The sequence below is a fragment of the Oenanthe melanoleuca genome, chromosome Z (genome assembly GCF_029582105.1).
Source record: "Oenanthe melanoleuca isolate GR-GAL-2019-014 chromosome Z, OMel1.0, whole genome shotgun sequence".
Classification (NCBI taxonomy): Eukaryota; Metazoa; Chordata; class Aves; order Passeriformes; family Muscicapidae; genus Oenanthe; species Oenanthe melanoleuca.
In genome coordinates, this window is record NC_079362.1 from 7,031,452 (window position 1) to 7,167,428 (window position 135,977).

The window sequence follows — 135,977 nt, forward strand, 5'->3', positions numbered from 1 at the left end:
GGTGAAGAAAGCAACATGGGGAGATGATTTCTCCCTCCAGGTATAAAGAAATCTCCAGCCACAGGGAACAAAAAAAAAAAAAAAAAAAAAAAAAAAAAAAAAGACTTGGAGCAAAGCAGAATAAATAAACCTTCCCTCACTTCTGCACACTGCACACAGCTGTGACTTCAGAGCTTTCTGGAGAAGGTCATGGAGTCCATCTGCTAATGGGTTTCCTGCCTGAGGGTATTTACAGGGAGAGCAGGTTTGATGGGCAGGGGCATCAGGGGTGAGAACAATTTGACAGTGCAGGAGATGAAAGCAGAGAGTGACCAGAGCAGCTCAGGGCACTGTCCCCCGAGGACACGTCACAGAAACAGCTCTGAGACTTCTGGCAACAGCTTTTGGACAAAGAAAGACGCTCAAGAGATGCATCTGACAGGGGCTGTGTGAAAACTGCAGCTCAGAGCAGAAAGCAGGGGAGGGACAGGGAGGGAGGCACACACGGAGCCTTGCCTGTGTCATAAGGGAGAATCCAGTGTAGGAGATGATTTCCAGGTGAATGAAAAGCAGACATGCAAGGAAACTGGCATTTATTGATAAAGACACCATAAAACCCCCTTTTGTTGCTGCTTTTCAGGTTGCAGAATGTTCAGAGCTGGAGGAAGGGGCCATGTGGAAAAAACTCACAAAAAGGGGTGTTTTGTCCTTCAGAGCACCCTGACCATCACACACTGGCTCTTAATGCTCATTTTATCTTCCTCTCCACCTGCCAGACACCTGAAATTACTCTGATCCCCCTCCTTTGTCCAGAGCCCCCCTCTCCTGCTGTGACACGAGCAGCTCCAAAATTCTGCAACTTTCAGTGTCAGGACTCCCTCCACTGACAATTCCTGACTGCTCCCTAATCCCAGCTCCCTGCTGAAGGCAGAGGCAATGGTTTATGGCAGAGAAGAAGTTTTGCAGCCCTCATCACTTAGCCATACCCACACACCTTTATTTATTAAAAATCCTTCACAGGATTCACCTTGGGCAGTGCAAGAGCCAGGCCATGGCTACACCCAAGATGGATCCCAGGTCACAAATTTTTACACTTTTATCAGTTCTGGTCCATTTCCACATTGGGGTTCACTGTCCCATCCCAGCTCCAGGCTCTGCAGTCCCACCCTCCCAGATTCTCTCCTCCATTCTCTCTGTTTGCACTTTTTGGGGCTGGAGCTGCAGCGTGTCCTTGGTTCTGGGCTGGAAAAGGATTGTTGTGTGTGCCTGAGCTGGGAGGAGAACTTGTGACAATTTATACACCAATGCAGTGCAGAGGTCTTGGCCACCTGTGGTGCAGTGCTGGCCACAGTGGAGAATTATACCCAGCACAATTCTGATTTTCAACCCCACTGAGCCAGGTGTGGAGCTTGCCTGCTTGAACATGCTTCCATGCAAACTTTATCTGGGCAAAACAGCTCCTGGCTTTGCTGCTCCAGCTTTCCCCTGGGAAGCAGTGAAAACCATATTGTCCAAGGATGTCACTGTCACTCTCCACTTGGCACACACTTCCAGTCTTTTTCTGTCATTGTTAGCAAAATGGTTTGGTTTGGGATTTTTTTTTTTTTTTCCCTTGCAATAAACTCCTGCAGCTGGCAGTTTATTTGCCTTTCTCATGTTTCCCCCCATAGTACAGGCATTGTTTCTCCCTTCCTCTCAGGCCACTCTGTTTCTCATTAGTCTGTGTTTGTCTCTTGTTTTCTACGTGACAACCAAGCTCCATTATTATTACACTTCCAGCTTTCATCATCAATTCTTTCCTGCTCTGCTGCTGCAGGGGGAGGGCTGGATCACCACAGCCTGCATGTTCTGGGTGCATCACCTCCTGTCTGCAGCAGAGAGCGGGACCAGGTGTCTGGATGCAGGTGGGTGATATTTCTTTAGGAATTCCAGCCCTGCATGAGGACACAGATTCCCTTCCCACATAAAGGAGTGGCCAGGAGGGATGCTCAGCTGTGGGAGCAGCTTGGTGTGTGTGATTACGTCTCATTTTCTGATGTGCAGAATGAAAGGAATGCCTTAGGTTTTAGTTTTCCTATTTTCCAGACTCTGCACTGCATTAGTGTGTAAATCTGAACTTCATACAAGTGTCACAAGTTCTCCTCCCAGCTCAGTCACACAAACAATCCTTTTCCAGCCCAGAACCAAGGACACGCTGCAGCTCCAGCCCCAAAAAGTGCAAACAGAGAGAATGGAGGAGAGAATCTGGGAGGGTGGGACTGCAGAACCTGGAGCTGGGATGGGACAGTGAACCCCAATGTGGAAATGGACCAGAACTGATAAAAGTGTGAAAAGTTACTAGTCTGAGTCCCTCTTGGGTGTAGCCATGGCCAGGCTCTTGTACTGCTCAAGGTGAATCCTTGGAAGGTCTTTTAATAAATCCCTGCTCCACTCCTTTAACTCTGTTCCAGGGAGCCTCTCCAGGCATCAAAAGTGCCCAGAATTTAGAGGTGTCTCAGGGGACAAGCAGTGAGCTGGAATGCTGGAACCATGACCATGGGGAAAAAAATAACTGAGGCAACCTGTGAGAAAGTGAATGTGAGAGCCTGGACTCTGCTTAATGACTGGACTCTGATTAACTAAACTGGGCCCAGTGCTGGCCAAGCTGAGGTGTTGGTGCCAAAGGCTCAAACAATCACAGGAGCTCTGCTCACAGCAGCTGCCAGGTGCTCTGGGGGTGCAAATCCAGCAGAGGTTGTGTTCCCTGGGTTCTCCCCTCCACCACTCAGTGCTCTGCAGCCACCAGGAAGAATAGAGGAAAAGCATCAAGAGGACTTCATCAGAATCTGCACAGTGGTGATGTTTTTCCTGCTTAGTCCTTTTATCTGGGTTTTTCTTTCTCTTCCAGCCCACCCCCAGCCTTGTTCTTATCTCCCTTTCAGCTTCACATTTCCTGTTAAATAATAATCCATATTATTGACTTCAACAAAGGGTCTAGTTTGCAGCTTAATTGGGGCAATGACATCACTCTAGTAATTTTAATTGGCAGATCTTATCAGTGGAGGACCAGGTAAAATACCCAGCAGAAGATTTTTCAGTCCCCCAGGAGAGGGGAGGTCTCTGCCCCCTGGTACTTTTCAGGCTACCCTGAACCCAGAGGAACCAAGAGCTCCTTCCCTGTGCTGATTTCACCCAGTCATCTCCTCCTCATCACCAAAATCACACTGAAGAGTGGGGCTCCAGGCAGCTGCTGGCACTTGCTCTGTCACACAAATGTCTCAGGTTAAACCACATTGATGGATTTCAAGTGTTTTCCATTAGCACAAACTGCTACTGGGCAATGCCATTGGGTTTTTTTCACATTAAAATTAATTTCTTTTCAGGAGAATGAAGGTTGAGTGTGATTTATTAACATTGCACAGTCATTTATGTGCTTTAAAAACACAAGCAGCCTGCTGCAATCTCCCACCAGCTGATCCTGACAGGCACAAATCAGACTCTGACCCACTAAATCTACCCAAAGTACCTACTCTGCAGGTATTTTTTTTTCCACAGAGAATCTCATTTGTGAGATTAAACAATTAAATCAACATTTTGAATTTCTTGCCTATCTGTTCCCCTTTACCAAAGAAAGCAAGTCCTGTCACACCTGCTTGATTAGGAAACTGAAATAATTTAAGTTTTAGAAAAATTAAATTATTAACACTTTTGTGTGTTTTTGAGATGTGGCAAAAAGCTGTGCAAGGAATTAATTAGGGGAAAAAAATAGGATGTATTAAAGCACCACCATAACCATCCCTAAAACTTGTCCCCACGTGCCACATCTGGACCCCTCTTCCACCACCTCCCTGTGGCCTCTCTGTGTGTCCAGGGCACAGGGAAACCCTTGGACTTCTAAACTTAGTACAAAAAGAGATACCCAGTGTGTTGGAACCCAGAAATCTGGGATTTTTGAGCTTTCTGACACTGACCCTCAGGAGAACTCTGCTTTTGACCTGAGGCCTTGGAGAGGGATTCCAAATTTGAGTGATGGAGTTAAAATCACTCGTGTGTGGTTAAATAGAATGTGTGATCTCACAGGGTGAAGGGTTTGGAATTTGGGGTTTTAGAATATAGTGATAGGTATGGGACAAGATGGAGGATTTTGAGTCTCTCTGTCTTCTTCTTCCTTCTTCTTCATGATTTCAGGCAGAAGTTTCTAGTTGGACAGTTGGTTGGACAGGTGCTGCATTGAGGGTCACAGGAGTTTGGTTATTGGGTCAAAAGTATAAATAATATAGGTGTTAGCTCTCTGTTGGACTGTTTGGCTTTAAAAGACCTTGTAACTAACTAAGTTCACCTCCATTCTACTCACTTTTAGCTGGTAGCTGGAAGTGTTGCAGAATTCTCTGTACTTTAGATAAGATTTAATAAACGATCAAGCCCAAACACAAGAAAATTTGTCTCCTTCGTGTTTTCAATCCTGACTCTGAATGAAGACAGAGGAAAATGAAGGCAAGCCACTAACTAAGTAGTGCAGTTACCACACTTGCAATCCAGTGCTTGGTCCTTGTAATGCAGATTTCCTCTTGTGAGCAAGTACTAAATAAAAAGGCAAAGGTGAAGAAAGCAACATGGGGAGATGATTTCTCCCTCCAGGAATGAAGAAATCTCTGCTGCAGGAAAAGAAAATGCACAAAAACCTTGCAACAAAGCAGAATAAATAAACCTTCCCACTTCTGCACACTACACTCAGCTGTGACTTCAGAGGTTTCTGGAGAAGGTGGTGGAGTCCATCTGCTGATGGGTAACACCCCAGCAGGCTGAGAACTGAACCTACCAAAACACCAGCAAGTGCTGGATGCATTTCAGCTCAGGTTCCCAAGCTCTTTGGTGGGCCTGGATCTTGGTGTTAGGAACCAGTTCCTAAGTTTGTTTGGTTTCCATGCTAATGTTAAATTTCAAGCCTTACTCTGTTCTGGTTCTTAATTACTGTTAATTGTTAATGTTAAATTATTGGCCTCACTCTGTTTTGGTCCCCAGTTGTCTTACCCAAATGCCCTTCCCCTCCCATCAGGTAATGCCTCCTCTGCTTCCCTAAAATGGCACCTGTGGCTGGTCAAGAGTGATGTCAGTGAACTGTATGCAAATGAATAGGGATGCAAAGGACGCTGGGACACAATTCAGAGTTAAAAACCCCTAAAACAACGAGCTCAAATAACTTCTGCATCTGAGAATAGTGTCCCCAGGTTGGGAAAATAGAGGAAAAAACTAATTTATCAGCTCAAGGTGCTTTGTCCCATTACCACAACCATAATAGCACCCTGCTAAAATGACACCCCCTGACAATGAGCCAGTGTTCTTTCCCTTGGGATTTCCACAGGTATGGAGGCCCCAGCTCTGCCTACAGATAAACCTGCATTTCTCCTCCTCTGGCTTGTCCCTCAGGAGCAGAGGTGGTGAGTGTGACACCTTGAACTTTCCACCAGAGCTGATTTTTAACAAAGGCCTTACAAAGGAGCTGGTCTGCTGGCCCAATTTATTTCGTTGGGACCAGCCAGAGGCACCAACTGGGGCCAAAGGAGAAGGGAGAGGAGGAGGCTGTGCCAGCGTTGTGAACAGTCCTTGGGCTTGTGGTGGACCACAAAGCCCAAACCGTGCTGGGCTCCATTGGAGCAAAAAACCTTCTTGTGGCCAGTCCTAGGTGTCCACAGTCATTCCTGTTCAGAGGCAGGCTCTTAATGGAATGCTCAGTGAGGAAACAGCCACGTTTGCCACACTGTCCCACGTACAGCTGGGTCGTGGAAAGCATTTACAGCCCAAAACCCAAAAACAGTTTCAGCTCAATGATTCCTTTGTACCTGGTGGAGTTAATAACTGCAAGTTAATAAAGGCCTGACTCAGTTTTCCTCCAAAGGAGAGCGTCAGGTCTGGTTTCAATCACGACTGCAGTCTAGACCAGGAATATTGTCTAATTAGAACCCGGACGCAGACAGCGCCGGGGTCGCGCTCGCAGGTGAACTTGGAACCACAATTTCCTCTCCCCTCTCCCTCCCCTCCGGTCTTCAACCACCCTGACATGAAGGTCTCATTGTAAAATCACAAATCCTTCAGCCTTGCTGTGCCAGAATTCAGCCAGCAAGAGTGGTTTGCAGCTCTCTGATCAGGGTTATTTTCGTTTGCCCATACAGCCAGAGAGGGACTGCACCCGGGAGCGAACTGCACTTGCCAGGTTTTGGGTTGTGAGCCAGTGACCAACGCTTGTTTTCACTACATTTCCCTGAATTTCACTGAGTTTCCCTGAATTTCACTGAATTTTCCTGAGTTTCCCTGAGTTTCTCTGAATTTTCCTGGATTTCTCCAAATTTCTGTGGGTTTCCCTGAATTTCCCTGAGTCTCCGAGTTTCTCTGAATTTTCCTGAATTTCTCTGAATTTTCCTGAGTTTCCCTCAGTTTCCCTGAATTTTCCTGAATTTCTCCAAATTTCTCTGAGTTTCCCTGAATTTTCCTGAGTTTCCCTGAATTGTCCTGAATTTCCCTGAGTTTTCCTGAATTTTCCTGAATTTTCCTGAATTTCCCCAAATTTATGTGAGTTTCCCTGAATTTCCCTGAGTCTCCGAGTTTCTCTGAATTTCCCTGAATTTCTCTGAATTTTCCTGAATTTCCCCAAGTTTCCCTGAATTTCTCTGAGTTTCCCTGAATTTCTCCAAATTTCCCTGAATTTCCCTGAGTTTCCCTGAATTTCTCTGAATTTTCCTAAGTTTCCCCAAGTTTACCTGATTTTCCCTGAGTTTCCCTGAATTTTCCTGAATTTCCTGAGTTTCCCTGAATTTCCCTGAAGTGAATTTTTTAGTAACTGTGAGCAAATGAAGGGGACCTTGTGTTTTGTTGGGTATTTTTTTCCAAAGCAAATTACTGCTTTTCCAATGGTCAGCAGACATTCTTAATTTAAAAAAATAAAAATAAAAAATAAAAATAAAAATAAAAAAATCGCTAAAAAAAAAAGAAAAAAGTGAGCTTTAAATAGAGCTAGCATTAAATTAAAAGCATGAATCAGAAGAACTCAGAAGAGATAATGTGTGCTGCTTGACCTGGTTCACTTGTCAGACCTTATCCTTCATCAAATGTGATTTTCATGCAGCCTTTGCCAAGAATCCTTTCTCCTTTCCTTGGTCAATTTTTTCTGGGAGGATGGGTTGTATTTTTTTTGGGAGGAGGGAATTGGCTTTTGGGGGTATTTTGTTTGGTTTTTTTGCTGTGGGGCTGTTTCCTTCATTTTGTACTGTTGGTGGTGGTGGTGGTGTGGAATAAATACAATTCTTAGTCTCAGAAAAATACCAGTTTTAACAAAACCAATTTTTTGTTTTGTTTCTCTATATGCATATAACAACAGCTTTTCTCTCTCTAACAGAACATAAAATAAAGCAAATACTCCTGTCAGTGTGGTAGTACTAGAACCCAGAACTGGGAAATATTTATGTTTTTATCAATGCAGTGCTGTCACTTGGGAAAAAATTTAAAATATGAATCTACTGATGAATCTGCCCAAAGTTTTCCCTCACCAGCTGCACAAATAACACAAACAAAAACAAGCAAGCAAACCACACCTGTTATTGGAACCAGGAAAAGTGCTCAAGACACTGAGTTTTCATGTTGAATTATGTATATTTCTGCCAAATATTCTCCTCTCACAGAGCCCTTAGGCTTTGGGTCTGCTGGTGAAACTCATTGATGCAAAGGTGCAAAGAGATTTTGCAGTTGGTGCAATTGATGGTGAAATGTGGTGATTTAAGCACTGAGTTTATGTTTCTGTGAAATTACATCTGTTCCTTTGAAATTTCTGAAATTTCTTTGTGCGTGGAGGTACATGGGAAAAAGAGGAAAAGGAGAAGGGGAAAAGGGGAAAGGGGGAAAAGGGGAAAGGGGGGAAGTGGAAAAGGAAAATGGGAAAGGGAAAAAGGAATAGGGGAAAAGGAAAAAGGAGGGAAGGGAAAAGGGGAAAAGGAAAAAGAGAAAAGGGAGAGAAAAAGGAAATGGAAAAAATGAAAAAGAAAAGGGGAAAAGGAAAAAGGAGGGAAGGGAAAAGGAAAAGGGGAAAAGGAAAAAGAGAAAAGGGAGAGAAAAAGGAAATGGAAAAAATGAAAAAGAAAAGGGGAAAAGAAAAAGGAAAAAAGGAAAAGGGAAAAAGGAAAATAAAAGGAAAGGAAAGGAAAAAGGGGAAGGGAAAAAGATAAAAGGAAAAGGAAAAAAAAGGGAAAAGAAAAAAGGAAAAGGAAAATGGGAAAAAAAAGAAAAGGGGAAAAGAAAAAGGAAAAAAAGGAAAAAGAGAAAGGGAAAAGGAAAAAAGGGAAAGAAAGAAGGGAAAAGGGAAATGAGAAAAATGAAAAGGGAAAAGGAAAAAATGAAAAAGAAAAGGGGAAAAGAAAAAGGAAAAAGAGAAAAGGAAAAGGAAAAAAGGAAAATAAAAGGAAAAGGGGAAAGGGTAAAAGATAAAAGGAAAAGGAAAAAAAGAGAAAAGGAAAAAGGAACATGGGAAAAGGTAAAGGAAAATGGGAAAAGGAAAAAAGGAAAAGGAAAAGGAAAAGGAAAAGGAAAATTAGAATGACAATCTTTCCAGTGTCAAGAGGGTTAGGAATTCAGCAGCTGTGTGTTGTTCAAACATGGTAACATTGACCCTCCTCCTCCTGCCTTGGCCACTGGGCTTGGTCACCTTCCCTGGGCTCTGACACAAGATTGTTCCACCTGTGGTCACACCCACCTAATCCTTAAATTCACCACGTAAAATTCTGCCCTTGGCCTTGTCCCATTCACTTTCTTCACGTTTTTGGTTTCTAGTTTAAAGGACAGAGGCTTTGTTTCTGCCAGCACCTCCCTGGTTTAATCAATACTGACACTATCCATTCACTTGGACTTAAAATTATTTCAGACTCTTTTCAATTCCCCATTAACCTCTGATTTCCCTGCATTTCTTCATGAGGGGAGGGTTCATCCACCCAGAGCTCAACCTTTTCCTTGCAAGGACTTTCCCTTTGCAGAATTGGGAGCTCTGCACTGGGCAGCAGCTTGGGTTTAAATCTGCAGAATTTTCTCTGTTCAAGTTCTCCACCTCATCCCCTCATCTCTGAGTGCTTCAAATCCTTCTTCAGCATCCAATTTTTGTCACATGGACAATAACATCCAGTCTAAGCCACTGGAAAAATTTCTTCACCTCCCACAGGACTTGAATTACACCCCCCAAACAATTATTTGGGCAACCTCATCTGTACACACTGACTTCTGCAGCTGCCAGCTCCTCGTGTGCTCTGCTTGTCCTGGTTAGATAAAGGTGTTCCTCCCCCTTTTACCCTCAAAACTCTCTCTAGTCCTCATTTTCCATCCCAGATGCCAGCTGTTATGTGGGTGGTGTGGCTTCCATCACACTCCCACCAAAAAGGAGGAAGAAATCCCACATGCACCAGGTGTGGTGTTGAGAACACTGAACAGCTCCACCCCAGAGTGCCAGGACTGCTGTGGGAAATAGAAAAGGGATAAAACTCTCAGAGAGCTGTGTGAAAGCAGATCTCAGGATGGAGAAATGCAAGAATGCTGAAGATGCAAGGACAAGAAACAACAGGGCTGTGAGCTCTGTAGAGAGAGGCACCAGGAAAATATGGTAAGTGAGACAGTAGAAATATGTAAGGTTAATAATGAAGCTTTATCCATTGTTTTAAGCTGTTACAAGCATTGTTCAAAGCAAGATGTACATGTGGCTTTATTAACTGGCCTGAGCAAACACTTGTCAGCTTTTAACATTCTGCTGTTGGCCAGAAAGTTGTTAAAAGAGTTTGTTACACAAAAAACCCCTTTGTCAGCTTTGCTATCAGCTGAAGCTGTTCCATCTCCCTTGCTGGTTCTGTAAAATGGGAGTGATAAATGTGATGGAATAAAAGCTTTGAGACAGCTGCCCCAGCATCCCCATCCTGCTGTTTGTGTACATAGATATATGTAAATATAAGATTTAAAAAAAAAAAAAAAAAAAATCCCATGAAACCAACACCTTCCACACCAAAGATTTCAATAAAATTGTTCAGCCACAGGGTGATGCCTGGGGGTCCCTCAGCAGACCTGAGCACATCAGACCCTCCTCACCATCAAAGCCAGGGAAATGGCATCCAGGTAAGCCATTAATGCTCTTTCATTAAACAGGGATGAGCCCTCATCTGGAGCAGCCTTTGCTGCTGAGCCTTGTGTGCTCAAAGAGGAGCTGAGGCTGCAAGTGGAGCTGGCTGGACTGGGACAACTGGGGAGGAGCCAGGGCCAGCACAGAGGGTATGGGAAAGGCTTGCTTAGCATATCAAAGTGAGGGAGCCTGATTGATCTCTAAAAATACTCCAGTGGGTAAAGCCTGGGGAGGAAGAACAGCTGTCAGGCTAAACACCAGCCCTGGCACAGCTACAAAAGGGTGTGAAGCTCCTGGTGTTGCACAGCATCCTCCCGAGGGACAGCTCCAAACTCTGCCCCCTGTGACAGGGGCAGGACCAAAAAGGGCTGGAGCTGGGTCAAGGCAGGGTCAGGCTGGATTTTGGGAGAGGTTTCTTCCCCCAAAAGGCTCGTGGGGCACTGCCCAGGCTGCCAGAGCTCCAGGAGCGCTTGGACACCACTCCCAGGGGTGCACAGGGTGGGATTTTGGGGTGTCAGTGCAGGGCCAGGGGCTGGACTGGGGGATCCCTGTGGGTCCCTTCCCCTCAGGATATTCTATTCTACTCTATTCTATTTCTATTCTATTTTATTATTCTATTCTATTCTATTCTATTCTATTCTATTCTATTCTATTCTATTCTATTCTATTCTATTCTATTCTATTCTATTCTATTCTATTCTATTCTATTCTATTCTATTCTATTCTATTCTATTCTATTCCATTCCATTCCATTCCATTCCATATCTGATGGTTTATGCACCAGAATTGGCAGTGAGAGGCTGAAATCAGTGACTTTTAAACAAGCATTTGACAAATGGTTCTTAATTAGGCCATGATAATTGTCAGACCTTGACAGGGTAGTCCACAGGTTTTTTTACCTTGCTCCCATTATCCATGTCATGATATTTCTAAATCTTCCATTTATTCAAGAGTTGTTCAGACTATATCAGTATGGTGGTAATATGGGACATTATTTCACCATAATTCTCTAAGTTCACATATCAGTCATCAGCTTTATACCCCATGTAAATCTGGGAAGGCTGAGAAACAAATCCTGCAGGGCAAAAGGTTATGAAGCAGCATTGCTTTTAAAAAGAAAAATAATATTTTTAAAAATGGATGATTTTACATCTCAGCTTATTGTATGCAGTACCACAAATGTCTTTATGATTTAATTTTTTTTTTAATTTTTAATTTTTTTTAAATTTCTTATAAATGACATTTTTTTACTGTAGTATTGCTTGACAAACTTTCAATGTTCCAGTCTGAAAAAAACATAATTATTCTTTCTGGGATTTTAAAATTTACCTGAACCTAAGCTCTTATTGAATTAATCATAAGTTCAAGAAGTCTTCAGGTCAGGAGAAAATTTTAATTGTCGACTAATTATGCAAAACATTTCAGTCAATCTAATAGTGCAATGATGTATATTTTTACATTACATGGAGTACTCCAACAAAAAACAAAGAGAAAAAGAAAAGAAAATAACCCACACATGGCAGATTTCTAAGTGTAATTGTAAACAGAAAACCAGAAAACAAGATGGGCTTTTACTGCAATTACAGAAATTAGTTACTGCTTCTATACTATACAACATTTTGTGAATGATCAAGGGGAAATATTTAAAACTGTTAGTTCTGCAGTTGGCAGATGACAGGAAGGCTGGGGCAGCAACAAACAACGAGGCAAGAACAGAACACAACTTTAAAATAAAGACCCCTCATGCTGAATGAGGAAGAGGAAAATCTTTGTGATCCCTTCTAACCCAAACCATTCTGTGATTCTGGGGGGATTTTGAAAAAAACACCTTCAGAAAATTTCTATTTATAATCATGGAAAGGGAATCATAGAAATTAACTTTTTTAATGAGTTTCTTGTTTGTTCCTTTCCTGATGAAGCTGACAGCTCTGTCCATAAAACTCCTCCCTCCTTGCATCCCTATTCCACATCTTCCCTTCCTCTTTTCCCACAGGCACAAACAACAGCCTGCACACAGGAGTGCTGTCATACTGAAGGAACAGCTTCTACCTCCAGAAAACTTTCAGAAAACCAAAAATATTTTTCCCTCATTTACCTTATTCTTAAGGATAAGAACATATGAGGTAATATCAGACAATCCCAGGATATCTGGGGTTGGGAGGGATGTCTGGAGCTCACCCAGCCCATCCCCAGAGAGACCACTGACCTCACTTTTCAACAGGGACCACAGGAAAAATCCATATTCTGCAAAGGAAACCTGGTTTTTTTAAAGGGGAAAGATGTTGTGAATAACCTGGGAGATGCTGCAGGTGGTTTTTTTATTTTCCAGGAACACAGGGGTGTGAACAACATTCCTGCTGCATGCTGTAAGCACACCACAGATCCTGCTGGCACTCCAGGAATAATCACAAAATAATCCAAAATAATTGCAGAAATAGTTTGCAAAAGTGGAAGCAAAGGACAGTCTGAGAGTTGTAGGGGTTTAATCAGGCAGCAGCTGGGATGTATTTTAAACAAGCTCCTTGTCATGCTGAATTCACATGTCCTGCAGGTTTCAACCAAAAACAAAACAAAAAAATAAAACAAACAAACAAACAAACAAACAAACAAAAAAAAAAAAAAAAAAACAAAAACAAAAAAAAAAAAAAAAAAAAAAAAAAAAAAAAAAAAAAAAAAAACAGACCTTAAATCCAGGTACCTGCAGTGAATTTTGACCTGCACATGCAGGGGAAGTCCTGCCAGGCAGAATAGAGCAAGTGCTCCTAATCCATCCACGTGCTGTGGAAATAATCTTGAGTCCATCTTTATTGCTGATAAACCCCTTCTGCATGTATTCCTAGAACAAATAACAATTCAAAAATAAGTAACATGAATTACCTGAGAATTTTCTAGTTTAAGATGAATTTAGAACAGCTGTGCAGCTGTTTGTGCTTTTTCTCTATTTGAAGAAGATTCAGCTGCTTGGACCTTGGAATTGGTTAAAAAAAATTGTGTGCCAACTTTGATCTGGTCCAAACAGAATCTGCCTTGAAGAGCAAAGTTCTTCCTGAATCCACAGTAAAAATTAAAAAGTCTCTGCATCTTGTGGCACAGAGGAAGTTGGGTTAACTGGAAATGGCCTTGACACCAAGTTTGACCTCACAACTTTACATCTGCAGCTGGACTTGCCTCTAAAATTAAGAATGCTGCTCCACAGCCCTGGCACATCATTATTTAAACCAGATTTATTTAGATAAATTTAAGGTTACCTAGGTAAAAATCAATAAAAATAAAAAAATAATGTAACTAGAAATTAAACATGCTCTAAAGCAAAACCCCTTTCATTGAGAGGACTGCAGAAATGCAGTTACTTTGGTTTTACTAAGCCCATGCAAACAAGTTTGCCCCTGGAGACCTAACACTGGCTAATTTAGTTTCAAGGAAAGTTCATTAATTAACCAGAAAAATCAGGTTTTTGGTGTCTGAGTTCACCCTGAGATCAGCAAGCACCAAAATCATCTGGGCAGGGAGGTGTTAATTAGTGACCTCTTGGGAAATTTAAGAAACGTTGATTTGTACCCAAGGGGGAGGCAGAAAGAGAAGAGAGAGCAGATGAAGCTGCTGCTTTTCAGTGTTACTGCACTTCTAGCACTGATCTGCAGTGTTTAATTCTGAGCTGCATCCAGCAGGAGCTCCAGTTTGTCAAAAGAACACACAGCTTTTTTATTTGCTTTGATGTAGAGGTAGCAGAGACTTCCAGCTGCCTAAAGAGGTACAAAATAAAATAAAAATTCTTTAATCATTTAAGTTTTTTTGGTTTGGTCTGGTTTTGGGGTTTTTTTTTGTTTTTGGGGTTTTTTTGTTTGCATGTTTGTTTGGTGTTTTGGGGGTTTTGTTTCTTTGTTTTGGGGTTTTTTTTGTGGTTTTTGGGGTTTTTTGGGGATTTTTGTTTGTTTGTTTTTTTGGGTTTGGTTTTTTTTGTTGTTGCTTTTTAGGGGGGATTGTTGGTTTTTTGGGGGTTTTTTTGGTTTTTTTTGAGTTTTTTGGGTTTTTTGGTTTTTTGGGGGGTTTGGGGGGGTTTTGGTTTGGGTTTTTTTGTTTTGTTTTGGTGGTTTTTTTGTTTGGTTTTTTTGGGTTTTTTTGTTTTGTTTTTTGTTTTTTGTTTTTTGTTTTTTGTTTTTTTTTTGGTTGTTGTTTGTTTTGTTTTGAGGTGGTTTTTTTTTTTGTTTTTTGGTTTGTTTTTTTTTGTTGTTGTTGTTTTTTGGTTGGTTTTGTTTGTTTGTTTGTTTGTTTGTTTTGTTTTGTTTTTTGTTTTTGTTTTTGTTCCAGTTTCTTTCTGGACCAGTTAAAAAACTTAAAAGTTACCCGGCAGAAACTCTCCAGTCTGCCAGAGTTTTTGGTTTCCTGACGTGGGCAAAGCCAACATGAAATTTCTGTGCACCCACCATCTGGAAAGAGCTTCTGTACACTCAATTTTCCATAAATCCTGCGTGGAACTGCAGTGTTTCACAAACACAAAGAAATAAAAACGGCATTTTGACAAGGGATGCTGCCATCAGTGCACCTGGAGGGAGACACCTGCTGAATTCTGGGGCTGTTCTCACTCTGCAGAGCTGGTGGTGGGTGCAGGGTCAGCCAGGAAAACTTCTCTGCTCCATCTTCCCTGGAGACCTGGAAAAAGTCACAGGGGGATATAACCTGGAGACAGAGAGAGAAATTCACGCAAAATGTGGCAGATGATCCTGATGCAGCACGTTCTGAATTCCAGCTCCTCCTGCCAGCAAGGGCAAGGCTGGTCCACAGCTGCAAAGTGAAATTATATTAATTAGGGAAAATTAGGAAATCATATGAATTAGGGAGAATCCATGTCCTGCTGCACACACTGCCTGCCTCCCACCAGCCAGGAGTGGAATTCTGCAATTTGCAGGACTCTCCATGAAACCTCACACAGAGAAAACAGGGTGGGTGTCACACACAGACCTGAGATGGGAAATGCAGCAACATCTCCTTCTGGTCACTGTCTGGGTAAATCTCTGGATTTGCCACCGCCAAGGTCTGTCTTCCCATCCTGTCTGTGGGAAATGGAAAGGCAGGAACTTCCACAGGTACTGGAGGGTTTGGTTTGCAGCCTTGGAAGAAGCTTGGGGTGGTGTAAAAATAGAAGCACACAGACAATAAGCAGAAAAAATAAAGGGTTATGTTTCTGTAGTTGTGAGAATATGCCTTAAGTAAGTAAGAAACTGTTAGATAAGATGGTGAAGTGTTTTATAGTGTAGTGATGCATTTGTACAGGGTAAGCTAAAAGTTTAAATGTTAAAATAGAAGCAGATGTGTGTAAATGTAATAACAGCTCATTGGATAAAAGTACACTTAGTGTGGCAGAATTAAGAAAAGGTGATAGGTTAAAAGAGCAAAATAAACTTGGTAGCAGTTTCTGTTGGGTTAGAATGTTACACATGGCCTTGTAAAGAAATTTGTGACTACTTTAAGCTGTGGCTGAATTCTTATTTCTCTAACCTCACGCCCTGAGGGTGATGTGAATTGGAGCAATAAATCATCTTTGGCACGTTTGTAGTCGCATCCCTTCATTGAAAGAGACAATAATTCTGTCTCTGGAGGTGTCCTGGGTTGCAGTACAGGATGTGGCCAGCAATGTGAATTCTGTGTATCCCAGCAATATGAATTCTGTGTGTTCCAGCAATGTGAATTCTGTGCATCCCAGCAATGTGAATTCTGTGCATCCCAGCAATGTGAATTCTGTGTATCCCAGCAATGTGAATTCTGTGCATCCCAGCAATGTGAATTCTGTGTATCCCAGCAATGTGAATTCTGTGCATCCCACCCATGTGAATTCTGTGCATTCCAGCAATGTGAATCCTGTGTATCCCAGCAATGTGAATTCTGTGCATCCCAGCAATGTGAATTCTGTGCATCCCAGCAATGTGAATTCTGTGCATCCCAGCAATGTGAATTCTGTGCATCCCAGCAATGTGAATTCTGTCCCCATCTGCTGCAGCCAGGTGGGGCAGTGCCCCTGATCTCCTGGCACACATTATCTGCTCATGGGCCATCTTTAAACCAGCTGGGCAATCATCTTTATCTTCCCACAGCCCATCCTCCCTCCAGGAGATATCTCCTGTTCATGGCCAGTGAGTCCCAGGGCATGGCTGATAAAATTCCATCATCCCATGGGAGATGCTCCAGCCAGGGGAGGAGCCAAGCCTTTCCTACCCAGATAAAAACTGACATTTGGGACACCAAGGAACCTTCTTTCCACTGGATTCCAGAGGAAAACCAGACCTTTCCACATCATCCCTGGAGCTTCAGAGGAAACTGCACCTTCTCCAGGAGCACTGCTCCAGCTGAACCACATCTGCCCCTGCAGGAGGATGCAGCCACCATTGAATGGGACTGTGCCAACACCCTGACTGACTGACGGGTGTCAGCTTGGATTCTGACTCTGGCAGGGCTGGGATTGTTCTGTGTAATACTGCATTGCTATTTTAATTTTCCTAGTAAAGAACTGTTATTGCTAATTCCCATATCTTTGCCCAAGAGCCCCTTAATTTCAAAATTACAATAATCTGGAGGGAGGGAGTTTACATTTTCCTTTTCAAAGAGAGGCAGGAGCCTTTATTGGCAGACACCTGTCCTCCAAACCAGGACAGGAGGACACCTGGCTGTCCCTGTCCCCACACACCATACCTGGCAGAGGTGACACAGAGCCACCCATCCTGGCCCCACAACCCAGAGCAGGGGATTCCTGAGCTGTTCAGCAGCTCTGGCACTGCAGGAAGGGTGTCCAGAGTCATCGTGTGGGATGACAGATTCTGCCTTTGATACCTGCCATGAGGCTGATGGTAATGGAATCCTGCAGGGGGTTGTTTCCAGAGCAGTTTGTGAATCAAGCTCTGTTAGCAAATAATGTTTTTCTCCTGTTGCAGCCCGAAGAAATGTGATTCTGAGGTTTCTGGGGCATTGCCAAGGATCAGGGAAGGTGTCTCTGCAGGCAGGCTGGGCACTGGGGGTGAAAACTTGTGTTTGACAGGGATGCTCAGGATGGGACAGCAGGGGAAGGTGCAGGAGTGTGGGTTTGCAGGGATGGTGGGTCAGTCTGTGAGACAAATGTTCACAGGGCTTTTCTTCCAGCAGAGGAATCCCCATCCCTGGAGGTGTCCAGGGAATTCCTGGAGGTGGCACTCAGAGCTCTGGGCTGGGGACAGGGTGGGGATCAGGCACAGTTGGGACTCAAAGGGCTGGAAGGGCTTTCCCAACCCCAGGGATTCAGTGAATCTGTTATTTGGGCAGCTTTTTGGAGAGCATTCCCCATGGAGCCTCCTGGAATCTGGCACAGGACCCAATTCAGACATTTGCAGGTGTAGAAGCAAAACTCAGGAGCAGAATCTCCTTCCCCTGGGGGAACCACATCCTCCAGCTGCCCCAGCACAAGGAGGAGGTCACTGCACAGAGCCAGGAGCAGGCAGGGCAGCAAAAGGCCCCCCACAGGTGCTGCATCCCCACCTGCAGAGCCACAGATCCCCTCTCCTGCTCCACCAGCAGCTGAACCCCAGGGCAGCTGGAGCATTTAAGCCACTAAAGCTGGAGGATCCCAGTCCCTGCAGCTGGAAGATCCCAGTTCCTGCAGCTGGAAGATCCCAAATCCTGCATCTGGAGGATCCAAATTTCTACAGCTGGAGGATCCCAATTCCTGCAGCTGGAGGATCCCAGTTCCTGCAGCTGGAAGACCCCAAATCCTGCATCTGGAGGATCCAAATTTCTACAGCTGGAGGATCCCAGTTCCTGCAGCTGGAGTATCCCAATCCCTGCAGCTGGAGGATCCCAGTCCCTACAGCTGGAGGATCCCAGTTCTTAGCTGGAGGATCCCAATTCCTGCAGCTGGAGGATCCCAGTCCCTGCAGCTGGAGGATCCCAAATCCTGCATCTGGAGGATCCCAATTTCTACAGCTGGAGGATCCCAAATCCTGCAGCTGGAGGATCCCAGTTCCTGCAGCTGGAGGATCCCAATTCCTGCAGCTGGAGGATCCCAGGTCCTGCAGCTGGAGGATCCCAATTCCTGCAGCTGGAGGATCCCAAATCCTGCAGCTGGAGGATCCCAATTCCTGCAGCTGGAGGATCCCAAATCCTGCAGCTGGAGGATCCCAGTTCCTGCAGCTGGAGGATCCCAGGTCCTGCAGCTGGATGATCCCAAATCCTGCAGCTGGAGGATCCCAGTTCCTGCAGGGAACTGAGGCCAGGCAGAGCATCCCCATCCCTCTGCACCCCTGCACTTCCTTGTGCCATCCTGAGCCCCTCATGTGCACAAATAAATTCAGCTTGTCTGAGGCTTGTCTGAGAGATACAGCCTCACAAAGCACCCCCATCTCCTTAGATTAAAGGATTTATTTGAGAAATACCACTTGTTTGGCTGTTCTCACATCCTTGAATACAATTATTTGTGCTGCCTTGTTTCCTGCTCCCGTTCAGATTTCCATGGTAAATAGTTTTGGTTTATCTAAAGTTCTGATGTGGGTGGGCCTCCCCAGGCAGTCTCCAGACCCTTTCTGCCACACAGCAGCCTCCTTGAATCTCTCCTCCCAGGAGACACAGCCACAAGGTTTTCAGGATGTGAGGAGGAAGAAAAATTTTCCCTGTATTTAATTGGGATCAAGTTGGAACTGTAAGAGAGCTGCCTTCTCCCCAAGCACCTGCATTCATTTATTAAATATATTTCCTTCCCCAGACTGGCAGGGCTCATCACAGCCAGCGACCTGACCCTCTCCTGCAAGGGGAAGGAGCCTGAGGCTGTGGCTGCCCCTCTGCTGCACACCAGCCGTGTGCAGGGCCAGGGAAAATCACATCTGACAGCCACCAGGAGCCAGGAGGGGAAGCACAGACCCCAGGGAATAAATCTGTGGAAGGGGAAGCAGAGAAGGCAGCAGCACCACTCAGGCTTGTCAGGAATAAAAGCACTCAGAGTTCAAAAGAGGTGGGGAGGACAGCAAGGATGATGCCTTAAGTTTGAGCTGTTGGTCACTCAGAATTTTGGGTTTTCTGTGCTGCCAGGCACTGACCACCAAGAGAACACTGAATTTGACCTGAGGCCGTGGAGAAAGCTTCCAAAATTGAGTGATAGAACTGGGATTATGGGTGTGTAGTTTAAATAGAATGTGTAATATCACAGGGGTGAAAACTTAAGAGTTTAAAGTTTCAGAATATAATTACATATATATATATGCATATATATATAAAACAGAGGTTTTAGTCCTTCTTCTTCACCTGCTTCATGGGTGTAAGTGATCTTGTGTAATTAGATAGAAAAGTCTGCATTGCGGGCCATGGGTGGTTGGTTATTGGGTTAAAAGTAAAAATAATTTAGGTGTCAATTCTTAATTGAATATTTTGCCCTTAAAAGGCCTTGTAGGAAAAGAAATACAGCTCCATCTTTAGTTTGTGAGCTTGAAGTGCTGTAGAACTCACTGTAATGTGGATTAGAATTAATAAACATCTGAGTCCAAACAAAAAAAATACTGTCTCACACATTTAATCCCATCCCTGGAAAAAAGAAAATAAAACACAACACAACAGTGCTCCATTTGGGAATCAAACTCACAATCTTCAGATTATGAGATTGAGCTTTCCTGTTTTCCAGACTCTGCACTGCATTAGTAACTCTGAACTCCATATAAATTGTCAGCAATTTCTCCTCCCAGCTCAGGCACACACAACAATCCTTTTCCAGCCCAGAACCAAGGACACGCTGCAGCTCCAGCCCCAAAAAGTGCAAACAGAGAGAATGGAGGAGAGAATCTGGGAGGGTGGGACTGCAGAGCCTGGAGCTGGAATTGGACAGTGAACCCCAATGTGGAAATGGACCAGAACTGATAAAAGTGTGAAAATTTGTGAGTCTGAGTCCCTCTTGGGTGTAGCCATGCCCTGGCTCTTGCACTGTCCAAGGTGAATCCTTGGCAGGGCTTTTAATAAATCCCTGCTTTATTCTTTTAACTCTGCTCCAGGGAGCCTCTCAAGGCATCAAGGAGAGGGAAGAAAGGGAGGAAGAGGGGAGAGAATTCCTTGCTGTCCTGTGAGATGGTGCCCAGAGCAGATACTGGTGTGTAACTGATGAGCAGACAGACAAGGTCGGCAGCAGAGGTGCCACAAGGTGTCTTGGCTTGAAGGACAGGTGTTTGCTAAGAAAGGCAGGAGTCTCTCTTGAAATGGAGAATATAAACTCACTCTCTCCCTCCAAATTATTATTATAATTTTGAAACTAGGGGGCTCTCAGGCAAAGAGATGGGAATTAGGAATAACAGTTCTTTACTAGGAAAATTAAAATAGCAATGCAGTATTACACAGAACAATCCCAAACCCTGCCAGAGTCAGAATCCAAGCTGACACCCGTCAGTCAGTCAGGGTGTTGGCACAGTCCCATTCAATGGTGGCTGCATCCTCCTGCAGGGGCAGATGTGGTTCAGCTGCAGCAGTGCTCCTGGAGAAGGTGCAGTTTCCTCTGAAGCTCCAGGGATGATGTGCAAAGGTCTGGTTTTCCTCTGGAATCCAGTGGAAAGAAGGTGCCTTGGTGTCCCAAATGTCAGTTTTTATCTGGGTAGGAAAGGCTTGGCTCCTCCCCTGGCTGGAGCATCTCCCATGGGATGATGGAATTTTATCAGCCATGCCCTGGGACTCAGTGGCCATGAACAGGAGATATCTCCTGGAGGGAGGATGGGCTGTGGGAAGATAAAGATGATTGCCCAGCTGGTTTAAAGATGGCCCATGAGCAGATAATGTGTGCCAGGAGATCAGGGGCACTGCCCCAGCTGGGTTAACAGATGGGGACAGAATACAAACTTTTACTCACATCCTATATTGCAACCAAGGACACAAGGGCACAGGCAGAAACCAGCAGAGGGGAGGTTGTCACCAGCCCTGCGTGGCAGGAGAGGCACAGGGGGACAATGCCAGAGGCAGGACTAGGGCAGGTGCCAATCCTGAGTGACAGCCAGGAGGGGACGAGCACAGCTCAGGGAAATAAGCAGAGATGGGTGAGATGGACACGGGGCAAAAAGGAGTCTTCCCAAACAAACACAGGGCCAGAGGCTCCTCTTCCTGCTGGAGGGACCCCAGAAGGTGCCACAGGGCACAGAGTGCTGGGGTCCCACTGATGCCAGACCCCTGAGTCCCCCACTGGGAGGGGGGACACAGAGCTCAGCCCTGACCCACCCATGCCAGCTCCAAAGTCTGGAGAGATCCCCACTGGCTTCCCCAGTGTTTCTGCCTCCTGTATTTTAAATGAGGCCAGAAATGATAGGAGTAAATAAAGCAAAGCAGCACACACAGCATTTAAAATGGTTTGCAGACCACTGGGGAGCTGATTCAGCAGACCAAGAGTTAATCACAACCAGGCAAAGTTTCTCCAAAACTCTGGGTATGTTCCCTTACTGGGGGTCTCATTCTCCATAATTCATCTTTCACTTATTACCTGCATTTCCTTCAAAATTCCCAGCTTTTCTTCCCAGTGTGTCCTGGAATTGATGAGATTTTACTAATTCAGAATAATTCAGACATTATAAGAATTATTCAGGTCTCTTAAAGGACCACCAAAAAAAAACCCAATGAACCTCTAAAAATTGCAACCATTTGTTCACTTCAGAGTCTGGAAGGATAAAAGAAAAATTAGTGAGTCCCAGAGTCAAGCCCAGATCCTGCACATCTTGCACATAAAATGAGTTCCCCCTTAAACCTTCAGAACAAAGAGCAACAAAAAGAAAATATTAAACATGGCCCAGAAATGTCTTCCTAGCCAAAGGAGCAGAACCAAACTTGTTCAGGCACCACTGGAGAATGATGCTCACAAATTGCTACCAGGGATTGATGTAATTCACTAAGCAGATTTTCAGGAGAAATGAAGATTCCCTGATCACGTTAATGACATGAAGAATCTGCCTTTGGAGAGGTTTACACTGTCATTCCCCCTCTGTGGGTGACCCATTAATCTTCCCAACACCACTACAAGGTTATATGTGTAATTCTGCACCTTTCTGATTTTTCCTTGCAGGGTTTTGCAAAATTCCAGGGGCTGCATGGTGTATGGGACAGCAATCCCAAGGGACTTTTTCAGAGCATGGGTTTTACTGTAACTGTGTTTATGCAAACCATTCCAACCCTTAAAAATTCCCAGGTGGGACCAGAGGCAACAAAGGGATCAAAAGGTACAAAATAAATAATACAAAAGGGATTTAAGATTCTTTCCTGTGTTGTATGAGGAGCCAAGTCACCTTGAGCCAGCTGAAACAGGAAGAACAATAAATTATTAATAATAATTAATAAAATTAATAAGAGGATGTGGTTATTTGGGAACAGGTTTAAGGATTTCCACTCATTTTGCTGATTAGGGGCAGGATTTGTCACATCCCACACTCCATTTCTCAGGCTGTGCTTGCAGAGTGGTTGAGTGGGGGGATTTTCAAGAAGTGAAGTTAAAACTGTTCCATTCTATCAGGCTCCACATCTGGGCAGCTGTGGGTGTAACTGGAACAGAGATTTGCAGTCTCCTGAAGAGCCCTGACTGATGTTTTGTGACAGAAAACTGCAGCTGGGAGTGAAAAACCTGCTCACTGTTGATAAGACAAAATGCTGCAAATTCCTTTTCACTGGAAATACCAGCTGTAGCTTGAAGAGAAATGGGAAATCATGACCAGAGCTGAAAAACTCAGATTTGGTGGGGATTTTTTCATATGTGTGTGTGTGGTTTTGGTTTGAAGGGTTTTGATGAAGGTTAATGATGTTTGTTGGTGTTTTTTTGTTTTTGTTTTTGTTTTTTGGGGGTTTTTTTTTTGTTTTGTTTTTTTGGTTTTTTGTCTTTTTTTGTTTTGGTTTTTTGGTTTTGTTTGTTTGTTTATTTGTTTGTTTGTTTGTTTGTTGGTTGGTTGTTTTTTTTTTTAATAAGAGAAAACTAACAGAAATAATTCTGGCAGAAAAGCTGCCAGTTACTTGGAAAACTTCCTTTTCCAGCTTCCACCACAAGTGAATATTCCTTCATATTCCCAAGCAGCAGCACTTACCTACAAACAGGCCAGGAAATTATTTGCAATAACCAGATAATAATAAATAATTCAGGTATTTAGGCAGCCATGCTGAGGTACCAGAACCAAAAAAACTCACCCAGAAAAAGCACTCAGAGGCAGCTGCAAAATGTGCAGGAGCTGAAACTCTTTGTAAGGCTTTGAACATAAAGTGAGTCATGAGTAAATTTACACTTGGCTCAGGAGAAACAACTTGCAGTTTCTGATTTGTGACAAGTTATCAGCCTGAAGAAAAAAAAGTGGGGAAAAATAAAAAAAATATATATAAAATATAAATAATATATAAGAATATATTTGATATATAAAATATATATAATATATATAAATATATATTTTTATATATATAAATATATATATATTTTAATATATATATTTATATATATATATATACACATATACAAGATTAAGCACTTTCTTCTGAGTTCTTATACAAGTTTTTCCCTGTAACATCAATTTTTTTATTGATTTACTGTATTGTTATAGCAAACAAATTAAGGGGTGGCCTAGGAACTATTAAATCAGATTTCAAGTTAACACACCAGTTAAATGCCATGTCACAAGGTTTACTGGAGATGGAGAACCCCTCAGGAGGTGTTCAGCAATGGTAAAGAACAGACCCACCCTGAAAATGAGCTGCTGGGGAAAGTTCCTGAAATGGGAATTACACACAGCTTTTTGGAAACCCTTGATTTAAAAAACAAAAAAACAAAAAAACAAAAAAAAAAAAAAAAACAAAAAAAACAGAAATACCAAAGCTGCAAGAATCAGTGTTTTGAAGATGAGAGTGAAATGTCACCATTTAAAAAGCTTGGAGGGAAGAAATAAATCTGTTTCTTCTGGCTGCCTGGAACTCAGTGTTACTTGCCAGGCACAGGTTGGTGTCCCTGCCTTTACAGTGACATTGATTATTCCTTCTGCATTTTTAATTAAGCCAAAACTCCACCAATTCATCCAAACAGCAGTGCTTAATGTGCTGCCTGAAAATCCAGTTCCCTGCCAATGTAGAATTGTCAAATATTTGGGTGAGGGGAAATTATACAAAATTTTAACCACTGCAGATGAAATGTATGAGGAACAAATGTAATCATTTGTTCAATTCAGTGTTATGACAGTCTGTGAAATTTATCCTGTTTGAGTTAAAGGAAGAGAGAATCTTCCTTTTTAGCTCTGAGTGGGAGTGGATGGGACCCTGAATTTGAAACACTGAGCCTTTTTGAAAAGATGCTGTCAGGTTTTTGTTTGAGTGAACACAGACACATGGGGAAGCCTGAGGTGCTCTCATGCAGAAATGAAATTATGCATGTGGAAAAAAAAAAAGCTTGTATTTTATAAATCTGTCTGTTAGTGCCACTGTAAGTTATTTCTGCAGTACACAAATAATTTTAAATTTAATTTTCTGTTTCAGGACCAAGGGAGTGGAATGTCTCTGTTGTTCCAAAATGTGCATTTGATAGGGATTGTTTGGCTCACAGCTTTCTGGGAATGTAAGAATATACATTTTTGTGTTTTTCAGCCCTGGGTGTTTGCTTTTACACCAGGAGACTGAAACTGCAATTTTTTTTTTTTTCCCTCTGGTGCATTTTCCACCAAACTCCTTACAAATATATGGCTCATCCTTCCTTGTGATGGACAATTTATTTCCTGTCTAATTCAATTAGTGTACTCATCCTTTCTAAATCCTTCTGTCATTTGAGTAGAACTGTGATGACACAGGGGCAGAGGAAAATCCCCTGCCACTACCAGGCAGAGCTGCAACACAGAAAGTCACAGCAGAGATAAATACAATGTGTGCTCCTCTCCCCAGCAGATCCCAGTCATGCCATGGCTTAGGAAAAAAAAAAACTGATAAACTGAAATAATTTATTTTCTTGGTTTGTTGGGGGTTTTTTTGCTGGGGTTTTTTGTTTGTTTGTTTTTTATTTGTTTTTCATTTTGTTTTGGGGGTTTTTTGTTTGTTTTTTGGGGGTTTTTGTGGTTTTTTGGTTTGGTTTGGTTTGGTTTGGGTTGGGTTTTTTGTTGGGTTTTTTTGTTTTTTTTGTTTGGTTTTTTTTTGTTTTGGTTATTTTTGTGTTTGTTTTGTTGGTTTTGTTTTTTTGTTTGTTTGTTTTTTGTTTTTCTTTCATTGTTATCTGCATTCTCTTTCACTTCTGAAGTTTCCCTTGTGAGTTATCAGGCAGGAATTATTGCCTCTTGTTCAGGAGGGGCTGGGTGTGACACACACACACACACACACAAATCTTGAAATTCTGCACCAAAAAGTTTGGGCTGGCACATGCTGGGGATTTGCAGCACCTCGAGCAGATTTCACCCTGAAAACCAAGGAAAAGCAAAGGGAACATGGCTGGGTTGGAACAGCAAAAAGAGAAACATGAGCGAGGAACAGGAAAAAGAAGAATTCCCTTATTGCCAGTCTCAGAACCTCTCACAGCAATGCTGCTGATTTACCCATTTAAGCCATGCAAGGAAATGAATTTTAGGTCAGAATCATGCTTCTGCTTGCTCCCTTCATGCAACAGATAAAAGTTTGGCAGCCTTGGCAAGTCCTCAAAAGTTTGTCTATTACACCTGCTTATGTGTCAAATATTATTTTTCTTCCCCTCTGAAGTGCTTTCCTAATCCCTTAGGACTCCACATCTAGTCACCTGCACTAAAAAGCAAGATATGTGTGGACACCTCTCAGGGTGTTCAAAGACCACTGCAGCACAAACAACTACTTGATTCTGTAATCTAAAATTAAAAAAAGGCATTTGCTCACAAATGTGGCTTTGATTGATTTTCTGCCACGCTGGGGTCTCCATTATTTGTAACAAAAAAGCACCACAAGTGCTAAGGACATTGCTGTTCTTATTTTCTAGAAATCAGGGCCAGATTATGACTAATTTGGAGTTCCCAAATTTGCCTCTAACACGAGAGAAGATGAGTGGGATGGCAGCATCCCCAGAAGCAGCAGAGAAAATAACATCACAGCATCCTTTTCACTGCTGGCAGCTTCCAGCTCTCTGTGTACACATATTTTCCATCTGGCAATCTCCATTCAGGTAGAAGTCCTGAGGGAGACTGATGGGATTTGGTAGGAAAGAAATTAACCTGGAATTACAGGATATAATGCTCATAATCCATCTCCTGGCACAGGGCTGAGCTGGGGGTTGAGGCTAAGCCTTTGTGAGCAGATGTCTGGTGTTTTCCCATCAGATCCTCAGGGTAAACCTCCAGCTTAGACACAGGAAAAGCACCAGGCTGCTGCTGCCCTGCAGCATATCTCATGTGGGCAGTGCATACAAACACACCCTGAAGATTCCAGAGTAGGAAAAAGGAGTTTATGGGGGCAAAAAGGAGGGGTTGTGACCCGGGAAATAAAAGGAAAACACATCCTGAGGAAAAAACTGATGCTGCTTAGTCAGGACACAGAGCAAATATAAAATTAGGGAAAATTCTGCCTTCTGAAAAAATAAGCCAAGAGTTTGGTTTGGGGTTTTTTTAACCTTTATTTAATTTCAAAGTGTCCATTACAGATTCTCTCTTCAAGACTTGGATGAAGAGCTATGCATTTTGATATTTGCTACAGGATTCAGCCCCACAACATGAATATCCCCCACTCACAATGGAGAATTTTTTTTATCACCTTCTTTCCCAAGGCATCTTTGAGATGATTACCAGTGAATAACTGGCTAAACAATCTGCTACCTAGTTTTCCTTTCATCAGCTGGTAAAAAAAATCTGCACAGACTATGTTAGAACAGTGCCAGCAGCAGAAAACACCTCGTTCCACTGAGACAGACCAGCTGCTAAATGTAGATTTTACCAAACTGCTGGTTCCTGAGTTCATAGGACTCATTTCCACTGTTCCTCAGTGGCTCCTTCTCATCCCCCATGTCACTGTCCTTCATCTGTGCAAAATAGGCAGGGGAAGCTTTGCACTCATAGTGCCTGTCCAGAGATTTCAGGTGGATGAGCATGTGCAGGGCATAGGCCAGGACCAGCAGCAGGACCAGGGACATCACCAACCCCATCAGGATTGCTGGGGAGAAGGAGGATGCACAGTCTCTGGCGTAGGCAAAATGCCCCTCTTGAACATTAAAGCCTTGAATCTGCAGGGAGAACAAGAGGGACCACGTCAAATAAATAAAATAAATGTTTAATCTGGCAGCAAGAATTTCTGGCTTAGCACCTGCACCCTGCAAATTTGTGTCCCCCACTGATAGCTGTGGCTAATGCTCAGAGATTATCCAGGTCAGTCTTTGCCAGCTCCTCTAATCCCCTCCACTCTGCAGCCCAAAGGACTTGAGGCTGAGCTCCAAACAAAACCTTCCACGCTCACTCTTGGTGGCACAACAATGTTTAATTGCAAGCCTGGTTCCTTTCCTGTCAGCTGTGCATCTCCAGCCCCACTTGCTGAGAGTCTCCAGAGTCAGACTGCATGAATTCCAACATGACAAACCAGGAAATATCCTCAAGAGCCAGACTAGGACAAGGTTTTTCTCTACCACCAGTTCCACACGGGGGGTATGTGGCAGCAAAACTAAAAGAAGCTGCACACCCAGCTATGGAAAACACCAAGTTTCACTCGTGGCTTCTGTTTTAATATGGGTTTTAGCACTCTGGCACGCAGGGAATTGACTGTCTGCCCCACTAAATCAGCCCACAGACATTTTTCACATGGTGGCAAAAGGGGATCAGCTTTTTCCATTCCTTTCCCAGCTCCTCATGCCCTCTGATTCAAGTATCTAAATGCAAGACACTCTAGTCCTGCCTTCTTAAGCTCCCTCACTGCCACACACAGAAGAATTGGCACTTTCAGAAGATTATTAATCTCATCCTAAGATAAGGATTTAAGATGGGTCAGGGGAATTATCCAATGGCTTTAGAGGCAGGCTGGGGTCAGTATAATCAGGGCACAAGGTTACAATTCCTGTGCACCCAAAGTGAAGTGAGATGAGCCCCGTGCCTGGTGTGTGGTGGTGTTATTGCTGAGAGCTCAGCTCAGAGTAATGTAAGGACAGGAAATTAGATTCACTCACCACTAGAGGGAACACAACAGAAAGACTACAAAAAACAGCCATTAATTAGGACAGGAAGATTCTTAGCTTCTATTTTGTGCTGTACATGAAGCCTTAGGATGTTGGCTTTTATTTTTTTTATGTACTTGTAATCCTGCAGTTCTTTGGTGTGTAACTCCAAACTCCACACCCAGTGCTGCTGCTGCTCTCCCATTTTGTCAGACACAGCAATTCCTCTCCAGGCTGGGAATCAAGGACACCTCACTGCCTCAGGGCCCAGAGATGGGAACAAAAGTGAGCTGGGGGAGGAAACTTGGGGAAATGACTTCAGTACCTGGAGCTGTCATTGGGAGATTAACTCCCAAGTGGACCAAACTTATAAAAGTTGTTCAGTCTGGTGTAGCCCCTGGATGGAAGCTGAAGGTCCTCCAGTAAATATAATTGCTTTTTATCCTCTTAATGCTGCCTGCCCTCTGTTCTGGCAGCCCCAAAGCCATCCCAGGTAAGGCACGAGTGCGACCCGAGCATGGACAGTGACCACCCTCCCCTGAGCCCACCCGGGGATCCTGCAGGCTGGAGCCCACGGCAGCACCTGGAAGTCGAGGAAGGTGACCTCCCAGAGGTGGGAGAGGTCGGTGTCAGAGCTGGGCAGCAGCAGGGCCTCGTGCCTGTGCAGGCTGCTGAGGCGGTGGCAGCGCAGGGACGCGGTGGCGGGGGCGCGGATGCGCGGGGCGCGGAACGTGGCCTGCTCCGAGCGGTTGTACAGCAGCTGCAGGCCCTGCAGGCTGAACCAGCTCTGCACGGACAGCTGGTAGGAGCTGGTGGTCAGCAGCAGCCTGGGAAGGAGCAGAGGGGAGCGGGGAAAGGAGACAGAGCTGGTAAATTGGAGCGCTGGAATCCGTGAGGTGCGCTGGCGCGGCGGAACGCTGCGGTCGGTTTGTGCCAGGGTGGGCTCTTGCTCCTTCCTCAGAGTCTGGAAAGGGAGGGACAGCTTCCCACAGAGGGTGGCAGAGCCCTGGAACAGCTGCCCAGGGAGTGTCCCTGTGTGCAGCCACCCCAGCCCGGCTGGACACGCTCCTGTGTCCCTGCCTGGGCACGGGGATGGGCCAGATCATCTCCTCCAACCCCAAATATCCTGGGATCCTGTGATTTGAGGCTGTTTGCTGTGGCAGCTGAAGGAGTTTGGCTTCTCCCACAAAGCAAGAACATGAGGGGATTTTCCCTAATTACTGGGGAAATTATGAATGCAACACTGGTGCTGTGCCTCCACCTGGTGTGTGCAAAGTCACCTATCCAGAAACGCTGTTCTCTTCTACCAACAAGAAACAGACATAAAGTAGGTCACAGCCTGATGCCCAGTCTGCAGTGAATTAGCAAGGTTTGGCTAAAATCTGAGACATGGGGAGATTCTACACAAAAGAGATGACCCAAATTTTTCCACGAGTAGAAAAGTCAATGCAGAAGGAAAAAAATGAATCAAGGCAGGTGACAGACAGACATGCTGAATGGAAGTGTTTCAGTTATACAACAGTATCTCTCACATTATTTTTGCTTGAACAAATTCTCTTTAATTCCCCAAACAACTGCATAACAATGTATGCTAACATGTTTTTATCTGGTAAGGTTTTTATTATTTGAACTTACCTGATAACAAGTCCCTGTAGATTGCCAATGTCACCAAACTTCAGGGAAAGCCTAGGTCAAAAAGCAAGTAACATTCAGAAACCTCCAGAGAAAAAAGCAGCACAAAAAGATTAAGCTCAATTATACATGGAGTTTTTTGCTCAGTCTACCCTTAAAGTCCGTGGGGAAAAAACCTGAAAGGATTAAATCTTCCTCCAGTGAAAAACACTCGTTCACCTGTTAATTGGAATGAAGCCCAGACTACCCAGAAAGAATGGAAATTCACATTTAACTTCCAACACAACTCATTCCCACTACTTCCCACCTTAGCTGATAATTAGGATCAGGGTAAAACCTGCATGGAGATTCTCATTGTTCAAGGAAGACCAAAAAAAAAAAACATAGTGAAAGCGTGCAGGTTCTGAAAGGCCTCCAAAATTAAAGTTGAATAATACCAGAGAAAATAAAAACAAAAACAAACAAACGAAAAATCAACAACAACAAAAACATTTTAAACCAAACGAAAACCCAATCAAAATAAAAAACCAGCCAGCCCCACAATTTAACAGGTGATCCAGAATTCTTGGGTAACCCTGGTCCCCTAAGACAGGACACTGAACCCAGACCATCCCTTTATTACCAAGGGAAGTCAGAGCTAGTTAAGGATTAGACAAAGGCAAATGTGCCATTCAACAGAAAAAAAAAAAAAAAAAAAAAAAAAAAAAAGCATCTTGGATTATTATATCTGGTTCTCTGTGCTTTGGAACCCTTAATTTTGCCTTAGTTTATTTTCTGTTAGGTTCAAATACTTACTAACATTATTTTCAAATTGTAGGCCAGAAGAGAGGGAGGAATGTTTGTTATCACTTTTTTACTTTTGACATAAGTTTATTCTATTCTCTACCTCTGCCTGCCAAAAGAGTGATGGATTATTTCACATTCTGATGATGAATTATTCAAACTGCCTTGTTGAATATTGTGATGCTGGATTCTTTTTCAATTTCACCTTTAGCTTTCTAGTAACTTCACCAAAATTTCTGTGCTGTACAATCACAAAGGGGTAACACCTACCTTTCAGTGAAAACATATTTAGATGTACAGGTGAAATGCTGCATATGAAATAAATGAAACTGTTGTGTTTGATCGTGTTATTTTTATTGGTGTGTGTGTCATTACCTGTTTAAACTTCCTTTAAGGGGTAGAATCAGTGCTGATGTGTAATTAGCAATCTACCTCCTGATTTTTAGGCCTCCCAGAGTGAATCTGGTGTGAGCCATGAGACCAGCACACTGCACAGAGGGGAGAGAAGTACTCAGGCACTTGGCAGAGGAAATTCAAAAATACCACCTGCCTTCCTAGAGCAGCCAAGGCTCTGGAGGATTTTGGGTGCAGTGGGGTCTCCCTCACCCAGCATGAGAGGCATAAAAAGCAAAATTTTGCTGAATGCATCTCATTCTCAACTGCTAAATGCTGTTGGTCCTGAAGAAATTACTGACAGGCTGGTGTGCAGAGCTCAGGTTTTCAGACACTCTTGTGCAAACTTGAACCCACTCTGTCTCCAGCACCTCAGGGAGCACAGCCTGGGATTTGGGGTGACCGCCCTAATACAGATCTGCACCTCTGCAGCACTGCTGGTGATGCCTTAGGATGTTGGCTTTTTTTTTTTTAATGTATTTGTAACCCTGCAGTCCTTTGGTGTGTAACTCCAAACTCCACACCCAGTGCTGCTGCTGCTCTCCCATTTTGTCAGACACAACAATTCCTCTCCAGGCTGGGAATCAAGGACACCTCACTGCCTCAGGGCCCAGAGATGGGAACAACAGTGAGTTTGGGGAGAAAACCTGGGGAAATGACTTCATTACCTGCAGCTGTAATTGGGAGATCAACCCCCATTAATATTATTAATGTGCAAATGGAACAAACTTATAAAAGTGTGAAAACTCATAACCTATTGTACATTTTGGGTGCAGCCCTGGGTGGGCTAAATGTACCTGAAGATCCTTCAATAAATATAATTGGTTTTATTCTCTTTCCCCTGTCTGGCTTCTGATTTTAGGTAGTCCCAAAAAGGCATCACTGGCACACATCCCATGAAGGGATAATTAGTCATGGGCAGCACCTAAACCCCACATTCAGCCTGGGATCCCCTCTCCAGCCCCACAAGCAGCTGTGTAAAACAGCTGGAGGTGAAACAGGCCAACAGCTCCAGCCCCACGGGCACTGAGAGCAAAGCTGGCTGCCCCAAGGAGGGACCACACTGCACAATGTGTGTGTCCACAGAAGGCTGGGTGTTTAAAATACACAGCCCCTGCTGCCTGCAGGGGCAGGACTGCATCAGAAAAAAAAAACCTGGGGCTCTGCAAGTTCTCCTGATGCCTTGGAGTGGCTACCTGGAACAGAGCCCAGACAAGATTTACAGAATAAACTGGGTATTGATTAAAGGCATTTGATAGATACACCTTGGGCTGACTCTGAACACTCTGAATGGAGCTTAGAGTTATGTAATAATGCAGCACAGGATTTGAAAAACATAAAAGCTAAAATTTTAAGGCATCAGTCCCATATGCAGCTCCCAGAGTGGCTATCTGGTTATCTGGTGGCCCCAGTCCCACCATGTCTGGGGCTGCAATACAGCAATGTGAATTCTGTGTATCCCAGCAATGTGAATTCTGTGCATTCCAGCAATGTGAATTCTGTGCATCCCAGCAAAGTGAATTCTGTGTATCCCAGCAATGTGAATTCTGTGTATCCCAGCAATGTGAATTCTGTGCATCCCAGCAATGTGAATTCTGTGTATCCCAGCAATGTGAATTCTGTGTATCCCAGCAATGTGAATTCTGTGCATCCCAGCAATGTGAATTCTGTGTATCCCAGCAATGTGAATTCTGTCCCATCTGTTAACCCAGCTGGGCAGTGCCCCTGATCTCCTGGCACACATTATCTGCTCATGGGCCATCTTTAAACCAGCTGGGCAATCATCTTTATCTTCCCACAGCCCATCCTCCCTCCAGGAGATATCTCCTGTTCAAGGCCAGTGAGTCCCAGGGCATGACTGATAAAATTCCATCATCCCATGGGAGATGCTCCAGCCAGGGGAGGAGCCAAGCCTTTCCTACCCAGATAAAAACTGACATTTGGGACACCAAGGCACCTTCTTCCCACTGGATTCCAGAGGAAAACCAGACCTTTGCACATCATCCCTGGAGCTTCAGAGGAAACTGCACCTTCTCCAGGAGCACTGCTGCAGCTGAACCACATCTGCCCCTGCAGGAGGATGCAGCCACCATTGAATGGGACTGTGCCAACACCCTGACTGACTGACGGGTGTCAGCTTGGATTCTGACTCTGGCAGGGCTGGGATTGTTCTGTGTAATACTGCATTGCTATTTTAATTTTCCTAGTAAAGAACTGTTATTCCTAATTCCCATCTCTTTGCCTGAGAGCCCCTTAATTTCAAAATTATAATAATTTGGAGGGAGGGGGTTTATATTCTCCATTTCAAAGAGAAGCTCCTGCCTTTATTGGCAGACACCTGTCCTCCAAACCAGGACACAGCAGCAGAGCAGAATTCCCCTTACACGGCGCTGTCCTCGCTGCAGTTGGAGTCCCCAACATCCACGGTGGCATGGACACCGAACGTCCTCTCTGTCAGATCCAGCTGGGTGTGGTTCTCCAGCCTGATCAGGATCCTCTTGGCCCAGAAGAGGATGCAGGGGGTGCCGTTGATGGTGACGTTCAGGGGGCTGGAGTGGCTGTGGGGGAACGGCCGCCAGGCTGCCCCTTCCCACTGCCCTGCCCTGCTCCAGTTGTGGCTGGCAACCTGAGGGACCACACAAAAGATTTCCATCAGGACACGTGGTTTCAGGGGTTAAAATCCCACCAGAGGACCTGAGCCAGCCCTGGATGGAGGAAGCAGAGGGATGTTTGGCTGTATCCCTTCACAGTGATTTATTAAATTATGAGTATTGATCTAGTACCAATATCCAACTACAACACAGAAAAGACTCTGTAACAATTGAAAGTTAGAAAGTGTATGTTTAATTCAGCACCAGGCAGCTGCATGGGGTAACCCCCTAAAACACACAGCAAAGTCACAAGCAATTACAGAGTCTATTTATTAACAAAAACTTTAAATTATTACGTACTCACAATACCAGCACCTCCCATTCCCTGCTTCCTATGGTAATGTCCTAGGTTACAATGTAAAGATGTGCCCAAAAGTGTGTATTCTATCACCATCTGCTGAAATCAGGGGGGGCAGTGATCCTGATCTCTGTGGGAGATATCTCCTGCTAATGGGCCATCTTTAAACCAGCTGGGCAATCATCTTTATCTTCCCACAGCCCATCCTCCCTCCAGGAGATATCTCCTGTTCATGGCCAGTGAGTCCCAGGGCATGACTGATAAAATTCCATCATCCCACTGGGAGATGCTCCAGCCAGGGGAGGAGCCAAGCCTTTCCTACCCAGATAAAAACTGACATTTGGGACACCAGAGCAGCCTTTGCCACTGGATCCCAGAGGACAAGAGCTACCAGACCTTTCTACAGGATCACTACTTCAACAAAACCACTTCATCTGGGCTGCTACCACCACCCTAACTAGTGGGGTGTCAGGTTGTATTCTGACTCTGTCAGTGGTTTTTGGTTTTTTGTTTTTTGGTTTTTTTTTGTACTATTGCATGTATTTTTTCTCCCCTATTAAATTGTATTTCTAACTGGGAGTTTCTCACTGTTTTTGATTTCAAACCATAAGAGGTAATTAGCTTGAATGGCTATTAAGCATGCTTGGTTTGTTTTCTCAGTTGTGCCTGTGGTCTTTTTTATGGGGAGGGGTCATAAAAAATGAAATAAGGCAAGTCTTCCTCACTCTGAACTTTCAAACCCTCCCACAGATGACAATACAATCTCTGGGAGATCTCAAATTTACTCCCTTCATGACTTTTTGAGTTGGTTTTGAGATGTAAGAGATTCACAATTGTTTGTGTTTCTTTAGATCTATTTATCAGTTTCTCCTTTTCTCATTGCAAACCCAGCTGAGCAAACATAGAAAGGACAAGCAATTAGCCATATAAATTTGAGTAACTATGTCAAGTCCAGTTTCTTTCAACTAACTACTAACTCTTAATTATTTCCAGCAAGGCCTATTGATCTATCTGCTTTAATTAATTCTAGCAAATATTTCTTTTACAAAAATCCCAATTTTTTTCTAAAATTAGTGTCTCACCACCACGGGGATGGCACTTCACAGAACATCCAGCCCCAGCACAGAAGGTGCTCCCTGCAGCTGAAGACTCTCTAGGAGTCTCTCTAGACCTCTGAGAATTGCTTCAGCCACTGGAAAGGACTAAGGTTGTGCCAAGGACAGAGCCCACCCTGCTGGAAGTGCACTGGGCAGATGTCCAGGTGAGAGAAATGTCTGAGTTCACACCTGGCTGCAGGCAGCCTGGCTCACCATGGCTTTAAATCAGGGAAATGCCTGCTGCAGAATGGGGTGGATCAAGTAGGGATCCCTGCTTTTACAAAATCAGCTGGAGGACTAAAACCCAGGGACTGCAGCTCCCAGGTCATCTGCAGACACCAGAAAAATGCCACCCCTTAAAAGCCAAATTTCATAGCAAAAAGACAATTTGACTATCAAGCAGGACAGTTTGACTTAGGGCTCAGAAAGAACTAAAGAATTGAACTGCCATTCTCAGATTTCACACTCAGGTTTCCAGTCACCTGTCCCACCCAAATAGGAAAACACACACAATATATGCGTGACTGTTTGTAACATGTGACATGATTGCAAGTTCACATCAAAACAGGAAAGGTTTTCTGAATCCTAGTCATAAACAGCATCTTACCAGGTTCCAGAAGGGACACCAGTTAAGCCCCAAGGTTTTGTCTTGGTTTAAAGAGAGGTTTTCCTTGTGTGTGTTTGCGCTGTTTAGATTAGCAAGCCATAACTCTCAGCTCAGACCCTGAACGATCCCTTTGGATACTGGGCCTCACATCTGGCACAAGGATGTTTTAGGGTTAAACTTACTTAGCACTGACAGCAACAAGCTGAAAGCAAGGCAAGATCATGGTCAGGAAATGTGCTGAGTGGCTGTGAGTGTATTTACACCAATGACAAGGCTGTCTCCTCAGAAGTCCATATGAGAGAGATTTATTCAGCTTGTTACCAACATTGGAATGCATCACTTTTGATAAGCTTCTTTTTAAGGAACCCTTTTATGCTCAGTTTTTGATGAGACCTACAGCCTGGCCTCAGGAAAAAAAAACAAAAAAACAAAAAAAAACCCAACAAAACTAAAAGATTTGCTTGAGCTCTTCCTTCAGCACCAGCTGATATGAGATCAAGACTGGTCACAGCAAGCAAATCCCATTGTACAGAATATGGATATGAGGATTTTATCCTTCCAGAAGGATCCTGTGCCCAAACCCATGGCCAGCCAGCACCAGCAGCAGCACCTGAGGTGTCAGCTCAGTCCTCAGAAAAGAGAGAATATTTTACAAGTGGTGAGGCAGAACTGCATCACAACGTTTTAGCTGGTTTTGTTGGCTGTTTCTTGCAAACAAAGTAAAACAAATTTACTTTCTAAAGTAAATGTAAGTTGAAAAATCTAAATGTGCTGTGAAAAGACTTTACAGATCCAGTCCCCCAGACATTACCTGTGGAATTGCCACTTGATTGACATTAAACTTTGGCTTCACATGACCATTGTAGTGCTGACCTGCAGAAGGAGGAGTGTTATTTCACTATTATCATATTATAAACATCCATTTCTAAACACATTTATAAAATCTTGCACATTCCTATGCAAGCTATAATTATCTCTTTACAAAATGCGTATGTCAGAATTACTGATTTTGCTTCAGCAAATATTTGGCTTGCAGCAAATACACTTAATTCTGTTTTCATTTGGTTAAATAAAAAGGCTTTTTCCTTCCACATTCTCACAACATCCTGGAGTTGGACAATAAACAATTGTTTTAACAGGTAAATACTTTAATGGATATTTTGTAAGAGGTTATGTTTTAAAAAAGTGTGTGACAGAAGAGTTTCCAATGCCAAAAAAGAAGCAGCATCTGGGAATGAAATCTCCAGCCACACTAACAGAATTAGTATCCAGGGATTGAGCACACCAAAATCCTTACCATTTCTCTGGAGAGAATCTTGATCTGAAAATTCATGTGAACTAGAAGAGAGGAGAAAAATATTTATTGTGCAGCACCTGAATTTAAATTCTGCAGCAAGTTTAGTGGGGAAAGGTCCTGCTGCTGCTTCACTCCACAGAACAAAAGTAAAGCAGGTCCCTGGCTGGTGAAGGCCACAGGAACAAGGCTGTTATCCCAAATTATCCCAAAGCTGCTGTAGCCTTCCTAAAAGTGTCTCATTTTCAGAGCTCACTCAGCTGGACCAGCCCTGACAGGCACTCCCATGTCCTTACCACAGTGACAAAATGTAAATGTGACAATTGCACCACCAAATTATTGGCTTGTCTTCATTTTCTTCTGCCTTCACTCAGAGTCAGGATTAAAAACATGAAGGAGACAAATTTTTTCATGTTTGGGCTTGGTTATTTATTAAATCTTATCTAAAGTATAGAGAATTCTTCAACACTTCCAGCTGCCAGCTAAAAGTGAGCAAAATGGAGAGTGAATTCAGCTAGTTACAAGGTGTTTTAAAGTTAAACAATCCAATAGAGAGCTAACACCTATATTATTTATACTTTTGACCTAATAACCAAACTCCTGTGACCCTCAGTGCAGCCCTAACTGCTAACTAAGTCTAACCAAAAACTCCCTGAAATCATGAAGAAGGAGGAAGAAGACAGAAAGAGACAATACCCAAAACCTTCACTCTTGTCCCATACCTATTACTATATTACAAAAATGCCAAATTCAAACTTCCACCATGTGAGATCACACACTCTATTTAACCACACACCAGTGATTTTAACCCCATCACTCAAATTTGGAATCCCTCTCCAAGGCTCAGGTCAAAAGCAGAGTTCTCCTGGGGGTCAGTGTCAGAAAGCTCAAAAATCCCAGATTTCTGGGTTCCAATAGTAGAAAGGCTTCATCACTCCTCTTGTCCCATCCCATGGGATCTCAGCTTTGGGATGGGACAGATCCAGTTCCAGTGCACAAGAAGAGGAACCAAGGAGAGCTCAGCACTGGCCTCACTCCCAGGGAGGATCAGCAGCAACACCTAAAAACCAAAGCCCAAGAAACCAGGACTCACTCAGGACCAGACTCCTCTCCACAAATCCATGAACACTTCCCACATTGCAGCAGATTCCTTGGGACCTGCATCCCCCTTCAGTGGATTGATTTGCCCCTCTGATGGCCTCTGCCCCCTTCCCAAGTCCTTCCATCAGAATTCCCACTCTCCCAGAGCTCCAACCCACAGACCCTGCCCTTCCTTCCCTGCTTGTGCCCCTCAGTGCCCTCCAGACCTGCCTCACCTTTCATTACATATGGAAATACATTTCCATCATCTTCTTCCTTTGCCCCATTTCTTACCATCTTTCCAAACCACCACAGCAGAAAAAAAAATTGTGGAAATATTTACTGGCATATAAATATTAGGAATTGGAGCAGTTTTCAGTGTTTATGTGCAAATTTCACTGTAAGTTGCTGGAATTGCAAAGCCAGGGGTTGGTGCTCCTGGGGAGTGCTTGGGCAGCAGGGTGAACCCTCCCCTGGTGGGTTCTGGGCAGGGGGATCTCTGGGACCCCCTGGCACACACAGGAGTGATCCCAACCTAATCTCCATCACAGCATCCTCAAGGGCACATAAACACCCCAAGCAGCAGTGGGGCAGCCTAGAGCCCACCCTGATTGCTGCCAGGCTGAAAGGTCTTATATTCAGAAAGGTTCCACTCAATTTATCTGGCAGTTTTTCTCATTTTGCAATACAGGATGTGACCAGCAATGTGAATTCTGTCCCCATCTGTTAACCCAGCTGGGGCAGTGACCCTGATCTCCTGGCACACATTATCTGCTCATGGGCCATCTTTAAACCAGCTGGGCAATCATCTTTATCTTCCCACAGCCCATCCTCCCTCCAGGAGATATCTCCTGTTCATGGCCACTGAGTCCCAGGGCATGACTGATAAAATTCCATCATCCCATGGGAGATGCTCCAGCCAGGGCAGGAGCCAAGCCTTTCCTACCCAGATAAAAACTGAGATTTGGGACAGCAAGGAACCTTCTTTCCACTGGATTCCAGAGGAAAACCAGACCTTTGCACATCATCCCTGGAGCTTCAGAGGAAACTGCACCTTCTCCAGGAGCACTGCTCCAGCTGAACCACATCTGCCCCTGCAGGAGGATGCAGCCACCATTGAATGGGACTGTGCCAACACCCTGACTGACTGACGGGTGTCAGCTTGGATTCTGACTCTGGCAGGGGTTTTTCTTTCATACTATTGCATGTATTTTATTTTTTTTTTCCTATTAAATTTTACTTCTGACTTGGAGTCTCTCACTGGTTTTGCTTTCAAAACCCTTACATAGTTTTATGCACATATGGAGAAGCCAGCTTTGTCCTCAACTGCAGCTCTGAAAACCCAGTGGCTTCAAGAAATACTTTCAGAGTAGGTCCTCTGCTTTCTCCCACTGATTTTTGGGTTAGTGCTGGCCTGGGGTCTCCAAGGGGCCTTGAAGATGCTCATGCCAACAGCAAACATCCTTCAGGGATGGGTGGAAATATTCAGATTTTGACACACAGGAAACAAAAGGTGTGGCTACAGTGGACCAAAACCTCTTTTCTTGCTTAAACAAAACCCTCTCTGGGGCTGTTTCACAGGTAGGAATATGGATCTATAATGTGATGCAGCTTTTTTAATCTTATCCAGTCTTTCTTCATGACAGACTTTGCCTTCAGGCTGAAAAAGGCAAAATTTTTTCCTGATGACAGCTACAAAACCAGGGCATGCCAAAAATGAATGTACATTATTTAGATATTCTGACTTTAGTTATACTTAGTTGCAGCTATATATACATCTATCTAGTTATGCTTGGTTATACTGTGAGCTCTTCTCCATGTGCATAATTAAACACTATCTGCATATATGCATAATTAAGCCATTTACTCCAGCTTGGGTATCACCACACTGTGGTACCTGCCCTAAAACACTGGGAGGCTGGATGAAGAATGGTGCAAAATTGTGCAATTCATCCCATTCCCTGACAGCATTCTATGCTGTTTATGGAAGAGGAAAGGTTAATTCTGTTTTTGTGACTGCCCATTGAGGAAAACGAGTCCTGGCTCCCCCACACCCCATGCAGGCACAGACACTGTGGAAGAGATGTCACATCTCTGCTTTCAGCCTGAAGAGGCTCACACAGAGGAGAATGTGCACAGCTGGTGAAATATTCATGTTTTCATGAGGAATGCAGAGCAGAGAGTGACCTGGGAGCCACCACAAACACTCAGCCCCACAGCCAGGCCCTCCTGCTAATTACTGTGTTAATTAGCAGTGCTGGCTGCAGAAAGCATCAGGAGGGGAAACCCACCACCCTGTGGCACGGTGGGTGCTGGTGCTGCCAGCTCTGTCACCTGCTCTGGCACTCTGAGGTGTCACCAGGGTGTGATCCATGGCAGGAACTGTGGCTGCCAAAACAGAAGCTTTTCCACCCAAAAAGGAGAGCTGGGGAATCCACAGCGCCCTGTCGTCCCGTGGAAACAAAAATATTGAGAGCGAGAAAAGGGAAAACAGCTACATGCTAAAATATATTTCCCTATTGATTATAAAAATGGTAATTGCATATATAAGAGAAAATAAACTAGCCAGCACTGGAGCATTCTCCACAGCAAGCAGCTTCTAGCACATTGAGTTAGAGACCCTTTTATCAGCCCCTCTTAGCCTGAAATTTCAAATTCATTTGATCACAAGTGGTGCTCTTGGTAAACAGCTCTCCCAGAGGCACATATGTAGTATGTTGAATTTACCACACCAAGCATGTTAGGGACCCACCTGAAATTGGATTAGCCCTAATACAAAGCACTGGAATGACTAATCACAGTGTAAAACCCAATTAAATAGGATTATAAGTATAAAGACGTGTATATTTCCTCTTATCTGATGACATTATCCATCTACATATGATAACTGAGTGTGGCTTGTTTGTCTGCAAAAGTTGATAAATGTTCCAGCTCTTGAGGACTTCAATGTAAACAGAATTTTCTGCACCCAAATAGCCCCATGGATAATCCTGGCACTCAGCAGGGGGAGTGTGGGGGCCACAGGCAGTTTTCATGCCAATTCCACATTTCTGCTCTTCACATCCCTGCGCTGATAAACTGCACCAGACGGGAAAATGCACTCCACATCTACAGAAACTTCTGTATTTCCATCAGGTCAGGCTCATCTCCCTAAGAATGATCATCTCCAGCTGCAGAATTCCTCACTGGCTGAACTGGTTACAGCTAAATTATGAGATGTCCAACTGGAAAACAACATGTGGCCCCTCAGATGCACTAAAATTGAAATTATGAAAGGTGAGGAGCACCTGGGAGCAATGCACTGCTTGCAGTCCTAGGGACACTCAGCATAAGGAATTTCAGTGCAGTTGTTAATGTTATAAATGTGCAAGTTTGGAAAGACCAGATTCAAGAAAGAGCTGGCTCCTTCTAAGAAACATCCTGACAAAAAACATCACTGACTTTTAAACACCTCTTTGTAAGTTCTATCAATAAGAAATATCTACAAACCCCACAGCTCTTCTGGTTTTTTAACCAGACACAGGGAGACAGATTTTTTTTGACACAGGGAGTCAGATTTCCATAAATATTTTACAAAGCACTGATTACTGGGGCTGATTTGTAATTTAATGAATGTCCAACAAGGTCTGGATCAGAGCAACGTGATACTCAAGCACCCAATTTTAATACAAAAAGAGAAACTGAGCTCATAGAAAATTAACACTGTGCAGGCACAATCCCACACCCAATGAAGCAAAATTCTCAAGTGATTCACTGGCATCAAGATCAGGACTTCATCTGTTAAAATTTATTGCATTACAGTTCAGGTTATGCTCCACTGCTTGCTCTCTGTCAGATTTTGGTCTGTTTGCTTAAAAATAAAATAAAAAAGTGGAATTGTACTAAGAAGAGCAGTAAGAAATCTGAGAACTGGCAGAGGAGAGCAGCAAGTGAGCTATTTAATGAAAATATATTGTAGTATTTATCAGTATCTGGCTACCAGATCTCTTAATACAAGCTTAAGCAAATCACCACATGTCCTTCTTGCCTCAAATGCACAGATTTTGCTGACAGCTGCGACCTCCATCAGCATGTTTGTTCTGGTGTTTTTGGTGACTTTGGGCATCATTCAACCCGTACAGCTCAGGCTGTTTTCACTTTCCTAGTGCTTGGCTCCACAAAGTCCCCTCTTCCCCCTGCTATGATCTGGGCTCACTGTTTGTGTCTCATTAGAGGGTGAAACAGCACTACTAATAATAAACCCAAATCTCCAGTAATTTTCTAAGTTTAATACTCACTTGCAATATTGAATTCACGCTTCAAATACTCGGCACAAGCAGAGTATTTCCGTGCCTGTGTTTCCTGGAGGAGTTTTCACACCCTTGTTTTCATACTATTTATAACTCCCTTTTCCCAGGGATCGGGGAAACTCGGTGTGGGGAGTCATTAAAATGTAATGAGGCGGAGGGCGGATGCATAGAAAAAAAAAAATATTTTAAACAGCGCTCGCAAAATTCTTTCAAAGTCCCAGCTCAAACGCACCGCCTGCCTCAAAATAATTAATTTGTGCATTAGCGCGGGGTGTTTTCAAAGCTGGGAAGGCCAGCACAGCGCTCCGAGGGACAGCAGCGCTCGCCCGCTCCGCTCCGCGCCCGGTACCGACCTGTCCGACCCGCTCCTCCCGGGGCTCCGCTCCTCGGAACCGCCCGGCCCGGCGCAGCACAGCAGCAGCAGCAGCCGCAGGGTCACCTTCCCGTCCATGGGGCGGCCAGGAGCCCGGCGGGGTCCGAAACATCAGCGAGGAGACCGCGGAACATCAGCGGGCAGCGCCAGCGGGGCGGGACGGAGCGGGGCGGGCGGGGCTGCGGCTGCATCCCGGAGGAATCCGTGATCTATCCGTGTTCTATCCGTGCTCCATCCGAGTTCTATCCCGGTTCAACCCCGGCCAAATCCCCAGCTCCATCCCTGTTCCCATCCCAGCTCCATCCCGGAGGAATCCGTGATCTATCCGTGTTCTACCCGTGCTCCATCCGAGTTCTATCCCGGTTCAATCCCGGCCAAATCCCCAGCCCCATCCCTGTTCCATCCCAGCTCCATCCCAGCCCCATCCCGGCTCCATCCCTGCTCCATTCCAGCTCCATTCCAGCTCCATCCCAGCCCCATCCCAGCCCCATCCCAGCTCCATCCCAGCTCCATTCCAGCTCCATCCCAGCCCCATCCCAGCTCCATCCCATCTCCATCCCAGCTCCATCCCAGCTCCATCCCATCTCCATCCCAGCCCCATCCCAGCTCCATCCCATCTCCATCCCAGCTCCATCCCAGCTCCATCCCAGCTCCATCCCTGCTCCATCCCCAGCTCCATCCCAGCTCCATCCCAGCTCCATCCCAGCTCCATCCCCATCTCCATCCCAGCTCCATCCCAGCTCCATCCCATCTCCATCCCAGCCCCATCCCAGCTCCATCCCAGCTCCATCCCAGCCCCATCCCACTCCATCCCGGCTCCATCCCAGCCCATCCCAGCTCCATCCCTGCTCCATCCCTGCTCCATCCCTGTTCCATCCCAGCTCCATCCCAGCTCCATCCCAGCTCCATCCCTGCTCCATCCCTGCTCCATCCCAGCTCCATCCCAGCACATCCCAGCTCCATCCCAGCTCCATCCCTGTTCCATCCCAGCTCCATCCCAGCTCCATCCCAGCTCCATCCCAGCTCCATCCCTGCTCCATCCCAGCTCCATCCCTGCTCCATCCCAGCTCCATCCCTGCTCCATCCCTGCTCCATCCCTGCTCCATCCCTGCTCCATCCCTGCTCCATCCCAGCTCCATCCCAGCTCCATCCCAGCTCCATCCCAGCTCCATCCCTGCCCCATCCCAGCTCCATCCCTGCTCCATCCCAGCTCCATCCCAGCCCCATCCCAGCTCCATCCCAGCTCCATCCCAGCTCCATCCCTCTTCCATCCCAGCTCCATCCCCTCTGTGTTCTTCCTCCACCTCTCAGGTATTTCCTGTGTCAATGATCACACGGGCTGTGGAAATTTTACCAAGGTGAGAACTTTTTTCTAAGGAGGAAAAAGGAACAGGGTCAGAGACACTCTAAAATCACACTGAGCTTCAGTTCTCACCTGGACATAACCTTAAAGGCAGGTGAGGGTGACATTTACAAGCTCTTCTGGAATTTCTCCCTCTGTTCACAGAAATAATTGAATGTATTTTGAGGTCTCATAAAATCTTATGTCATCTATGTTTTACATAGATGGTATGTAGATAAATGTATGTTAAATATCTTGACTTAGCTGATGAGGAACCAAGACACTGCAAATTTTGGAGCCTAGTATTTGAAAGCAGTTTCCTTTCTTCAGCACTAATTCAGTTGGTTCATGTTCAGCTTTCTGGATCAGTTCTTTTGGTGCTTTGAATTCTAAAATTACTGAGCAGTTTGGGTTGGAAGGGATCTTAAATCTCCTTCCACTGTCCCAGGCTGCTCCAAGCCCCAGTGTCCAACCAGACCTTGGGAATTTCCAGGGATCCAGGGGCAGCCACAGCTGCTCTGGGAATTCCATCCCAGCCCTGCCCACCCTGCCAGGAACAATTCCTGCCCAAATCCCCCCCAGCCCTGCCCTCTGGCAGAGGGAAGCTCTGTGCCAGGCCAGAGCTGTGAAATGCCCACAGAATCACAGTCTGTGTTTCAGATAGAGACACCAAAGCCCCCACACATCACTGTGACTACAGGGGGCTGGTTCTGGGTCATCCTCAAGAGATTTGTGGGTTGGACACACTGGTACCCCTAAGAATCATGGTTTGGGCTGGAAGGGAGCTTAGAGACCATCTAGTTCCAAACCCCCTAAAAATGAGGCAGGACACAGCCCCACACCAGTCTGTGCATCACACACCCAGCCCTGTCCTGCACCTGCTGATGGCACCACCAGTGAAGCCTCACTCTGCTGATTATGATCTCCTGCCTGCTGCATTCCAGACACTAGAGAAGGATTGGGGCTTTAGCATTGTAATCATTAAAAAAGGATTTGCCATCCTAATTCATTTCTCCTTCGGGGGTGCAGAGAGTATCTGCTCATCTGAGAAATCCCCCAACAGCTTGTCCTCAGTTAGAGCTGCTTCTATCCAATTTAAGGAGGAGTAAAGACACTTATGTGACAATCCCAGATTGAAAAATGAGATGAGGGAACGTAGGATTAAGCAGAAACCACTTGAAGATAACCCCTAAATTTTCTGAGAAGCACCAGCAGCAATGCATGATGCTAAAGTTAGAGTAATTACACCAGAATGGACACATGGCTAAGTTAAAAAATTTAAGCAGCCCTGGGAAAGGACAGAAGCCCTACACACTTTTCTAAGCACTGTGAGGTCACTAATGTCACTGTTCAATGCCTCAGCACTCTTGGCTCTTAAATAAATGGAGAAAAAGGCACAGAGAGGATTTCTGGTGGTTCCTTGCGATTTGATCCACATGCATCCATTTCTCAAGCATTCCTCATTCACTTGGGAGCAAAAGCTTAAAAATGAAATCTCTGAAATACAAACCAGTAGGGGCCAAAAGAAGAACAAAATGTGTCCTTTGAGGGCAGTGAAAGTGAAAGAGAATATCATAAACAACAGGCCACAGGTAAAGTCAGCACAGGGTGAACCTCAGATGATGCTCTGTGACAACTGAATTCACTTTTGGGCTGAACTTCCACCCTCTGTGTTCCCATTTATCAATTTATCAACACCTGGTTTCTTGGACCACCATTTCACCTCAGAAAATATATTGCCAATTTGCTCAGAAAAAATGGGGGAGTTGCAGACAACCCAGAAAACACCTAACACCAATCTGCCAGACTAGGTCAAACCAGAATAAATCAGAGAAAATACCCTGACTTTCTCCCTATATATTAATGCTAGGGGTACTGATAGTAAATCACTAATCAGCAATCAATTGAAATATTGGTGAAGTAAAGAGCAAGAATAAAAGCCTTTCCTTGCCCTTGGACTCTTGCTGATAATAACAGCAGTTCAACATTTCTTTAAAATGATGCTTTTTTTATGAGGTTCAAGCATAAACAAATACACTTGGTATGTGAAAAGAAATTAGATCCTCATTCTGGTGAAGAATGATGACAAAATCAGCATCTCTGAACTGAAAGGAATTCTGAATGGAGGCCTGCATGCAGCATTCCTGACAAGGGCATGGTTAGGGGAGCCCTTGTGGCTCCTTTTTTGAATTGCTGTTATACTTTTGTCTGGGTCGTGCTGAAATCAACCAGAAAAAACAAAGGCTACAAATGAACCACCTGTAGGGCAAAGTCAATGGGAAGTCAGCAGAATCCCAGGATCACTGAGGTTGGAAAATCCCTCCAAGGTCACCAAGTCCCAGCTGCTCCTGTTCCCCACCCTGTCCCCAGCCCAGAGCTCTCAGTGCCACCCCCAGGAATTCCCTGGACACCTCCAGGGATGGGGATCCAACCCTCCCTGGGCACTTGCAGTCCCTGATCTCCCTTTCCATGGGGAAATTCCTGCTGCTGCCACCCTGAGCTCCCCTGCCCAGCCTGAGCTGTTCTCTCTTGTCCTGTTATTTGCAGCCAGCAAGATGAGCTATGCTGGGCTGAAAGTGCCCAGTATTCCACAGGAAAGGGTCAAAACTGCTGTTTATCATCTTTTCCCACTCCATCTGGAGATGAGGTGTTGGTTGTGGTGATTCCTGAAGCAGAACTCCCCCTGTCATAAGCAGGCAGCCACTTGTCTGCTCCCCATCTCCTACCGAGGCAGCCCAGACATTCCCACCCCAGGAGGGAGCCTCTGCAGCTCTTATTGTACTTTAAACAATTTTTTATTTATTTTTTTTTTAAATCTACCTGGCAGGAAAGGTAATTATATTCAGCTCATATCATATTCAGTCAGTGCAGAGGCTCACAGTCCTGTCAGGACTGTGAAGAAGTCAGAGAGGGAGATGTTAGGCACAGCACCCTGCACATCCCCAGTGTGTCACCACTGTCCAGCCACCCCCTGCCACACAGAGTGACCAGATGGACACTCATGGAGACCCTGGCATGCCAGCTGTGCTGCAGCAATCGTGCACAGGCTGGGTTTGCATGCCACAGAGATGGATAATTTATCCCTGTGGCTGTGTCTCCTCGGGCACACACACAGCACAAATCATTTCCAGCTGTTTGCAGTCACCTCCCAGTGACATTTCAGGCCACCAGGAAGCTTCCTAAACTAACCAAAGTGTGAGGTGTCAGCCACTTTACAGGTACACATCACCTCCTTAATCTATCACTGTCTATCATTGCTGCTCTGGTTCACAGTGCAGTGATAATACTATGGAAGCACGGACAGAAAACACAAAATTTATTTTGTATTAAAATATACAAAAAGTCTTGACTCAGTTCCAACACAATCCTCCCCTCTGGGAAACTAACCAGGCCAAAAAGCCCTTCTGCATCCTTATGGAATAGGATGCAAAAAATTATTTTTTCTGGAAATCTTTTCTGCTTCCCTAGGGTGGGCAGGCAGCTGTGTCTGCCTCTGGATCCCTGGAATGCCCAAGGCCAGGGGCTTGGGATAGTGGAAGGTGTCCCTGCCCATGGCAGGGGGTGCAGCAGGATGAGTTTTAGGGTTCCATCCAACCCAAAATAGTCTGGGATTCCAGGATTACCTTTTTGGCTCCCACACCCCCAAAGAATCCCACCCTGAGAAATCCCCATGCAGACTCCAAGCTTTCCTCCCCCTCCAGGGAAGGGTCAGGGAGGGGAAAGCATCCCAAAAACCCCCCACAAAAATCCCAGTGTGTGTCACAACCCAGCTGTCCCTGGTTGTGCAGCACCACAGGATGCCAGGCATCAGAGATCAGATTATACTGGGAGTTCCAGGATAAGTGGTGGGATTTTGGGTGGATTTGTCTGCTTGGCCAACCGAGACATTTAATTTTAGAAGCGCTTATCAGGCAGCACTCTCCAAAGAGAACCAGCTGCCCACAAGTGCCCTGAGGGCTGTGCCCAGGAGGGGAGTTCTGCAAAAAGGAAGGAGTCCCAGAGTCACAGAATGGTTTTGGGTTTGGTCACCTTGTTCCATGGGTTTCCTTCCAGGGACACACCTTGAGGCCACCTGAGCACCTCTCACCCATTACCCTTAATTGACTTTATTCTTATTTGTTGTCTCCATTAAATCAGAAATGTGTTTTTAACTCCTGTTACTGGCTTGATTTCAGTTATTAAACTGTTCTTATCTGAACCCATTTTCAGTGCAGTTCCCCTCCAGGAGAGGGGCAGGAAAGAGGAAGAGGCTGTGTGGTGTTTAGCTGCAATCTGGGGTTAAAACACGACATACCTGATTTAAAAAAAAAAAACAGAACAACCAGCACTGATTTTGAAGAATGTGTTGAAAAAAAGAAAATCTGTCTTAATAGAAGTGTCTCCAGGTGTAGTTTAAAAAGAAAGAGCAAATCCCCTAGTAGCTTCATGGCAAAGCATCTCCTTCCCAGATCTTGATCTCTTAATGAATATTTGACCTATAAATGCCAGTTTGTTATGGTATATTTATGTTACATCCACCAACTGCCTTCCCATTCAGCTTTTTAAGTATTCCTAATATTCCTAACATTGTAAAGCAATTCTGCAGTATTTTCACAAAGACAAAATGGTTTTGAAATTACCAAATGACAACTGCATACCAACACTGGAGCTGCATCTTCATGAGCTGTCTTTTGTAACAGCAATGTTTCCTCCTCAAAGTGTTGATGGGGTTTAGGGCTTTGTTTGGGTTTGCTTGGGTTTTCTTTTGCAGGGGGAGGTTGATTTTTATAATATTTAAAATATTAGCTATTCTATAAATATTGAATGCAAAACCAGCCCTATGTAAACACATAAAATATGTATTTTTCCACTTGAGCCATGAGCACAGGCTGTGTTAAAAAAGATGTGTTTATATCTAATTACTGCCTCTTCAGAGTCATTCCCAAAAGGGAAGGGAACGTTCATGATTTGGATGGATGCAGTTTGGCAGTGTGGACTGCAGCAGCTTTCAAAAATGAGAAATACAAGCTTGTTTCTGTTACAGCACTTTGCTCTGTGCTGATCTGCTCGGGGGCAGTGCAGAAATCAAGGTTCACTTTCCTGGTAAATTTAAAAAGGTTTAATGAAAGACAATAAGAGACAAACAATAAAGCAAAAGGTTATAGGACCAGGTGGTTGACATTCAGCCAAGAGCACACACCAACTCAGAAAACACTTCTTTAAATGCACCAACCTGTTGCACATTCATAGACCTCCATGCATTATTCAAAACCATCCCTCCCCAACCTGCAAATCAACATCTTCTTCAATGAATTCCTCCCCTGGAGTTCTGGTGTCCAATAATCCAAGAATATGAAGAATTTCCTGATTTTTTTATTTTTTTTTTTACCATACTCTGAGTTAGTTACATGAACAAAAGCTTTTTACATCACTGTGTTATAGTCCAAGAAAAAAATATGTGTATCACACTAGTATTTCTAAGTTTTGTTAACAGCAGAACTAAAAGAAATTACATTCATACAGCAAAGTTTCCCAGCATTCTACATATAGCATTCATTTTAATATTTGCAAAATGCCAATAATATAATAAGTACTTATAACAAGTGCTCTGTTCCAGGGATGCCAAAAGGCCTCTGTGGGAGCAAGAGGAACACAGGAATAAAAACACTAAAACCTGTGGTTTTACCTGCCAGTAATAATGATCAGGTGATCTTTTATCAGCAACTTTTCACACCAGTAATAACCAGGAGATGGATCCTGGAGGATTTTGAGATCCTTTCGAGAGGAGCGAGGGGATTTTCTTTACAAACAAGCTGTGGGTCTGCTGTAAGACAGAATTAACATTGAGAGATAAAAGAAACAATGGGAAGGATTCCACTGATTGATGAATGGAAAAAGATATTTGCCTTTACAAACAAACTGTAGGTTTGCTGATAAATGAAACTGGATATTGGAAGATGAAAGAAGCAATGGGGAAAAACCATGGATTCTATAAGAATTAAAATTAGAAGGAAGGGTTGTTCATTAGAGGGAATCTCAGGTATCAGGTGTTTGGGCAGTCTGTGCCCAAGTGCCTCAGCAATGGGGAAAGAGAGGGAAATTGGGATAAAAGGAGGCTGCAGCCTCCAAAAATCTGAGAGACCCCAGGGGATGCCCCATGGCCTCTCCTTTATTGGAATAAAGTAAAAGGACTCCTCTGTCTCCTTTCTGGACATGAACCTCTGGAGTTTGTGGATTAATTTTGCTGACATTGATTAGCACGTGTAGAAAGCTTTTCTGGAAACAGGTGTGAAGTTTTCAGAATGTAAAAACACACTCGGTGTAACAAATTATAAGTAATCTACAAAAGCGAGCACCTCGGTGTGGGTGACAGGAAGCGGGGAATCCCCACACACGCGGCCCGGTAAAAAATCAGGGTCGGTTTTCTACGTCTAGCTCTGGTTCCAAAATTTTCTTTCCCGATTTTCCGTGAGGCCCGAACGAACCAGACACCGCCGGGATTCGAACCCGCGGCCCGAAGCGGGAAGGGGTCCTGGCTGCATCGCCCTGCCGGGACTCGAACCCGCGACCCCTCCGCTCGCCGGGGCGCCCGTCGCGGTGCCGGTCGGTAATTTGGTCAGGCGCGGCGCGGGCAGCCCGCGCGGGTCCTGTCGGGCGCGGCTATAGGCGGCGGGCGCGGACCCTCCTCCTTCTTTTCTCGCTCGGCAGCCGCGCGGAGAAGATGGGTGAGCAGTGCGCCGCGCCGGGGCCGGGAGTGGGGCCGGGGCCGGGGCTGGGGCTGCGGGATCCCCGGCGGTGCCCGCGGCTCTCCGCAGGCTCTTCTTGCCCGCTCGCAGCCGGCTCGGTGCGGGGCGGGCGGCGCTGCAGGCCGTGAGGCCGTGTCCGCCATTACCCGCCGCATGCCCGCCGTGGCCTCACGCCGCCTCCTCCTCACGGCTCCTTCCCCTCCTCATTTCTCGTCCTGCAGGGAAGTGCCGAGGTCTCCGCACCGCTCGGAAGCTGCGCAGCCACCGCCGGGACCAGAAGTGGCACGACAAGCAGTACAAGAAGGCGCATCTGGGCACGGCGCTGAAGGCCAACCCCTTCGGGGGCGCTTCCCACGCCAAGGGCATCGTCCTGGAGAAAGTGTGGGTGCTCCTCCCGGTTGGAGTGGGAGCCCCAGAGCCCTGGGGTGCAGCTCCCACGGAGGATGGGGAAAATAAGGATTTGGGGTGTTTTTATCCCCTCCCCCAAGAAAAAAAAAACAAACCCAAAATATTTATTCCAAAAATGAGGGGGAAAATAAAGATCTTGGGCAAAAATTAGTTTTAAAAAACGGTGGGGGTGGCACAAATTATAGCAAAGTAAGGAACGTGAGGCTTTGGTTGTTTTGTTTTTTTTAAATTTTTTTTCAGAAATTGTGGAAAACTTGGATTTTTGGCAAGAATTGGATAAAACATTTAAAAATTAAAGTATAGGGAGCTTTAGTTAAAAATAAGCAGAAAAGCAAGATTTTTGCACAGGAAATATTCAGGATTTTGGGCACAAATTATAAGGAAATTCTGTGTCATGTGTCATAGATCCCAACTGCTTCTGCCTTTTTTTTTCCTTCTAATAATTTATAAATTTCATTGGGATGCTACCACGGCTTTGGGGCACTGATTTCAGTTGTTTTGGGGGTTTTTTTCCGTTTTTGGCTTTTGGTTTGTTTTTTATTAGAACGTTAACGAATTAGTCTGAAGGTTTCTGTTTGTTTGGCTTAGGAAGTGATATTTTATGGATTCATACATAAATCTAGATTAGTATTTATTACGTATATTATGTAATATTAATAATTCAGTACTTTAAACAGCTCACAGGTGTTGAAACACAGAATTTACACTGAATACGGGGCAAAAAAGTTAATTTTGTGTTAATTAACCCTCTTCCTGTACCACCACACTGATTTCTTTGCTGGTTGGTTTCCCTTGCAGGGGCGTAGAAGCCAAGCAGCCCAACTCTGCCATCAGGAAATGTGTCAGGGTCCAGCTCATTAAGAACGGCAAAAAAATCACAGCTTTTGTCCCCAACGATGGCTGCCTGAACTTCATCGAGGTAATTGCCAGGGAGCCTCAAACGCCGTGGGGAAGAGGCGCGAATAGCAGGTGTATTGTGATCAGATGCGGGTTTCAGGGGTTTGGTGGGCGTTCCCAGCTGCCGGGGGTGGTGTCACAGCCTGTCCCCTCCCTGTCGCAGGAGAACGACGAGGTGCTGGTGGCCGGGTTCGGGCGCAAGGGCCACGCCGTGGGCGACATCCCGGGCGTGCGCTTCAAGGTGGTCAAGGTGGCCAACGTGTCCCTGCTGGCCCTCTACAAGGGCAAGAAGGAGAGACCCAGGTCGTAAATCCTCACCGGTCTGACAACACCACCAATAAAATGTTCGGTTTTAAAGGAGTTGTGTGCTGCTTATTCGGGGGTTGCTGCTGCAGGAGGAGATGGGGCATCACAAAAATCTTCCCAGAGGAACTGGAGTTAAATTTCTCCCTATATCTGGCCAAAGAAAAAGCCCAAACCCTAATGTTCCTTTAGGACTACTAATCAGGAATCAAAGTATCCCCTTGGGATGAGGAACTGCGTGGATTTTAATTTATAATTGTGGAAAAAAACTTTCCTTACATCACAAACACTGGGAGTGCTGGGAGTGGTGTTTGTGGGAGCACTTACGGGTCTCAGGTGTGAGCAGAGGCACAAAACAGGGTGACAAAACCATCCACCCAATGCAGGGAGTTCCACCTGTGTTGGGTACAAACTAACTACAGTTATTTTGGGGCAAGTCTGCCCCATTTTAAGACACATGTAGTACACTAGTGCTGTGCACTGACTTCAGTGTTGCTGAATTTTTACCTGCTTGGCCAGATAAAAAGTGCATAGTTCAGAGTTTTTTAATGCAGTAAAACGTCAGAGTATTTATTTGGCTGAAGTCAGAGTGAGCATTTCCCTTGTTGCAACTGCAGTTGGTCTGTGTGGTGAGGCGAAGGCTCTGATTCAAATAATTCATTTATTAATAAGGAATTGATGTGAAAATTCAGTAATTTACATGAAAATGGAGAAGGAATCTAGTATGTTGAGTTGTATGGGTTGTGCAGTCAAACTCCTGGGGGAGGCGGAAGGGCAGGGACTGTCCCCCCTCGCGGTTCCGAATTCCGGAGGGGGAGGATTCACCGGGCGCTGTCGTGACGCCATGTCACCACCAGATGTCGCGACAGGAGCGGGGAGGCTGGGACGGAAATGCTCGACCGAGAGCTTGAGCGGGTTCTGACAAAGGAAACGGGGAAATCCGGGCAAGGGGAGAGGCAGAGAGCAGCCCCGGGCCGGGTCCAGGCTGGGGCTGAGCAGGTGGAGCAGCCCTGGAGCAGCCCTGGGGGCTGTGGGGCACAGCTGGGACCCCAAAGCCAGGTCTGTGCTGGCTGAGCCCCAGTGTGGGCAGCAGGGCAGGGGGATCCTGCCCCTGTGCCCCAGGTGAGACCCTGAGCACCTGCAGAGCTGCCCCAGCTGCCCCAGCACAGGCAGGAGCTGGAGCTGCTGCAGCCAGGCCAGAGGAGGCTCAGGGGGACCAGGGATGGAGCAGCTCTGCTGGAGGAAAGGCTGGCACAGCTGCCACTGCTCAGCCTGCACAGGAGGAGCTCTGGGCTGAGCTCAGGGTGGCCTTGCAGGGCCTGGAGGAGCTGAGCAAGCATGGACAGAGACAATTGCCCAGGGCTGCAGGGACAGCACACAGGGAATGGCTCCCAGTGCCAGAGGGCAGGGCTGGGGGGGATTTGGGCAGGAATTGTTCCTGGCAGGGTGGGCAGGGCTGGGATGGAATTCCCAGAGCAGCTGTGGCTGCCCCTGGATCCCTGCAGTGCCCAGGGCCAGGCTGGACACTGGGGACAGTGGAAGTGTCCCTGCCGTGGCTGGGCTGACACTGAGTGGGCTTTAGTCCCTTCCAGCCCAAATCATCCTGTGATGATGTGCCAGTGCTCAGGAATAGCTTGTGTTACCTGGACACTGCAGGAAGAACTTGGAGAAAGATGAGCTGAGCCAAACATCACCAAATACTACTAGAGAGGTTTTAAGCCTAATAGATGTGTTCTGTAACCCAAAACCCTCCAAAACAGAGGGGAACCCACAGCAGGCCATGTTTTCTACCTCATCACCAAAACTAATTAATATTTTCACTTATTAAAGCAGTTGGCCAACCATCTGACACCAGTAGCATCTGACTGAATAATGAGGCTGCTACAAGAGAAGGTGTTTTGTAACACGCTCGGAAGGTGTCAAGAGGGTGCTCTGTAAATCCATTCTCTGTTCAAACACAGCAGTGAAATCCCCTCTCGCCCTAAGGTGAATTTGTCTTCAGGAGGTGACAGCTGCAACGAGCTCTCAAGTGGGGAACTGAAACCTTCCTTGTGGTGCAGGGTTTTTTAAGATTTCAATGAAATCCAAGAGATAACAACCTGTGTGACACCTTCCTAATCCTGAGCACTCAATGCAGGGTTACTTTTGCAGCTCTCTCAGCTTCAGGCTTATTTTTTTTTTTATTCTAGGTGGTAAGATTTTATTGCTAAAATATGCACTAAATTCCTTGAAACACTTTTAAAAGCCTACGTGTTACTAAAAATAAGTATAAATACCCATACACACGCTGTTCTCTAGAAGAGAGTATTTTTGAGGAAATAATTGTAACCATTCAGAGGGAAGAGCAATCGTCCTTCCTTTGTGCTGGAACTGAATTTATATGTGTGCAATACAAATACAGATGTCCAAACAGACTCATTAAACCATCATCACAGCAAAGAGTGGAGGGAAAAAAGTTACTGGGAAAGTTTCGCTGAAATTCATGGAGTTGCAGCAAGAATTGATACTGATTACTTGACTGTATTTAGCTGTAATTAAGCAGCTCCACATTTCCTGCCTGGAATGTTACTGTTAGCAACCAAACCCAGGCAACCTCAAATCTCCAGGCAGGGGGTTAAATTCTTACCTGGTCATGCTGACACAAATGAGGGATTATGTATGTGGCTACCAACTGCATTCTGCAGGAAAACACATTTTTTGGTTTAGGTGAACACATAAAATTAATTCCTCTTGACAGTTCTGGCAACCCAGGGCAGGTATGAGACTGTTCTCTCTTAGAAGAAGTCCCCAGAAGTAAAGAACCTCCCTTGATGTGTCTTCCCAGATCAGCAAAGATGAACAGCTGAGTAAATTTACAAATCTAAACTGGAAATGTTCTCCTTGATAGGATGCAAGAGTTCAGGCATTGCATGTAGGAAAAACTCAAGCTCAGGTCTAAGGAACTTCACTAAATAACGAATTGCAACATAAAATATAATCACAAAACAGTGCCACAATTCACTTGATTAAAAATAATAGTAAGTTTTGTACAAAAAAATTCAGTTTAGGTATTCTAGGTCATTAAGGCATAAATGTAAACAGGACATTGGGTGCCTACCTCCCACCTCAGCCATTAAAAAGGAGATATCCAAATGGGCTTATTTATCTCCTTTGCCCCAATATTTATGTTAGCCTGTATTTGTTTCTCTAACCTCCATGTATTTTTACTAATGGAGCTGAATTTTGGTTTTCCAGGCAAATTTCTGCACTGTCACCTCTTTGAGCCCAGTACAATGTGTCAAATAGTCCTCTTCTATGTTTGTAAATGGCTACTTAAGGCAGAAAGCAATGGGTGTTGAGACTTTTTCCATGTAAAATAAAAACATTTATTTTCCTTTACGTATAAATTCCACATTTTGAAGGCTGAGTGCCTCTGTTCTTCTGTTCCAGCATATCTCAAGACCACAGAGCAGGGATGAATATTTAACACCACTTAAACCTGCTGTTACCTCTTTCTGTTGGTTCTTCCTCCTGTCTATGTCTCACTTAAATTTAAAAATGGGCTGTGGATGCAATTATCAAGCATGTGTTACCAAAAGTGTTAACGAAATCAATGTAGCTGCGGGCTATATTTTGTAAACCTTACATAAAAAAAAAAAAACAAACTGCTTTCCAGGTTGTTATGACGCAGAACAAAATAAACCACGTGGTTTCATTATTAATTCCAAATGGTTGGCAAATAAATTCTGCACCAATGGGATTCGAAGGACTGCATCCTCTACTCCACATCCAGTAATGGAAATTACAAACATAGTATGAGAAACCAGAATCTGGATGCATTTCACACTCCCCACTCTGACATGGCACACACTAAACTGTGTGCAAGTGGCAGTTGCTGAAGGTACAAAGTAAAATCTGTGTTTCAGTGTAATCTGCTCAGACTCTTTTACACTGCAAATAAAATGGGATTGGGAGAGAAGCCAGGATGGGTGGCAGGGAAGTTCCTCGTAATCTGGTTCGCCGTGGCAGCACCACCAGGCAATTCCCCAAAAACCAACAGCTGAGGAGAGGCTGCAGAAGCAGAGCAGGGCAGGGAGCAAACCACCACAGCTACAACGAGAAACACTAATTGGGAACAGCAGCAGCTCCCAGGGGCATGGAGAGCTTCCCTGGCAGGCAGAGCAGGGCAGAGCCAGATGCTGCCACACGGCTGCTGCAGGCACCTGAGCTCAGAGCTGGACCTGCTCACTGTGCAAGGGCTCTGTCTGTGACAGTGTGGTGTGATGTGTGTGGGATATTCCCGGGATGAGGATGTTCTGTGTGCTGGGGCTGGTGCCTCTCCAGCCTCTGGTGGAAAAGGTGGCTCCCAGGTGAAGCAGTCTCAGCTCATGCCCATGTTGGAACCCAGAAACATGGGAGTTTTGAGCTTTCTGTGCTTTCTGACAATGACCCCCAGGAGAACTCTGCTTTTGGCTTGGGGCCTTGGAGAAAACTTCCAAATTTGAGTGATGGAGTTAAAATTACTGTGTGTAGTTAAGTGTGTGATTTTACATGGTGAAGGGTTTGAAATTTGAGATTTTCATAATGTAGTAATAGGAATGGGACAGGATGGATGTTCTTGGGCATGGTCTCTCCTTTTTGTTCTTCTTCCTTCTTCTTCATGCTTTAGGTATTTTTTTGACTGGACAGTTAGTGCTGCGCTGAGGGTCACAGGAGTTTGGTTATTGGGTCAAAAGAGTAAATAATATAGGTGTTAACTTTCTGTTGGACTGTTTGGCTTGAAAACACCTTGTAACTAGCTCAATTCAGCTCCATTTTGCTCACTTTTAGCTGGTAGCTAGAAGTGTTGCAGAGCTCTTTGTACTTTAGATAAGATTTAATAAACAACCAAGCCCGAACATGAGAAATTTGTCTACTTCATGTTTTCAATCCTGGCTCTGACTGAAGGCAGAATAAAATGAGGACAAGCCACTAGTTAAGTGGTGCAGTTAACCCTTTAACAACCCATGTGAAGATCAAACTCGACCTCACACCACATCCCAGAGACATTTGTCTGTGTTTGTAGGGCATTTTCTGCCCCACAGATGGTGCAGGTTTTCTAGGGCTAAGTTCAGTAGATCCAGCAGCTCGGCTCTGGCTTGTGCATCTGTGTGCAGCCTCACTGTGGGCACAGGAGGCAGGAGATGAGTGACTTCCAGGGAGGTCAGCTCTGGGTGGTGCTGGGGAGGTGTTCCCACAGCTGCAGCCAATTCCCACTGTCACCTGTGGTGAGTCCTGGGCAGAGAAAGAGCCACGAGCAATCATTTCCATTCTGGCATGGCTGACCAGCCAGAAGGATCCTTCAGCTTCATCCCCGGGGAAGTCTGCAGCAGCTTTATCACAGCCTAACCACTCCCAGTCCTTCAGCTCAGGGCTCTGGAGAGGTGACAGCAAACACAAAAAAGGAGTTAAGTTAAAATCCTTGCTGCAATTATGCCAGATCCCCAACCCTGTGCTGGAGGAACCAATTTAAAACACTTTTCCACACCTGAGAGAGCCCCCAGGACATCAGGGACCCTCTGGAATAATTAAGGCTGTCAGCAATGTCTCTCTGCCCAAATTTTCATTGCAAAGCAAGTGAGGCAACAAGGCAGGCAGGTAAGCAGAACACTGCAAGGTGAGTCCTACATTAACTGAACCAAGGGCTTCAGAGGAAGAGGAAATGGTCCTGCCATTTATCCATCTCATCTTTGGAACAGGAGGATGGGAGAGGAAAGGATGGTTTTCTTTTCTCTTACCTTTCAGCCAAATCAGCATCTGTGCTCTGCTCAGGTGCCAGTTTTGCATAACTCAAAGGCAGATTCAGGCCCACAACTGGGCCTACAGTACTGAGCCACAGGATGATGTAATTTGTGTGTCTAGGGGGGATAAAAAAACACCAAAAAGGCACCATCAATACATTCTCCCAGCTTTTTCTGAATTGCAGACAGACTCAACAGTCACAAAACAACTTCAGATGAAGCTATTCCTTCATTTTTCCTATCACAAATGTATTTTAAATTTCAGGCCTGACATGACTATACATAAATCTCATTTCTTGGACCAAGGAAGCAGCTTTGGCCATTTCCACTCTGCAGCTGATTGACTTTACCTGCATTGCCCAGAGCCCTGCAAGGCCCAGCAGTGCCTCTCACCTGTGGTGCTCCTGTGAGCCACTCAGCACAGCAGAGATGAACTCCTTGGTTCGACAGGGGTGCAGGACAAAGAAAGGCTGCCCGAGGATGGGGTGCTCCTAGGAGAGAACAGAATTTGCTGTCTTGGAAGGGAAAAACAGGAAACTCATCACGTGCATGTGGAAAAGACAAGGCAGGGTGCAATCAGCCCCTGATGCAACTTTCCTCACATTGTTCTTCCCATCACAGTCATGACAAATTAAAATATATTGTATACATTACACATCAATAATATATATTCTCCTCTGTTGAAAGGGAAATAAGATCAGCAACCAGGATATGCCACTCTTTTAGTTAAAATGCATTGGTTTGCAAAAGTAACTCAAGTTACTGTATCAGCATTAACTGGCTGTGGAGAGGCAAAGCTACTGTGTAAATTGTACAATTGTATTCTGATCAGATGTAACACATAAAGCCCATTTCCCTCAGAAAAAAAAGGGTTTTCAATGCCCCTGAGCCCTGGTGTCTTTTCAGGCTGGTGCTGGGAAATACACATGGTTCCATTTGGAGAGGCAGCAAGAAGGGAGAAGGAAATGCTCTCAAGGTGGCCTTAACTTCCACTTGGTTCTCATGCTGAAAACATTCTCACTAGGATCAATCCCTTTATGGCTAAGAGGACTTTTAAAAACTCCCAGAAGCTTCGGAATACACAAAAAAGGGTGTTCAGAAAGCTTTGTTTCACACAGCAAACAGATAACTTGCATAAGAATGCTACCATCTGCTGTTGTCAAAAGTGAATTGATGCAGTTTTTCTTTGAGAAAAAGTAGTATTTTGAATTAAAACTCCCTTTTCATTTTCTGCTCAAATCAACTTAGGCTCCAAAAGTTCGAGAAAATACACAGATCGTGCCAATGGCATATCTTAAAGACAGCAAAAAAAGTATATAGCTAATAATATTTACAAAACTATTATGCAAAGTAAAAACAACAACAACAAAAAAATTAAATTGCGCAAAAAAAATTCAGCAAGCTCCCTTACACAGGAGATGAGAGTAAGAGGGAGCACAAACTTCGAGAAAGAAGAGAGAAGGAACCGGGGTTTAAGTGACTCAGCTCTCTGAACAAGGCATGAAGACAATTCCCAGAGCTGAATATTCAGCCTGAGGTTATTCCCAACCATCCTGACCCCAGTATCTGATTTTTGCCCTGCACTTGCTTCAGCAAAACACCAGTGAGTGACACATGGAGGCCAGACTGGATTTTTTAAAATAGTTTATTACCTTTATATTCCATATCTTTCTTCTTCTAGTCTCCTTTTCTTACAACATCACAACAGAGTGACTGAAAATGTTCCCAAATACATGAATGGCTACTCAAAAGACAGGAATGTGTCACACGCTGACAGGAAAACCACAGAAGTAAAGAGATCAAAAGAAGTCCTGAGCCAAGAGCCATTAAGGAGCAGCCTTTAAAAAGGGAAAAGGTTGAGGTGGGGACGAGAAGCTTGTGGAGCATCAGGGAAAACACCCTGAGAGCACCAGCTCTGATTTAGTTAAATGCTACATTCCAAATTCTGCACACAGTGGCATCCTGTGAGGCTCTGATGTACACTCAAGGTTAAACCACTGACACAGCAGCTCTGAGCAGGAAGCATAGGGATGCTGCCAATAAAAATGCAGGAGTTATCAAAGCCCTGGATGATTTTGGAATTGGTAATGGGCTACAGAGCCTCTCACTGCCAGGCCCCCAGCCTGCCCTGAGAGAGGGTGGGGTGTCTGTGGTGGGATGAACCCCAAGTCCTTCTCAAACACTGTCAGAAGGGTGAAAATGAATGAAAGTTTGTGCTGCATCAGCTTCATTAGCATTAGTTCACTGCCTGCTGCACTCACCTGGCAGAACAATACACTGAAATGTATCCTGAGCAAAATATTAGGGCAGCAGTTCTATCCTTCATCTAGGCTGGTCAGGTGCCAGTTACACCAAAAATATAAAATCCTACTGGGACTTCATGAAGATAAAACCCAAAACAGTACAAACAATATGTAAGAATCATCCCACTTCTTGTTTACAATTAATCTTTTTCCAGTCAGTCATACACCAGGGCAGTGAGAGTTTCAAGTCAATTCCCTCAAGCACTCACTGGAGCTGTACTGCAAGAACCCATTTCCAGGTTGCTCACAACTCTTCTGGGCAGTAACTCTGACACAGTTTATGTGAAATCAACAGCATTATTTTCTTGGATCTGCCTATGATTTGGGATCTATCTAGCTATGAGGCTGATTTACAGCAGTGCCTGCTCAGCACCACATGCTGGAATCCATCACACATCTGCATATCCCTCTGAGTCTGACCCAGCTGGGATGGGGAAGAAACACTTTAACAGGCAGGCACCAGCTCTGCTGAACTTGGAAACTCACAATGTTGCTTCATCTGTTTTCTGTAGAAAGACCACTCTCCTAGGTGATGCAGGAAAGATGTGTGAGGATGTTTTGTGCCTGCTGTTGTAGCTGCTGCCTCAACTCTTCCCATTAAAAAAACCTGGGAGGGAACTTTCAGGCCCCTCCCCGTCCAAACCAGTCTGGGATTCTGTGACCTGGGATAGGTAATGTATTTATGGTCACTGACTTCAACTCACAACCAGAAGCCAGGAGATGGATGAAAGACACTAATTGTTCCATGGGATAGATTGAAAATTATTCACAGAGTCCTGGAATTGGTTTGGGAGGGACCTTAAAACTTATCTCATGCCTCCCCTGCCACGGCAGGGACACTTCCATGGTCCCCAGTGTCCAGCCTGGCCCTGGGCACTGCAGGGATCCAGGGGCAGCCACAGCTGCTCTGGGAATTCCATCCCAGCCCTGCCCACCCTGCCAGGAACAATTCCTGCCCCAAATCCCCCCCAGCCCTGCCCTCTGGCACTGGGAGCCATTCCCTGTGTCCTGAACCTGGTTTATTTAGGAATGCCAGCCCAGGCTGGGTTTCAGTGAGCTCTCTGTTCATTGTCTGTGCAGGTACAGCTCTCCACACACAGATGGAAAGCAGGGAAATGTCACAACACTGATCTGAGCAGTGGCAAAGACTGGGCAGTTCCCAAGCACAAGTATAATTAAGACTAAACTTCCATCAGATTGGATTAAGTCATTTTGTCAAGCAGTCCCCCTGTCAGATTTAAACCAAAAATAAACATTACTTCAGATAACGGATAATTGTCTGTAGGTTTCTGTACTGTGCTCTGCTGCTCTCCTCCCCAGCCAGCAGGAATTTTGTTGTCAGTACATCTCTTGTAACAGCACCATTTATTTTCTCTGTCATAACTGGAGCTCTTCCAGGGGTAATGGCTTCTATTTTCTCCAGTGCTACATTAAACTGCCTTCAAGCATCCATCACAACATTTATGGTCTCTCCATTGATGACAGTGCAGGGGACTTGTGCCTGAAACTGCCTCTTCCCCGACCTGGTTTGCATGATGTTGCTTTGCAAAAATAAATTCACACAGGGGTGTCAAAAATTTCATGCAGGATGCTACCAGCAGACACCACAGTTAGTGCCAATTGATTCCAAACATTTTCCCAGCAGCGTTCAAAACCTCAGCCACCATGTCAGAAAAAGAAGGTCAGAATTAATAAAACATGCCCCCTGTAATTGTTCCATTTAGGAACATTAAGGAAACAGTGATGAAATTAAAAAAGGGGATACAAGTTTTTCCCTTCTTCCCAATTTCTGACCACATTTACTGAAGCAAACAGCTGGGTTTAAGCAAAAATTCCTCACTCAAGATTATACCACAAGTAATTTATGTTCTTGAATTCATGGCCTATCTTCTTTTCAATTTCTTATTTTCATACACATCAATAATAACTTATTTGTTAATACAATCCAACTCTACATACTCAGAAAGAAGGCAGGAAGACTCCTCTCTTCAGACTGACCCTGAGTCCCACAGCCAGAACAGTCACACAGAACTACAAACGTGTGGAACTGGAGGTCAAAGGGATTTTCCTCTAATAATGCAATTACTACAATGGAAACTCTATTACTGTGGAATCACTATGTTGCAAGAACAACGTTAAGGAACTGTAATGGCACAGGGAGCTTTTATAATCCTGATAGAAGGTGTAAATCAAAGTAATAAAGCTGTAGTAGCACAGAAATTGTGCAGGGCTTCTCCACCCTACTGACTAAGGGTTGTGCTGGATTTTGGGAAGGAATCCTTTCCTGTGAGGTTGGTGAGGTCCTGGCACTGTGGCTGCCCCTGGATCCCTGGCAGTGTCCATGGGACACTGGGGCTTGGAGCACCAGTGGAAGGTGTGGAATGGGATGATCTCTCAGGTCCCTCCCAACCCAAACCACTCTGGGATTCTGTGGCCTGGGACAGAAAATATATTTATGGTCACTGACTGCAATTCACAACCAGAAGCCAAGTCATCCTCCTGGCATAACTGATGCAAGTTTGCCCAGCTTTGCAACAAACTAAACACAGAAACCCCACCAAATGCAGAAGCTGAAGGTGGAACAACCTCCCCTGCCTGCTGAGGAATGACCATCACTGCCACAGCTCTCCTGCCTTTCTCAGACAATCAAGCATCGAGCAAGGGAGAGCATGAAGGGACCCTGAGGAGACAAAGACGTGCAAACTAGCCCCAAAAAGCAGATTTCTGTGGTGGCTGAGCCTGTCTTTGCCGGAGGAGGCTGCAAAGAGGTTTGATTCACACCCCAGCTCTTTGCAGGCCAGCAGTTGCAGCTGCCCCCACGATTTTATGTCCCTGTTCCCCGTGTGCTCCCAAAGACCCCCAACCAACTTCAGCCACGATTTTCACTGACTCTTCCCCTGCCTCCAACACCACGCAGCCAATTAAGCTGGATGCCATCCTTCTTTCATCAAATACCAAGCCCAAGCAGAAAAGGCAATTAAATGGCTACGTTTTCCTGAGGAAAGCAGAGATGCTTTGGCAGATCCTACAACACAGAAATACAAGGACACTTAACACAGCCAGAATTTCTCTGAGATGAACCACGCCTACCCCTTTGCATCTGCTGTTTCAGATCCATCATGGATCCCCATGAAGGTGCCTTCCAAATATGCAATTCATATTTTATGCCCCAATTCTGCCTGATTCTAGAGGTGGTAATTAATTTTTATATTTTATTGTTTTAAAAACTTTATTGTTGTATTAAAGGTACTAAATAGCTAACATAAGACCCTTGAAAGGAAAGAGAGGTAATACAGTACAAGCAAAAAAGTAATCAAGAATAGCCAGCACTGCTGATCTCTAATTACATATTATATATATATATACATTACAAGGTTTGAATTATTAATTTTAAGAACAGGAGGAATCAAAGCAGTAGGTGACACTCAGGCATGTTTCTAAAGCTTAATAAGCTTCTTTTAAGGCTTTAAAGCTTCTCACAAGCACTTAACTTATGCATTTAGGATTTTTCAAGAAAACTTTGTACTTAAAAATTGGCAGGTCCATAGTTACATTGTCAAGAAATGGCATCTCAGCCATTTTCCTAAGAAAATAAACAGATGATTCTTCTTCCATGCTTGCCAAAAGTAGATTAATTCAGTTGTCACCATTTTAGTTATGTAGCATATAGTCTTAATTAATTACTATTTAAAATCTGTTCTTAAGTTATGAGATTCATCTAAGGTGCAAAACTGAACGATCCAACAAGCTGTGGAAGTATGGAAGAGACACTGGAGACAGATTTTCTACCCTGATTAAAAAATTATAAGAAAAAAAAACCCAAATCCATGCTGGCATTTGATAAAAATGGCCTGAAAGGGTTCATCCCATAATCCCAGGAATTCCAGTGGATGCCCCAGCAGTGGCTCCTGCCTCCCTCAGCACAAGCCTGGGTTCTCTCTGTCTCACTCCCCCTGCACTGCTCCAGCAGATCTGCACCACAGGCTCTGGAGGACACACTCCTGCCAGGTAATTTTGCATCCATTTATGGAGAAGTGGCCTCATGATTTTGTCTAAATGCTTTTGAACTGCTGACACTATCTGCTGCCACCACTCGAGAGCGCAGGTGCTTAGGTACACACTGCTCTCTGTTAGCACAGATACCTAACTCACATTTCAGCAGCACTTAAAATGCTTTTTTTTTTATTAATAAAGTAAGAAAAAATATGGTTATAATGCCTTGTGGCCACTCCAGTGGCCTTTCAAATGGATCTGAGTATTCCATATATGATCATCACTTCTTTTACACTGTGCAGTCAGTGCTGTTGTGTAATTTAGAATTTGATTTTTCCATAAGGGGGGAATGTTCAGTAGGCAGATTCATTCCAGTACTGAACAGCCAGTGGTTATGGAACAGGGAAGACAGAACAGAACCCACCTCAGCTTACAAGGAGAAATGCCAGACCAGGCAGGGAACGTGCTCTTACAACTTACTCTGCATTTCTCTGCTTGGGAACCTCTCTGGAAGAAGAACCACTGCTAGATAAATCATCTGTAAAAGCAATGCACAGCACTGAAACAGATTTTTCCTCAGAAGTAGAAAATAATCAAGAGAATCAATACTGTTATATTGTAATTTGTTCAATTAATTATATGAATCTGCATGGAAAATATTACTAGAGTCTTCAATTCAGAGTAACTCAAGAAACAATAGTACTGAGACTTGAGAGTCTGTCCTGAATTATGTCCAAGAAACTGGCAGGGAACTTCATAGTGCTTTTATCTCTGCATGTAAATTATTACAGAATCACAGGATGGCTGGAGTAGGAAAGGACTAAATCCCATCCATTCCCACCCGTGCCACGGCAGGGACACTTCCACTGTCCCCAGTGTCCAGCCTGGCCCTGGGCACTGCAGGGATCCAGGGGCAGCCACAGCTGCTCTGGGAATTCCATCCCAGCCCTGCCCACCCTGCCAGGAACAATTCCTGCCCAAATCCCCCCCAGCCCTGCCCTCTGGCACTGGGAGCCATTCCCTGTGTGCTGTCCCTGCAGCCCTGGGCAATTGTCTCTGTCCATGTTTGCTCAGCTCCTCCAGGCCCTGCAAGGCCACCCTGAGCTCAGCCCAGAGCTCCTCCTGTGCAGGCTGAGCAGTGGCAGCTGTGCCAGCCTTTCCTCCAGCAGAGCTGCTCCATCCCTGGTCCCCCTGAGCCTCCTCTGGCCTGGCTGCAGCAGCTCCAGCTCCTGCCTGTGCTGGGGCAGCTGGGGCAGCTCTGCAGGTGCTCAGGGTCTCACCTGGGGCACAGGGGCAGGATCCCCCTGCCCTGCTGCCCACACTGGGGCTCAGCCAGCACAGACCTGGCTTTGGGGTCCCAGCTGTGCCCCACAGCCCCCAGGGCTGCTCCAGGGCTGCTCCACCTGCTCAGCCCCAGCCTGTGCTGGGACTGCCCTGACCTAGGCCCTGCTGAGCTCCATCAGGTCCCCATGGCCCCAAAACTCCTCCCTGGTCTCCACCTGGACATCCACTCACTGTCCCCAAGTCCCTGAGTGCGACCACCCAGCCCCATCCCTCACCCACCAAACCCATGGCTCTCCATCTCAGAGACAAGGATGTCATGTCAGACAGTGTCAAATGCCTTGCACAAGTCCTGGTAGATGCCATCAGCACATCTGTCAGCTGCTTATCCATTAAGCTTTTGTATTTACTCTGGATTTAGTATTACTTCATTATTCAGTCTTTTCCCTCTATGAAATTAGTTGGACTAGGTTATTGACCATGAAGTCTTGTGGGGAAAAGCATGACTAAACTGTAGGGCAGCTGAACATTATTAATCAGTGTCTAGTTTTAAAATAAAACCTCCTTGGTAGCTTGTACAATACTACAGCTTGGTTTAAACCCCAGGAGCTCAATGCATCGTAGAAGATTTTAGTGGGAAGTAAATACCCACCCAGCTTTGCCATCTTTGTATCATCCCCCTGTCAAACAGATTTCCAGTCTGTACTGGTAAGATTCCCTTTTCTCAGGAAGTTGTACTAATAATTTTCCAAAAATATTAGCAGGGGATCCATAGCAACTGTTGATGCAACTGAAATTCGTTAAGAGCGATCCTAGCAACCTTCTGTTAAGAAATACTGTATACAGCCTCCCCCACTTAGCAAAATCCCACAATATGGCAAGAAAGATTTGTATGTCTAAGAATAGCTACCTTACCACATTTTTCAAAATGACTGAGCCGTAATGATTTAAATCCTCCCTATCACATTTTCAGCAAGATGTGCCTTTACAACACTATATCAATGTGTTCTCTTCGGAGTTTTGATTCTTTCTCCTTTTTTAAATCACACTATTAACATCCCTGACATTTTAGAAATAATGTTTATTGATTTTTCTATTAACACTGCTATAAATTAAGTGATGTAATGGACAGGATTATTGAGGTACCATAAAGAATGTGTCCTCCAGATTCCTAACTTCTGGTTGAAAAAGACTCTAGATTAACTCAGAAATAAGTGTAGTTCTGTGCTGTAATTTCCATAACTTAAGTTTGGTTGAATACTTTTGATATGACAGAAAGGATATAGTAAAACTACCTGCTAAGTATCAAATCACAGAAGAAAGACACCTTGTTTAGATGAAACTGAGGAATGAATGGTTGACAAAAACCAGATGCAGAATTCCTGATCACTCACTATTCAGGAACATAGGATATAATCCGTATCAGAATGGCCTGAGTTACTTTATTTGCAGTGACAGTAAATGGCTAAACCAGGAAAATACTCATTTGTTGCTGGCAAATCCAGAACCAAGGTGTCACACACGAAATGTGCCCCCCCCCCCCATGGCTGGGAGCACTTTGGTAGCAGAAATAATTGCTGAGCAGCATTGATTAAAAAGGAGGGGAGCCATGTATGGACACATGTGCTCCACAACTTCCAGAGTCCTCTGGAATCCCAACTCACGGATTAACTTTTAAAACTATTTCTGCAGGACCTTCGAGTCACCAACTTTTGTTCTTGTTTTATGGGGTAGTTTTTCAACCCTTGAGCCTCCTGCAATAATGCAATTCGATTTCTACCCTTGGATGTTTGGTTTTACATTCCATCATCACTAAGCATTGATTAAGCCTTAGCACAATACTTGATTGTGTTTACGACTTTGTTTCCTCAGGGGAAGGTCAGGCTTTATGACAACACCACTCTGTTAAAAAACAAAATTGTTGGTGATGCTGCTGACTGTGATCAGCTTCATTCATCAGCTTACAAAATTCTCTTGCTAGTTTGCTTCCATATAGAAAAAGAATTAATGAAAGGCATGGATGAGCAGAAGTAACAAGAATCAAAAATGGACTTGGGCATCTGTGTTCATCAAGAATTAATTACATTAATACTCCGCTTCATCACAGTCCTAGAAACACATTTGTCAGAGTGCTGTCTCTTCCCCTGTGGAAGCCCTTCTGCTTTGTCTACACTTTTATAAATATCCATCATGGCAAAAAAATTATGAAGAATCAGTAATGTCTTTACCCATTTTCTTTTCAATCCCTTATTCCACTACTACTAAATTTCAGAGGGTGCCTGAGAAATCAGTGGGTTTACCTCCTAACAGGTGACTGTATCCATCAATCCAGCATCGTTCCACACACACTCTGTGGAAAATACCTGGATGTGAAGGCTACACCAGTGTCCTGGATGTTGATGAAGGCACTTCAAAAGAGGTGTGGAGCCCTCAGCCACAGCAGGATGAAAATTCACACCCTGACAATGCCTATTCCACACCCATCCTAACAAAACAAGCCTTTCAGTCTTGCATTTCCAGCTCCACAGATATGACCCAACCAAGGCCACACAGCCTGAAGTTCTGGCTATAACCACAGAGCCACTCTGCTGCTTCACATCTCCCACTCATCTTCAGACAGGTTTCCAAAATTATAAAAGGTCAAATGCAGCCTCTACAGATTAGTTATCTAATTTTCTTTTTTAATTCCTGGTTCTTACACCACACACTATCAATATGTTGACAAAATATGTTCACCTTCATATTTGGGAAGATTTCTCCCCATTTGTCTCATTTCTGTTCTCCACTCTGTTACTTTTTTTCCCTTGACCTCTTTTCCTGTTCTTACGAGGTTTTATTCTCTCAATTTGCCTCTCCTTTAAGCACTTGACCATGGCACTTTTGGGCTGCTGCCTTCCTACCTGTGACATTACACCTTCTATTTCTTACATTTATTACACACAGAAGGGCCAGTAAATTTGAGCTGTTTAGGCAGTGACATTATGTATTTGTGTGTAACTAATATTTTATAAATAACTAATACAAATATTATACATCATATGTATAATGCATGTTTATATCATATTTAAATTACTAATATAAATAAGTAACACTAAAAAGCACCCACCAAGTTACAAGTACACAATTCAGGAGATGGGGCTGCAATATCTGTAATTCCATTTCTGAATCCTCCTAAAAAGAAGCTGAAAATCACAGTTGGCAACATTTCTGGAAGGCAACAGTAATCCATAAATACTCCTTAATTTTCCTGTCATTGCAGAATTAAGCCACTTCCAGCTCACACAGATCTTACCAGGTGTGCTAAATTGATGTCATTATAAGTCATCAGGAAATACCCACAGAGACCTGTAGCAACATTTGGAAGTTTTGTTAAACAGCTGTGTGCTCTAATTGATTTGTATTATTTAAAACAGCTAAAGCAAGTTATCGCCGGATGTAGAGGAGGGATGACTGAAGACCCCAGGGAGATTTAACTCACAAGAAAGCCAATCACAGGAACTTCATTTGAGCATTTTAAGATTATTACTAGAGGAAGTGCAATTAAATCATCACCATTTATCAATTATCATTATAAAATACTATGCAACCTTATCATGTTAATTTATTTATGAGAAGGTAACTAGTTGACTTCTGCTTTTTGCAGTAATCTAGTCAGGAAAATTATTTCAGGATGCTTTCTCTGGAAATGAGCATAACTTTCCACCATAATCAAAAGTAACTATAAAAGTACACATTTTACCTAAAATCTGCAAATGTCAAATATCTCCACTCTTTGCAGCTTGTCTCAGTTTCTGAGATGTATTTTATTATAGATGTATTGGACCACAGACTGTATATACCAAAATATAGTTGTACCAGAAATGTACATAAGCCTGGCACCCTCATTTCATGAAATAAATGGGGGGAAAGGTCCCAAAAAGTCAGTAAGCCTTTCTTTTCGTGGTCTGCCAATCACAGTGCAGATCGACCCTAGTTAAAAGTTAAATAACATGCATGGACCCTCGGCAAACTCAATTTTTCTTCCCAGTGGTGGAGTGCTTGTATCTCTTTTGGATTAAAATCCTAAACCTTTTTACTCTGCTGCTCATGTGTACTGAGTGCTCAAGCCTGATTTGATGAGTTTGCCCAGTGACTTGCATTATAGGATCTGTGTCCCTGCAGGCAAAGCCTAACCCACATAACAAAATGGGTCAGCAGAAAAGCAGCAAGGCAAGACAAAACTCCCTATTTCAGTTCAGAACCCTGATTCATTTGATGGAGAAAAACAGATTTTTTCTTGTAGACCTGACTCTTGCTTTGATCTGAGGCTTGCAGGCTAGTTTTCATTATCTTCCATAATCTTCTTATTTAACAGAAAGTCACATTTTGCAGCTGTTAACTCTGCTAATTTCTGCAAAATGTTCTTCCTGTGTTTGTCACTGTACTCACAGTTGGCTGTACCACCTCTGGAGAGTGTCCCAGAATCACATTCATCACTCCACACATTTTACCACCCAAAACCCCTGTTTCTGCAGGAATTTGTGTGTATGTATGCCACACACAACTCCAGTTATTAGATGCAGGACAGTTTTTACTTTACTGTCCCTTAAGAAGCAAAAATAATCCCCGTATGGGAGTGACCTGGTTTTCCTTTTGGCTTCCACAGCTCTGATTCCACACATTCCAAACATCCCGTTTATGCTTTATTCTCAGTAGTGTCGCATTATTAAATTATGTTATTAAAACCCAATTTCCTCATCTTCATTCACAGACAAGCCAGGTAATTAATGCTTCATGTGAAAAGTGTGTTCATAAGAACCTGCCAGCTCACAACTGGAATTCAGACATGCACAGCAATCACCAGAACACCCATGGCTTGGTAGGTTCTCAGGAAGTTGTAAGATAAATAATAGTCTGTGGCTGCAAATACAAGAATGCTGCTTGTGTTCCCATGGCTGAGCACCATCTACAAACAGGCATCCTGTAATTAAACTGTGTTATTTGAATTAAGGGAGCACCTGTAGGACCTGGTGGATGTTACATCCTTGTCATGCTGCTGTGGTGAGAGACCTGAGTGCCTGGAAACAGCTAACAGCAAAAAATAGGGAGGGGAAGGGGAAAAAAGGAAAGGGAAAGGGAAAGGGAAAGGGAAAGGGAAAGGGAAAGGGAAAGGGAAAGGGAAAGGGAAAGGGAAAGGGAAAGGGAAAGGGAAAGGGAGAGGGAGAGGGAGAGGGAGAGGGAGAGGGAGAGGGAGAGGGAGAGGGAGAGGGAGAGGGAGAGGGAGAGGGAAAGGATGTTGGTACCCTGGTCAGATGGGAAAAGAACTCACACCTGCAGCATCTCAATTCTTTGTCAGATTTTCATGTGGGACCTGGAGCAAAGGGAAGACACCAGAGCAACCAGCTCAGCTCTGAGCCATGTGGCACTATTAGACAGCATCAACTTATTTTTGGATAGCAAACCAATTTTCCCTTGTTCAATCCTGAAGGTTGTGAGTCTGTTTGAAACTGAAAATTACACAGAGTCTTTTTTTGTAATTTGATTACCAGACTCCATGAAATGTTACACTGATATGTTTTATTTACATAAGTCTGCTTTTGTATTTACCCAAATTTACATTTACTCAGAAACTGCCTGAATTTTTAAGGACTGGCTTTGGAATAGTATTTTAAATGTGAGATACTGTAAAAGCAAGCCTCAAATGGTGAACACATATATCCTTCAAAATTCAGGACTGAAACTATTGCTGGAAAATGGTTCAGCAGGACCTGATATATATATATATATATATATATACATATATATATATATATATATATTTTATTTTTTTTTTTTTTTTTTTTTTCCCTTCTGTCCAAGAAAGGAATAAGGCCACTGAGGATCCAGGCATATATTGCATTCCCCAATTTCATGAAGGAGCTGAGGATTCTCACCTGCTGTGTAATAGTGTCCCAGGGCCCCTCCTGCAGACGAGCCTGGTAGGATGCATGAACACTTCCCCATATTTCATCCAGAGTTAAAGGCCTTCCATCTGAGGGAAGAAACAACCACCTTCAGCCAAAACTCTTAAGCATGCTGTATCTTTAATACAGAACAGGAAAATTAAAACTGATAAGGGTTCAAATCCTGACTGAAGGTGCACACAGAACTAAAATTTCCCAGTTCAGTTTTCTTCTCTGCCACCTCACTGTGCTGACTGCGAGGTGTGAAGTGTAACTACTTTTGTAAAACGAAGTTTTGATTAAGGTGGATTAAAAACCACAAAATAGCATCATGAAGAGTCACCAACTGTAAACATATGCAACTCATAGTGAGAGAGTGGAGAAAATCTAAGGAACAAAATTCTGCAGGTAAGAGATAATTACTGTATTTTGGTGTGTCCACAATGTTTTCCTGAGATGCATTTATACAACACTGCTGCATCAGGTTTTTAGCTGTGATGCTAGAATTATGCCAAGATATTAGTGTCAACCACTTAGAAAATAAGCATGTCTATTTTTAATGATTTTTTTAATGGCAAACAGAGTATTTCAATAGACTTCCAATAAGTAGCTTCATCTTGGCATTTATCAGGTGTCAGAAACCATCATCCTCTGATAATCAGTTTCATTATACTGACATTTGTATGTCTGTAAAATGAAAAAGATTTATTCACACAATTAACATTTGAATGCCATGTTTAGACACAAGTTCAAACCAGCTGCCTACAGCCTCTGTTTTTTCTGCACATATTTATAAAAAGCATGAAGTTCTGAACTTATATAAGCACAATATAGCAGAATCACATGGCAAATGAAGTATCTGAGGGGGTAACAGCATATTAATCAGCTTTTCCATGCTATCCTCATGAAGGTTAGACCATCACATCCAGTGTCTTGTGACAGATACCAGAGTAGTGCTGGAGATAGCCTAACATTCACAAAGAAATTTCCTACAACAGCATAAATTTGGTTTAGAAGGATGTATTTATACTCAGATCACCTGTGTGGAGGTGATATGAAATGCCATGTGTACCTGCAATTTTGTTCTCAACAGAGAAAGTCAAAGTGTAAAATCTACAATAACACATGTTCTAGTGAACATCTGATTTGCCACTCTAGATTTGTGCTCTGTACACCTTTCTCTGAGAATCTTTATAATGACACTGAGCAGATTCACATACAATGGAATGGATTCCTCTGATTCTGTTAATCCCATGTTTAGAAATGATCAGAAGATATTGAAATATTAACATGTTATAGTTACAAACAAGTTTTGTCTTTACCACAAGGTTTATTCATTCTATTCACGAGCTCCCAGAGTTGCTCTAAAGACAGATCTGTATTCTTTGAGCACTCTTACCCCCTTTTTCCAGCACTCTCACATGTTTAGCAGCCCTGTTAAACATTCTTGCAACCCACTGAGACCTCAAACATCCAGCTGGTCTGACACAGCAGTCAGTAATTGTTGCTGCTGGCAACAAGGGCCCACTGTGGCACCTGCTGAGCCAAGCAGCCTCTTGCCTTCCTGCCTCTTTTTTTTTTCCCTGGGATGGAGCTGAACTGAGAAGTTCAGCAGAGCAAGAAGGAAACAGCAGCACCAAGCCATGAGAAGGGGCAGCAGAGGAAGGTGGAGGCTCCAGATTCACCTGTCCATGCATTTATTTAGTCACCATCCACCCACAAGGACACAGCTTGCTGTGTGTCCCAAGGCTTATCCCAATTCCAGCTGGGACAGTTTTACTATTATACACTCTTTAGACTACAACAAACTTTTCTGAGAAAAGCTTCTTGACTGCCCAGCTGGGGTTAACTTGATCATGTCACCACAAATAAGAAACAGTTAAAAGGCAGAATACTGAGTATGCTCTTACAGCAGCAAGGTGAGGCTGTTAGACCACACAGGAGCTGCAGTTCTCTGCAAAGAGCAGAAATTCTTTAGGCAGACAAATTTCATATTTATTTTCAGAGAAAATTTTCAGGCTTCTCAGGCTGTATTCTATTTTCTTCACGTTTAGTGAGTGCTTTTAATAGCTTCAGAGACTCCCAATTAAAAGCTTTCAACAGTTTCTAAGCTTTTCAATTAAAGGTTATTTGACACTGGGTGAAACAGTGCACAAACTGTTTTGAGGCTTCACTCTGATCTATTTTATAAAGAAACAATCTTAAGAAACCATTGCCAAAAGAGAAAAAAACACTCATACGGCTTAAGAGAATATATGATCATAGAAATTATTCAACTTCAGTTATGTCCAAAGCCACAATAAAACCAGTTCTTACAGGATATGGTCTTTAGAGCAGCTGTGTTTCTGAGAAAGGACATGGTGGTTACATGTTTTTGAGCTCAGGAAGTAAATCTGTATTCTGGAAAACACTTCAGTCAGGCCCAGTGTGGTTGTGAATACAGAAAGTCATGCCTCCAGGGCTGGAGGAAGTTGCCCTATCTCAGAAGCTCCCTCTCTCTAACCACTGATTAGCATGGTTTTTATTGGCAGGGATTTAGCTGTCACTGAGCAGAGAGAGTATTTTGAGCAGGTCAGCCTGAAAACCCCATTCCTTTTCTCTTCTCTAGAGGAGTGAGGGTGCAGTCCTTGTTGACTCCCAAGTCCTTGTTGACTGTCCTGCTCTTTCTTCTCAGTGTTTAACCAGCTTTCGTGCTGCTTCCTCTGCCTTTGCAGGAAAAGGATTAGTGTGAGATGAGCCATTATTTCCTCTACACCAGGGTGGTCCCTGAATGGTGCCTGTGCTCACCTGTGCTGCTGCTACCTTGCTGTGGGTTTTCTAACGTATGGCAAGAGGGTTCTGAAAGGCTGGCTTTGGACGGGGATGGTTCAGGAAAAAAAGGAAGCTCCTTGACATCTTAAAGACTAGGAAAAGAGGAAAATACTCTGCTGATTAAAGAAAGCTTACTGGACCTAGCTCAGCCCATCTGGCTGATGCCAGCATTGAAGGGGAAGGATAATTGCCTATACCATCTGTCTCCAAGAGGGCTAATTGCTGACATCAGATATCAGCAGGGGTTCATGCATTTCTTCAACTACCTATTTGGTAGTCTCAGAAGCCAGGCAAAGAAAGAAGGCCTCCATTTCTGGACGGTGTGGCAGGCACAGGGCTGATTTTGGAGAAATCAGCCTCTGCCCTGAGCTCCTGGCACTTGACTGTGACTTCAGCAGGTCTGAAATTAGGAATATATGCCACGTGGAAAGTATCATAAGACAGCGAAAAGTGTTTCTTACGTATATACACACTGCCTAAAAATATCTTCTTGTACCCTATAGTGTTCCCAAACACCTTTCCAGGCAGTCTTATCATGTTTAATCACTATTTTCAACTGAAGTATTTGTCCTTGCACAGAACAAGATCTTCCCTGTAAATCCATACCACGACTATAAAAAAGTTTAGACGTCTCTCAAAAAATTTTATTTCTGTTGCAATCAAAATTACCTTATACCACCTTACTTAGAAAACTTCACCTCACAAACAGCAAAAAAAAATAGTTTAAATATGAGTTCAAGAAAGTAAGATATTTCATCCAATTTAGACAGCAAGGACAAGGATATAATGCAATTTTTTCCCTTCTGCAGGAAGAAGTGATCTGTAATGCTTGAACATAACTTCTAGCAGAGAGGAGTGAAAACTGGATGTTTTCACTGGCACAAGCTCCTGAGGATGCCAAACAAGCTGGATTTCACAGGAAAATCCCCCCAGCAACTCTACGGGGAGCCTTTTTGCTAGGAGGGACTGAGGGACCAGGCAAATGGAAGCTGGACTGACATGCAGCAGGAGAAAGGCAGGATTTCATTATTTCATCATTCTAGAGAAGTTTGTAAAGTGCCTGTTGGAGCGCAGATTTAGACAGGCTGGCATCAGCTGCTGTTATACAAAGGGAGGAAGTGAATACTGCAAAAACCCTCAGCCAGGTTGAACAGAAGAATTATTGTTTCCCAGGTGTGATGGGAGGAAGCAGAGCTCTGAATTCCAGCTCTGTGCCCTGTGCTGGGGAAGGCAAGATAGGGCAGGGCTGTGGAACCACTGGAAGGATGAGTGTTCACCTCCACCTCCCGCAGCCAGCTCTAATTAACTCGGGGATCAGTATGGACAGGATCCCAGGGGAACCTGCAACAGCTCACAGGAGATTTGTGAGGAACTCCTCCTGTTACTGAGCCTGCAAATAATGGTAGGCATTTAGACTGGAAATTGAGGTGAGTCTTGGGGAGATTGTTCCTTGATTAGGGCAGGTGAGGAATGCAGTGAGTATTGCTGATTGTCTGACAAAGTGAGGAGCCCACCACATGGGCTATTACCTCAAAAGGGAAAAACTCAGGTAAAACTCCCAGAGTTTTCCTCACAGCAAGTTTGGGACAAGACAAAGGATAGTCTGCTCAGGTACCTCAAGTGATTGTGAGCACGTGCCAGCTGCACATTCCCAAAAATCCCACTTTGGGATCTTCAGACAGCACAGCAGAGGCAGACCAACAATGTGCAGGGAAGACGGAATTCCTCATTTTCAAAAGTAAGCTGTCCATAATTAAAATCAGAGAATACCAGCTGGTAACACTGTAGGAAACACACTTACTGCCAGCATTTTGTATCCTGCTCCCTTCAAGAGTCAGATATTGTTATAATTTAAAAGAGAATGTAAAATGTTTTAGAGAACCCAGGTGACCTTCAGAAGCATCTAAAAAAAGCCCTTGTTTTCCATTGTGAAAGGTTCCCAAGAAGTGTTTTAAAAGATAATTGTACTTGTAGGAGCAATTACAGTTCTGTACTGCAAGGGGAGCTGTTGGCACATAATACCATGATTGTGCATTAGATCATCCACTGGCTCCTGTAATATCCACTTCCAGCTATAAGGAGTCATGTTTCAACACCTCCGATTCCCTGGTGCTGACAAGCTAAACAACTTGTTTTGTCTCTGTGAGCTCTTCTCTGGTGATTAACTGCTTATGGTGAATACTAATTATATGGAAGTACAGTACAGTAGAGATACTGTCCTATTTCCTCTACCTGCAGTGTCTCTGTCCTCTTCTGTAGAGACACTGCACTATAAAATCAGCAAAAATCAAGAAGATGACATTTTTCAGGACCACAAATAGGCTAACCCGTCTCTCACAGCAAAACTACCTTTATCTTCCTGTCTGCACAATAAGTTCAAAGGCAGAACACTGCATGTTTGTAAATGCCTGTTAATAATACTGGAAATAAATTTGCAACAGGATGTGTGCAAATGAGTTTTGTTGGTGGTAAAGGCAGAGCAATGTCCCCAGCTCCCCATGTCCCACTCTGAAAATTTACCCCAAATTATCCATTCCTGAAACTGCACCTCAGACTAAAATCTTTCCAACAGGGAGCCTACGAGAATTTTGTTCTTCAGTTTTGAATCTGAAGTGCTTTTTGAAACGCTAACACTGCAAAATTAGAAACCATTAAACAATATAAGGCAGAGAGTGATTAAATCTACCAAACACATTCAAAGCAGCTTAAGCTACTTTTTAATTAAAAAGGAGAAGATATCACTGGCAACATTCAGACATCTTTATCTTGATAAAGTTAAGATATTATTCAAAACAAAAAAAAAGCTGATCATAGAATGATTTAGGTTGGAAAGAGCCCTAAAATGATCCAAGCCTTAACCCAACACTGCTATGCTCACCACTAAATCTTGTCCCCAAGTGCCACAAGCTGGTCCTGCTGGCCACACCACTGCAGGCACAAGCCAGGTGCCACTGGAGCACAGGTACACAGGCTTGGGGCAGTGAGGAACAGAGTACAGCCTGTGCTGCAGTGTGATCACCCCGTGCCTGCCTGCAGATTAAGTCAGTGACACCAACAGTGGCCTCCGTGGGAGGCTGAGTGTTCCTCCTGCCTCCCCTGACAGGGTGGGGGCTGAAATCACAGTGCCTACAGCCATGGAGCAGTGGGTAACAAGATGTACATATCAGGATCAGAGAGTTTCAAGAGCCAGCTTCAATACAAAAAAAAAAAATAAAATAAAAAAAAAAAAGTCAATATCATATTGGTATTATTTTCCCTTAACCAGCAAATTTAAACAGAAAACAGCATATATTTTAAAAGACACATTTAGACCCCAGCCTTGGTGGCTCAAACTGTGGCTCAAGCGCTGCGGTTACTGCCCAGTTCAAACCTGCAGCACTAAGTTTTTGTAGCCATTTCAAAAAAAGAACAAGAAAAATGACCAGCAGTTTCAGTCAACCACAGGCAAGATGCCAGGAGCCAAAGATCAGCCTTCCTCAGGCTGAGATGATATCATCTCCACACTTCTAGAGCTCTGAGTCCAGAGCATCGAAAGATTCACTGGTGAGCAGCCTCATCTCTTCGTCTCTTATTACACCTCTTCCTCAACTTGATACAAAATTTTCAACATCTACTGCACCCAACACAGTGAGTCCCTGCTGGCCTTACCCAAAAAGCAGGCTCTGAAATACAGCACGGGCACTTGGTAGCTGCTGGAGTACAGGACGTGGTACTCATAGCGAACCACTTCTTCTGCGCTGCAACCCCCAGAGGCCTGAGAATCATCCAAGGGCTCCTGAAACGACACACAGGCAGCACAGCAGCACGTCAACCTCTGCATTTGTAAAAAAAAACAAACAAAACTGCCCTGCAGAACCAAAGAAATGGCAACCACCCCTTTCACAGCGCTGCTCGTGCAAGGGAATTTTTCAACGCTAGTAAGAAAAGCAGAGAAGTCCAAAGCCTACAAAGACATCTTGCACGCTTCCTGCCACAAACTGTGAACTATTTGCAAGCCTTTCCAGAGCTGAGACCTTTCTAAGGCTCTCTCTAAAATCTTCATGGCACAGTAACTGGCACAATAAGGGGACTACAGCTGTACCTCTCCTCATTACATTCAGTATAGACCATTTTAGAAGTGTATCCTTAAATAATCCGGTTTTGCTTGCCAAAAGACAAATCAAATGTATCCACCAAAAATCCTCTGATCTACTTTCTTTAAAGGCTTTTTGCCAGGAGCTGCTTTTGCTAATAATATAAAATATATCATATAATGTAATTATAATAATAACATAAAATACAGTAATAAAACTGAGAGGTTTATTTTTTTCCCCTGTTAGTGTATATTCCAGGTGTAAAGTACTAAAGTTTATGGTAGATTTGAAACAAATCAAAATAGATGAAACTAATTGCATTGAGATATACCCCAGCTGCAGCACTAATTTCACAACACTTCAAATTAATATTCCAACAGTGCTAAGCACCTAGTTGTTTGGACTTTTCTAAAAGCTGTCATAACTCAATGTCTCTGAAAATGGAACCATTAAATTAATAACGCCATTAGGATTAAACATAAGAACAAACTTTCCAAGAAGACACTCTGGGTGTGGACTTGTTCAGTGCTCAAACCCCCAAATTTACATGCATGAACGCAGCAACCATAATGCCCCACAGGTTGGGTGTGCATTTCACAACTTGGCTATTGCCAAGCAACCCTGAATATTGGCTTATGGTATCTGTCCAAGCAAAACAGAAAAAGACTGAGCAGAAAAGAAGAACCAGCATCCTCTGAACATTATGCTCATATAACACACCAGAAATTTAAAGCTATTTTGCATTTTTATCTCACATCCTTAGTCAAGTCAGCAATGGATGAATCAATATATGAAGAAATACAAAACCTGATAAACTTTAACTAATGACACCCAAGATATTTTCAGGCTTTTTTTTCCTCATGTGACTTTGCCCAAATTTAGTGTATTAGAAACCCAGATGCTGCTGAGGCAGAGAGACAGAAGCTCACAAATGAAAGCCCAGACCTTGGGAAGCTGCAGACTGAGGAACTGCCCATGCATTTTTGGACAAGAAGATCACAGATAGCCACGGAGCAGAGGTTTCCTGGTAAATCCTAGATGTCTGCAGGAAAATGGTTGATTTTTGCTTATGGCAAAACAAGTGCTTAAAGCACTGAATGGAATGTTTGAAAGCATGCTCTCTGGGTTAATTTAGTTTTACAAACTGTACGTGAAGAGATCTTGAAGTCAGTCTGCCAGAAGGACAGTGATGATTGCTGTTCCTGATGTCACAGGCCAGATAAAGACAGGAATGACATACCCAGTGCCCACATTCACGAGTGACAGACCAAGAGTGACAGACTTCCTCACACAAGTTGTACCCAGTGGTTATATGTAAAATACATGTTAAAGAAAATAAAGAAAAAAATCAATTTCTTCTCTGTATAATGCTGAACCTTCTTTAGAATTGATTAATGCTTCAGTAAGAATAGCAAAAGAGACCATCAGCAGCCTGTGGTAAAACAAAAAAACCAAACCCAGCTACGATTTTCATGTGTGTAGGGGAAGAGAAAGAGTCTGTGCTCAGAACTGAGCCTACACGGTGCTTCTCAGGCATTAATGTTTCATCAGATACCATGGCCTTGCCTCCTGCTTAGTCACCAGCTTACCCTGCCCTAAAAGATACTTCTGGAAATGGCAAGACTACCTGTTCCTCTCCTAAATACCACAGCTCTAGAAAAAAAGACTCTCTGCATACACTGCATTTTGAGTATAATGGTAAAATGACTAATTTGTGACTATTTTAGACCTGCACACAAAGGCAAATAGCTGAATCCTTCTCAGGGCTACTCTAATCCCCTCTCCTCTCAGTAAACAGCAATTTCACGTTTTCTGATTTAAAAAGACACATCATTGATGTGAAATTGTGCTCTTTACAGTCTCTGCAAGTACAGCCCACAGTATTTCTGCAGGGAAAGTACATTTTGTAGCCTACAAGTTTTGATGGTATCTCTGTATCTGATGAGATGAACTTTGCTGATGAGATGAATAAAACGAGTACAGTCATTTTAGGTGATCTCTGAAACATCTAAAAATCTACAAATGGCTCACTAGAACCAAGAAGCCTCAGACAGTTTTATATCACCACACAAGACTTCATTTTCACTCTTTAACCAGCTACTGATTAAGCCATAAATACAAAACACAGGTGCAACTTATTTTTAAAAAAGCAAAACTCACAACTTATTTTTATAAATGTCGTGATAGCCTATTTTAACTCTTTCCTTGAATAATTGTTCTTGTTTCCATATTTGTATGGTTGTTCTGACTCTTTTTGAGCTAATGCTGAATTTTAGTTACTGTACTAGACAATACTGAAATCAAATTAAATCTGGATGGTTTTGTAAACGCAAAATGTTTTTGCTGCAAAACATTCACCTGTGTACAGACACCACAAAACAAAAGACAAAACACAAACATCAGCCTTAAAAAAAGTCATATACAACATCAACCAAAAAAGGCATTTTAACCAAACTGCAGTCATTAAAAATGATACGAAGACACTTGTTTCTCAAATTTTTTGTTTCTCTGATTTTCAAATGTACTTGCATGCCTGCCATGCTTCAAGGTAAAACTGTGAATCCAGGACTGACTGGCTGCTTCCTAAACAAATTGGGAAGCTGTCATCAGGAAGCATCTGCTCCTCTATTGCTCTCAGGTAAAATCACTCATGTGCTATCATAATGGTCTATTGAGCAGATGTTTAAAAGCAATGTATGTATTAGAAAGAAGATAAGCAGCAACTACCTAATTAATTGCATTAGTTCCATCATAAATGAATTAGCACTGATTTTAATTGATATAAAATTGTCCTCAACCTTTAAGTATCCCCAAAACAAATTAAGTTGATTTGTTCCTTTTAAAATGCTAAATTATTTAAATCAATAGGTAAGAAACACTGCCAGGTGTCATTCTGAAGGCAAAATAACATATTTCTACTATTTCTATTCCTGTTGATGAGGAAGGCAATTTTAAAACCTGTGGTAACAAGTTAATTTGACAGCAGGAGAGAGTTAATTGTGGTTTTGGGTAGTTTAGTGGCAGTAGAGCAGCAGGGAGAGGTGGGTTAAGGTTCCTTTGGAGGGAGACCATAAAGGAGGGGAAAGGCAGACAGGGTAAACTGGGACAGTGACAGAATTACCTAAAAAAAGTGGATTTCCCTGCTGACACCAAATATTTTCCTATCTCCACCTTATTTGCACAGGCCCACAGAGCTAGACTTTCTTACTCAGCCTAAACTCCTTTTGAAATTAAGAAGAAGCCCCCCCCCCTTTTCAGGGAAAAGATAAGAGAAGTGGTGCAAATAAACATTTCTTGTGGATGTCCAGACACTGTTGCCTTTCTCCCAGCTCCCATGCTCCTTATCTCCTCTCTTGCTGCCCCGGCCTCTGTTTACTCCTGCCTTTTTTTCAATTAACCTTTAATTTAAAATCTTAGAAATTGTTGAAAGCTTTTAATTGGGAATCTCTGAAGGTATTAAATGCCCTCACTAAACATGAAGAAAATAGTACTTTGGGAAGCCTGAAAGTTTTCTCTGAGATTCTCCTGCAGGAACAAGGGAAGAGGTGACACAAGCACAGGTACCAGCAGTGCTACTTTCAGTGTGAGGAGGGAAAAAAGGAGATGCAACCCAGATTACTGAGCAAATTTGCCTTCATTGCTTGCAATGAATTTAAATCTAATTTCATTTTAGCCTCTAAAGTTGAAAATTTATCGCTCTTCCTCTCTCTTCAGAGGTGCAGAGCCACGACTGAAACACAGGAACTTTCAGGAGCAGCTCTTTCAGCACTTTCCCCCGGCAAACAGGGAGATTTGAGCATGGAAACTGAACGGTGGGACAGTGTTCATCAGGGAGAATTAAAGCAGAGTTTGACGAGCAGGGCGTGGCAGTGTGGTGAGATCCTCCCTCTATTCTCCCAAGCATTCCGACTCCACGTTCTTGCTGCAGACCCTGCAGGTCCAGTCTCTGCAGGACATTTTCCTGCAGGTTTTGGTCCCTCCTGTGCAGGATCTCACCCCCCATCCGGCACAGCCCTGAGACCTCCAGACTTTTGCCACCACCACTGACCATGCAGTGACCAGTGAGGTGACCCTGCCTGGGGAGGGGGACACCGAGTGCATTTACTGATTGTCATGCTTTACATCACTACTAAATATTCAAACTGTCCTCAAATCTACAGGCTCCAAACAAAAGTAACCCACTCTACCACAGCCTGTAAAAATGCAGACATCTCCCTGAAGAATTTCTGCTCATGAATGTTCCACAAAAACCCTTTACCACCAGTTGCACCACTTTTATGTACATTGATAAACTGCTCTCTTATGTGAAGAGCACGTGGGGAATCCAACCACCTCCAGGTGCTTTCTAGTGCTGACATCAGTGGTGATAGATGAGGAAAACATAGGCATGACAGAAAAGGTCTGAAGTGTAACAAAGTTATCTTATGGATTTATTTTCTGTGTGCAGCTACAAAATCCTCCTCACTGTCTTGGACTTCTTATAATTTCATCATCCAAGTGAAGAACTTGGTTAAACACTCAATAACAGAGAAAGAAAGTGTCTCTTAAATACTTTGGTGATGCCTGAAATACCATGTGCAAGGAGCTTTCTTTTGTAAGACACAGCTGCCCTGAAAAGCCATTAAGTCACCAGTGGGGTCAAGGTAAACAGGTAGTGGATCCCTGAAACAGGACATTTTCCAAAGGTAAAATCTTTGACTGAACTCAGCACCCCAGCCATGACACTATGAAAGCATCCAGTCATTTTCAAAATAACTATTTCCCAAAAAAAGTTTGCCCCCCACACCCTAAGTCTTCTGTTATTCACAGTATACCAAAACACCAAAACCAACACTTACATCCCAAAAAGACATGGCACATAAAACTGTAGTAGTTCCTCATGCATGAACAATCATTTCTAACAGCTGGAAATTAGATTTGTCTTTTGATTGCTTCAAAACCACTATCACAAGTGAAAGCAAAGCCTTTTCAAGCAAAAGAAGCAACAGACCGTGAAAACAGAACAGTTGTGAATTTTGTCTTCACATAAAGGTGGGGAATTGTTACAAAATCACTCCTCATTCTTCCTGAGTTGTCACATATAAAATGCAGAATTTGGTATCTTTTCTCCTCCCACAGAAGAAACATTTTATCTTGTTTTAATGTAGAGAGTACAAGGCTGTCTGCACAGGGCTGGAACAGAGGCATGGTGTATTAAGAAACCTCTTCTGGTAGGAATGACAGGAAATCTAGGAAACGAGGCAAAGAAATCCAAGGAGACAGGGACACAGCTCATCTGCTGAGGGAAGATGGACCAACCCAAACTACCTGTAACTCCTGAAAAGAAGGTCCCCCTGAAGCTGCAGACACAGACCTTACAGAGCATCAGAGCAGCCCCTCCTGGAACCCCTTCCACTGCCCCCCATCAATGTTCTATGCCAAGGTCATTCCTCAGAGTGAGGAATTTACAGCAGTTTTCTTTCCATGGCAGTGTGGTGGGAAAAGGAGCAGTTGGAGATGGTGGTGTCTGTACCCACAAATTTTTGCCACCTGCCTTTCAGTAACAATCACAGAATCCCAGGATGACCAAGGCTGGAAAATCCCTCCCAGCCCATGCAGTCCCAGCTGTGCCCAATCCCCACCCTGTCCCCAGCCCAGAGCTCTCAATGCCACCCCCAGGAATTCCCTGGACACCTCCAGGGATGGGGATCCAACCCTCCCTGGGCACTTCCAATCCCTGAGCTCCCTTTCCATGGGGAAATTCCTGCTGCTGCCACCCTGAGCTCCCCTGCCCAGCCTGAGCTGTTCCCTCTGCTCCTGTCCCTGTCCCTGTTCCCAGATCCCAAATCCCCCTGGCTGTTCCCTCTTGTCAGGGAGCTGTGCAGAGCCACAAGGGCCCCCTGAGCCTCCTTTTGAAGGATTTTCCCATCATTTTTGTCATTATCTTCCATTTGCACAAATTGGAGTAAGCTACTACTTTGAGGTTAAGTACTATTCCACAAGATTATTGCTTCTTTAGAACTGAAGTGCTTCCAGGACTAGGCTCTGTGCTTTACAACAGACAAAAAGATGGAAAAAAAATTCTATACTAGAAGACAACAGTAGCAGTTCAGCTGTATTTTAGGTCAGCTTTATTTTTTTAGAACAAGGATTATTATTTCTGCTTTGTGAATCACAGCAGCAACCCAGTTTTGGCCACGCTTAATTCAACAGGGAGACTGACAGCAAATGCCTACAAACCTTTACTTTTTAGAAGACAAACTCAAATCCTCATTAATTTCTCAGATGGGAAACTGTATGAAAACGATGCCAAGACTGACAGACAGTGTTTAACAGTAATTCTGGTGAAAAAGTTACAGACATAAATGCTCAAATTATCAAAAAATCTGGCACTGTAAAAACAAGAAATGTGAAATTAAGGGGTTGCAATTAGAAGGGGCAGCAGTGGTGCCCACTCAGGACACTCCAAGGGAACAGCTCTGACACTGGGACAGTGACTTACTGCAAGAAATAGACGTAGAATTTCCTTCAAAAAGGAAATAGCATCTGATTAAGTTAATATCTGACAAAATGATGCATCTTGAAAGTTACCTGAGATGCTAACCTAAGCTTGGTCATAGACTGTATTAGATAAGTACAACCATTAGAAACAATAATCATAAACAATGTGGCTTAATTATAACTGGCTTATTTGGATGTGAGATCTAATCCTCTTAACTGTGTTTTAGGGCTAAAGCACATGTGTTATTCTCTTATTAAGAAAACAGGAAGATGATACTAAATTATAATGATCTATTTCACATTCAAAATAGCCTGAATTCAAACATTTTAGCTATCACTAGAAATAATTATGAAATTACTCAAAATAGCTGTGAAGTTCCTCCTAAAATCCCCAAAAGAAAAACTGAATTTGTTCCTACACTTAGACAAAAAAAATTAGCACATTAGGATCCACTGATTGTTTGCATTTGGAACTACCCAAGTAAAATAACCAAATGTTTCAATGGTGGGGCAGACCCTACCAAGTCAAGTATATTCAGCTTTTGCCCACTCTGAAAAGCTGTTTATTGTATTCATAAATGATACAATACAGATGCCCTTACCTTTAACTCTGTAATCACTGTTACAAAGGAAATGCAAAGCTCTGAACTCATACTGGGGCAGGTCAAAAGCCCTTAAGTTCATTTCAAACAAATACTCTCTGAGAATATTCTAAATAGGAACAAACACAAAGTTATCAAATGTGACTGATTCCAAACACACCAGATGTATGATGGAGACATTCATAGTGGCTGGAGAGAACTACTGGATTACTTCCTTTATTAGTCTGATCTCAAATGAAAACTGCCATGGAGTGTTACATGGCATTTTCAATTTCCAGAGATGTGGTACATCATAAGTCTTGATGCAAACTTAACCACTTGGAATTTGATTTACAATTCTTTAAAGCCAAGTAGAAAATCTGCATGAATAATTGACAATGTTTTTGTCTGGAATGACTCTTCTAACAGTCTCTATTCAAACTGTGTTTTATTTGACAAGAAAGAATTAAGAATACCCAAATATTCCCACTGCTGTATGTGATGGAAAACATGGGATCAACAAGACCCTAAACAAAATGACCAGACAATACCACTGTGGCAGAAAGGTTAAAAATGCCAAGAATGGTACAGATGTACATAACTGCACTTGGCCAAGCTCATGGACTCTTACAAAAATATTACACATCTGAAAAATCAGCAAAACGGCTGAACTGTTAAATAAATTAATCTCATTTCAAGGAATTATTCTTGTAGTTGAATTGCTCAGAACTAGGTGGAAGACCTCAAGAATTTGTTCTGTATGCAACTGTACAATAACTGTATCAAATTTTCCCTTCAAACTTTATAAATAACCTACATAAAATACTTCAAGCAATTAGCAAGTTGTTTCAAGAACTATTCAAATTCATTATCCCACAGGATGGGAAAGAAGAGCAAGGAAAGAGCCACTAATTGTACACATGTGCAGAGAAAGAGCCAGAACATGGCTCTGACTGTTGGGACATTTTATCTGCCCTCATTTCTCTCAAAAGCTGCTCTACAATTTACTCATTCAATTTGATTAAGGTATCTGAGGGGTTATTCCATATACTTATCCCTATTTGCAATGAACAGAAATCATAGCTAAGACAATGAAGTACAGACTTGGTTCAATTACTCTTGCTTCTCAAAACTGAGATATTCCAAGTGTCCTGAAGGCATTCAATTCCAAAACAGGAAGCCAGAGAGGAGAGCACTCAGTAATTCTAATCATCTGCAGATCTCTTGGAAAGTATTTTCCTAAACATTTGCTGAAAGAACATTTTTACTGTACTGCATGCTGCTGCTTGTACCCCAAACAGGGTCCTATAGCAAGATATTTACTACTTAAATTGTCTCTGGTTATGTAAAGGAATCAGTCTGGAGACAACCAAGACCATGCTTCCCTAAATATTAAACTTCAGCCAACTGCAAAACCAGGGAATCTGGAGAAGGAACTAAAAATATGTTAATATATTTTTATATATAATATCATATTAATATGATTAATATATTAATTTACATTAATATAATTTAACATCCCATACGATGCCTTCATTCATAAGGTACAAATGGTAGTGTTGCACCAAAATCAAAGACAAGTTAATTGGCTTGTTTCTTAACTCCAGTTTATATGTTTGTGTAACTCAACTCAATCCCTGAAGGAATAATTTTAGAATAAAAGCCTGGTGTCCATGTGATATTTCAAACAGTACTGCTGAGGTATCCATTCCATTGTGTTTCAGGTAAAAGAAGAGTTTCTGACTTAGCTGAGTCTGGAACTAACATGTGAGGAGATCAGGAATTACTGACTGCAGAAACGAGCTCCCAGGGTCTTTGATAAGCTCAATTTGAGAGGACTCCACCCAATTTAGAGAAAAAAAAGGTTAATGATGCCTTTTTGTATCAATTTCCTTGTTTTCACAAACATCTACATATCTGTGCACAGAGTGAGTGCAGAACTCTTTTCCACAGCAGACTTCTTTCCCAGAGGACTCTTCTTTTGGATTTTCTAGAATCATGGAATCTTTTAGGGTGGCAAAGACCCCTAAGACCATCAAGTCTAAATGAAAAACTAACCTCTCTCAATAAAGAGATACCATGGTCACTCATATTTACAGAATCCTGTTACAGTTAGGGTTTTAAACCAGGAAAAGTGTTGCAAGTGATTTGCCTGTTACCCAAACAGAGAATAAAAACACAGATGAGGAAATAACAAGATATACATTTAAAATAATAATAATAATAATAAGCCCACAAAAGCCTGGAAATTGTGTTTCTAGTATTTTCAGATGCAACATATTGGCATTATTTCTTCACCTAAATTTCCTGAATTAATAAGCAAAAATATTGTTAACAAAGTTCTAAAATTATAGGATAGCTGCTTACATAAAATAAATCTGACTCAAAGATTACAATTACATACAAGTAAAAATACATGAAGATAGGTGCATATATGATATTAAGTGTCTTTGACTGTTGGGTCTTGCTCAATCTCTCAAAAATAACCAACTGCAAGACACCAAGTCAGCTGGGAATCTCATCTGCCATCAGACTGGCAGAGATTATTGAAATTTTAATGTCTTGAGTGGAAAATCAAGAGCGTGCTCTGCTTTCTAGGATCAGACAGGGATTTTACAAGTTCAAGAAGTGGCAGTAAGGATTTTGTAACAGATCTTCGTACGGTGAACATGTAAATGTGTTCTGGCCTGCAATGTCCAGGTGACCACAGAACCACAGAACAGGCATTTCATGGATCCTCCTGAACTCAGCATCTGTTCAGAAACTGCCCATGATAAGCTTCCTGAATCTATGTTTAGATTTTTTTAAATATTCAAGAAATAAGGGAGAACATGAGTTAAAACAGAAAAATTTAAATGGGGAAGTACTGGAATTTGGAAGAGGATTAAATTTATTTAAATCAGAGATGCAAAAACTTTCTAAAATTTACCCCCTGAACTACTGAAAACAAAATATAAAACTGCAGATCTGAGTGAATAATTGCCTCACAAATTCATACCAAGAGTATGAAAAAAAAACCCCTACAGAGAACAAAAAAGAGATATGGCAAGCAAATAAAAACTCCATTTCTTGAAGCCTAAGTTTAAAGGAGAAAGAAAGATCTGCCAAAATTCAAGTGGTACTTACAAATGGCAAAAGGGATTAGAACCATTTTCGAAGGAAAGAGTAATTAATCATAGAGAGCTATGTAGAAACTGGATTAAAACTTAACATTGGTTTGTCAAAGAGAGAGCAAGCCAAAGGAACCTGATATCTTCCCCTGATAACATAACTGAATTAGTGGACAAGGAAATGCAGGAGATTCAATCTGGCTGGATGCAGTAAAATATTTGATACCAAGCCAAATGGGAAGCAGTTCTTTAAAGTGGAGAAGACGGGGATTATGTTCAAAATGTGATACACAAGAAAGTGGAAAAGGCGAGAGAATAATGTGAAAAACTAAAAAGAGAATTATTGACCAGGAGACAGTCGACTAACAAAGCACCTCTACAGCTGGACTGTAAAGTAATCTTAGTCACAATATTCCTCCACAACCTGAGCACAAAAGCAGGAGTTTGTTGGCAAAATCTGCTGATGATACAAAGCTGGGCAGCCCAGTCAATAGAGCAGGAGATGGAAACCGTGGCAGGAGACGGAGTTTGTAAGACCAGCACTGGCACGCTGAGACTGCCCACGAGCTGATCTCAGCTCTGCTCTCCCCCTGCCACACGAGCATTGACAGGGCCAACAAATCACAAGACGAATGCCCCTCATTCCCTGCTGCCACCAGGGATCCCACACAGGCACAGACCTCCCTGCCTCAGCCCTGATTTACACCCAGAGCACAGAGCCAGGAATGCTGAGGCTCCACCAAGAGCTGCCATTCCCACCCCGTGACAAAAACCCGGCATCTTAACATTTGTCTTGGTCTTTAATCAATACAGAAGTTAAATACGAGCACTTTTCACAGGAAAAACCTTCTGGTCCGAGGTGGTAAATATTAAAATAGAAAATGTCACAATTTCTGAATTAAAGTGTGCCATATAAATCTGAACTGGCCGGACATTCAGTTTGATACTCCTGGTGGTAGTGTGCATTAGGACATTACTGGGAAAAGATTTTAAAAATACAGCTCTGCTGGGCAATGCAGCAGATTATTAAACTAGCTAAAAAAAAATCCCCAAACTTTCAGAAAAGTTTAAAACCTCATCACATTTTCAGTAGGATTAATCTGATCCTAGATGAACTACTTCATTTGTCTAATTAGAAAACTAAATTTAAAAAAAAAAAATCTGAGTTTGTAGAAAATGGATCTTCTACTCAGAAATTCTCTTGATGCCTTCACCTGTACTTAAGTATCCACACAGCACTAAGCAAAAAAAACTGAATGTTCATTAAAACTGCAATCATAACTCTGAAAAAAGAGAAAAAATAATGCCTGTTCATAGTCAAAGAAAATCAATTTATTTCATTTCAGTACATTCAAACATGTAAAATTAAGCTAGACAGAAATTTAACCCCACTTTTCTTGTTTTAATTATCAACCAATTTTAGGATGGAAGAGGAATGCAGACCACTACACTAAATACTGATTATACAAGTTCTGATGGGACATAAAGTTTGTTCTAACTTACAAGACCATCTGCAACATAAATATCAAACAGCTCTATCCTGAGGTCTTTTGATCCTCAAAAACAGTCTTTAGTGCTATAACTTTTTTTAAAGCTGCACCATGTTTGCTTATCCTACAGCTCCACCCTTTAAAAAAGTTGGGCAAAATTTTCAGGAATAAACCCAAGAAGACCAAGATACAACAGGAAAGGTAATGTCCTAAAGAGACCCTTTTCTTGTTTTAACACAGGAATAATTGAAAGTTAACACTGCAATGCAGTGAAGGATTAATTCAAGGTAAAGTTCTTGCCTTAATGGTTGCATTGAATATTTTAAGAAATACATTCCAACGCAAAGTGGCAATACAGACCTCACTGAATGTTCTGTATCAAGATTACTTTTATAAAGTTACTTTGTTCTGTTTGCTTCTACCCCCTACAAGCAAGAGCTACTCTGTGAAAACAAAGTGAAAAGCTTTGATCAAAGGTACATCTCAAATGCACAACAGAAAAGAGTATAATTTAGCTACCCTGATCTGTACTGCCAAAATGCTGAGTATTTTCAAACCTTGGGGAAAAAAAAACCCAAAAAAACAAGCCACAAAAAAACCCAAATATGACAAAAAAAAAAAAAAAAACACCCCAATTAGTGACAGCTCTCTCTTTCATTAAAATAACTCCAAAACTGGTTCTGTTTATGAACATTAGCAACCTTTAAAACAAGTGATGGCAGTAAAGTAATCAACACATATTTTTATATTTTAGATATCTTTGTTTCCAAATCCAAACATTCCAAAATTAAGATCAAATATTACTGGGCTGTAATCATTCAGTGGTAAAATACCTATGTATTTTAAAAGTCCTTTTAGTAACTGTTTAATTTTACAGTTGAAAATGGTGAAAACCATGCTCGATGTTTCACCACAAGTGAGGAGAACCTGCAATTACAGGACAACATTATCATGTCTCAACTTTGGAACACCTTCACAGCTTTACCAACTGTAAAAACTGTGCTTTGAAACAATCAAACAAATGACTTTTTGAAGTATAAAACTCCCTGTACTAAACACCTGTTTAAAAACAAAGTTACTGCCAAATAGTTCTGTGAGCTATTAGACATATTAGACATATTTCCAAATTCAGCAAGAATTCCATTTTCAGCAGCCTTGAGGAACAGAATGCAATAATACCCAAAGCTGCAATCACCAAAATTAATTTGTTTCTTCATGTGGTGCAAGACTTTCACCAGATATAACCCAGGAAAACGTTACAACTGTGTATGTAGAATTAATAATATTACCATGCTAGTAAAAAACTTCCTCTGTAAACCCAAGATGCCAGAGAAGGAACAGTAAATGCAAGATGTGTTTGTGTCTTTAACTTGAAAATATAATACAAACACTAGGAGGGTTAACACTTTTGAAAATTTTGTCTTCTATTCAAAAAAGCATTAATCACAGAAATAGGTGCCAAAAGCATACTTAGAACTCATCTGAACATAATCTTCTTCCACATTTTCCTCTGTAGAAGAAAATACCAATTCTTTATATAGTCTTTGGAAGAAAGACAAACACAGGAAAGAAAATTAAACAAGGATTTTATAACAATACCTAAAAATACATATATTTCCTTAAAATTATGAAGGATGATGAGTGTGTAACACAGGGCTGGCATCAGCTTTCCAAAACTGACTATGATGTATTTGCTTTGCTCCATTTTGCCATGGTTCAACAGAACTTCTGTGTCTTTCATCCCTTTAATATTAGGTGCTCTCAAAATAACTAATTTTTTTTTTTGTTGTTTATCTCTTAACCACACAGGCATTAAAGGAATTGTTGATACTGCAGATATTAAGTAATAGACATAGAACCAAGCTAAATTTGGAATGGGCAAAGGGAAAAATCAGATGCTAAATAGAAATACATAACTTTACTAACCTAAAATAGAAAAAAAATAGAGATCTTGAATTCTTATGGGGATAAGCCTTAAGGAAAAGCATATGCCATGTTAGGAAGTCAAAAGAAGTTGTTACAGATTTCAATTTGGTTTTAAGGTATAAGGTTAGAATTTGTTGAGTTGCCAATGTTTAGCATGACTTACTTAATGCCCGTTCTATTTTATATTTACATTTCCCTCCACACAAGTCTTTGTCTGATACTTTACACAACTTTTTTAGTCCCATGAACTCATTCCTTTGAATAAAAGCAGTGCAATCACATCTGTACCTGTGCAGAAAAGCAAACAATTACACTGTCTGCTCTGAGCCCTGTCATTTCCATGAGGAAACAATACAGTGTTCATATCACTGCTATTGACTGCCAATCACAACTGGGAACTGTCTGAGTCACTCAGACAAAATTGACTTAAAAAGAGCATATTAATATTAGATTTTATCAGGAAAATTATAATTCTGTCATCAGGGTTAGCTTCTTTTTTTCTTTCAGTATAAACCTCAACTAAGGCACTCTGTAGAGATGCTGCCAGGGTGTTTTCCTACCACCTGAGAGACTCCAGGTGCTCATGGACCCCTTCAGCTGGCAGGAGTCCTGCAAGAGCTCCAGAAAACCCCAAACTTATCTCAAGTTCTATATCCCTGTTGCTTTCCTGTTACACATCCTCCTTGGAGAAGATTGGCTGTCAGTTCTGCTCCTTTTCAACACCAAGCAACTGACAAATGAAAACAAATTCCAGCCAGGAAAGGAAAATACCATATATATTATATATATATACATACATATATACATAAACATACACACATATATATACATATATATATATATATATATTTATACATATACATACACATATATATATACACATATATGTGTGTAGATATACATGTAATATAATACAAAGAAATTAATAAATGAAAATACTATATATATATATAAAATTTGTTACAATAATAACAAAACTGGAAACAAGATTACAAAAAAAGAGGTAAAAATCTAAAGCTATGGATAATCTAAAAGTGTGTGTGATTAAAAATGGCATTTTTAAAGACTGGAGTGTTTCTCTGCTTCAAGACAAAGCTGGGCTATAAAGGTGAAATAAATGACTAACCTTGCAGCATTCTCTTTCTTTAATCCGTCAGCACATAAAAGAAGAAACTCCTAGCTGAACTCCAAATGAAAACAGAACTTGGGAGCCAGCTTTTTAAAAGAATAGAATCTGAGGGATTTTGAGGATCACACACTCTCAAAATCAGATCCCAGGCTTCCAGGACCCCTTATCTAGGCCAAAAGTGAAAATCCCTCTCACAGAGCTATGTAAAGATGAGGGTTCTGTTTCACACAGGGAAAATATTCATTCTTGTGCAATCTCTGCTTTGATTTCCTTGCTCTCCAAGCCTTGCAGAATCTGATCTTACATATAAACAAAGGCAGTTAATAAAATTTAACTCTAAATGTGCGTCTTGCACCACAGCCACAGATTTTTTCTGATTTCACAGAACAATGTTCTGTGAAACTGGAGGCTAAGGGACCTCCTGGTGATGAAGTTCAGATATCAAACATCATAGAATGCCTTTTTCTAGATTTATATAGTTTTATCTGCAAACTAACTAATTTCAGGATACTATTGCTCCTTTTGGAAAGCTATTTCAGCATCTCACTTCTCTTTCTCTGGTTCTAGTGCATGTTTATCCAAGTTCAATTTGTAACTGTAAATTCTCATACCAACATGATAGTTCAGTTTAAGGAGCTTTTTTTCATTCCCTGGCATTCCAAACCTTTTTTGCTCTGTGTATTAACAGAGATAAATCATATTTCCTTTCAGGCTTTCTCTTTTTAACACTAAAGAAGAGTTCTTCTGGTCTTTTCTCTTTTCCCAATCTGATTTTTCCAATCAACATAAAAAATCCATTCCATTTTAATTCTCCTTATTTTTTGTTTCAGTGGGAGTAGCTGTAATTAAACACACAACATGACAGACAAGTCCTCAACATCCTTGTTTAATACCAATTCCATCAGAGAGCAACAGACAGACGGAACCTAAACCTGTCTTTATTTCATTCATGCCCATGAGCAGTTCACAGTAATCCTATGATAACTAAAACATCCATTTATTTCTCCTCCTCAGTCATTTCCAACTAATGAGCCACAAGCTTCTGCATTACCTTACCTGTACTCCCCAAGTGCATGACCTTATACTTTGCACCACTAAATTTCATTCTGGTTCTGCTGTGCCAGTCCTCGAGCTCCTCTGGATCTCTCCAAAGGAATTTCTTACCTTCTGCTCCATTGATAATGCCTCCAGATATTTTGCCATCAGCAAGTTTCATTAGCCCTCTCCAACTTGCTGTCCTGCAATTACAACTTAAAATATGAGATTTGTCTGAGGGTCAATTTTTGTGGTGTTATCACACTGCTTTGCCTTCCTGTGGGCCATTGAAAACCTTGTTTAAGAATTTCTCAAAAAAATTTGAATACCACTGATGCTACACCAACAAATATATAGCTTTTTGCCCTTTGAAATAGGAAAAAACCCCAAAACCCAACATATTTCTGACACTTGACAGAAACTCTAGGGTAGAAGCTATCTCTTACTTTCTTCTTCATGATCTCCTTTCAAAAATTGTTTCCCCCTTGATTGAAGCATCTACTATCTACAGTAGTTACTCATCAGACCCAGCCTCACCAGCCATACTGCCTTGTTGGAAATATTCTTTACTGGAAAAAGGCATTTATTTCTACTTCCCTGGTGAACAGAATAAAATGTAATTTTGTTTGCAATGTCTTCCCTGGGCTTGTTTCTTTAATATTGCGATATGCAGGGTTAAATAACCATCTGGTATTTGTCTCAGCATATTTTCAGAATTATTTTAGATATAAAAAGAAGTTTCTCCTTCTGAAAATTCTTGAATCTAAAAAGCCTAAGCTATACTTCTGTGACATTCCTAAATGTTGGGGTTTTTTTTCCCTAATGATCTTGTTACAATGGCTGCCTCTCAGACCATCCTACACATTTGAAAAAGAAAGGTGAAGTTCAATTCAGTCAAAACCATTAAATCTCTTCCAGAAATTAAAATTTGCCTTTTGGAAATCAAGAAACATAAACACTCAAGTTGTCCATCTATTTATTTTAAATAGAAACAATTAATGATACATCCTTTCAAGCCTGTTTTCTTTTCTCAGGTCAGCTGTTCTGTAATTCTTACTACGACATGCTAAAACCAAGTCTGAAGGAGCTTCAGGTTTTGCTCATTAAGAAATACAACTGCTGAGAGAAATCCATCAGCTGTTAAATACCAAAGACTTACCATTTTTAGAAATAATAATCAGAACAGTAATTAAATTTAATAATGACATAGTTATCAACAAGCCACTTGCAGTAGTCTAGTGGGGAAAAATAATTCTACAAGTCTGACTTCAAATCCAATTAGTGACATACTCAAAACTTGCTTCAAATATTCTTTTAAACTAAAAAGTTTAGATCCTCCCAAACTGACTTAGAGTCCCACAACAAGTATTTTCCCTAATGTATTTTTTGAGAGAAGTGTTGAAGAAGCTTTCTGTGTTTTTCTTATTATTTAAGAACAAATATTTTATTTCAGGACCAACTGACTACATTTGTATCTACTCTACAGAAAAAATTTAATACCTAGGTCTTTTTATACTGGTAGGGGAAAATTTAAGTAAAAGACAATTCAAAAACTGGACAGGGAAAAAGGAGAAAAAGGAGAAAAGGGAGAAAAAGGAAAAAGAACAGAAAATCCATCCTTCTGGTCTCCTTCTGCTGAAAATTAAACTATTTGCAATCTCATTTCTGGTATTATGAAGCTACAAAAAAAAAAAAAATGGCTGTAAAGTACTAGAATGGGCTCATCCTCTTCCTTACCAAAGTATTGCATCAGCTCACTTCCCTCCTACTCTTCACACTTCTTTCTATTCATCCATTCACTCCCTCCCTCTGACTACAAATTATTAATAAGTTTAGCTCAAAGTGTCAAGTGTTCAGTTCTTAATAATTATTATTTTAAAAACTTTGAAGCACTTGATTCTGATTTGATTTGCTTAAGCACTTTGTTGTATCACTCATGCATGGCCATTAAATGTCCTTTAATCACTAAAGCAAACTGATTATGCTTTTTAATTACATATTATTTACACCTTTGAGGAGGGCTGTCCTTTATGAAGGGCTTCACACATGTAAGGGAACAGCTCATCACAGCAAGATTCTCAGACCTGGAACACCTGCTACAGCTGTTTACACATGGTAACAAGATCTGTGATCCACAGCTGCCTTTAAAAAACAACAGGTAAACGTGAATTCTCAGAAACAGTTTAAAATACTAATGGACAAAATCTGAAAGTCACAGCTAATTGAAATGGTGTGAGAGCACCTTCCAGAAAACTAAGTGTATCAGAACAGGGATTACATTTGAAGATAATGAAGTACATTAACTGGCAAACATCACCAACCACCCCATTCATGTTATTTTTCTATTTCTTCTTTTCTACCAAGATTTCTGTCACACTATTATCTCAGCAGTTTTCAGAAAGATTTTTTTTTTAAAAAGGGCATTAAAGTCTAGTTATTTTTAGAGGTATTTCTAGAGAAGGGTTTCAAATAAAATTCTATAATGAGACCCTACTGTGGCAGCTCCTTCCATGCAGAGACAAAGAAAATCAGAAGAGTTAGTAGATAAGGTAAAAAACCTGGTGCAGGAAATAAAGTCCAACACCAGAAATCTGGTTAACAGTGGAGAAAAAAAATACCTTGCCAAGGTATTCTCACTGCTCCCAGGCATTCAAATCTGCCATTCACAGGGACAAATGTTGCATCAGCTACAGTTAAGCTGGGCTTCCCCAAAAGAATGCAATGTTTTAATATCCATGTACTTTGCATATTGTGCCAGGAATACAAGGGTGCCTTTACTCACATTCCATCAGATGTACTCTCTGTCTTCCCAAAGCACAGGCACTTGAGGAAAGAGATGGGGGGGGGAAATCAAGAGCAAAAAAGCAGTCTCTTTTTTATTGCAAGAATAGTTCTTTAATCAATTCATATTTATTTTTTTGTATTGCCTCAAATTCAGATGACAAAATATTTTGAAACTGCTTATCAGGTTGCTTGCTAAATACTGTAAGCCCAGAATTACCTGGAATTAGTTTGAAATGTTTAGTCTGGCTGATTTTTCTGTCCTTCAGATCTGCATCAAGTGTTAGGCCCAAGGAAGGAGAGGGCTCTTGCCCCAGCTGGGACATTTACAAAGGCTTCTGTTGTGTGGATTTTCTGGCACAGAGTGAGTTACCTCAGGCAGAGAACTTCCATGGCCTATCCTCCATTCAGCCACTTACCTCCATAAAACTTGCAGGAGCTTAATTATCTTTAAAAAACCTTCACTTTGCTCAAATGTGGTTAGCATCATCCATGGAAAGAAGAATTTCTGAGAAGGGGCAAGGGCAGAGACTGAATCACACATCACAGAAAAACAGATCAAAACAGGTTTTCTAACACAATCCAAAGGAAAGTGTTACACCTTGCTAACCATGATGTAGCAGACCTTTTGCAGTCTCATCTTTCCAATGTTTAACATTTTTCTCAGAATTAAAATGTGTGCAGTTATGGTTTACACAAGAACTATATCTAATGTTAAAGAGCAAATATGTTTCTATCCTTCTAAATATTCCTGGGGAATATGGAATTTAAGCATCTAACAACAGGCAGCAATTAGAAATATTTTTAATACTAGAAACCCATGAGACAGGCTGCCATTTACATAGATAGTATTTAAATGGACAGTAGTAATAATAGCAGTAGTAATATACTTTTTCTGATTGCTGAATATTTCTAGCTTATACCAAACCATGAGATCAAAATTTTGATTCTATATTCTCTTCAATTTTTAACTACACCTCAGCATCTTAAACACTGGATTAATTAAAGATACGTTAAATATGTATTAGAACACATGCTGTGACTCTGCTGAAAGACAAGAATCCTGCAAAGAAGATGTTTAAATATATTCCATGCATCCTACTTGGCTTCAGGATTTCATATAGGAAGCTTTTTCTAGCTCTTGTGTTCTTTCTTGCAAACCTGTGCAACTACTCAAGACCCTTAACTTTGCCTTAGCTTCTAAATCTTGAACAGCACTTTTAAAATCAGAGATTCTCATTTGGACTGGCACTACTGTCTTGAAGTGCCCATTTGTGGCCTGATTTTCCCAAGCATCTTCTGCTGAAGAGAGGCAAAGGACCCACTGTTGCCAAGACCCAGGTCAGCTCAGACACCTGCCTCAACTTCCACAACTGCTGGAAATTGTATGGCCCAGATAACAACATTTAATTCTTCTGACACACCTCCCTTACAAAAAGATCAGTATTCCCTACCAAAATCCCAAAATAAGTATGGATTTCACTGGGTATACAGGAGGGAAAACAAAAGTTTCACAAGTGCTAATTGAAGGACTTATGAAGCTGGAAGATGGAATTCAGTTTGCTTAAGCTGGACACTAACTTCAGATTCATTAAATTGTATTCAGGGCTAAAGTTTCAAGTTAGTTGGTGAAGAAATAACTGGTTTTGAAGGTCACCATGACCATCTACCCACATCTGCACTGCTGCTGCCTGAACTCAAGCAGGTAAGATCTTTATTTAGACATACTCAAAAAGCACAAAAAACTTGCAAACAACCTCAAGAGTACACTGTGGTGACAAACAGAATCATAAGTGATCTCCAGAGCATTTCCAAAGGAACTGAGTCAAAAACAGGCACAGCTAGTGGCTCCCCCTTACCTGCCTATGAGAGCTAAGCTTCCATCCTAAAAGCCCTGAGTCCTCAAGAGCAGAGCTGGTGGCTGGTATTTCAGACACTGCACCTGCAGCACGTGGAAATACAGCAGTGCCAGATCCCACACACAACTACCATGGTCACACCAGTACAGGAGCACCAAACCCTGCCAGAAAAATAATGTGAAAAAGACAGCATTGTACAGCACCTGAAAATTTACATATATTGAGATGAGTGTTTCCAAGGTCATCTCAATGCACCCCCAAAACTGCTCACAATTTCTGAAATCAATGCAAGATTTACATAAATGTACCTCATTACATTTCATTCAATCAAAATGGGGCACAATGCTGGGAATTCCTGTAATACTTTCAGGAAAACTATTAATAAGTTAATCTACTTGCTTAATACCACTGGGCTGAAGAAACTAATTTAAATTCTGGGATAGGATCACGTATGGCAGGTGATGCTAACCTGTCTTGCTATGAACACATCACCAAATACTATTGCTGTAGGAACACAGATGTTCAGGGATTATCAAATTATTGGATAAATTTAAATTTAATTTTAATTCAGTTATTGCATATTTTTAAGTGGTCTGTGCTCAGAAATTATATATGAACTCCTTTATCTCATGGTCTGGCAATAAGAAATGTGTCTTCATTCGCTTTAGCTCCTTAAACCGTTCCTCCCTCTCAGAGTGACACCTTCCACTCAGTTGTTATCTCACCCTCCCGAAAATTAACCAGTCCAGATGCAACAAAGAAAACAACCACCAAGATTCTAAGAAAAGAAGGAAAACCAAGGCTGTAATGTTAGCTAACACCAGCCAGGAAATTTAAGGCGGAAACTGAAATTTCAGCCTGAGATAGACGTTTTGGCACGGATATTGCATGATTTTCCTCTGAGTATTGTCAGTCAAGATCCTCGCTCCTGGGACTACACCTTCACAGCACATTCCAAATATACACAACATGCGGGGAGGCTTTGAGAGTTGATGGTATTTGCATTTGGACTGACATCTCCTTGTAATATGTTTGACACTGAGCACTTCTGCAACAAAGAACCGAGCTGCTTTCAACCCAAGTCTTTTCCAAAGAATAACGGGCAACTACACGAGAATGAATAAGTGAACAGTTTGCTACAGCAGTGAATGCCTCCGAAAACAGCAAGTTTGCAGGCACCAGATGGAAGAGAACATTACTGCAATTCCTGCATCCCATCGTGTAGCAGCCAACAGAGCCGTTAACGCTTTCGGGTGATTTCTAAGCTTTTTAATGTGCTTTCCTTTGAAGGTGGGGAGGGATTTTTTTGTGCCCTGTCAGTGTGCGAGCCAGGTTCAGCTGTCTGGGAAATAAATTTTATTGGCAAGCTATCAAACAGGGAGAAACACAAAATACAGATGGAAACATTAATGATCATATTACAAAAATCAGTAGTTGGACACAAAGCTTATGTTATAAAGTATGACCTAAAGCACGAGTCTTTTGTCTCTCAGCTTTCTCCCTCCCATACTGGACACGTCTGCCTTTCCACAACTTCATTGATCACTCGCCCAGAAAAATGTCTATCTCATGATCACAACAAGTTCTTACACTTCATTGTTTTTCTCTTCAAAGAGCAAACTTAAATCTTATTTAGTGTACAACATTATATCTTCCTCAGAATTCAGAGCAAAATGGTGGTAAGAGATGTTTGAGCCAACTCAAATAACTCATTTTCATTGCTACCACCACAGATCATCCTGAGAAAGCCATCCATTAAGTGAAACACTCCCAGTTACGCCCATTTATGCCAAGAAGTGTATTTTCCATTCCCAAGCACTAGTGTCCCCTGTGCTCAGGATGTGCTCTCAGTATCTTGCACTCAGTAGAAGTGAGTGTCTCATTCAAAAAGTCAGTGAGCATGCCCAAGTGCTGCCTGAACTAGTCCCTGGCATCCCAGGGCAGAAAGATTACACAACATTAACAAACCTAATTGAAGTGAAAAAAAAACTGTATTGAAGATCTATTGTCTTGCTCGTTCAGGAAACACCTGTGTCATATAAGCTGACAGAAACCAATTGGGGCATTCATAAACACATTAGTACCAAATTTGAACACTGTGCATTGGCAGCATCATATTGAGTTCCAGTGCAGTGAAAAAAAGTCTTATGTTATATACGCACTTCATATATAGGCATGTTTTTAAAGTATATGTATTAAGTCTTGACTCCTACAAGGTAAAAATGCAGTGTCTCCTTTCTGTATGTTGGTCTATTTGGAGAAAAGTAAGATATTTTTACAACTCATGAAAAATAATTTGTAACTCTAGAACACATTTTGCTGCACCACAAGTTCCTAAGTTTCAGTGAACTTCACTGCTCTTCAGTTATATCTAGAAAGGACCTGACCTCAAAATCACACACAGATTACACAATGTAAGTCTATAATGTTCTCAAGAAACACCACATTCTGACCTCAAGAAAAAAGCTAAATTGCTTTATTTACAATATTAACACAAACACAGCAGTGGCTGCTTCTTAATTAATAAGGCTAACAAAAATATTTATGCTAAAGAAAACCTTATCATATGGGGGGAGAGCAAAAATTCACAACCATTCTTGGTAACAAAGCGGAGAAAAGCATTTTTCATGTATCTTTAGAGTTCAGAGACAATGATAGTGAGATGGTGTTGGGAAGGAAACAAAACTCACAGTTGGACCTCACAGCTGAAAGGACAATAACCATGAATTTTCCACAAAGCAGCAACATATGGAAGTTTGGCCATTTAGCCTGGTTCTCAGGCAGCCACTCTGAGGCCCTAAATCTGCAATATTCACTCTGAGCCAGCACGACCTGTGTGCTGCAGGCGAGCAATCCAAACACTGAAAGATAATCATATGACACTGCTAAAAACGCAGGCACTGGGCCAAAATAAAAGCATTGTTCCAATACAGATGAGCATCATCATCCCCAGAAAATTAGAGCATGACATTGAACCAGTACAATTTAATTTAAGAGAAACAAAAGCAGGCATATATGCAGAGGCTGGAAACATGAAGTGTTTTGAGGTTCACTATTAAAAGTAAAATGCTAACAAATTGAACAGATTGTGATTTTGTTCCTATTGTGGTAAAACAGTATTGACAAACACTACAGTGTCATGTCCCTCATTTGTGAATTAATGTTGTTAAGTATTTGTAAATGTGTATTTATCTACAAAATTTATCTACACCTGGCAGGGTCAGGCTATCAGAAACACACTGGAGATTTGCTTTCAAGAACACAAGAATGTTAACATTAATCTTTCCGTGATATTTAACATCACATCTCAATGCATGTGCCTGGAGAAAAATCCTTCTGCAATGTGTGTATCTCAGTGATTAAACAGCTCTGAACAACTATGACCAATGTGATGTGTTCTACTGCATCCTAAAGTATGTCTTGATATCAAAATGCATAAAAGTTGGGTAATTTAGATCCCCCCAAATTCTTCATTCCTGTTATCCCGAGGCACACAGTGCTGCTTAGGAAATGTCATGGTGTTACTGTGTTACAACATGCATTAGTTTCAATATATTAAATACAAGGAAGTCAAAGTGTGGCCAAACATGCCAGCATAAGCCCTGCTGATACGGCCACCAGTTCACTGCCCCCTCCACTCATGGCAGCTCATTTTGAACATTTTTTTTGGAGGAGAAAAAGAGAGCGAGAGAGAGAGAGAGAGAGAGGGGATGAATAATACAACTAAGGAAAAATCTTTTTTCAAAACTGTCTCTTCTATTAGGAACACAGCAGTAATATTTTTTAAATTGAACACAGAAAAACTGATTTTAATTTCTCATAAGCCTTTCCATTGATAAAACTGCAGAAGCTTGATGTTTTGCCCAGCTATCAAGGCTTGCCAAGCATCAAAACATTTGATGGAAGAGTCACCAAGACTTGTAAAAAATCATATTAACCCAGTAAGCTGAGAGGGAAGCACACAGTCCACGTAGATGAGTGACCGTGTGGCCTACAGATCCCTGATACTGTTGCTGTATATCTAATTACACACAGTTCTAAGGTAAATTAATACAATTTACTGTGCAAAGACAACCACAGCTCAAATCCACTTTGGCACAATTTTTAAAGACTATTTTTCACAGCCTCATAATAATGACTTACTGTACAAAGAAACCTCACCAGAATGTACATTTACGACATTAAAGCAAACTAGAATTATTTAATTAAAATTTAACTTGAAGAATTAAAAGAGTGTAAATACTTTATTCTGATTTTGATCTTGTCTAGATGCTCTAAAAGCATTGTACAGATTTTTCAAAACACCTTTACAGACATTATGAGAAAAATGTACTTAAAAAAAACAAAACAAACTACTAAATGGAAACAAAACAACAACCAGAACCCCTTTTTAGTATCTAAAGCACAGAATCACCAGGACAAAATAGTGAGCTTACAAATAGCTTTGTCACTGGCATTACTGCTCTCTCAAAGTTCAGATTCTGGGAAAATCACCTTCACTTCCCACAGCCTTAATGCGTGCTCCACAGGAAATGAAGGTTTATTTACTGCAGAAGAAAGACATTCTGCTGGAATTACATCATGCCTTCAACCAGGGTAACTCCAACTAAACTGTCACATTCAGTTACCAAACCTGAATTAGAGCATCTTTTCCTGTGTCTGATGTAGCATTTATTTGCTAATATTAAGTGACAGCTCTGAATTCCAAGATGGCAGATAAAAAGCTGAAATCACTCCATGCTAACATCTAAACAGAAAATGAATCACTTTTGAAGGTCATACAAAGTGCTCCTTCAGCTCTCCCAAAAGCATCATAATTGGTTTATATACTTGCTTTTGATATATTTCCTACGATTTGTGGGAAGTTATTAGTGGGTAAAACAGAACAGCAATCAAAGAATGTGTGCAAGATAGAGAATTCAGATCAGGGTCCCACCACCCTCAATGACAACAGCATGTCACCAAAGCTATTGGAAACTAAATGCAAGTACTGCTAACAAGATTTGCCAGGATTCCAATGTGGCACACAGAAAATGATGCACAAAGGTCAGTGTGTGGGAGACAAAACCTCCCCGTGCCTCCAGAACTTTAGAGCAGAAGCATTTAAACCTCCGCCTTGAAGACTCAGGTATCCCATCACAGGAGTCCCAAAGCAGGACTGGGACTCAGGTGGCTTCTGTGTGAAGCATTCTTCTTTTTCTGAGGGCCTGAGGAAGGGGTGTAATGTCTACAACAAAGTTCCTTCCAGCCTTGATAATTCTAAACAATGCCGTTATTTTGCCAAGCCTTTCCAAGTAGACAACAGTTAATAAAATCCACACTGCAATATTTTCCTGTGGTTTAATAAAGACTAATTCCACTTTCAGATTAATAAATTTTTAAGCAAAATCACAAGGATCTTCACTGTGTTTTGCAATATGCTTTAGAACTCTTCAGCATAAGTGGTTTCTTGATCTATTTTTTACAGGTCTCAATTTGGGTTTCATTTCTATGATGTGGCATTTGAAAACAGTGCTGATACACAAGCAACTTCACTGCTCTTGAGCCCGGCATTTACAACAAACTGATGTTTTAGGTATGCAATACTTGATTTTCTCCCTCTTTACTAAGGTACTTCCATTATTTCCTGCAGTGAATGCTGGATTCTATTAAATGTATTTACATTTTTCTCCTTAAGCACTTTTGCTGGGTTTTCACTTAACCATCCAACAAATACTGTGGTTATGCAAATGTTTACACTGTGTTCATCTTATTTATTTTTGCACAGAAAAAAAGGCGCTGTTCCTAATCATAAAAGTACTGGATTTGTTTGGAGAAAAAATGAATAATAATTGCGAAAAATTGTAGTTTTCTATTTGCTACAAACTTAAAAGCACAGCTGAACGGCAAAGTGTGGAATGACAACGTTTAAGAAAGATGTCAGACTCATTCCCACATCCCCCATCAGGCAGATCCTCACCAACACTCACAAACAGCTGCCAGCAAAGGTGGAGTCCACAACACAGCAAATTAATAACTACATCAGCATGTTTGCTGGGGCTCAGTGCTCATTTTCCAAAGGCAATATCAGGTACAAACAGACCTTCAGCACTCCCAACCTGCCCACTCCTTTATAAAGTGGCAGTGGCTCCAGCTCAAGGAATGGTTCCATGCTGACTCACTTCTTCTGCAATACCCAGAGGAGCTGAGACAAACCACACACTGAGAATTATTACTCCAAGTTATTGCTTCCCTTCGGCTATTTGAATAACAAACAAAAAGAATGCATAAAGTGAAACCAGATTTTCCCATTTTACTTGTTTAGAGTATAAGCTCTTTGAGGCAGAACTACCTTCACTTTGGATCTTGCACAGTATTTTTCACCTTATCAACAATTCATGCAGTAATGTATGTAACTGTTCTGTCCTTCCTAGAAAAAAGACACAGCCCCATGTTCACTGATAAAGACCCTGACAGATGTCCTGGGAGGACAGATTTGATTTGGATCAAGAAAGAATACATACTAAAGATTGTTGTTGAATTAGCCAGAACGCTTTATGGTGGTTACACAAGATTTATGCTGTCTGTGGAAAAGTACAGATGACACTCAGCTGGCATAAAGTCAGAACAGCTCAGAAAGACAACATCTTATTCAATAAAAATTTAACCAGAACAAAATGGCAACTTAAAAATTTTCAAATGGCGCCCCAGTGTTCCTATCTGTCCCTTGCTTTGCATCTCAGGCTATTTTTATTCTTTGGAAGAGATGCTAAAAGGTTTGTGACTCTTCAGATCCTATCCAAGGGACTAAATCTGATCACACTGGTCAGAAGGGCATCCTCCCCCAGTGTGGCCTGAAGTTTATCATCAGTTACAATGTCATTAGTTGTTTCTGTTTGCCAATCAGAACGCTGAAATAAACATCTTGGTTAAACTAAAACCACAAAAAACAGAGGATGGTGTACCAGAAGAACAGTGTCAATCCCTTTTCTAGGAGGATGGAAAAATGGAAAAATAGGGTCTGCCTAAGACAGGATCCCCAGGCACCTCATTAAGATAAACAGCTTGACAACTGAGACACTGCCAAGTATAAAAAGACAAATTTCCTTAAACTGTCTTTAAGTTGCTACTTCACAAAACACAATCCTCAGCTGAGTATGAGCTTCACCATCAAAGTGCAATCTCTGGCCAACTGAAGTCACCAGCACAAATTCCCAGTGCTTTAAGGAGCCCAGAGCCACCTTTTGTTGTGTGGGGCTCACATGACAACATGCAGGCTTAACCTTGATCACCTCTGAGGAAAAACACACACTTTTAGACTCATCCCCTCTTAGAGGAGACACCTAAAATAGGTCAACTGATTTATACTCAAAAATGCTTTTTTACCTCCTCAGGCTGAAACAAAGATTTAAGTGACAAGCTCTATACTGCAGATATCTAAAATAAGCAGAAAGAAACCCACATAGAATTTTATTCCTGGTTTTCAGATGAAAACACAACTTGTATAAAAGGAACCAGCACACAATACAGACTGCTCTGTGGAAAAGATCAGAAGACAAAGTTATTCACCACTCCTTCAGCAGGAAGGCTCCTGATATTTAGACCCCAGTCAATGAGATGGAAAGTTGGAAACATTAACTATCCATGCTACTCAATGAGGTGAAACAAACTCCAAGTAAATTGGTCAGGTTTTCAGTAGACCCCATAAGATTAGCATATTTTTAATACTGTGATAACTGATAATTGATTTTCTATTTAAATAAAGGTACTTCAGGCTATTTGTGTATTTTCCTTATAATATCATTAGGTTTCAGTGCCTCTTCACAGACTAAAAATGAGTAGAACAAGAATAATTTTGCCTCTCTGCAGTTTTAACATTCTAACTGTACCCCCTACAACAGGATATATTTATGATTTATTCTACATCACCTCCTCCCTGATGTGTCTTGGGTTCAATCTCTTACATAGGAGCTAAATCCTCACTATGGATAACTTTCCCACAGCTTCACCCAACTTCAAAAATCTGTCTTCTGATATTCATCCAAATTTTCACCTTGTCTGCCAAAACTAACGTTCTGTTTCTAACCTTTGAACTGGATTTCCAGAATGAGGGGAGGAAAAATCTTCTGGCCTCTTATTCCCTGGCATATTCCACAGCACAGGCTTTTTTATTTTTGTCAACTCTGATTGTTCCTAACAATGAATGTTGATTACTCAGATCTTAATTTCCGTTTTTTCCTTTCTTACTGTTCCTGGTTAATTATATTATTACATGCACATGCATCGTATCTACCACACCTTGGAGGAGATCAGATTAAACAAATGGAAATATTCCAATAAGATATAAATAATACAGATACAATATAGAAAAATCAAGATCATAACAGTAATTCGCGACCTGAAAATTATGAAATATGCAACTATCTGTCAATGGCTGTTTTTTTAAAAATAAATTTAATTTCTTATTTAGAGCTTATTTAAACTCCAAATACATAAAAATAAAATTTATTAATTAAAGAAAAAGGTAATTACTGAACGCATATAGCCAGAAGAAACCTTTCCAATTTCCACCAAGACCACAACTTTTGCTTTTCATCAGAATGTATTTCAATAACTTACTCAAACAGATTGCAGTAATTCCATAACCATGTGATTTATGGGTACAACATATATTAAAACTAAAAAAAAAAAAAAAAAACATAAACCTAACACCTATTTAAATAACAGATTGTTATTAGAGTGGGATTGGTCTCTAGCACTCAATATCTGTGAAAAAGAACATGCATCTTACTCAGGAACTACTGTGCCTAAGTAACTACTAGGCACTACTAACTACTGTAACCTTTCATCTTTCATTTTCATCTTTCTTACTGTTAAACACACAGCTTTACTCTACATATCCATAGCAAATTTAATTTTCCTATTTGATAGATTAAATAACTTTAACAGTCTGGTTACCCTTCCGCTCAATGAAGAATGTAAATTTGACATCATCTCTATTAAGCACTGAATATTTTGGAGAAGAAATTAATTCTTTTTCTTATGGTCTTATAACCTCCATAATTTTCTGAGACCATTCTCTTGCTTTACTGCTCCTACATGACAAGTACAATGGCTGCATCTCAAAGATGGTCCTTCCAGCTTGCACACTACTGTGGTTCAAAACAAAGAAATCTTTCAAGACATCTCAAGGACTGCTTACTTCAGTACCTTGATAAAACACAAAGCTTGGTCTGGAATCTCATTTCAGTGCATTATTTATTATAACATTTTGGTGTATTTAACATTTCAGTGTGTTAGAGATTCTGAAGTCTTTTCTGTTTTATGACATTTTCTATAACTGACACCTTCTTTCCAGGAGAAGGACTCAATAGCTTTTTACAGCTGTTCTTTTAAAATGCACTCTGTAATGAAGACTTGATTCATTACTCAAAAAAAAAAAAGGTCACAATCATCAAAAGCAATTTTCAATATAAACAGTAATCTGTTGATGCAAGTCAGGACTGAAGTATACAAACACTGTTGTTAATGACAATTAAATAACAACCCCTGAAGCATTGATATCCACTTCTTTTTACAAAATACTAGAATACAATTCAAAGAAAAACTTGAAAAATGCCTCGGTTATTCGTTAAATAACTTGGATATCTATCCTTCTTTAAAATGCAGCTGAAACCTGTGAGTGAGCTCAAAAATCAGAAGAAATTACTGTATCACAGACTAATAGCACAATTGTTTTAAGTGCCATTTCCTTCAGAAACCAGGCCAAAAGAATACTCATTTCAGACCAGAAATGTCTTAAATGTACCAGAGGCTCAGTGGGGAAAAGAAAAGCAATCAGAGTGCTGATGAAAAAAGGAAAGGAACTGCAGAAAAAGGTAACTGCAAAGTGTACCACATCCACCTATTCAACAGCTTGTAGCACACAGAATTCATTGCTTTCAGTCTATTATAATCCAAGATTTATTTTCTTATTTATGGTAACAACATAACAAGGGAGGGAATCCCTGTCATTTATATCCTGATTAGTCAATAATCTGAAGGTCTAATGCAGACTCAAGCAAGCAAATAATTATTCAGATCAGTCCAACCAGAGTTTAATGAACAGTTTTAATTTTCTGGAAGAAAGATGTTTATTCTCCTTCAGGAACATCTCATTGCCCACCCAGTTTCAAAAAATTGCTCAGTTTATAATTCAGTTCCACAGCAGAAAAGTAGCCACTCAGTATAAAAGTCTTATTCAATAAATATCACTTCAAATGAGTATTAACCTCAAAGTTTCCTTTATTCTTTTAAGTAACATGTATATCTAAAATAAATAAATCTTGATGATTAGTCTTTTTACAAACACACACACTACATAAAAAAGTTTCCTTAATGTTAGTGAATCAAAATGCTAAGAAATATTATCCTGTGAGAACACCTTCATAAAGGATACTGGAATCTTTTCTATTTGTTCCCAATTTTCATCACCAATACAGCTGTACACCTCAATGAGGTGTATTAACTGGTTTCCCTATAACTGTAGGACAACAAATTAAAAGCCACTGGCAAATTCAGATCTGAAATATTGATGGAAAGACTTACTAGCACAGTGTTTTTTAATTTTATTACTTATTTTATAAACAGTAAGTTAAAAAATCTGTACTTACTTCTACACGTGCAAACAAAATTTGTTCAGGATTATCATTGTTTTTCTCCTTGAGATCTGGTGGGATGTGTCTATTTCTTACTTGGAAGTGTGTCTTACTAAGATAACCATCACCAAGGTCCTGTGTTCAGAAAAAGAGAAAAGAAATTTTCTGTAACCAAAAGGGTAAATGCCTTCACTGTTCTAGAAAATAAACAGAGCATGGTATTTAGGCACAGGCTCCAAGTCTTTTTATAGGCACTGATGACTGCAGTGCTCCTCAGCACCTTCTCACAGATAGTTTGCACTAGTTCTTGGTGCTGAAGGCAAGTCAAAGACCTGAACAGCAAAAATAAAGTTTAATACAGCTATTAATGGAATAAGACAACTGCATCCTGGGGATCAGGGTAAGTGCCAAAGAATGGGAAGGCAGTGCACCAAGTGATGAAGAGATGAGGAGTTATTAATGACTTTGGCCTATTTCACTGCATTCATGCCAAGATTAACTTCCCAACTCTTGCAAGGCTGGTTTGGTTTTGCTCTGTTTCCCCCTCTGACTTTACAAAGTTCTGAAAACAGAACAAAACAAAACCACTTCAGAATTTATGTATGCAGAGTCACAACTTGTTTCCTTCTCTTGACCACCTCTGAGGTCAAATATAAGAGAAAACAGACGAAGCTGTGCCTTCTCCCAGTTCCCATTTTATCATTCTGCTTCCCAGGCCACACGGCCCACAGTTCTTAAGTGCCCTTGTACAGTCTCAGAGTGGCAGAACAAAGGTTTAGGAGCTTTCCTGAAGGAAACCTTCATTTTATTTTTCCTAATTAGGAGCAAGAGGAGAGAAAATGTTTAATAACAGGTACACTCTGAAAGGGAGAAAGCATGTACAGGACACAAAGAACAGTAGTTGCATATCAAGGATTTATTTCTCAAAGGAAACAAATAAATTGGGGGTTTATTAGCTGTTTCATTACTTTTTATTTTAGACAAACAGAGAGCATATGCACAACATCTGAAGAAAAAGGATTCTGTTCAAAACAGTCTCGTTACAAAATTCATTAATATAGCATTAAATTACTTGACAAGACAGCAAATTTAACTATGATTTAACTCTTTGGTTAATTTGTCATTGCTGACACAGTTTATGCCATTGATTTTCACAGGTTTTATACTGACACACTAGTTCTCTCTTTCCAAAGACACTGTATATTATACATACCTCCAAAGTCGACTATAAGCTACTTGTTTACTTTGTCCTGAACAAGTTTCAAGCATTTAAAAAAAGGATAACGCTCTCTACATTTATTTTCCCATTGATTTTTAAGCATGAATAACACTGTAGGCAATTTAATTGCTCACTTCTCCTCCTGTATGCCTTATTTCTCAATAAATCTCGTTAGGAGCATGAACCCACCAACCTTCCCTGCATGTCCTGGCTGTGCAGGGAGGAACCCAGTACACAGAGAATGGTGAAATAAAAGCTAAGCCTAAACTGGCAACAGAAAATCCACTTCTTTCACTCTCAACACCCTCCCAAGCGTCTACTCGTGGAGCTTCCCAAGAGTGCCAGCAGGAGGAAAGATTCCTGCACAGGGGTTTGTCCCAGTAAGAGCAGCAGAGGAAGTGCTGCAGCCACCCACAGAGGTGAAACGCCCCACGGCACAGCAGGGTTGGACAGAGCCTCTGCCTCCCTGAACCGGTTCTTCCTCCCAACAGACTGCAGCCAAACTTCACAGCTTTCACATTCTGAGAGTGCCACCAAAAAACATGGATGGATGGAGGGAGACCTGGAGCCAGCAGTCTCTGTAGCTGTGTGTCAGAGCAGGCAAGAAGGAGGAGCATCCCCCCTGCTGCACTCCAGAGTGTTTTGTACTCTGAACATTTTTTTTACCCCTATAAATCAAAGCTGTAGCCAGAACCTTGATCTCACTAATGTGCAAAAAAATGTACTGCAGCTGTATCAAAAGCCAAAGGGAACCAATGCAGCTTTTGGTATGCCTACCTGGATTAACCCCACTAAATATGAAACAAACATAAAGCAGAGAGCAAACAGGGCCTCGTTTGCTTCAGTTAAATCTCGACCTCCACAGCAAAATTTAACCATCCATCCCTACAGCAGCACCCAAGTTCAGCTCCACCAGCTCCTGCAGGAGAGGTGCTCTTCGCTTTTTTACAGCTTTCTTCCAGTAGGAAAAAAAACCCCAAACCAAGAAAACACATTATAAAAATAACATCATTTGGAACATTTCACTTACAGCTATAAATACAGGGTTCTGCTTGGGCCATGTGAGCTTATGCACCAAGAGCCAGCGTCGTGAGAACAATGAGTATTTCATCATCTAAATTTAATCTCCACAGAAAACACAGGAACACAGGAACACAGTTCCACCAGCCTGGTTCACTTGTGTGGTCTCACTGCCATCAATGGGTCTATTCACGTGAGTCAGGAATGAGGAATGAGATCCAAGTGCATTACATCAGCAAAATTAAGAGTGCCCCAAACTATCCACAACACATATACTGATTAAAAAAAAAAAAAAAAAAAAAAAAAGGCAGAAAGACAATGAGACATCTTGTTGAGGAAAAGCTTTCTTCCCAGACTCCACAGTATAACAGGATGGTCTCCATGGCCAGGTTTTTATCACACATTGAAATCACAGAGTCGCCAACTTGGCCCATTAAAAAAAGAAAACAACCCTCTAAGATTTTTTTTTTTTTTTTATGAGAACAAAAATCTATCTCATTCTGCTATTTCCAGCAAAGCTTCTTATTTCACAGAAAGTTCAGACTTTGACCCATGTATTAAATTCCCAGTAGAGGCTCAGAGCATCTCTCTTTGTTGAATAAATCCTCACAAATATAGCCTTGGACTGAAATCTAAAGTTTCAAATGGTTTTCTGTAAGAAAGGGTGCATTGTAACTCTTGGCTAATATTTGGACTCTTTTAAAAACTCCTGAACAGAACAAGTTTAAGTCTAAGTCCAAGGTCCTCCTTCTAACTGAAATTCTGATTGTCTGTGACGAAAAGGTTACAAATATTAATGTACAACGACATATGTAAAAATGATGGCACACAGTGGAAAAAGCATGACTTTTCTCCAAAAAAATCCATGAAAGCATGGGAAACCACTAAAGCCATTAAACTCTTAAAAACAAAAAAACCTTAGAGCAACAGATTTTCTACAATAAAAAGAATGCACAAAAAAGTGAACATGAAAACCTACATGCTGGAGAAAGCCAGCATGTATCAATACATCTTCATATACTGTAACAATACATTTTTATATATTGTATCAACATATATTTATACACTATAATACATACACTGGCTAATTTGTGTACCCATATATATATATTTGTTTGACATTATCAAACAGAACAAAAAAAAAAAAAAAACCAGAGCAAAATAACAAAAGTCATATGGAATTCAGAAAATGAAAAAATACATACAGCAGAAGTATTTTTCTTACAGAAAACAGAATTTGTCAGTGTAATTTCAGAAGACATGTTTGGTTGATAAACACACAAATTGGAACAATACATGCTCAGAATTCCTTAAGATATCTATGGATTCCACAAGTGGAAGTATTTAAAAAAAAATTTAAATCCCACACTCATCTTACACGTGCTATAGGATGAAAATTTATTAATTCACAGATCTCAAGTGTAACTGAAAAAATGGGGAAATCATCATAAAAGAAGTGATCTTAATGGGGTCCTTTGGGACTAGTCTTAGCCCTGTGCTATTTAAAATTTTGATTAATGACCTAGAAACAATATGTAGTTATTATTGTAGAGGTTTGAAATTTATGAAGCAGCAGCAAATAATGAGAACTGATCATTAATACTGGCTGATACTTCCGGTTGCTGCATGCACTGACAGGTTTTTTAATGAAAACACTAAGCCAAGGATCTAGAACAAAGGCTAGTGTGCTATTTCAGCCTAAAGGGTTAAAAGTGAACCTGGGATATAAAACCACAGGCAGTTTCCCAGAGTAGGAGGGATTGAATTTCACAGTGACACCACCACATTCATTGCCTGGTCCTGCCCACAGATGAAAAAAGGTTTTGATAGATTGGCCAGGATTCAAAGATCCACAGCCCCATTCAGAACATTGGCCTAAACACTCATGTCAACCTATGCACTGTTATGGCCTTGGACCTGTGTAAAAAATTTGATTCCTGTGCTGTTAAAGGATGTTCCAGCTTGTGCTGGTTGTCAACCGCTCAAGAAGTTTACCCAGAGTTTTTAAAACTCAACACTGTGGTTGTTTTACCTTGCTAGTTCTCCACTCCCAACCATCTCCTATCTGCTGCGAATGTTTAACAAAGTCTTCACAGTACTGCTTGAATCTCTTCTCCTCCAGAAAGAAGCCTTCTTCACCTGCCATGCTACAGGATACCTGCAGAGCAAAATGAAGGTTAGGGCTGGCACAAAAAAAGAACACCAAGAACTTTCACTGATTTATAGCAACTGAAGAGTAAAATAACAAAGTATAGGGAGAAAAAAAAACGTATTGCTTTAAATAAAACAAAGACTTTTCTTCAATTCCATCAGGGAATCGTGGATCTGCAGAACAGCTGAGGCTGGAAGAGACCTTTGGTCCATTCCTCCTGCTCACAGCCAGTCAGCAGGTTGATCAGGATTATCTCCATTTGGGTTTTAACTATCCCTGTGGATGGAGATGCCACAACCTCTCTAGGGAACCTGTTTCAGTGCTCAATTACCACAGCAGAGAATATTTTTTCTTCTGTTTGTACTGGAAACATTTGCCTATCAGTTGGTGCTTGTCAGCTCTTGTGTTGTCTTGACTGAATCAAGTCTTGCTCCCTCCTCTTTATTCTCTCCCATCATGTATTTATGGACATTTAGAAGATCCCACTGACCTTTCTATTCTCCAGGTTGGTTCATCCCAGCTCTCACAGCCTCTCCTCATACACCAAATACCCTTAATCATCTTTGGGGCTCTTTGCTGGACTGGTTCCAGTACAGTGATGTCTTCCCTGTACTGGGCAGCCTGGAGCTGCACTTTTAACATGCATTTTCTTAATAGAGCAGTACAGCTCTCTGTGGACCAAAAATATGGCTTTAAAACCTTCCCTGACCCTCAAAGGTTTTCTCACAGGGTTTTGAGGATTTTTTTTTTTTTTTCTCAGAGAATCTGGTCATTTTTACCTGCCCCTCATCTCCCCCTGACCATTTCAATGAGGATGTGTCATAAACAGAGCTGGGTTAATGTGTCTGTGGACATCAGGCAGCACTGCAGCACCACACACAAATCACTGAATCACATAAAACTCATCTTGTTCCACAGGCAGGGACACCTCCCACTGTCCCAGGTACTCCTGCCCCAATGTCCAGCCTGGCCTTGGGCACTGCTAGGGATCCAGTGGCAGCCACAGCTGCTCTGGGCACCCTGTGCCAGGGCCTGTCCACCCTCTCAGGGAAGGATTTCTTCCCAGTATCTACTCTAAACCTATTCTTTCCTTTTAAAGCCACTCCCCTTGTCCTGTCAGTGGCTATCACAATAACCTGTAACTATTACAACCAGATCACACCCCTCCTCAACAATACAAGTGACACAGCACCTCATGCAATGCTCATTATTTTTCAGCATCTGACCCTCAGTCAAACCATCATCCTATCTGCCCACAACAAAAATTATTTATTAGCACTTGAAACATACTACTCTCAACAGCAGTTAACCCCAGGCTCTGCTGCTCTGTGCCTCTTGGATGCCAGGAAAGGGGGAAAGCAGGAAGCAGACAGTGCAGATGTATCTGCAATTCCCTAAGTGACTTCATTGAAAAACGTGAGGAGTGCACGGTTCCCTCATAGGGTTGAAGCAGAGTTGTGCGCTTCTGGAAACCGGCGGCTGTGAACAATCACGGAATGCCAGGATATGTGGGGTTGGCAGGGATGTGTGGAGATGATCTGGTCCATCCCCGTGCCCAGGCAGGGACACAGGAGCGTGTCCAGCCGGGCTGGGGTGGCTGCACACAGGGACACTCCAGCCCCCCCTGGGCAGCTGTTCCAGGGCTCTGCCCCTCCATGCACACAGGTTCTTCCTCCTGCTGGGCTGCAGCTGCCTGGCCTTTATTTTATGGCCACTGCTGCTGTGCTGGCACTGGCAGCACCGGGCAGAGCCCGGCCGCATCCTCTGGCAGCCCTGGAGGTGTTTGTACGGGCTGAGGGGATCCCCTCTCACCTTCCCTTCTCCAAACTCTGCGGAAGAGCGCCGAGCCCCACACGGGCCTGGCCGGCTGAGGGAGCCCAGGCGAGGAGCCCCGCACAGCTTTTTCCTTTTTCTCCTTTCCTCGGTCTTCCCGGCCCCGGCGGACAGGGTCGGGGAGAGAGGGAGGGACCAGCCCCGCCCGCCGCCCCTCACGTACCGTGCGCTCCTCCTCCTTTTCCTTTTCCTCCTCTTTTTCCTCCTTTCCTCCTCCTCCTCCCGCCGCTCCGGGCGCGCGCATGGCCCGCCGCGCATGCGCGGGAGGGGGGGGGGCGCGCGGATGGCTGGCTGCGCATGCGCGATGGGCGGGAGGGCGGGAAGGGGAGACTGAGGGGGTGAGAGGAAAGGGAAGGGTGAAGGGATGAGGGGACGGAGAAATGAGATCATGAGGGAATGAAAGAATGAGAGGGATGAGGGAGTGAAGGACTAGAGGGGTGAGGGAGTGAAGTAATGAAGGACTTGGAGGAATGAGGGATGGCATCGTGAAGGGATGAGGGAATGAATGAGTGAAGGGATGAGGGAATGAAAGAGTGAAGGGATGAGGGAACGAAGGAGTGAAGGGAATAAAGGAATGAAGGACTTGGAGGGATGAGGGAATGAGGGGATGAAGGAGTGAAGGGATGAGAGAAGGGAGGGAGGAATGAAGGAGTTGGAGGAATGAGGGATGAGATCATAAGGGAATGAAGGACTGAAGGAGTGAGGAAATGGGATGAGAGAGGTGAGGGAATGAAGGAGTGAGAGGATGAGAGTAATGATGAGGTGAGGGAATGAAGGACTTGGAGGAATGAGAGATGAGATCATGAGGGCATGAAGGAATGGGAGGGATGAGGGAATGAAGGAGTGAGGAAATGGGATGAGAGGATGAAAGGGATGAGGAGATGAGGGAATGAAGGAGTGAGGGGATGAAGGAATGACGGAGTGAGGAAATGGGAGATGAGGGCATGAGAGGAACCGAGGGAATGGCGGGATGCAGGGAGTGAAAGGCATGAGGGCTGTGAGAGACAAAGGGAATGGGAGGGATGAAGGAAATGAGGGGAACATGCAGATATGATCTGGGGGGAGGGTGGCACAGATGAGGGCAGTGGGGTATGAGGGGATGATGTTACTTTTAGAGGAGGAGGTGCTTTGGGGTTAATACAGTCACCTGTGCACTGTCCTTCCTAGGCATTTCCAGGAGGTTATTCCAGTGTTCCATTAAGCAGCTGTGCTGTTTCTGTAATTCCCTGTAGCTCTGAGAATTTGGGAGGGGCATCAAAGCTGTTTTGCTACACAAACACTGGGGGGATTATTTTTAACTTAAAGAGTCTTAAACCATACATTTTTCAGTGGTAAAGTCCTGTCTGGCACAGCTAAGCAGTCCAAGGTAGTGTGTGCAGCATGCGCTGCAACAGGATAGACATAAAATCTTTGTTTTAGCTTTAAACTACTGTTTTAAATAGGTCTAAGATTGTTGTGTTATAGTAACCCACAGCTACTCCACCAGTCTGGAGACCACACTACTCAGGGAGAGCTTCTGTATGACAATGGTGTGTTGTGATGTGACATTTTCCCAACTGTGCACTTCCTAATTTCCTTGTAATTTGCTGGCTGTGAAGAGCTCAGGAGGACCAAAGCTTTTTTTTTTTTTTTCCCCTGAAATATTCCTGAGGTAAAACGTTTCTCTTTGTTCTTAAAACCAAGTCTTTCAAATAAATACCAGAGTTCATGTGTAAAGATGATTTTCATCACTTATGATCAAGGAAATGTTCTGTCTAAGTTTCCAGTTTTCAACATTGGGTGTATATATAAATGAAGTTTTACTTCCTTAAGTTATTGTTGAGAATTGTTAATTGTATTATGTACTTTGAACAGATTATGGTGCCTTCATAGATTGGTATTTTCACTGCATACATAGTTTTTAAAATCAGCTGCATAGTTTGGGTGATGCCATTATAGCTACAGGCTGTGATGCTATAGCTCTTATTTAATCATCAATATTAATTAATTATTTATATCATTCTTTACTGCCTTTTTTTTTTTTTTTTTTTAATTTGGTGATTAAAACATCATGTTGTCACCCACCCCTGAGTTTTGGGGGAGGGTTTTTGCACTGTGTAGTGTTCTCTCTCCCGGCCATTTTTTGCTAACATGCTTGTGGTAATGAAAAAACATCACGTAATGTGCATTTCCTTGGAAGCTACAGCTCCTGATTTCTAATTTTAGCTTTGTTACTGTCTCTCTGGATTATCTTAGGGAAGAATCAGTGGGTTTGAGACATGGATCATACAAAAAGTGGCTGAGAGGGCCCTGATTTTGCACCAAAGTTGGCAAAGGAGTTGCCTGGCTGAAAAAAATAGGGCTAAGCACAGTGAAATTCTGTTCTTGCAGCACCTGGTATCAGCTTGGTCATCTCCAGTCTTGTTGCCAGGGCACTGCAGTAGATTGCAGTGTGTGCCTCTTTATCAATGGAAATGCATCTGCTGAGGATCTGAAATTACTGGACAAGAAGTCCCAAAGTGGGGGAATCTCTCTTCTCTCTTCCTTCTTTTACCTGAAAAAAATGCCTTGTGTTTCCAACTCATCTCTGCCACGCAAGAGCATTAATTATTGTTAATTCCCTGTTCCTTGTGTCACTGCTTAGATGTTTTTATACTTAAATGCATCAAAAGGTCATTAGACCATTTAATTTTCTTCTAAATATATCATCATGTATTTAGAATATATATAGCTTTCATATATTGTCATTGATGATGAATGACCAAAATCATTGACACAAATACCAAATTTTTATCAAACACCAGAAGGAAAAATTTTTCAGAGTGAATTACTGTTGTTGTAGGAACTTTGTTGATTGGGAATTTTAGAACTAAACTAAGTAGAGATTGTGGAGAATAATCCTTTATCAGCCAGACTGAATGACCTCTGAAATGTCTTTTTCATCTCTTCATCCTGCTCTTTTGTCCCAGGAAGCGCAGCTCCAGCCCAAACCCCTTGATCAGTCGAGCAGTTCATGCAGCACTCCACTCTCCAAAGGAGAAAAGATGACATTACAGCTCCCAGGCTGACAGAATTAACACCCTGTACCCTTCATTCTGTGAATCTTCCTCGGTGTGCTTCATCTCCTGACAGAGTAATTCTTCACAGCAATTCTAATGCCACTTCTTACACTTTGTTCTTTGATTACTCTTAATTTCTGAGTGATGTTGCTGGGGCAAAAAGGGATAATAATTTGTTATTGCCAGCGCCTGGCAGTACCTCTGTTGCAAAGTTTTATGAAAAAAAGAATATTGCCATGTGGGTCCAATCAGAAATAATGGTGTAGCCAAAACAAAATGCTTCTGAGAATGTTTTGTGAGGCTGCTGGACAGCATGCTCAAACCATTTCACTTGTGGTATAATACAAAGTTTCTTTGTTTTCTGTACTAATAAGTAATGAGAACTAAAAATAAGATATTCTGCATTTTTCTTCTATGTTTGTTCAGGAGACTCAGTAGTCAAAATTCTGTCCCCTGATAGAACTTGGTAAGTGGACAGTTAATCTTTCAAAATTCTTAACAATCCCTGTTTTTTCCAGTAATCACTGTAATACTGCTCTTCTTTTGTGAGGTACACAAGAAGTGTTATTTTTCCTTTTGCTGGCAGAAAAGGAGGAATAAAGTGTCCTGTTGAAGACTGTGGTAACTGCTGGGCTGGTGAACGGAGACGAATTTTGTCAACTCATATTGACAACTCTGTGCCTTCGACTGTTTGAGCTCTTGGGTCCTGTGACTGTGCTGAAAGTTCAAAAGGAAATAAACTGAGAGGTACACAAACAGCATTCATTTTTTATGAAGGTTTTTATTCCACTCCAGTGGCAAAAGTTTCCAATCAGTGCTGAAGGAAGTACAGTCACAATGCAGCAATTGTTTCCACCTTCTTTTTTTAGCAATTTTTCCTACCTTTTTAATTTTACATAAAAGTTGAATAAATCTTTCAGAGTTCAGATTAATATTTTTTCTTTTTTTTTTTTTTTTTCTATTCCAGTTACTTCCATGTTCCTTTCTTGTTTTCTATTTTTTTCTTCCTTCTTTTAGCCCAATATATATCAAACTCAAGACAGGCTATCAGGAAATACTGATGCCATTCATACAAAAGGTAGCAACAGTTGAAAGTCTCAAAAGGGAAATTTAATTTGGGGGGTGTTGCAGTTAATGAGAAGGGCTGATTGATGCAGAAAGATTTTTTCTTTTTTTTTTTTTAATTTAGCTCACAAGTTCTTGGTCAAAACAGCATTAAAATATCTGTGGACAATGGAGTAAAGGTTATTATTACATTAAATTATAGTAAGACAGTACACTTAGAACTGCAGTAAATATATATCTAATTCTAATAAATAAGCAAGTTAGGATTTCTCTCTTATTTTATTAAACTACCGAACTAAAATGCCGGTGTCAAGTTTGCTAAAAAGTCAGAAACAAGTCCAAAGTGCAGTGTGTAAAATATTTTTGTAGGTGGATCAGAACTAGGATTAATTTTATGCAAATAACATAAATGAAGTCTATTGCTGAGCTCCAGAGTAAATTCCTCTTCTGATACAGGCCTAAAGAATTCTACATAAGGAGACTGAGCCAGTTGAAGACTGAGAGGGAAATTCTTTGCAGGTGAAAATGTTTTAGGGTTTTTTTATATATATAAAATAAAGTAGTTCAACCACAGAAATTATCCAGAAGCCAAGCAAGAAGTAACACAAGTCAAAAAGTATTTCTGTATAATTTTTTATAGTATTTATATATGCAGTACATGTTGTGTCCCAGCAGGTTGAACTTAACACATGCTCTTGATGTCACAGCTCTGCATGCACATGAGGGATGTATGGGATCTATATGTTTGACCCCAGGATTTCTGAGGATCACCACAGGCATCATTCCAAGAATTAGGTTTGGTTTCATTTTAATTTCTTCCCTAGTTTTCCCCTTGCCTGTGACACCAACGTGACAAGCCCTGGAGCTTAAGCTCATAGCCCAGCTGAGGCCCTTCCCAGGAAGGTTGTTGCCATGGGGTGTTATCACTCCCTGTTATTTTAGTAACAGCTAATTTCTCTTATTAAAAACCATGAAATCCTCCTCTGACTGCTCAGATCCCAGGAGGAAATGCCAGCTACATACCTAGCAGTGAGCAGCACAACTGCAGTGTGCTTTTGGCCCGCTGGAGACACACCAGGACTGTGAAAACACCTCCTGATGGCAGCTGGGTCAAAACTGAGGGGTGAATTCGTGGGCTTGGGGGGTCTGGGGAGGGGTGCAAGGGGCTTGGGAAGAGGTTTGGGGGTGCCTGAGGGGGCTGTAGGGGAATTACCATGGGTTTGGGGAGGTCTGGGGTCTTATGGAGTTTTTGGGGTAGCTGTAGAGGGGTTTATGGTTTTGGGGAGGTCTAGGGGGCTGTGGAGTTTTCGGGGTGACTGTAGGGGGTTTTATGGGTTTGGGAAGGTCTAGGGGGCTGTGGAGTTTTTGGGGTAGCTGTATGGAGGGAGTTCATGGGTTTGGGGAGGTCTGGGGTGTTATGAAGTTTTTGGGGCAGCTGTAGAGGGGGTTTCATGGGTTGGGGGGATCTGGGGGGCTGTGGAGTTTTTGGGGTCACTGTAGGGGGTTTTCATGGGGGATGGGGGTGCTCCTGGTGTTGTAGATATGGGGCACTGTAGGGGATCTGATAAGGTCTTTAGCGGGATTATGGGGTCTTTGGGCAGGTCTGGGGAGGGTGTAAGGGTTAATGGGGTTTATCATGGAATTGTGGTGGTCTGGGAGCATCTGGGGGAGCTATCGGGGAGCTGTGGGGTTCTGGTAGCCTGTAGGGAGTTTTCTTGGGGTTTTGGGAGTGCAGAGGAGTTGGGGGGCTCAGGGGTGTTATAGATATGAAGGAGCCCTAGAGAGGTCTGGGGGTGCTATATGGGGCCAGTGGGGTTCTTGTGGGAAAAGAGGGTTATTGGGGAGGTAAAATTGATTGGGGGAGTTGGGAGGGGTTCTGGGAAGTTATCATGGATTTGGGGGTCTGGGGGACTCAGGAGTCTGTGGGGCTGTAAGGACTTATCATGGATTTTGGGCAGCTATGAGGGGGGGTCATGGGGGCTATAGGGCAGCTATGGATTTGGAGAGATTTGGGGGGCTACAGGGGGAATTATCATGGGTTGAGGTGATCTTTGGAAGTTATGAGGGGTTATGGTACTCTGCAAAATATCCAATGGACTAGGTACACGGAGCTACAATAATGAAATTAAACTGCTTTGTGCTGTCAGGGCACACCCGTAACACCAGTGTGAGTTTATGAATAGCAGATTGGAGCTGCTTCTGTTAGAAATTTACAAGTTTACTCGGAAAAAAATTGTTATTAAATATCTCTTAAGCACAAGAGCATGGCCTGGTGATGCTCTCTCTGCAAGCATTTCAAAGGCACTCATTAAAATGTGAGTTAATTGGGTGCAAAAACAAAGTAACCTAAAACAAGGGATTATGCAGTTCTCCTTCAGGCCTCCCTTCCCCACGGAATTCTTGACGTTTTACTACTCTCTGCCACTCCTAATACAACAGTTGTTGCACTGGAGAAAATCCCTGTGTTTTAATGTCCTCACCAACATAAGATCATGCCCTCTAACTATTCATTTTTAGTATACCTCTTTTTCCCATTTGTTAATGATAAAAATTTTCTTTTCGTCACAAAAAAAATGAAGAGGCACGTGCTAAAATATCACCTCTATCTAGACTTCACCAAAAACTCTGTTAAATAACATAAGTTTATTTATAACACTCATGCTTTTCTTTATTGTTATTTGGACAAGGCCAAGGACTTTTTGTCCTTCTTTTGAATTAAAGAGACCAGGAATTTACCAGAACCTCTAAAAATCATATCAGTGGTTAAAATAGAGGTACTATCAAATCCAGTTTTGTTTGAGTTTGTTGGGGTTTTTTTCGCATAACAGCTGTACATTTATCCAGATAAACTTTGAATCCTGCAGCATGCTGCATAATCACTGCATGTATCAAGCAAGATGGTCCTTTGAATGTTGCTGAAATACTTTCCTGACCCTGAAATTGCTGCCAATTTCCACTGCAGAAGTGTGTGCAAAAAAAAAAATAAAAAGGATTTGTTGGGGTCCAGCCCTCCGACCTGTGTCAGCAGAATTTCAACACTTGCAGTTCCAGTACTCGTTCCTCCCCCCAAATAATTACCTCAGAATTTCTTATTTTTAGTCCATGATTCCCAAGTGCACTGACCCACTTGACCAAATTTACCCTGGCACAAGGGTTCACTGAGGTATTTACCTACAGCACAGCTTTACCACACGGGGAGATTTCAGGCAGGGCAGGGGGTAGAGGTTATCCAAACCACTTCCAACCCGCAGCCCCAGCACTTTCACCAGGTAAATAGTGCCGCAGGAGTCGAAGGGAGTCAGGCAGAGAAGAGTCTAGGAGCAATCTGTCACCGAAATTTGAATGATTTATTTAATAACACTGTGAAATAGCACACTTTAGCTTCAGCAGCTCATCAGCGTTTGCTCCCCTGATCTGTGCAGCTCCTTAACATAACAATGGGATCCACGGGCCGAACTCGGCTCTGCCGAACTCAGGGAGGCCGTGTCAGAATCCATTCAGCCCAGCAATCACTCTGCATTATCCGGGCTGCTGGTGGGGCTGCAACACCTGAGGAATGACAAACCCGGGTGAGTCCTGCGCAGGACTCAGACTAAATCACGCTGGAGAGATTTCTCTTCCCAGGAATTGTCACAGAAACGGCTAGATTAGAGAAACGAAGCTAAAATAAGGTGTGAAATTAAACGGTGGATCCCTGGTGTACACTGTAAGTGATTTGTAGAGGCCAGAGAGGCGGTTTTTCTGCGTGTGAGGACAGTGGAATGTGCCCCCGAGCCCCAGTTCGAAGGAGACCCACCCAGCAGCAGCGATCCCGAGCGCTGCTTTCCCAGCCCTGCTTCTTTTGCCTGCCGCCCCAACACTTTACCCAAATCCAGGTCACTTTCTGCTTAATCCCTTTCATCCCAACTCCTGCTAACTTCTTCTGTCCCCTCCCCTGCTCACAGCCAAACAACGTGGCTTTATGGATAGGCGCTATTACGTTCGTGTAAAAATACATCCGTGTTTGTTTGCAGCAGCACCTGCAAATGTTGTCTGTCTGGTAAACCATCTTGCCTTTTTTAGGGAAATGTTTACACGGCGAGGTGGCTAAAAGCACCTTGAGAGATGAGAGCTCGTCGTGGGTTGCCAGAAGCTGAGGAACACCTGCTCGGTGCTGTTTTATCAGCTGGGAATTGCTGGGGGCTAATGGTGAGGTTGGTGTCACCCATTTTCAGCTCTCACTTTCCTCCATCCCTGCCCCTGCTCTATCCCCTTTGGCGGGTCACTGGCTCCTTGCTGCTGTTTCCACTCACCTGCCGAATGAGGATGAGGAGGATAATGGAAGAGGTGTTTTGAAGATCAATTCAATAGTATTAAGGCCCTTTCAGGCGCTCAAGTGAGAGCATGGGTGTATAGAAAATCAAAGTATAATTATTATGAAAATGTACAGTATTGTTCAGAGTAAAAGGGAAGGGAAGGCAGGATGATGAGATAATCAGACCACTGGAACTGAAGAATTTTGAGACATGATATTAAGTAAGTAAAAAGCACATTTTTAATTGAGCTTAGGGAGTGTGTTCCCAGCAAGAAATGTTCGTTTCTTTAATTTTTTGGTTTTTTTCATGTTAACCTTTGAGGTTGGACAAGCCTCTAAGAGCATCAAGTACAACCTTTCACCCAGCACCACGTGTTCACCACTAAACTGTGTCCCCAGGTGTCACAATGTTGGTGCCTGAAAGAGATATGCCAGTATGGTTGGGAATGGGAAGCTGTGAAATGGTGTTTTAAGGGCTCAAGCCTGTAACCATATTCCCCATATCAGTAAATACAACATTGACAAGTCTAGATTTAGGTCTTGCTACTGTTTTGTTATTACTGGTTGTATTATCAGATGAAGGCTTACTAGAGATAATAAAAGTTTGTTATAATTGTCAGTTCTTTCTTAAGAACCATGTCATCTAAAAGCACCTGAAGATTTATTTACCATGTTTGAATTTATTAGAGATTAAAAGTCCAAAGTGACCCACATTACCCTCAATTCCCTTGGTTACTCCTGAGAAGCCCATGTTACTTCTGCAACCAGTATTCCTTTCAGAGGACATTAAATGGAGTGCCTCCAGCTCAATCCAAAAAGCATAAAGGGGTGGCATTTATGAACCTCACATTGCCTCAAATCACATCAACTGTAACTGTTCTGTACGTGATGTAAAGTCAGGCACAAGTGAGATACAACACTCAGAGTGTGGAACTCATGTTACCCTGCATTTCATTTCTTGAACTTTGTCTGCGTGTTTGGATTCCACAGTATCATGAACATTCCAGTAGCAGCCCTCTTGTTGGGGTTGCTATTTATAGCATTCTCTCTCTTCACTGGATTCCCCTCCATGTTACTTCCAAAGAGGCAGTAATTAGGATCTTAAAGCAGAATTCATATATCTTTAATAATTTGATTTTGATACAAAATATACTCAATATTATTGCAAAAGAAAATTATTTTTTACTAACTCTTTACTGTGAAAGAGGGTGCATTTCTAAACATTCCTTTTTCACATTTTCTCCTGTTTTTCTTTTATGTATTTGGGGGCTAACAGCCACCATCTCCACAAATTCCAGATTTCACACATGCACATATTTAGCCATAAGGCAATTCTGAACTTTCAAAATTAAGCATACAGCTATTCCCTGTAGGATACAAGATTTCTTTTGCATTCTAAATAATTTCTGTCTTCATAGCAGAACTACTTAGCTCTCTGTAGACTCAGACTTTGGCACTGAATTGGAGAAACAGGTTTGAAGGAGGGACTCTTGGATGGATAAGGACCTGGCTGCATGGCTGCATCCAAAAAGTTGCAGGAAATCACTCAGCATCCAAGTGGGAACCAGTAACCAGTGGCATAATAAATTAACATCAGCACCCCAAAGGGAGCTGGAGAGGGAATTTGGGCAAGGACTTGGAGTGACAGCACACAGGGAATGGCTCCCAGTGCCAGAGGGCAGGGCTGGGGGGGATTTGGGGCAGGAATTGTTCCTGGCAGGGTGGGCAGGGCTGGGATGGAATTCCCAGAGCAGCTGTGGCTGCCCCTGGATCCCTGCAGTGCCCAAGGCCAGGCTGGACAGTGGAAGGTGTCCCTGCCATGGCATGGGTGGCATGGATGAGCTTTGAGGTCCTTTCCAACCCAAACCAACCTGTGATTCCATGATTCTGCAACTTTAAAAGAAGAAATAAAAGCCAAGAAATACTCAGCAGCCTTAATCCTGAGCACACTGCCAGCGCAGCCCTTAGTGCAGCTCTCACTATTGCTGCTGGTGCTGTTGGAGCACCAGCAGTGGCACAGTGGAGAAATATTTCTTCCTTCCCATCTCTTGTCGGGCATTAACTCAAGCACCAGTTAATGAACTTGGTGCTGCAGCTCTCACTCTGCAGCCCCCCACAGTTGTTGTGCTCCTCACCAGCCCCTGGCTGCCTGTGCTGTGGTGTCCCTGCTCACAAAGAGGTTCGGCGAGCTTAGAAAGGAAAACTGCAAGTGAGAAGGGGTTTGGATAACAGGGCTGAGTATTTCTTTCCTCTGACTATTCGAGTTATTTTTTCGTTGTGGAAACTTTACTCCAAAATTGCCTTTTCAGTGTGTGGGAATCAGACAGATAGCAATTTTGAGAATGTCTTGAGGGAGCAAGGTGATTTGAGTGATGAGACTCATAAGCCTTGTAATTACCGTAATTATGAGACCATACCTCTACAGGTAAGAACTCATAAGTAAAAACATTAGCATGACCATTTAAGAAGCTCAGTAATTCATTCCAGGGCATGTGGTTACAGTGCAATGCTTAACATAAACTTCATGACTCTGCTGGCACTTGGCCTTGCCTCCGGAGCATGTATCCATCCTGCAAGTGTGGATCCCTTTGTCCCGTGCTATTTGTGTGCAATTTTCTAAACACAAGTCTGCAGCATCAGCAGTTACAGCTGGTCAGACCTTACCCAGAGTTTTAGACATTGTTTGAGCTGCAGCTTTATAAAGAAATAGTGGAAGCACTGGAGTGTTCTGGCTCATGCAGATTTTACTCTGAGAAATCCATATCCAAAAGCATCTCCAGAAACAGGACTTTTCTGTCCTACATGTGCCTTACTCCAATCCCAGCCTGCTGCCTGGGATGGATGAGCAAGAAAAGCTTGGCAGTGTGAAGAAATCCCTCATTTTTGTCCATTCTGTGCTCTTTTCTTTTTGTTTGTTTGTTTACTCAGCACTTCAGTGCCAGGTTATATCTTCTGTCAGCACAAACATCACAAACTCTCAGTCAGACCAGGCTGGTAGGAAGAAGAGTCTCTCCCTCAGCAGACATGCTGAGGCAGAGAGTGCAAAAAAAAAAAACACAGGGCCATTAGATGGGATATTGTTAATATTCTTCAAAGTTGTATCCATGAGCTATAGCATGAACTGCCAGCCACAAAGTGATGGTATCATATGGAAACTGCAGACAATCCTTTTGATCACAATATTTCTTGAAGGTGTGTGCAGGACAAGTTTGTACGAATCAGAGCTTGTTTGGGTTTTTATTTATACTCATTTCCCTGAGTTTTATTTCGTGGGGGAATACCTGCATTGTTCACTGCTTGCATTTTCGATGCTAACGAGAATATTTTATCACCAAGTGGTTTTTCCATTCCAGTATCACAATTTTGTTTGTACTTTGAGCCATTCTAGTCACACAAAGTTGCTACTTCATGCTAAAATCACTTTTAGTATCAATCAGTTTCAGTTACAGGTGAAATTCATTATTTATTTAAAACTTTATCGATGAGGAGCCAGTATAATACTTGCAATCCAATTTAAACATGCTTGGAAAGTTAAAACAAGCTGCAGTTTTCAATCAAATAAAAAAAAAAAAAAAAATCACTGCATTTGTCCTTCCACAATCCACTCTACAAAGCAAAACCAGACTCATAACCTTTGCATTTTCTCTGTCTTTCTATTTGTGCTGATCTTGCATTAAAAGGTTGCAATACCTACTTTCCAGATAAGGTAAGAATTTGAGGGTTGAGATAAACATGGTTTTAAGCATTTTCTCCCTTCTGGTCTTCTTTTTTGGTTGTTGTTTGGTTCTTGTTGGTTTGTTCATTCATTTTGTGGGGTTTTTTGGGTTTCTTTTTGGTTTTTGGTTTTGGTTTTTTTGTTTGGTTGGGGTTTTTGTTTGTTTATGTGCAATAAAATAACTCCCCCAAAATTTTGCATCCCTTACCACACCCAGATACATTTTCAAGGACATTTAAAAAAAAAATCCTGGAATGCATTGCTTTGAGAACAGGCTGAAAATTCTTTTTGGTTCTATTTTGACTGAACTTTTCTCTGGAATCCTCACTCTGATTTTGGCTCTCTTATTAAGGAGAAGAGCCCTTCAGAATTTTAGGGAAAATGTTAAGAGATTAAAATTATGTTTATTACTTCTTTGTTGCCATAAAATGGAAATTTTCCAGGATTTTAGGTGACCTTCCCTCTAGAAAAGGGGTCCTCTGAAAAGCACCATTTGTATTAGCAAAACTCTCAGTGTTTTATACATACTGTACATAAAATAATGTGTTCAATACTATTACATTTGCAATGTCTAATACTCAAAAGTGTCAGAACAGAGAATTTAACTTTAATTTGTTCATTTTACAGATCACCATTCCAGTGTGGTAATTAGTGGTTCATCTGCATTGTGCTTGCCCACCTTTTTGAGGGCACAGATTAGATTAAACTCTTTTAATGAGCAGCCATGTATTTTTTAATGCTCTTTTACTCAGTCTCTAATCTGTTGTTGCTGGTCTCTCTTAGACCCTGGCTGGAAAATAGAATTATGAAATTGCTTTTAAGGGTGTTAAAGAAAGCTTCCCACTCAGCCAGAGGAACCTTCACTGTGGGGCTCCCTCCCAGGGATGGAGGGAGAATTTTCAGTGTCACTTTGGGAGCTGCTTTGTCCTCCCTTAAAAAATATAAAAAAAAATTCTTAAATTAACTGATATATCCTTTTTTTCTTTTTTCCTCTTCTTTATTTCTCCCTTCAGACAAAAGGCAAAGGTTGCCCAAGCATTTTCTTGCTCCAAAATTCCTCTCACACCCCATTTCAAAAAACAGCAGCATGAGCTCTGCTCCAGTTTCACTCCTTCCCCCTCAACTCCCAGGAACCAGCCAGTGCTCATTACACCCTGCTCAGTTAATTTCTTCAGAGAGAATACAACTGCACAGCCAAGTAACCTGCTGCTCTAACACTGGCTCCCTTATTCCAGTTTACAAAGGTACATTTTTAGAATCTTTTCAAAGATTAAAGCAAGCCTGGTGACGTTGCATCCAAAAGTACTGGTTTTATACTGGTATCAAGGTTTAGAAGTGAAACACAGCAACCATTTCCCCCCAAAACAGGGAACATGAAGGACACACAACACAGCATCTGGACATTGGAAAGTGTTGAAGCACTTTTGTAAGAAATCCACAAAAATAAACTTGTTTGTTTAACCAAGATCCCTATTCTTCTCTTATCAAACTTAACTCTGTGACTGCTGGTTCAATCTTTCTCATGAGCAGGCAAAAAGCTCTTAAATTTGGGGCACTTTCTACTAAAAAAGTTACCCTTCCATAAGTTCTGTCAGCTCCAGGACTGTGCAGCTCAGGTTCAACACTAGTGGGATATAAATACAAACTCCAGTTTACCACTGAGTTCCTCTGCTGGCCACATTCACATTTTGGAGAGCCATTGAAATGCTAAATCCACATTTCACACACCTGTGTATTCTTATTGCACATCCTGAAGAATTAAGCCACGTGCTAAATGGGTGTTTGGCCTATTATTTAAGTAATTTCCTAATATTGTAAATTCTGCTACAAGAAGGGAAGATTTAGGATTTTGTCCATGGGGGTAACTGAAATTCTGTGTCATGACTCATGACAAGAAGATTGGTAGCCACTGTACCAATAAATAAACAGCTGCCCAAACCCAAAATAATTCAAAAGATAATAACCATAAATTACAGGAGGAAAGAAAATCAGCAATTGTTCTAGCCTAAGAAATTTCTCTAATGATTGGACAACACAATGCGACTTTTTGCAGAAAAATAAGTACACATTGAGTATTTATTGTAGTTTAATCCATTAGGCACTGTTTAACTGCTTATCCAGATCTCATTAATCTAGGTTTTAGCACCTTCATTTTCAGACCTAAATCTATTCTACAGCTAGCCATAAAAGCAGCACACCCTCTCTGCTCCATGCCTTCGTTAGTTCTCTGCTGCTCAGCATGTAAAAACATGACAGAGACACCACAGACCAGATTCCAACTGCAGGAAAGGCATTTTTGGGTTAAAATTGGCATCAGCACTGACGTGAAATTGCTCCTGCACAGAATATCACAGAGATGGTTATCAACTGCACTGGGGAAGAACAAAATCTTACCATGGAAACTTCAGAAAAATGTGAATTTCGTCTGCATTCGCCATGAAAGAGTTTGCTTTCCCAACTGCTTACTCCTTTCCTCCTTCATTATTCTTTCTGTTTATTTGTACTAGCATAATATTTTTAGAAAAGTAATCCGGTACCCATGAGATCTCTGGGACTTCATCACCAGCTCCTGTGGAAGCAGCTGAAGTGTCCTGCAAAAAAGCCTCGTGCTTACAGACCATGATTACTACAAATTTGCTGAGATACCACCCATGATAAATGGTAAATGCTGCATCTGGATTAAGAATATGCACTTAGAATGCAGTTAAAATAACAGTAATCTTTGTGTAAAGTATGGAACAGATTAGAGTTCTGACCAGATTTAGGAAAAACACTCCTGCTGCAGCAGATTTGTCTTTAGTCTCAGTGCAACACGTTCTCTACATCTGCCTTGTTATTAAACTTGCATGAAACAACCCAGCAGGACATACTTATACATGTAGTATTTGCTATTATAGCCATATGTAAGGTATTTTACATGCAATATGTATTTATATATAATATGAATTACTTGGTCGTGTATCTGGAAACTTGTCCTCCAACATGGTTGCTGATGCCTCACCTGCATTCACAGCTGGCAAAGGATCAGCTGTTCAGCAAATTATTACAGGGATTTCAACTAATGTTCCCCAAAACACAATTGTACAGACACAATTGTAAAGACAACAAAAAAGAGGGGAGGGGGAAAGAAGGAGAGAGAAAAACAGGAAAAAGAAACACAACTTAGGCACTAGCACAGCATTTTCCAGAAAGTTTATAAGATTATTCTTGAAAGGGCAGTGAGAGATTCCTGCTTTGTGCTCAGGCAGCTCAACATTCCAAGACACGTCAGAGAGCTTTCACTGCTGTAGTCATGACTTTTATTTAAAAAACCCCAAAACACAAGTTACTCACCAGCTGCAATCAAATTAAGTATAGAGGAACTCAAAATATGTCTGATCACCTCAAGATAAGGAGGTTTTCATGGATCTGAGGAGTCACAGGTACTCCCACTCCACCAAAAAGGGAAAGAATATTCCCTGCTAGTTTTAGATAAATATCCTTCGATCAATCTACAACACACGTGCTCAAGATTTTTATTTTTCCTATGGTTAGGATACAATATACAACTACCACTCCCTTCACCGGGCTGGTCAGGATGAGTCTCCTGCTGTCCACAGCAAGTGGGGCTGGTCATGCTGCTCAGTCCCTGGAGCCTTCAGAGCACTCCTCCTCCTCCTCCTCACACCCTGTCCCCCACCTCACACACCCCCACGGGCACGTTCCCTCCACCATCCATCCCCCCAAAATTGCTTCTCCGGGCTCGGGGACGCTGGAGCGGCAGCGGGAGAAGGGCGCGGAGGGATGCTCGGCTCGGGTGGGAGCAGGCAGGGAGGGATTCCTGCGGAATTCCTCCAGCACCGCGGACCCGAGCGAGGAGCAGGAGCATCGCCTGCGGTTCCCAGGCTCTGCCTTCCTCCCGTTCCTCCGCTCCGCCGTGACCCCGCGGCTGCGTCCGGCCGTGGATGGAGGGTCGTGGCTGAGCCCTGCAAGAGTTGACGCTCCCTCCACAGAGCCTCCCGAGGGCACGGGGGACACGGAGCCAAGGGGAAACCACTCAAACCGCTGCCCCCCGAAACCTCCCGAGTCCTTGGGGCTGAGTGGAAGCTGCTCCGGGTGCGAGCGGGAGCGCGGAGCGCATCCCCGGCCTGGGCAGCGCCGCAGGTGCGGCCACACCTGCCCGCCCACCGTGTGCTCCCCCCCTGCCCTGCCCCGCTCCCAGGGGACGAGAATTTCGGGCACCTCGCTTCCTTCCAAAACGCCCCGAGTGACACATCCACCCCTCCAAAACAAACCCCAGGTGTACCCAAACGCACAACAACAACCACCAGCACAGCGGCGCCGGGGCCCGGCACGGCGGCGGGGACGGGTTTGGGGTCCCGGGGGAGCGCCGGGGGTCTGGGGGAGCGGGGGCAGCGCCGGCGGAGCCGCAGCCGGCGGCAGCGCCTGTGTCAGCACAACTCGAGCGGGAGCGAGCCGCGCCAGGCGCCGGGCGGCGGCGGGAGGCGGCGGCAGCACGGAACAGCAAATGCTATTCAGCCCCGGCAGTTTCAAGCCGCCCATGCCGGGGAATTGCTGGGGAATTGCCGGAGCTGCTGCGGGCGCCCAGCGCCGGCTCCGCGCGGCAGCGCCGGTGCGGGACCGCGGGGGCGCGCCGGGCGCCGGGAGCGCGCCCCGGGCGGGGAGGGTGCGCGGGGTGGGGGCGCCCACCCAGCCCGGAAACTTCTGTGTGCGTGCCGGGGTCGGGCTCTCCGAAGCTGGAGTTTTATTTTATTTTATTTTATTTTTTAATTTTTTTTTTTTTTTTCTCTTTTTTTTTTTTTTTTTTTTTTTCTCCCGAGTAGTAAAAAATAAACAAGAGCAGAACCCAAGCGCGCCCCGTTCTGGGGCAGGGCTGACAGCCGGGGTCAAGAAACAGCTGCTGGAGTTAATGTTTCTTCCTCCCACTCCGGCTGATGGCGGTGCCCGGCCAAGGCGAAGTGGGAGCGGGAGCGATGCTCGGGGGATGCAGGGATGTCCCCAAAGTGGGCTCCGTGTCCCGCTCCGGGGATGGTTCCGCTGGGAGCCCTGCCCGCGCCCGGAGGGTCCCCCCGGACCCGCTGCGCTGACCCGGAGCCCGGCCCAGCCCCGGGTCCGGTCCCGCTGGGCCGGCAGAGCTCGGGAGGCTGCGCTGGCCCTCCTCGAGCGCACCGCACTCTTTGGATTCCAAAAATGCTTCCATGGGTACATGCTCAGAGGCATGTTTCTGTCCTAAGGAATGCCTGGTTCCCAGAATTCCCACTGACACAGCTGCTTGTCTCCTTGCCGGGATGGAAGGACCTCCCTGGGAGCGCACGATTTTTTTTTTTTTTTTTTTTTTTAGGAAGTCGGGCAGTATTTCATTCTCTGGGAGGAGAAATAACACGAGTCACTCTTGTTTTTCCCGCTGCTCCTCAACTCGGGCTTGGTGCACATGGGATCATCACCAGCAGAGCCACCCTTGTCGGGATCTGCAATATCCCGACATCCATCACCACCTCGGGACTGTTGTGACTCGTCCCACCGTGTCGTGACATGGCTTCACTGTGTGCAGGTGCTGCACGGGCAGTTTGGTGCCTTTGGGATATTCTTGCCTTTGCCATTGCCACAGAAAGTCCGTCTATTCATAAATAAAATAAACGCACTACGAGCACTATTGAAATCCTGCTAGTGCGGCTTGCGAGGGGCTCATTAAAAGCAGAGCTGTCCAGTGAGCCCTGCTGCCTCCTGGCTAGCTGGCCTGTTTCACTCCTTGCTCAATTCCCTGCTCAGGATGGTTCACTATTCCAGTCTGTTGCTTTGCATCACTCGGTGCACTCTGCTCAGCTCCTGCTTTTTCCAGGTTGGTCCACTCTGCTCCTTCAGCTGTATTCTCCACACGGCTCCCTGCCCAGCTCCACTCCTTCCTGGTAATTAATGCCTGACTTTTTTTGCTGTCTAAAAAAGATAGCACTTTGATTAGACACACATACACACACACATATGAGCATTAACTCTTCTCCTTCTGAAGAATAAGTGAAATCCAGATGCTGAAGGATCGACTCAGAATTCCCAAGGAGTTCAGTGAGATGGGGGTTTCCCAAGTGGGAAATCAGAGTTAATACCCCTAAGCCAGGTTCATCAAACAGATTACTCTAATTCAGACTTCCTATTTCAGATCCACCATTACCCTGATTCAGATTCTTTGTTAAGATCTGTGGTTCTGATGAAACATCTATATGCATATTTTATTTGGGGTTTTTCTAAGCCAAACCCTTGCTACTGCAGCCTATAAAAGACCGAATTATGTTTATCTTTCCAAGTTTTTCTACCACCTGAGGAGAATTAACATGCTTGGTCTTGCTGTTTAGAGACTTGCTTCAGGTTGCAGCTCACAAGAATCAGCTCCTTGTTGTTTTCAGCCATCTTCTCCTTCTTTCCACTCAAGAAGCTTCAAGCATTTGCCACCTTGTGTCCAAAGTTTTCTCGTGCACAAATAACATGGAACTTGGAGCAATTGCACAAAGTTCAGATATGGAAGACTTTTGGTCCAGAAACTCCAAGGAACTCTCCAAGATTTCCAAAGGTTGTGAAGGTCATGAGAAGAAATCATCCACTTTTAAGCACAGGACCCTTTTCAAATCTTTATTCCAGTGGGATTTTTTCCCCCCTGAGCCTCTTAAAGTTAATCCTAACTAAAAATCAATACTTTGAAGGTACTGTTTCCAAAATATACATGATCTTGTTGGTGCACTGGCAGGGCATTTTGGGCAGCGTGTCTGCATGAGGATCACTCTGCCCTGACTTGCCATGCCAATGCTGATTTCATGGTTTGCTGCAGACTAAAAAAATATTGACAGCTTCTGCTCCCACTGTGTCATACAAAAGGAGAGTGGAACATCAGTATTTACAAACTCACCACCAATGAAAGAAAACATTTTATCAAACCGCATGACTTCAGATGAGAGAACACATTGCCACAGCAGATAACTGAGGTCAAGCAGTTTCCAGGCTACAAAAGAAAGAAGAGGCTTTTTATGAGCGGCAAGAACACTCAAAATCAGAGCAGATAAACTAAAGCAAACATGTAGAGAGGGAGATATAGAACCTTAGGTTCCAAATCTCCCCTCAATCTTAGAACAAACAAGACAGATACAGACAGATACTGGGCAGATCTCTGCACGTCTTTACTGAGGGCTCCTTGAACTTTTATTGGAAACATCTGATTCCAGCGGCTACTGAAACAGATTATACACCAGAGAGACCAGGAGATCAGATCCCTGAATGATACACCTATGTTTGCCCTGTACTGAGGAGAATTTGCAAATTAATGAGTTGCTCCAAACTGTGGGGTCACTTCTCTTCAGCTGGGGAATGCCCACAATGAGGAGCATTTTTTAATTACATTTGTGGCTGCCTTTGTTGTTGGTCATTTGTTGGATTTCTCAAGCTGGGAGGCTGGGTTTAACACACTCTACATGCAGCAAAACATTCCCTCATGCAGCAGAACCCTGTCCTACAAAACTGGCTCTCTCTGCTAGCTGGGAGGGATCTGCTCTTTTGGGACAGCAGCTCCCTCTGGGACACTTTGCCAAGCCAGGACACCTGTGGATAAGATGTCTGTGGGCTGAGTTGGCTGTGAATATGCTGCAGTTTCTGGGTTTCCACCTACTCAGAACTGACACTGGTGTCTGTGTGTCATGGTGCCACCCCAGCCAACAGCCAAGCCCCTCGTGGATGCTGGGGAGAGAGCTGGGTGGGTAAAACACAGAGAACTCGTGGACTGAGATAAAGACAGTTCCATAGGGAAGGCAAAATCCGTGCACAGGAGCAAAGGAGGATAAGGAATGCATTCCCTGCTTCACCTTCAGCCCCTCTTGGGTGCACCTCACTGTAGCAGTGATTTGGGAGGACAAACCCCAGCAGTGCCAGCATCTCCCTTCCCCACTCTTCCCTCCACTTCTCACTCCAAGCACAATGCCACAGGGTCTGGAACAGTTCTGTTGAGTTTTGGTCACCTGTCCTGGCTCTGCCCCTGGCTCTGCCCCACTGTGTGCCACACCAGGGGCAGGAAAACAAAAACATCTCTGAGTTATCGACCCTCAGCTCAGCACAAACCCAAACACAGCCCCTCTAGGAGGCAATTGCCTGTGCCCCAGTTGGAGCCAGCACACCCTGGGAGGTT

General features: G+C 42.7%; 3 protein-coding genes and 1 long non-coding RNA gene across 12 annotated transcripts; 2 read left to right on the forward strand and 2 right to left on the reverse strand.

The window, feature by feature from the left end:
• Positions 1–26,622: 26,622 nt before the first annotated feature.
• LOC130265204 (V-type proton ATPase subunit S1-like protein) lies at positions 26,623–42,788 on the reverse strand. 2 transcript variants are annotated; one of them, XM_056514099.1, is made up of 7 exons: positions 42,638–42,788; positions 36,919–36,959; positions 36,433–36,494; positions 33,353–33,594; positions 29,796–29,846; positions 28,744–28,987; positions 26,623–27,242 (listed from the first exon to the last, which is right to left on the reverse strand). In XM_056514099.1, the coding sequence occupies exons 1-7, from the start codon at positions 42,733–42,735 to the stop codon at positions 26,940–26,942; spliced, it is 1,041 nt and encodes a 346-aa protein (XP_056370074.1). In that variant the 5' UTR covers positions 42,736–42,788; the 3' UTR covers positions 26,623–26,939. The 2 variants fall into 2 exon arrangements, with proteins under 2 accessions (XP_056370074.1, XP_056370075.1); XM_056514100.1 differs by having other exon boundaries at positions 42,647–42,735.
• Positions 42,789–50,601: 7,813 nt separating this feature from the next.
• RPS23 (ribosomal protein S23) lies at positions 50,602–52,389 on the forward strand. The gene is made up of 4 exons (XM_056513994.1): positions 50,602–50,703; positions 50,946–51,105; positions 51,931–52,051; positions 52,193–52,389. The coding sequence occupies exons 1-4, from the start codon at positions 50,700–50,702 to the stop codon at positions 52,337–52,339; spliced, it is 432 nt and encodes a 143-aa protein (XP_056369969.1). The 5' UTR covers positions 50,602–50,699; the 3' UTR covers positions 52,340–52,389.
• A 687-nt stretch (positions 52,390–53,076) lies between these two features.
• On the reverse strand, positions 53,077–115,963 carry ATG10 (autophagy related 10). 8 transcript variants are annotated; one of them, XM_056513987.1, is made up of 8 exons: positions 115,868–115,963; positions 113,752–113,877; positions 109,496–109,615; positions 78,049–78,175; positions 71,581–71,678; positions 58,485–58,582; positions 58,089–58,208; positions 53,077–57,726 (listed from the first exon to the last, which is right to left on the reverse strand). In XM_056513987.1, exons 1-8 carry the CDS (start codon positions 115,946–115,948, stop codon positions 57,714–57,716), a joined length of 783 nt encoding a protein of 260 aa, XP_056369962.1. In that variant the 5' UTR covers positions 115,949–115,963; the 3' UTR covers positions 53,077–57,713. The 8 variants fall into 8 exon arrangements, with proteins under 8 accessions (XP_056369962.1, XP_056369961.1, XP_056369963.1 ...); XM_056513986.1 differs by having other exon boundaries at positions 53,077–57,585; positions 115,868–115,958; XM_056513988.1 differs by lacking the exon at positions 115,868–115,963 and adding an exon at positions 115,684–115,816 and having other exon boundaries at positions 53,077–57,585.
• Positions 115,964–116,877: 914 nt separating this feature from the next.
• Positions 116,878–119,615, forward strand: LOC130265268 (uncharacterized). The gene is made up of 3 exons (XR_008842581.1): positions 116,878–117,355; positions 118,653–118,816; positions 119,329–119,615. It is a non-coding gene; the product is annotated as an uncharacterized LOC130265268 (long non-coding RNA).
• The last annotated feature ends 16,362 nt before the right edge of the window (positions 119,616–135,977 follow it).

Coding starts and splice junctions, on each gene's coding strand:
- RPS23 (XM_056513994.1), top strand. Junction 51,106..51,930: donor GGCATCGTCCTGGAGAAAGT/GTGGGTGCTCCT, acceptor TTTCCCTTGCAG/GGGCGTAGAAGCCAAGCAGC. Junction 52,052..52,192: donor GCTGCCTGAACTTCATCGAG/GTAATTGCCAGG, acceptor TCCCTGTCGCAG/GAGAACGACGAGGTGCTGGT.
- ATG10 (XM_056513986.1), bottom strand. CDS start 115,948: ATGCGCGCGCCCGGAGCGGCGGGAGGAGGAGGAGGAAAGGAGGAAAAA. Junction 109,616..113,751: donor GGGAGTGGAGAACTAGCAAG/GTAAAACAACCA, acceptor TTCTGAACACAG/GACCTTGGTGATGGTTATCT. Junction 58,583..71,580: donor GGGACACTATTACACAGCAG/GTGAGAATCCTC, acceptor GTTCTCTCCTAG/GAGCACCCCATCCTCGGGCA.
- LOC130265204 (XM_056514099.1), bottom strand. CDS start 42,735: ATGGACGGGAAGGTGACCCTGCGGCTGCTGCTGCTGCTGTGCTGCGCC. Junction 36,495..36,918: donor AGATTCTCTCCAGAGAAATG/GTAAGGATTTTG, acceptor CTCCTTCTGCAG/GTCAGCACTACAATGGTCAT. Junction 29,847..33,352: donor TGCAGCGAGGACAGCGCCGT/GTAAGGGGAATT, acceptor TTTTTGACCTAG/GCTTTCCCTGAAGTTTGGTG.